A 144,179-nucleotide genomic window follows, 5' to 3' on the forward strand; every position below is an offset into this window, starting at 1 on the left:
TCTACTATAGGATTTGCTGGTGAAATTCCTACCCTCAGTGAAAATGAAGAGGAATTACATGATCTGCTGACTGGAATGAACAGTCTAATGACTACAGAATATGGACTGAGAGTAAATCGAAAATAGACGAAAGTAATGAGAAGTAGCAGAAATAAGAACAGCGAGAAACTTAAAATCAGGATTAGTGGTCACGAGGCATATGAAATTAAGGAATTCTACTTCCTGGGTAGCAAAAATAACCAATGACGGACGGAGCAAGGAGGACATCAAAAGCAGACTAGCACTGGCAAAAGTGTCCTCCTGGCCAAAAGAAGTCTACTAGCATTTGAGATGCGGTACTACAGGTGTAGTGAGAAGGTGAGAAACGAGGAGGTTCTATGCAGAAACGGAGATAAAGGAATAGGTGAAAAACGTGACAAGAAGAAGGGATAGAATGATAGGACATCAGTTACGACATCAGGCAGTGATTTCCATGGTTCTAGAGGGAGCTGTAGAGGGTAAGAATTGTAGAGGAAAACAGCAAATAATTGACGACTTAGGTCGCAAGTGCTACTCTGAGCTGAAGAGGTTGACCTTAGAGTGGAATTTATGGCGTACCGCATCAAACCGGTCAGAAGACTGATGACTGGTAAAAAAGGAAAAAAAAAAGAGGCAGCCAAACTCGATATTTCTGCAGGGGTCTTCCAACGACATTCTGACTTTTGAGGCCATGCTACGTCAAGCTGCTGCAGTACACTGTGCGAAAGGAGGTCCGACACGCTATTGGAAGGTATGGTTCAAATGGCTCTGAGCACTATGGGACTTAACTTCTGAGGTCACCAGTCTCCTAGACTTAGAACTACTTAAACCTAACCAACCTAAGGGCATCACACACATCCATGCCCGAGGCAGGATTCGAACCTACGACCGTAGCGGTCGCGCGCTTCCAGACTGTAACGCCTAGAACAGCTCGGCCACCCAGGCAGCCATTGGGAGGTATCTCATGAGTTTTGTCACCTCAGTGTATAGGAGAAGTGTGGACGTAACCTATGTTAATGTCCATTTACAATTGTTTGCATAAAGTATACCTTTATACAGTGGAGTGAATTGCTGCCTCTACCAACCCATTTTTGATAAAAAGCGCTACAGCTTTGCTCTGTCGACAGCTGCATGACGGAGACCTGGTGACGCAAAGCAATGTAAACATCCTCCAGGTTAATGTCGGTATCTAACCGTGTGCCGGTATCCAGGCTGCGGTATTGCAGCACTGCTGTGTTCGCCTCGCCCCCTCTCGTCCCACTCTCTTTTACGGTCCCCCCCCCCCCCCCCCCCCCCTGCCACCAGCGGGTCGCAGCCCTCTGGCGGTGCTGACGGATTCGGCGCGCCGTTTATTCCAGCCGGCGCGGGGCGCGGTGTGGGGCTGTCAGTGGCAGACTCGGCGCCGTAGCGCAGCCATCCAGGCGGCAGCGGGCAGGCGGCTCTGACGGACGGGTAATATCCGGAGCACCGGCCGCTCACCGCCCGCGCACAACACAGCCTTGTCACGGCAACACTGTGCCGTCAGAAAATCTTTTCTTCGTCTGCCTGTTCGAAGGAACGCCGAGCGCTTTACTTCGAGTGCCGTCGCTGTGACGGAATCTGTTCACTACTGTGATAAGCGATTATCTCGACAACCACATCCACACCGTGTGGGCCACTTTAAGATGTCTTGCGGGGGTATTTCTAGCATCAATAGATTTCCCCTCTTTCTGCTCTATACCTGAATAATAATAATAATATCGTGTGACGACGGCCTCCCGTCGGGTAGACCGCTCGCCTGGCGCAAGTCTTTCGATTTGACGCCACTTCAGCGACTTGCGCGTCGATGGGGATGAAATGATGATGATTAGGACAACACGGCACCCGGTCCCTTAGAGGAGAAAATCTTCGACCCAGCCGGAAATCGAACGCGGGCCCTTAGGATTGACAGTCTGTCGCGCTGACCACTCAGCTACCGCCGGCGGACTATACCTGAATGGTAGGCGGGAAGAATGACGGTAAACTTCTCGCATTTTTCTCATCATGGTTACATCGTGAGATACAAATGGAAATGAGTGTGTGCCATCTTTGGCCTTAAGCCCCGTGCGGGGAAGTTCGGCAGCCAAGAGCAAGTCTTATTTCTCCAGACACCACATTGGGCTACTTCCCAGTCAGTCATGAGGATGAAAGGAAGATGAGGGCAGTGCAACAACAAGTCCCCGAACGGAGAACCCGACCGGGAATCTAACCTGGGCCTACTTGCATGGTAGGGGAGCACGTTACCCACCAGATAAAAAGGCGGATACATCGCGAGATGTTCACTGGTTCCTACCTGCTGGTTAGCGTGCTGGATCCCCTTTAGAATGCAACCGAAATACTATTGCAAGCAAGGAGCTGCAGTGGTAAGGTGCCACGTTCCCAGAACATAGCATTCGACTCATGAAAGACAATTATAAATTTGAAAATTGTACGCCAGATGGCTATGACAAGCAGGAGTAAAGGGGTAAAGACTACACTACGGGACATTAAAACTACTACACCACGAAGATGACGTTCTACAGACGCGAAATTTAACCGACAGGAAGGAGATGCTGTGGTAAGCAAATGATTAGCTTTTCAGACCATTCACACAAGGCTAGCGCAGCAGGCGACACCTAAAACGTGGTGACATGAGGAAAGTTTTCAATCGATTTCTCAACAGTAGTTGACCGGCGTTGCCTGCTGAAACGTTGTTGTGATGCCTCGTGTAAGGAGGAAAAATGCCTACCATCACGTTTCCGAATTTGATAAAGGTCGGATTGTAGCCTATCGCGATTGCTGTTTATCGTATCGTGACATTGCGTTGGTCGAGATCCAATGACTGTTGGCAGAATATGGAATCGGTGGGTTCACGAGGATAATACTGAACGCCATGCTGGATCCCAACGGCCTCCTATCACTAGCAGTTGAGATGATAGGAATATTATCCGCATGGCTGCAACGGCGACATCGCGGTGAACGAACATTGGAAGCGTGTATTCGTCATCGTCATACTGGCGTACCAACCTGCGTGATGGCATGGGGTGCCATTGGTTACACGTCTCGGTCACCTCTCGTTCGCACTGACGGAACTTTGAACAGTGGACGTTTCATTTCAGATGTGTTACGACCCGTGGCTCTACCCTTCATTCGATCCCTGCCTAACACTACATTTCTGCAGGATAATGCACTGCCACAAGTTGCAAGTCCTGTGCGTGCCTTTCTGGATACAGAAAATGTTCGACGGCTGCCCTGGCCAGCACATTCTCCAGATCTCTCACCAACTGAACACGTCTGGTCAATGGTGGCCGAGTAACTGGCTCGTCACAATACGCCAGTAACTACTCTTGATGAACCGTGGTATCGTGTTGAAGCTGCATGGGCACCTGTGCCTGTACACTCCATCCAAGCACTGCTTGACTCAATGTCCAGGCGTATCAAGGCCGTTATTACGGCCAAAGGTGGTTGTTCAGGGTACTGATTTCTCAGGATGTATGGACCGAAATTGCGTGAAAATGTAATCACATATCAGTTACAGTATGATATGTTTTTCCAATGAATACCAGTTCTTATCTGCATTTCGTCTTGGTGTAGTAATTTTAATGGCCAGTAGTGTATAAAATTTTATTAACATTCATTCACAGGGTCACAGGCATACTGAAGTCTTGCCAGAGACAAAGGCGGAAGAGGGAAGCGAGCCAGTATGTAGAAAGAGAGTCAGGTCTACGACACATTACGACACCGTGCGACAGAATGTGCGTTCAGCAGAAAGGGGATTGTGACAGAAAGCCAAATGAAGCGATACAAGGATATTCGTAAGCTCGTAACACATGTAGCAATGAACTCTGTCTCTTTTGCAAGAGCACATTGCGAGGAACTGACACAGAAGTTAACAGCCTGTTAAATGAATAAGAAAGACACATGCTGTCAGTGCAAAACCAAGCCTTGCTCCGTATCCTCACGGTAGCCCCTTTAAATACTCCAGATCTTCAGCTGTTGTCGTGAGCTGATCATTGGAACCGATGGCATTCACTGTAACAGCACTCAGTTCCACGATTACACTACTGTTGTGAATCTATATCCCAGATGCTCCAGCACAGTCTATGAGCTATCCGGAGACGTACTCGTGATGATGTCTTCCACCTGCTAGCCACCAGCCATCTACCTGATGAAGAAACTGTATTCCGATAATATCACATCGCAGAGTGCTACCAATACAGGTCTTCGATGTTCAAGTCAGCAACAGCTCGTCTTGTGGTCCATGTTCCTGTTCAACACTCAGGCGACTCCACTTGCTGTCACGTACCAGGGTAGGTAGAAGATCAACCGACCACCCGACTACCGTCACCTGGTATATCGTGGATGGTTCATGAAGGGTCATCGTAGATTTCTCAGTGGGACCGAACACACTCCAGCAGGAAGCGAAAATCGACCGCACTAGTCCGCTAGCCCACCACGGGCCTGGATCAGTGGCGTCTTCTCCTGGGCGTCCAGCCGCTGAGCTGACTCTACAGATTTCAGCTAGAATCCAACACGCAGGTGAATGAGCAACAGCCGAACTGGTGCGAAAGGACGACTGAACCACAACTATGCTTCACTAGTGTCGTTGACGCATTACAGGTCCCCTACAGCTATGCTCTTTCCTCTATAAAACTGTTATGTGTTTTTTAAGACATAAAATGACTGCAGGCAATTGAATAACTCAGGTATAGAATTGGAAATTGAACAATTAAGTTGAGATGTCAGACAACTGAGTTTCACTCCACTCCGGAGATTCTGTTTCGACACAGGTTAAATAGGCACAGTTTGAACTAGAACAGAGAGGAAAAACATTTCCATTAATAAGTGTTCCGTAATAATAAATCGAACATTTAGTTATCAGACCAGCGAAGGGAGCGAGTCACTCTAAAAAAATACTTTGCAACAATGTTTAAGTGTGAATGATGTATAAATAAAATTTTAATGAATGTGTTCCTCGCCTTCGACGCCAAGTCGTAAAATTAACCCTGAGAACCAAAACCAGCACAAATAATACTGATTAATTACAAACCGCTATCGAATCTGATGAACAAAGCAGCGTAACGTAGACAGACATAAACCTTTAGCAACGTACATAGTCTGATTTTAAATTGAGATGACTGAGGATAATTCCATTAAAGACAACGCCCTCCAATACATTTTTTACAGAGTGAGATGAGAGAAAGCAGATAAATGTGTTTAATCATACTTTGCTCTTAAAATTTTGTGCTTTAAATGCCTGCACCAAATGGGGAAATTAATGTGAAAAAAGCACTAATGAACCCGTGACTAACGTGAAGCTTTGAACATGAGTTTGACCATATCTTTTTCTGGCTGTAGACAAGAATCTCTGAAAATGATCTATATCAATCTTCGAATTTCTTATGATATATGTGGTAAAAGATCTTTCTGTAAATGTTATGCAATTTTCATCTGATATTTTTTCAATGAAAATAAGTAAATAATCTGAAGACAAAAACTTTCTTGCTTAAATTGTCGATCTGTATACTCATCGGCGTATTCTTCACAGTGATATTTCGTTCACAGTGCCACAGCTTCTTCTGCTATAACTTGAAATATACCGCCATTCATAAACCGCGCAAAGACCATTACAGTGGAATAATAATATTTCTCCTATGCTGATTGGGTGCATGGGATCAGATTTCTCCAAGCACAGAGTAGATTACTTTCATTTAATTGAAGCTTCACTTAATAAACGATTGATCACATAAAGTTTGCAAGTTCGTGTCCCAATACCTAATTAACATTTGTGTGTTTCATTTACCAAAAGTACAAAACACTGAACAAATAAGCTTAATCAAAATTTTGTTCCTGAAATATACCATATAGATTGAATTTATTCTGAATATATTTTCCAGATCAGCTTGCGACGGAACTTAACGGCTACTGCTGCTGTTTTTCTCTTCATGACAGTAGTCCACTCGCTGCGCGGGATTAGCCGAGTGGTCTTAGGCGCTGCAGTCATGGACTGTGCGGCTGGTCCCGGCGGAGGTTCAAGTCCTTCCTCGGGCAGGGGTGTGTGTGTGTTTGTCCTTAGGATAATTTAGGTTAAGTAGTGTGTAAGCTTAGTGACTGGTGACCTTAGCACTTAAGTCCCATAAGATTTCACACACACAGTTGTCCACTCGAGCAAACCCGTTGCTCCTTTACCTGTGGTTACACGTACTTAGGCTACTTGGGCTATGCACGGCTCAATTTAGTCATAGTATTGAGCCACGTACGACTGATTTCATCCCGAGCAGCTAATCCCCTGCAAATAACAATGCAGTCAAATAGTCTGTGCGTTGGCTACAATTGCGAATTAATAAAATACACAGAAATACTAAATAAAAATTAAATGAATAATTTTATAACATGAGTTCTATTTTAACTTCTGTAATTGATGTAGACGACGGAGAACTTTGTTCAATACCGTTTATTAAAAGAAGGACACATCAAATAAACTAGAAGTGGTCTTATGCTCCTCAGTTAATATACAGACAATAAATGCCGTTATGAGATGCTGTGAAGTTGCATTGAGAGCCTTAACAATATAGCAGCAATATCCCCAAATTAAATGGTCGCCAAAGACGCCGAAAAATTACGTCCATTTCGTAATCACAGTAAACGAAATATTCTCCAGATCAAACTAGTGTGGAGTTCAGCATGATGATTTAAAAATTAACACACACGACACAACGAATAATAATTCACACTCTGTCTATCCTGTAATTAAAGTGGAAATAGAGTCCTAGTATGGATCACATTGAAACAGCTCGCAATATATACTCCCTTCAGAAGTTAAAGTATGGTAACGGCCGTTCACGATCCAGGATCAATCACCTAGCTGGCGGAATCACGTACATTACTCTAAACAGATTTGCCTTCTTCAAGAATTAGTTTAAAATTGTCCATAATAATTAACTTGACCTCTTCACTCGAGAAGTCCTAGTTTCCACTTAACCCCTCACAGTGTTCCACTACTATATACTTCTTCATTAGCTAAAGGCCATCCCTATCAAAAATACACCGTCCGTACGATTTACAGACATGATTTAACCTACAGACATGATTTAACTCATCTTGACCACTTTCCTGCATTAAACTAATATAATAGGTTCACAAATACGTAAGTGAGTATTCTTGACAGGTGCGCTTACGTTAAATGACTGCAGATTATCGTAAATTATTAATTAAACAATTATGCCTTCTTAACACTCGCGTCTTTCCGTTCGCTTATCAATAGTTGTGTCCGCTAACACATGTGATTCACCACCCTTAAATTAGCAGTGTTTTTAATAGCACTTGAAATCAACATCTGCATAAAGTTACTGGCAAAATAGTGAACTTTTCATTAAATGTCTACACAAGTATGACAATATGAGGTACCGATGCTGTGTTTATTTACCGAATAATTAGGGTGGATGCAATTTGTTGACAAACATTTGCATAATGAAACAGGTATAAAAGATGTCGTAAATGAATAAATTGAATACATACATAAACGTAGCATTCAGGGATGATAGCTGCATTGCAATGCTGTCATCTGAGATATCCTTTGTTGAAATAGTATGAAGAGATCCATTGCGTAAATTTTTATTCACTGTGAAATAATAATTTTGTCTTTTTATAGGTACTGAAATTACTCTTGTGTCACTGTATATGCCTAATTTATTCTGGAATCGCCGATGTACTAAGATTTGAATGTAAATTGTTACAGACTGTCAAAGAGCTATAACTTAGCGATCTTTAACATTGTCTGATAGTCCGCTATTTCTTGAAGCATCTTCTTCACAAAGCCCACGCGATAACAGCCGTCCAACGTCCCAGCTTCGTGATTCTGGTTGGTTGGTTGGTTGTTTTGGGGAAGGAGACCAGACAGCGTGGTCATCGGTCTCATCGGATTAGGGAAGGAAGTCGGCCGTGCCCTTTCACAGGAACCATCCCGGCATTGGCCTGGAATGATTTAGGGAAATCACGGAAAACCTAAATCCGGATGGCCGGACGCGGGATTGAACCGTCGTCCTCCCGAATGCGAATCCAGTGTCTAACCACTGCGCCACCTCGCTCGGATTCGTGATTCTCCCTATTTCCGGAGAGACAGCTAGTCATTATACCTTGACTCACTCGTACCAGTCACATAGCCGGATATGGGACTACCTTGGCGTGCCCTGAGACTGGGGCCGGCTAGTGTTCAGCAATACAAAAAATTCATCTTACCTCGAACCAATAGTAGGTGGCCTATTAACCCACCTAAATCGATGTAAAATTACAAACTTCTGCGTTTTACCTATATTTTTTCTTACACCTGATTAGTGTCTTCAACATGTGCGAAACCAAGGATAAACCACATCCAGAAATCGTGGGGCTGGGCGGCCTGCTGAAAAAACAGGACAGGGGGCGAGTTCTGGAGGAACTTAGATCAGACATGGAAAAGTACAAGTGTATGTCAACACCAGTGCACCGAATACTCCTATCGATGGGCCTCCGCAGCCGACGACCCACGCATGTGCCAATGTTAACACCACGAAACTGGCAAGTTCAACTAAAATGAGTACGTGGCTGTCGGCTCTGGACGTTAACGCAGTGGCACAGCGTTGCATGATCTGAGGTATCCCAATACCGTCTTCGCCATGCCAATGAGAGGCCGCGAATCTGTCTTTTTCCAGGGGAACAGCTCATTGACACCTGTACTGCATGACGGAGACAAGCTGGCGGCTGATAGGTTATGCTCTGGGGAACATTCTCTTGCGGGTTCGGAGGGGCGAACGCAGGACTCCAGATGGCAGAACTGGAGCCGGGACCCACCGCGCCGTACTTCGTCAACGAAACCCAAACTGCCTTCCCTGTAACTGCCGGTATGTTATCCTGCTGATCGACCTTTAATGAATCCGTTCGCAGTTCAGTTGGCGTCACCTTCATGTTAAGTGCGCCTTGCGACATTCGTCCATTTGCAGCCGTTCCCCCATAGGAAACATTGTTTCACCGAGTTCCACTGTTTGTTGCCAAAGATCTATCGTCCCACGATAATTGTCAAGGAAGTCCAGTCTGAGAACTACCGAATACCCCTCACCTACATTTCATTTCAGTTGTGTTACGACCAGTGGCTTTGCCCTTCATTCGATCCCTGCGAAACCATACATTTCTCCAGCATAATGAACGACCGCATGTTGTAGGCCCTGTACGGGCCTTTCTGGATACAGAAAATGTTCGACTGCTGCCCTGGCCAGCACATTCTGCAGATCTCTTACCATCTGAGAACGTCTGGTCAATGGTGGCCGAGCAACTGGCTCGTCACAATGCGCCACTACTCTTGATGAACTGTGGTACCGTGTTGAAGTTGCATGGGCAGTTGTACCTGTACACACCATCCGAACTCTGTTTGACTCAACGCCCCTGCGTTCAAGGCCGTTATTGCGACCAGAGGTGGTTGTTATGGGTACTGATTTCTCAGGATCTATGCACCCAAATTGCGTGAAAATGTAATCACATGTCAGTTCTAGTATAATATATTTGTCCAATGAACACCCGTTTATTATCTGCATTCCTTCTTGGTGTAGCAATTTTAATGGCCAATAGAGTGGAAACGGCACAGTGGTTAACAACACAGCAACTTTTCTGTGAGGCGTGGCCAGAAACGTGGTTGGTAAGAATCCAGACGTAATTGGCACTAGAGCCTCTGCACATGTCACATAATTCCTTATATTATGTGCTGATGGTTTGTGAGCACGAAGCTGACGCCCGGTGGCGTCAACGATCTGCTTAATTGGATTCAGAGCAGGCGGATTTGGCGTTGAGGCATCAACGTGATTTCACAATCATGGTCCTCAAACACCTGTAGCATGATTCTCGCCTCGTATCATGGACAGCTTTCCTCCAGGACGATGCCATCTCGATCAGGGAAGACATGACGCGTTCAGCGATGCAGATATTACGTAGTAAAGTCCGATTACTCCACACCTCTCATAGTTCTTTCGATTACAGCTACAGCTGCCGTGGAAGAACAGGTAAACGCCCCCACCGCTTAATACTAACCTCATAGCATGTTTCTGTGCCGCAGTGGATGCTGCAAGCACCGTTTGCCTGAATGATGGCCTATCCAGATACATTCATCGACCAAGTGTACAAAGGAACAGGATTCATCGAAACACATTCCCATTAATACACGGTTCAAAGTCGATGAGTCTGGGACTTATGCCGTAGTGATAGACGTTGTCGTTAGATCAACATATGATCGAACAGATTTCTCCAAAACCCCTTTGGTGCCCTGGCATTGTACTCCGTCTTCAGTTGTCTGACAGACCAGCACCAAACCTTCATTAGGCAGCTGGTAAGCATCGAATCTCCATGTTCTGTGATGAGTTACAAGCATCCAACAGCCCAATAGCTTGGCCGTTATATGTGATTTCACCGACGTTCAATCACTTTCCCCGTTCACATCAGCAGCACTGCAACAGCCGAACAGCTTCACGGCTACGAAGATGCTCGCTTTCGGTCGCCATGTCTTAGCCATCTGCCCTTTGTCAAAATCGCTTATGTTCTCATTTGTCACACAAATGTTTTAATTACGGTCCATACCTTCACCCAGTTTATATAAAGAGCTGAAAACTAAAACTGCCCCGACAAATATTATAGGACTGATGCAAAAGTGGCCCTTATTAATTAAGAGGAGAACTATCCATAACAGAAAGCTGGCCGCGGTGGTCTAACGGTTCTACGCGCTCAGTCAGGAACCGCGAGACAGCTACGGTCGCAGGTTCGAATCCTGCCTCGGGCATGGATGTGTGTGATGTCCTTTGCTTAGTTAGGTTTAAGTAGTTCTAAGTTCTAGGGGACTGATGACCACAGATATTAAGTCCCATAGTGCTCAGAGCCATTTGCACCATAACAGAAAATGCCGGTAAACGTGATTTCGATGTAACTAATAGTTGATGTGCCAACAGCCTTGTCTCAGTGGTAACACCGGTTCCCGTCAGACCACCGACGTTAGGCACTGTCGGGCTAGGATAGCACTTGGATGGGTGACTATCCGGTCTGCCGAGCGCTGTTGGCAACCGGGGTGCACTCAGCCCTTGTAAACTGAGGAGCTGCGTGACTGAGAAGTAACTCCGGTCTTGGAGACTGATGTACGGCTGGGAGAGCCATGTGCTGAGCACATGACCCTCCAATCCGCGTCCAGTGATGCCTGTGGGCTGACGATGAAACGGTGGCCGGTCGTCACCGTTGGGTCTTCATGGCCTGTTCGGCAGGATAGGAGAAGAAGAATGGTTGATGTAAGATGTCTTTGCATGTGCATCTCCGAGTACTTCTTTGTGGCATTACTTTCGAGTGAATGAGAGGAGGTGACATGTTTAGCTATCAGCTGAATGCAACACAAAATGCTTCTTACAATATAACAGGGCTCGTTGAATGTCGAGTGTAATGCGAGGTACAATTCATCAAAAACGTATGAGGTACTGTTTGTACAAGAGCTCTAGACTGGAAGTGTTTAGGCAAAATTACTAGCAACATTAGCGAATAAAGCACTAGAACACCACGAATTCTCAACGCGGTTTATTCGTGTAATTGGGAAGTAGGAGTTCGTCGTGTCGAAACATTAGCTCAGTAGCTCGGTACGGGCTTTTGTTAAAGTTTCGAGAACATACCTTCACCGAAGAGTCAAGCAGTATATTGCTCCATCCTACGTATATCTCGCGAAGAGACCATGAGGATAAAATCAGAGAGATTAGAGCCCACACAGAAGCATACCGACAATCCTTCTTTCCACGTACAATACGAGACTGGAATAGAAGGGAGAACCGATAGAGGTACTCAGGGTACCCTCCGCCACACACCGTCAGGTGGCTTGCGGAGTACGGATGTAGATGTAGAAGGTAGTACCCCCCACATTCTTAGAAAATTTCCTGTTCTGCATGAGTTTAAGGGGCCAGATGAAATCTGGTGTATTGAGTTCTGCTGGTCGTTTCTGAGTTAATGGGAATCACGACTTTTGGATCCTCACTTTTTCATTTTCCCAGGCTACCCTAGTTTCAACCTGTAAGCGTATGGAAAAAGTCACCGAACCTACAGCAGTCTGTATCAGAGAATCCCCATCATTACTGTGAGGAGTCAACAGTGGTGTAGGGTGCGCCATTTCTGGTCTCCGCATCGCAATACGATTCTTTAGCCAAATTTTATATGTTATCTGTATATGGATTACCTCGCAGAAGATGAACGACTGTATTTGAGTAAGACGCAAAAACAGCAAAGACCACTTCGATAGCCTGCATGTGGTGTTCGGTGAGCTGATGTCAATCAGTAGAGGCGGTGGCAACTGCTTGCCACCTCAATTGCCTGATTGCTCCCTCTGTCATTTTTATCTGAGGCATAACGAGAAGAATCTTGGGTACTTAAATAATCTTCATACACTAAAGGAGCTGTAACAGAATAACAAGTGAATGGACCATGTTGATCTCACAGATTTAAAAGCACTAAGAGTCGGGGTGTGACTAACGTGACATAGTTATATTCCCATCTGTCACCGAACTCCTCTGGCCCTGGAATCCTAGTGTACCATGGGAAGCCTTGTTCCACGTTCCAGTACCTGGGGCGTTGGTATTCATCGGGTGAAAGACTATTTGGTCTAGTGGAACGAAGTAACTCAATAAGTCTCTCATAAAAAGTTTAGCTGTGTAATAATGAGGGGTTTAGTATCTCCTCCATCTGACAACGAGATGGATGAAAATCAGCGGTCGTGAATATCGCAGCGGAACAGTGCACAATGCTGACCGGGAGATGGTGGTCGAAGCTTTGTATGGGCAGAGCCAGTGACCCAGGTATCAACCCAAAGGCGGTGATAAAGCCTGGTCTGAAAGCAACGTACTCGAAACTAGCTCTCACGTTGCCGCGTGCCCTGGGTTCCGTGTGCCAAGTTGTTTAGTCACGTTGTGTTTCCCTGCGCGCGACTCGTCTTGGTGTTCGGACTTTCCGATCGCCCGTAGATTGGCCCGCAACTCTGGTTTGTACTTTCTATCGGGGTCCTGACCCGCAATATTCATAGTCGATCCGCCGTCGGCAATGTAGTTCCATTTGCCCCGACAGTGACGATTTTTGCAGCCTTGTCGCGCCTCAGCAGATACTAAATGGCTCTTGTGGCTTCTATGGCAATAAGCGGAATTTTATTAGCATTATCTTGCAATAAGCGGAAAATCATTACCACCATCCTTTGAGTGTGTGGCAAAAGTTTGAAGACAGAAAGGAGTTACTAACAAGAGTGTTACTGTACGGAGCGACAGAGCAAGGAGGTAATTAAAGTGTAGAGTCTAACGTAACGAAGAAATTTAAACATAGTGTAACAACGGGTTCCCCTGAAATAATGCTAGCCTAATAATAATAGTGAGCTTAGAAACTATTGTTGTCATTTTTCCTAGCTCCCAAATTAAATTTGGTTTCTTAAAAACTACATTATGCAAAACACAGAGCGTTTCTTGTTGTCGTTGTTATGTACACAGATGTTTCGACGTCAAGGTGAGGCCATCTTTTCCTCTTTAATTTGGTGTTGCTTCTTTGTCGTTAATTTTGTATGTATTTTATGCGCTCACAGAATGCCGTGGTGTTTCTGAGGTTTTGTATGGTTGGTGCGTTTGTCGGGGCGTGATTAGACACAGTGAAACAGTATGAATTAATTAAAAACATGAAGCATATAAGAATGTAATACATCATTCTTGAATCTGAAAAATACTTGTCAGAATTCAATTATCCGTCGCTACGTGAGTCTTGCGTAAGTTGACATCTACGTACAAGTACGTGTACCTGCTTAAAGAAACAGAAAAATACCTTTCTTCCTTGTACTTGTACCCTATTTCTTTAGTTTTGTTTTTGAATGTCGTAAGTATTCTATGCGCTGGAAACTTTTAAACTTCTTGAAGAAATTGACTGTTTAATTATTGATCTAATATTTATAGCCAGTTACTTTCCGTAACGATTTGAAATTTTAGCTGTATTATCGAACGTTGGGCGTGATGGACAAAATGGTTTTGCTCGTCGGAAAATAACTATTAAGGAAGGTCAAATGAGAGTGAAAATTCAGTAAGTTACAATGTATGAAATTATCGACACATATTTTGCGTATTGAACAAGAGAGTTTGACTGCATACTTTCATTTACTTGTCTCTGAACATTTTAAAAAGAAGGCTTTTTAGAGTTTCTAACTTACAACATGCTTGTTATTAAAGATGTATTCTGATGTAACGACTTTAGCAACACCTGGAGCTCATTCATCATTCATAGCGAAACACATTAACTTCTCTCTGTTAGACACCTCCTTTGTGGTTTGCATCACGACATATTTATGAATGTGACCCTAATTCATGGTGTGCAACAAAGCTGCTCACTTCCACTCTGCTCCTCTAAATTCATTTTAATTTTCTCATTCACTCGGGAAATTACTTCTGAAAGCGTTTATAGGATGTAACCTCGTTTCCGCATTACAAGGAAGGATGGACGGACGGAAATTGCTGCTGACGTTACGTATTGAGGATGAAATTGCTGCTACAAGTAGGAGAGAGTGCGAATAGAAATGAATTAGGTTTGCTGTAGTGTGAGTGCGTTTTATTTGGTGTAGGAGGACTGGAGACTACTGATCGACAGATGTAAATTCACATAAATGCTTCGTAAATCGCCTCTTTCATCAAGTATTATTTACACACGCTCTTGAGTTTTCTTAGACGCTAATATTTATGGAAAGGGAACTAGTTGAATTAAATAATTTTCTTATTAGACCCTGTCGTTAAGAAGCACTAACTATGATTCATAATAACGTATCCTAGGAACCAAAATTAATTTATCCCAATAGACACTGGCTGTGGAAGGCTACGAAGGGAATTATTTCTTTAAGTAAGTAATCACAACCAGTATGTAAGTATTATGAAGTACCGCGCAGGTGGGAGGGGTGGTTTTGCGGTAGTTTATGTTCTTTGGAGCAAGAGATAAAGGTGATTAGATCTTTGGCAATCTGTGGAACCGCAACACTGAACGAGCGACCGTTACCCTGATACTAGGTGTACCCCACCTTCAATCAAACACAATGTGTGGCACATATTTTTCTGAAATGATCTTTGTCGAAAATGTGTGCTTCTGTTTCTAACAAAATCATTCCATTGTCAAGATGTAAGGTAGTTATGCCAGTAGATACTGTCAAAACGAAAAAGCAAGTAAAAAGTACACGATACTTTCTTTTTACTTTTTTAAAGAACATCTTACTCGGCAATGACAAAAGAAATTATTTATTTATTTTAATAGTGTAATTCAGTCTTTGGGCTACTTTTAATCGATACTGCAAAATATTATGTTTCAGCACAAATCAACGATTAAAATACTCTGACGCCATCGTCAAAAATAGGCCTTCCTATTGTAAAAACATAGTAACATCTGACGTGAATGAAACTCTGTACGTCGTGAAATTATGTAAGTTACATGCAGTGATAACCATGTCAACACCATTCGCGTAAATCGTTAAAAATAGAGGTCGTAGCACACTAGTTACATATAGATTAAATTGAGACCTTAGTTTACACATACACAGTGTGTGCGGAAGCAAAACCTTTTGCACTACTACTTGAAACTGTGCATAAGGCTGCAATTGCAATAGTGAAATAAATAATTTCTACAGTCAACCGCGAATATGATGTCCTTTAAAATTTATACATGACTGTGGACTGCAATTATGAGAAGTTAATTGTTTTCTTACGTTGAGATCACCAGGGCCTCTACAAGTTAAATGGTTCCATGTCTTTTTGTGCGTAGTCTTTCACCTCTGCGTATCTTCTCCACCCAACATCTGTCCGACGTCAACGGAGAATATGATGTCCTCCAAACATTCATACATGACAGTGGATTTCGACCATGAGAAGTTTTCTTACATTGAAGTCACAAGGGGCTCTACACGTTTAATGATTCCATGTCTTGTTTTGCGTAGTTTTCCACTTCTACGTAACTTCTCCACCCATCACATGTCCGACTGCTGCACGCACTAATGAGATGTTAACATATACTTCATCTACTTGCAGAAAATTGCATGTGTTCCGACCACTGGTAAATGCTAAGTTAGATGAGCCGTGTGATGAATTTTTCCAGAGCCCTTGAGGTTCTATTTATTCGCGTTATTTCACGGGAAAGACAAAATAAATGCAGTCACTGTAATAAATAATGAAACCAATATTTTCTTGGAAGCCTCTCTGTTTTTACTTGAAACATGTGTACTAAAATTATAAAAGAAACCTCTTACACGGAGTGTTAGGATTCGCAGTTATTTTGTTGATGATTGAGGACAGTTCATTAAACAACATTACATGAATATTTATTTCATTTGCAGACTATTAATTCTATCCGTTAGGAGTAGTATGTTTTCAGGTTGATTGATACATCCAAGTACTTGTGGGAAGAGCAAGCCACTAATGCTTATTTACCCCTGGGCAACAGCCCGTCAGGTGCTGAAGTGTGTTTGTATGGACACAAAACGATTAGTCTATACTGACAGGCGTGGTCCACTTAGTGGTTATGACTGATCAGAAAGTATCAGGTAGTAAATTATGTGATAGGTTTTTTGAGGACTGTCAGATGCAGAGACAAAACAATTAACACACTGAAATGCGTAAGTGTCAAGGCACGAATGATCACAATTCTGCACTTATACTATGTACAAAGATGTAATTAGTGGCCAAAAAGCTTTTATCAGTAAGATGAAGTATTCCTAATTTCCAAGAGCTTTACAATCTTTCTCAAGTTGTGAAAAGGCATCTGCGACCCTGATGAGCCAAAACATTATAGCAAGTACCCAGCGCAAGACTGGACGCAGTCTAGTGGTATTGTGGACATCTGAGGCGGTAACGAAAGTATGTAGGCAGACAATATACGATTTGGGGATCTTTCTAACGTCGACAAGGGCAGAATATGTGAAAATATGTTGCTACACGCGACATAGACATAAGGCTGATTTAAAACAAATCTTATTTATTCCTCAACCTTGGTTGCACATTTTTAATTACATGGCACGTTTAGATCACTCTCGATCATCTGCATACCAAAGTATCCGCGTCAGCAAGTTGTCTTCTCTGTTCAGAACATTATATCAGAGCCCAGAGTGTCGGAACAGACAATATGCATTGCTGACGGCACTGCTTAGATCAAAAGATGATCCAGATTTATCAAGATATGCCATGTAATTAAATATGGGCAACTGAGACTAACGAATAACTGAGATTGTTTTGAAATATATGGCATGGCTCGTGGAAACGAGCATCAAGGAAAGGACTAAAGTCGTGAGCGTCTATTCAAAGTGGTTCAAGATTGGTGAAACCACGAGTCTGGCAATAAGCTATTGAACGTCTCATCATGGAAAGTATAGGTCGGAAGCTTACATGCTGTGTGAAGCAGGTCTGACGAATATATGTATCTGACATGACAATACGGAAACGGGTTGCCTGGTTGGACGAATCTCGGTTCTGGTTACACCAGGTCATGGGTCGTGACAGATAAGCCGTCATACAGGTCTGACGGGCTGTCGAAATACACACTGCGTCACGACAGTGAATCTCGTATTATGCCATGGGGAACAATGATCTGTGTTTTAACATGATCTGGCCCGCCACGAATTCCTGCCCTGCGCCAACCTCTCCATTTAATAGTGACACTTGCACCCTACGTCTTCGATTATTTGCTGGGTATATACCACTCACTGTCTTCCCCTATAGTTTATGCCTTCTGTTGTTGTTTCTAGTACCAAGGAGGTTACTACTTGATGCCTCACCTTAGCACATGTTTTCCAAATGTTCCTTTCTTCTGCACATCTGCAGAGAACCTCGTCATCCCTGCACTTATCAGTCCACATGACTGTCAGCATTCTTTTACAACACCTCATCCCAGACGCTTCGGTTCTCTTCTTTTCCTGTTTTCCCACAGTATAGTATATAATGCTGTGCTCCAGAGGTACATTCTCGGAAATTTCTTCCTCATATGTTTGATACGATTAATTTTCTCTTGGGCAGGAATTCCATCTCTGCCTGTGCTAGTCTGATTTTTGTCATGCATTATTTTGCTTCCAAGCTAGCAGAATTCCTAAAGTTCGTCTACTTTATGATCACCTATCCTGTTGTTGAATTACTCCCTATTCTCACTATTAACAGGGAACCCGTTGCGTGCGAGAGAGCAAAAGGTCAGTGATATTTACGGCATTCGACACCCCACATATAGTCTACTGCTGAATCTACGAGTAACTCACACCAGTACTACAGTTCAGGTGGTGTTGATAAAAGCAGAGCAATGGCAACGATAAACAAAGGAAACATTGAATTATATCTACAACAACAGTTGCCGAAGTTGAACCCAAGGGCTGTCGCAGAGTGAAAAGGAAGTGGCACATGAAATATTAGGGTTTCTGCAAGGTGAGTCAGTAAAACATGTGGTGTCGTATACGCTCGACTTTGCAGAGACATGAGGATTACAATGATAACAATAAGTTCCCAACAAGTGAAAGTTGTATTGAAACAGGTGTCGAGCATGCAGTGGATCATTCTGGTAGGACAGGGAGCTACAAATCTCGCCACCAGTGAAACGTAGTAAAGAACAATCGTGGTCCGAAGAGCAGGTGCTAAACAGAATTACGTAAACGGAAGATCATACCCACCATAGTAAAAACAAATTATAATTATGAACAGATTTCTAGTAAGTCCGCAGCTATATGAACGTGTAGTGCATAAGAAAAAATATGGATATTCAAGGTAGGACAAGACACACTTTTTACAAAAACTGGTGTTTGCGCATTACAAGGATGCTCGATACAGTATGCAAGAAGCTCATGGCAGTCTCCTACTACATTATGCACATCAATATGCGCGCGACAAAGGTCACAGTAATTTCAAGAGAATCATTAGATGGTAGAATAACTTTAAATAGTGCTACAGAATCAGAAGACGTAAGATAACGAAATTTCAAACAAAGCGTCAACTTAACATTGCACAGAGAATTGCAGAACGGGCCCAAAAATTTGCACATGAGATAACAAACTTATTTCATCGTTCAGTAAGGAATTCCATTCCGATATTCCGGGATTTGAAGAGGAAAAACATATAAAAAGAAACCTGGATTTTAGACGTACCAAAATAGGTGTATCAACCTTTGCAGACTGTTAAGCTGGACGGTAAATAGGCTGGAAATTTCTTCATTTTGCTGCAAGAAGTTGCTGTCCCATACGATTCTTTCTTTTGTGCGTTACATTTCAAGGGCAGTAGGGATTATTTACAAACAGCAAGGAGGAGACGGAAAATGGGCCTAAGGGAACTGCAACTATGGTATGAACACTGCCTTTGGCGAATAGCTGATCAAAATAACTTGCATTTGCTTGATTCCTGGTCTGCGTACAAAAATTGTACGCCTTTAGAGCAAACTAATCCCTCTGAATAGTGTGGTGACATTGCAATCCATACCACTTGGAACCACTGAACAAATCCAGCACCTGGCTGTTCGTTTTTTCTTTTCGTGCCCATAAAACATAGCCGGCCGCTGTGACCGAGCGGTTCTAGACGCTTCAGTCCGGAATCGAACTGCCGTTACGGTCGCAGGTTCGAATCCTGCCTCGGGCATGGGTGTGTGTGATGTCCTTAGGTTAGTTAGGTTTAAGTAGTTCTAAGTCTAGGGGACTGGTGACCTCAGATGATACGTCCCATAGTGCTTAGAATCGATTGAACTATTTTTGAACCATAAAACATATTATCACACTATCTGCAGCAACAAAGGATAGCCATTTCTTGATAAACTCCACGTCGGACTGTTTCGCAGGTGGTTGTATACCATTGAATTCCATCAGTTCCCATCACCCCGATACACCAATATGATTATCCAAGCATTGTTTAACACTGGATACGTAGCTAAGCGTCCTGCATGGTTTGAAACTGTCAGGGATTCGCCTTCGATCTTTGTGATGCGAAGCTTTGTGATTACTGTGGAGCGGCAATCTTCATTCAGTGTTCATGGTACAAGTTAATGATTTGTTTTGAGCATTTCTTGACCGTCGATGGTGTCCATTTGGTGAAGCGTAGCACGTACGTCCCATAAAAGGTTGATGTCTTCACCTACGGACACTCATTTTCTATCACCCTCCTGATGCACTTGTTGAGTCATTAATAGGTAATAATTTTCCTGTCATAATTCTTAACAAAAGAACTTCCAAATGTGGCTTACTAAATGTTGAAGCGCATCCTCGCACTCGAAAGGTTCCTTGTTAGGTGTCAAGGCAGAGCCCGATTGCCGACTGAATATAATTATGAAGGACATCATATTACTGAAAGTGAATTCATGGTATGTGGAATACATATGAGGTCATATGGTTGTACATTTATTCTTGTGTGAATTCACAACGTTTGTTACGAGATCCAAACCACTGTATATCTATTACAGAACAACAACATCTTTCGTACTATCAGCTTACAGTAACTTTATCACGCTCCCTGTTCACCAGCGTCATGTCACATTGGTGCCTCACGTATTACGAATCACAGTCAACTGCTGATAACTATTGCAACAGGTAACGCAACGTTATAATTCGTTTCCAAAACGTACTTTATTTCTTTCACACGAATGGAAAAAAAAACAAAAATTGAAAAAAAAACACTGAAGATATTCGATACGGAATCACGCAACGTAGTCAGAAGTCATGCGTGGGTAATGCTGTCCATGTTCCGCTTTTATGAATAACAGTGTTTGACTTAGAATCATGTACTTTGTTATTTCGAGCTTAGGCAGACTCAGTAAAGTTGTCGTCTTGTTTCTTCACTAGTGAAAAGTTTCTAAACAGTTGCACACCATCGCTTATTAAATAAAATATGTTCTTAAAGAATCTCAAAACCAGTATGATATTGGACATAAGCTGTCTAACAGAAGCCCAGATAATGTTCTTAACGTTGCTCTTATCAGGAAAGTTACAGAGCCTTTAGTGATCATGACGTTCCATTTACGTTAACGAAAAACAGGACTGTTTGATGGCTAGTAATTGGTGTAGTTTAACAGCTATCTCTCTATACAAAAAGAAAACTACAAAAATCCAGTCAACGTTTCTTAAAATTATTTAAAACTAAGAAATAAAATATATTAATGAAACAATTTACATGCCTTTGAATGATACTTGAAATCGTGTCAGCAGATGAGGTACCAACAGAGAAATTAAAGGTCATTATGTGACTTAAAACATTAGATTTTTAAAGAGCATTTATTCTGGTGCAGTGAGCAGATTGTGCAGTCTGCCACTGTTTGACTTTGACAACTATTACCTGCCCCGGAGGTCTAAATTAGTTGTCATAATTTTCGGAAATAAGAAAACATATTCTCGATTGGTATCTCATTTGCTGTTTCTTGGATATATTTTAATTCTTAGTTTTACACAAATGATTTCACAAAATATTTTACAGTGTTTATAATTTCTTTTTAATACTCATGTTCTGCTCAGAAATCTGTTTTGGAAATATCCTAAATTTAATGTCTGATTCGAAGGAAGCAATTTTAAAAATCGAATATCAAACCAATACAACTTCTTGTCCGAAAAATAGTTACGCCGGGAAGAGAGGTACTTTTCGACACTTCATCTGCTTTCCTGCCGTCATCTGTTCTCGAAACGTCCTGAATTTACTGTTTTGTTCAAAGGAAGCCATTGTGACACTTAACTATCATACCAATGCACGTTTTTATGAATGAAGATGAACTTTTTTACATCTCTTTTGCCTTCCTAGCTTCTAATATTCTCGAAGTGTCCTCAGTTCTGTATTTTAGAGCCACAGAACCCTTGTGTACGAACCTGTTTGCATCCTTCGTGCGCTTTCCATGACTTTAGAATTTATAAACTACGACCAGCTAAAAAACTACCTATCAACAAGGAAGTTGTACAAACACTTATACTCTCAGGAAAGCCAACGGCACCTGGAACTGGTCATGAATGCCTATGTTCGTTATATGTGTGTGATCGTATTTCACCAATACATGGACAGCTATTCTGGTTGCATGTAGGCAAGCACTGAGATTTACATATTCCTTGTCTTCTCCAGTGTATTATCACCGTACGTTTTCCTTCATATCGCTGCTTGATCTTTACGCTCTTGTCTGAACAACATGGCTGAAACATCTGTTTCCATCAGAACAACATCCCTTTTGCCCCGTTCCATCGTCCAGCCTTCTCAGTAGTAGGAACCAAAGCTTGTAATAACGACAGGTCCAGAAAATAGTTCCTTGCATATCTACGAAAGCAAAAATTACTTACCATTGTCCCCATATGCACTCGTCAGTCTTCATTCTTCTTTGCAACCAGATCTTAGTTAATTTTCAGTACTCTTAGTTAGTGCAGTCTCCTTGAATTTTTATTATTATAATTTTAATTATTAATAGCAGCATCAGCCGTAGTAGAAGTACTGACAGTATTAACTTTATTAGGTTATAGTTATTTATATTTACTCACATTGGCACTATCGACAAACAAATCATTTTAATATCATGCCTCATATTAAAGTTGATGTCTGTTAAGTAGATATGATTTTAGAAAGGTACTGTGTACGTGATACCTTGTCCAACGCAAGATAGGGCCTGATGGCTCCCAATCAGATCCGTTTAAGTAAATAAAGAAATAAGGATTCGAAAGTGAAATACTACACCTGTGTAACTATTTACGCGCAAAATACATTGGCGTTGAAGGGATTAACATTTTGAGTACCTCGTATGTAGCAGAAATATTTAAGATTTCCCAAAAGTCGACAGTTAAGATTTTTCCTAACTTTCCGAATTACTTACAAGCAATTAAATATCTTTTTGCCAAAGTAGACCTAATTCTGCTCAGTACGATACGCTATTTACCGGTTTTACACTCTTCATTCCATAATGAAAGTTGGAGAAAAACCGACTTTGTAACTTATAAGGAGTCATATTTTGGTTATACTCAAATATATGATCATAAAAACTAATTTGCATGAGTAGATGAACGTCTTTGATATCTTCTGAAACATAATCGAAAAAGAATAAGAGAAAATAGAAAACTCTAGTTCACTGCACGGCAACCGGTCTCGACCTTCTTAATAATGTAGTTTTATACTGTTGTATACAATATTAAATTCGAGGTGTTAGACAAAGACCATTGTTCAAATATATGATAACAGTGCTTATTACTTTATGAGTAATTTGTATTTGGGTTACTTTTCTTATACTATATGTAGTATATTGGATTGAAATTAATATCGACATTTCCAAAGAATGTAGAGTGGTCAAAAACGTAGTAAAATGAAAAACTGTGTCAAGTTTCGCAGTTACTCTGATCAAAGTGACGTATTTCAGTTCTCTTGTGTTAAATCGAACCTTTAGGTCTTCTGTGGCCTCCACGAAAGTCTCACAACCCAGCTACGCCGTACGTAGAGCCGTATTATCCTCAGCACCAGGCTTCGAAGTTGTATTTTTTATTATAATTTAAAAATCTTCCGTCTTCTGACTGGTTTGACGTGGCACTTGGATCCCGCGTAATCAGTTGTTAGCTGGTTGTATTCCAATCTCTGCTTTCCCCAACAGATTTTGTTCTCTACAGTTCCCTCTACGACCATAGAAATTAATTCCTGTTTCCTTAACACGTGTTCTAGCATCCAACCCCATCTGTAGTCGCTGTTTTCCATACGTTCTTTTCCTCTCAGATTATTTGAAAAACCTCCTCATATCTTATCCTATCATTCCATCCGATTTTCAAGGTTCTTCCGTAGCAAGACATCTCAAACGCTTCGATTCTCTTCTCATACAGTTTAGCTACCGTCAACATTTCACTAGCACACGATGCTGTGCTCCAAACATACATTCTTAGAAATTCCTTCCTCGAATTAACGTCTATGTTTGACATAATTCGACTACTCTTGGCCAGTAATGTCATCTTTTCCAGTGCTACTCTGTTATTTGTGTCCTCCTAGCTGCTGAACACCTTATCCCTTTCATTAAGGATAACATTGTCATGAGCGAATCGTATCGTTAATACCCTTTCACCTTGAATTTTAATCCCCTCTTGTATCATTGTTTTATTTCCGTAATTGCTTGTTCGGCGTCATCGTCGTAGAACATTAGGAGCCTTTCTCTCTTATCCATTTTTAATCCTAGGACTTTGTTGTTGATGTTGAAAGCTTATTTTTCCTTCTTGGATCTTTGTTCTTGTGCATATCATCCGTCTTCCCCTGCAGCTTAACGCCATATTTTCAGCATTTCGAAGAACGTGTATCATTTCACACTGTCAAATGCTTCTTGTAGGGCTACAAATCCTAAGGGATGTATTAATTTTTTTCAGTCTTGCTTCCATTATCAAGAACCAAGTCAGAATTGTCTTTGTGTTTGCCTTTACCTTTCACAAAGCCAAACTGATCATCTAACAGCTCCTCAGCTCTCTTTTACATGTATCTTTATGTTATTCTTGTCATCAAGTAGAGTAAATGAAATGTTAAGCTGATTATGCTGTAGATTTCACTCATAACTGCCAAATGTGTGAGTGATTTTTCTCCGAAAGTTTGATGGTACCTTGCTAGCTTCACAGAATCTAACAGAGTACAATATTCGTTTGGTTACCATTTTCTACAGTGGTATTAGAATTTCCACTCGAATCTTATCTATCTGTTCTGTTTTAATTGATACAGAGTCTCCCAGAGCTCTGTTAAATTCTAAGTGTAATACTGACCCCGCAATGTCTTCCTTGTCGAGTCCAGTTTCTTCTTCTAACAAGTCACCAGAAAAGCCTCCACTGCATAGGTGCCTTGAGTGTAGTCCTCCATCTAGCCAATTGCACTCTCAATGTTACCACCCTTGCTTTTAGTTTCACCGAAGTTTGTTTGAACATTTTCTGTATGGTAAGTCAGTTCTTACCGCGATCATTACTTTCCTTATTTCTTTATTTTTATCATGGAGCCACTAAGCCTAGGAAGCCCTTGCTGCAGACTTTTTTTTCTCTGAATGATTTTGTAACTCCTCCTGTCGTCAATCATTTGAAGTGTTTATTCTGTTACCTAAGGTTTCTTAGCAGTTCCATTCCTTGTTGCTATGTCTGACAGTTCAACATCTGGCATTTTTAGATATGTTAACTCCTCTCGAAGTGAACCGCATACCATGATATACATTATCGCAGTTACCACATCTTTGGAAACTTCAAATTCGTGTCCTCTCTTATCAGTACATCAATATTCCACTTCTTTCCAAACTGATTCTTCCTGTCTGGTCTTCAGCATTACTAAATTGTAACCAAAATCTGTGTCTGCAATTCTGCACGCCTTACAGTTCAAGTACAACCAACAGCTGAAACCAAATTCATCCTTCGTGTAAACTATCTTCTGCATTCGTGTATCTTTGCTTTATTCAATTCTTGGTAATTACCAGATGGTACAAAGTGGTTGATTCATTGTTGAAACCATTTGAGTCTCAATTGGTATATACCTTCCAGATGTTCCTATTTTCAAATGTATTGATACATTTGTTTGGTTACGATCATAATTACTAACATTTTTAATGACGACACGTACAACCTTCACGAAATATTCTACAATTTTTATTATTTATTCCACATCTACATCTACGTCTAATCTACATGACTACTCTGCAATTCACATTTAAGTGCTTGGCAGAGGGTTCATCGAACCACAATCATACTATCTCTCTACCATTCCACTCCCTAACAGCGCGCGGGAAGAACGAACACCTAAATCTTTCTGTTCGAGCTCTGATTTTATTTTGATGATCATTCCTACCTATGCAGGTTGGGCTCAACAAAATATTTTCGCATTCGCAATAGAAAGTTGGTGACTGAAATTTCGTAAAAAGATCTCGCCGCGACGAAAAACGTCTTTGCTCTAAAGACTTCCATCCCAACTCGTGTATCATATCTGCCACACTCTCTCCCCTATTACGTGATAATACAAAACGAGCTGCCATTTTTTGCACCCTTTCGATGTCCTCCGTCAATCCCACCTGGTAAGGATCCCACACCGCGCAGCAATATTCTAACAGAGGACGACCGAGTGTAGTGTAAGCTGTCTCTTTAGTGGACTTGTTGCATCTTCTAAGTGTCCTGCCAATGAAACGCAACCTTTGGCTCGCCTTCCCCACAATATTATCTATGTGGTCTTTCCAACTGAAGTTGTTCGTAATTTTAACACCCAGGTACTTAGTTGAATTGACAGCCTTGAGACTTGTACTATTTATCGAGTAATCGAATTCCAACGGATTTCTTTTGGAACTCATATGTATCACCTCACACTTTTCGTAATTTAGCTTCAACTGCCACCTGCCACACCATACAGCAATCTTTTCTAAATCGCTTTGCAACTGATACTGGTCTTCGTATGACCTTACTAGACGGTAAATTACAGCATCATCTGCGAACAACCTAAGAGAACTGCTCAGATTGTCACCCAGGTCATTTATATAGATCAGGAACAGAAGAGATCGCAGGACGCTTCCCTTGGGAACACCTGATATCACTTCAGTTTTACTCGATGATTTGCCGTCTATTACTACGAACTGCGACCTTCCTGACAGGAAATCACGAATCCAGTCGCACAACTGAGACGATACCCCATAGGCCCGCAGCTTGATTAGAAGTCGCTTGTGAGGAACGGCGTCAAAAGCTTTCCGGAACTCTTGAAATACGCAATCAACTTGAAATCCCCTGTCTATAAGCGGCCATTACTTCGTGCGAATAAAGAGCTAGCTGCATTTCACAAGAGCGATGTTTTCTGAAACCATGCTGATTACGTATCAATAGATCGTTCCCTTCGAGGTGATTCATAATGTTTGAATACAGTATATGCTCCAAAACGCTACTGCAAATCGACGTCAATGATATAGGTCTGTAGTCAGATGGATTACTCCTACTACCTTTCTTAAACACTGGTGCGACCTGCGCAATTTTCCTATCTGTAGGTACAGATCTATCGGTGAGCGAGCGGTTGTATATGAGTGCTAAGTAGGAAGCTATTGTATCAGCGTAATCTGAAAGGAACCTAATCGGTATACAATCTGGACCTGAAGACTTGCCCGTATCAAGCGATTTGAGTTGCTTCGCAACCCCCTAAGGTATCTACTTCTAAGAAACTCATGCTAGCAGCTGTTCGTGTTTCAAATTCTGGAATATTCCATTCGCCTTCCTTGGTGAAGGAATTTCGGAAAACTGCGTTCAATAACTCCGCTTTAGCGGCACAGTCGTCGGTAACAGTACCATCGGCACTGCGCAGCGAAGGTATTGACTGCGTCTTGCCGCTTGTGTACCTTACATACGACCAGAATTTCTTCGGATTTTCTACCAAATTTCGAGACAATGTTTCGTTGTAGAATCTGTTAAAGGCATCTCGCATTGAAGTCCGTGCCAAATTTCGCGCGTCTGTAAATTTTAGCCAATCTTTGGGATTTCGCGTTCTTTTGAACTTCACATGCATTTTCCGTTGCCTCTGCAACAGCGTTCGGACTTCTTTGTGTACCACGGCGGATCCCTTCCATCTATTACCAATTTATGAGGTATGAATCTCTCAATTGCTGTTGCTACTATATCTTTGAATTTGAGCTACATCTCGCCTACATTTGCATAGTCAGTTCGGAAGAAATGGAGATTGTCTCTTAGGAAGGCTTCTAGTGACAGTTTATCCGAATTTTTAAATAAAAATAACACCAGTTTTCGACCATGAGGTACAAGGATTGGTACGAGGGTCAGTCAAAAAGTAATGCCTCTTTTTTTTTCTACGTTTAATTGTCAGGAAATTTAAATGCAATTACATAGGTTGAAAACCACAACATTGAGGATCATTTTGTCATTTTTCAATGTAATCTCCGCCCATCTCTACAGTTTTGGTCCATCTTTGAACAAGGGCATGTATCCCAGCACGGTAAAAATCACAGCTCTGCTTCCTAAGCCATTGACGCACGGTTGTTTTGACGGCCTCCTCATCTTCAAAATGAATCCCACGATGAGCTTCTTTTAGTGGCCCGAACAGATGGAAGTCTCATGGTGCCAGGTCAGGGCTGTATGGGGGATGAGGCAAAACTTCCCATCCAATTTTGACAATCTCGTCAGAGGTGTGACGACTGGTGTGTGGTCTTGCATTGTCATGCAAAAGAAGAACATCTGCCATTGATTTTGTTGGGCGAACTCGCTGAAGACGTGCTTTAAGTTTTTTGAGGGTTGTGACGTATTGAACAGAATTTATTGTGCATCCCTGCTCCAAAAAATCAACCAGAATCACACCCTCTGTATCCCAGAAAACTGTTGCCATAACTTTCCCTGCCGATCGCACAGTTTTGAATTTTTTCTTCCTCGGCGAGCTTGTGTAACGCCACTCCATTGACTGCCTCTTTGATTCGGGTTCAAGAAAATGCACCCATGTTTCGTCCCCGCTCACAATTTTTTTCAGAAACTCATCTCCCTCCAAACGGAAGCGCTGCAAGTGTTGGGAGGCTATTGTTTTCCTTGTCTCTTTATTCTGATCGGTTAACATTCTTGGAACCCACCGTGCACAAACTTTTGAGTACCCCAATTGTTTAATAATCGTGATCACACTGCCTTTACTAAGAGAAATAATGCGACACACTTCATCTGCAGTCGCCCGACGGTCACCACGAATGATATCATCAACTTGCTGAATGTTGTTTGGAGTCACTGCACTCACCGGCCTGCCGCTCCGCTTTTCGTCAGTCAACGGTGTTTGCCCTTCAGCTTCCTTACAACGACGAACCCATCGTCTAACAGTGCTGACATCCACTGTCACAACACCATACACCGTCTTCAGTCTTTCATGAATGCGTATGGGCGTTTCACCCTCTGCATTCAAGAATTCAATCACACAACGCTGTCTCAAACGAACATCGATGTCGGCCATCTTACAAACTTCTGCTGTGCTGCCACCTGTTGACACAGAAAGTTACTACTGCAGTGGATTGCAGAAGAAGGTTTGAGGAATGGCGCCAAATTCAAATTTTTCACTTAACTTAATTTTTTTAAGTAGAAAAAAAAATGGGAGGCATTACTTTTTGACTGACCCTCGTATGTGGTGCACTGAAATTTTGATAGATCAAAGATTTTGAACTAGTGCACCTTACATGACGGATTATTTCAGTGTAAATTATATGTATGATTATTTAGTACAGGTAAAATATGTGACACATAAACTAATGAAGCCTATATAACTACAACAGTTGTTTATGGAAGAAAATAAAATGAACAATGTACTTCGTTTTCTTCTTTGAACAAGTGTTATAATTAATATAGGCTTCATTAGTTAATGTGTCACATATTTTATCTTTGCTAAATAATCTTACATATAATTTATACTTAAATAAAACTGTTGTTTTATTATCAAATCTAACATTAACACTTTTCATCTTTGTAAATGGAAATACTCTGTAGATGCACTATTTTAATAACATTGATCGAACAAACTTTCACTGCACTACATACATATCTTTGTACCTGATAGAGTCATAACAGCAGAAAACCGGGCTGTAAAATAAATAATAAATATTGTAGGATATTACGCCACTGTTGTGTGTGTTTTCATTCATAGTGTATAAAATATTGTACCAGAACTGATGTAACAATCAATCAATGCAGGTTCTCATTCCTACCAATAATGAACAGAAAGCAATGAAAAGAAACCAGCAGAGTTCTTCCATATTGAGACACAGAACACTGGAAATATACTGAGGAAATGTGCAACATTTGTCGTAATTTTTCCTCTGTTTGTGGCACTTCAGTTTTCCCTCACGTGTTCCAGTCTTGTTTCTCTACCATTTTTTGTGAATAGAATTTCATCTATATGACTTGTTCTTTTTTTCACTCTGAGCTATCCTTATGGGAATTTCCTCCGTCGTTGCCGAAGCAGCTTTACGAATCTGGTCCTTGGCGACATCCTACCTCGCCAGCGGATTCGCCCTCGTACAGCGCCGAATTCCCTCAGAAGCGGCTACACATTTTCAGGTTCGGCGCAATATCTCAACGTGAAGGATGAGCGGAAGTCGACGCGCCACAAAGGACGCCAGCAGAGATTCCCCGTGCAGGCACACAACATGACAAACAAATCCAATACAGGACCACTGTCGTCTCGTTTCCTGCGAAGTGAAGGTTGTCAGCTCACTGATGCCAAAGTCATAGCGTTTTTGTTTATGTTAACACATTTAAAATTACCGAAATTTCTCAGTTATTTTTATATCTCCCCAAAAAACCTTTAAACAGATTTCAACGGGAAATATTCTTCTTGCCATTCTTGCCATCGTCGGTTCATGGTCCATTTTCGGATGTTCTCGTTCCTAATCCTTCTAACTTTTGATTTTCCAGCAGATGGTGATATGCATTTTGTTTTCGTATGCTTATGTCTGATGTAGACTTTGAATATGTTTCAGCTTTGTGTCCGAAGCACTATCAGACAACGCGTTCAGATACAACTGAAGCAAGAATTATGCTAAGAGATTACGAGAATGGTATTAACATAGGAGGTGGATGCGATCTTCGCACGTTTTGTTGTCCATCCAATCTTATTGGTCACAAATTAAAGTTTATCATTAATTTAGTGTTAAGTACGAAAGTGCTACTCTTTATTTTATCGTAGAACCACAATCGCTCTGAGCATGTATATCTGCAGCCCTTCCTTAATTTTATTATTTTAATGTATGTCAACAGACTGTTAGCTTGTTAGGATTAAGTCAATATGCCCCAGCTGGTTTATAGTCTAATTACCAGTGCTGTTAATGATGACGAACCTTATGTTTTGACACATAACATTAAATAAATGAGTTTTACGTTATAACTAGCTTTTATAACAGCAATATGTCTAAATTCCTGATATTTGTTATAACTATTATTTGATGTTCCCCCCCCCCCCCCCCCCAGTTCACTCTGTCAAAATACTAACCATATCAGTGTCTAGCCATCGGAAGACAACACATCTGAATCAAATGTCTTACCTATATGTCTCTGTAGTGTCTTATTTGTCAGCTTAAAAATTTGGAATTTCGGCGTTCCGACTGCTTACACGTTGACACATCACTCACAAAGCTACACATACGTTATCTCTCCTAGACAAGTACTTTCGATATTTCCCTCACCCGTAACTGCTTGAAAAGTATGCAGTAGACTTCCAGAAGAGAGTAACATTAAGTGAATGCGTTCCTGGTAAAGTAAAATAATTGACGTATTGCATGGTCCAATCGCCGAGGTGTACACAACGTTAGTGACACGATAACCATACTGAATATCATGTACCATCAAACGTTCCTTCCATCGGTTTACTTTTCACCAAAATGACCCTTAACAGCGGGTGGTTAATGATTTTTTGTTGTTTTCTCGATGTCATACTTCTAGAAAATGGTTCAAATTGCTCTGAGCACTATGGGACTTAACAGCTATGGTCATCAGTCCCCTAGAACTTAGAACTACTTAAACCAAACTAACCTAAGGACATCACACAACATCCAGTTATCACAAGGCACAGAAAATCGCTGATCCCGCCGGTAATCGAACCCGGGAACCCGGGCGCGGGAAGCGGGAACGCTACCGCGCTACCACTAGCTGTGGACAATCTTCTACAAAACTGTACTCGTGAGCACAGATCATTTTTTCTAAAAATATATCAGCTGTATTTCATATGGCAAACTCCCACATGAGCTTCAGTTTATACTAGTAAGAAAATAAAATTAACTGATAGCTGATGATGAAACTTCACTAAAAACATGTGAGTGGAAAGGAGGATAGCCGTTCAAGACAAAAAGCTTTTTCCAGAATATATTTACTAGACAGTAACAACGGACCAAAACTCAAGATGAAAATTCGAGGTGAAGAGATTGGCTTATGTGAGGAAATCGCCTTGTACCACACGAGTCCAGTGTGACAGGTGAAAAATGTGTCTTCGTGTGTATCTGTGTGTGTGTGTGTGTGTGTGTGTGTGTGTGTGTGTGTGTGTGTGTGTGTGTGTGAAAACTACTGGAAGGGAACACATATCTAAAGTGACTACAATTTTAATGTTAGGTGTTGTAGTTAAGAGGTGGTTAAGAGGCAATATTATGTCACGCGACCGTGATATAATGCACGACAGAAAGGAGGTGATCTATGTTTTATATCAGGTGACAACGTAGCTCACGTCACTGTTATATACACTAAGTAACACACAAATGCGACATTGAAAACGGACACAAGCAATGAACCATGTCAAAGTTGTACAGAATGACAATCGCACAGTTACGCAGCAGTGTAGGTAGCCATGTGGACTCAACGTAGTTACAACGGCACGTATTACAAAGCAGTTTTGGTACGTAAAGGGTTTCAAAAAACTTAGGTTGCTGTATACAAAGCCATAAAGCTCATCTTGGTTTATGCCATGGTGGATGGCCACAGCCCCCTATATGCAGAAGATGTTTAAGATAAAGTTTATACATATGACTAAAACGAATTCACATCTATAATTACAGAAAAATGCGATTTTCTTAGGAGGCATTCAAATTAAAATATGAATTACGACAAATATTGCAAATTCATTTAGCCCATTAACATGAGAAGTATTACAATATATATCAAAATAACATTTTTGTATTAAATATTGCAGTAGGATCAACAAACTACACTCCTGGAAATGGAAAAAAGAACACATTGACACCGATGTGTCAGACCCACCATACTTGCTCCGGACACTGCGGGAGGGCTGTACAAGCAATGATCACACGCACGGCACAGCGGACACACCAGGAACGGCGTTGTTGGCCGTCGAATGGCGCTAGCTGCGCAGCATTTGTGCACCGCCGCCGTCTGTGTCAGCCAGTTTGCCGTGGCATACGGAGCTCCATCGCAGTCTTTAACACTGGTAGCATGCTGCGACAGCGTGGACGTGAACCGTATGTGCAGTTGACGGACTTTGAGCGAGGGCGTATAGTGGGCATGCGGGAGGTCGGGTGGACGTACCGCCGAATTGCTCAACACGTGGAGCGTGAGGTCTCCACAGTACATCGATGTTGTCGCCAGTGGTCGGCGGAAGGTGCACGTGCCCGTCGTCCTGGGACCGGACCGCAGCGACGCACGGATGCACGCCAAGACCGTAGGATCCTACGCAGTGCCGTAGGGGACCGCACCGCCACTTCCCAGCAAATTAGGGACACTGTTGCTCCTGGGGTATCGGCGAGGACCATTCGCAACCGTCTCCATGAAGCTGGGCTACGGTCCCGCACACCGTTAGGCCGTCTTCCGCTCACGCCCCAACATCGTGCAGCCCGCCTCCAGTGGTGTCGCGACAGGCGTGAATGGAGGGACCAATGGAGACGTGTCGTCTTCAGCGATGAGAGTCGCTTCTGCCTTGGTGCCACTGATGGTCGTATGCGTGTTTGGCCCCGTGCAGGTGAGCGCCACAATCAGGACTGCATACGACCGAGGCACATAGGGCCAACACCCGGCATCATGGTGTGGGGAGCGATCTCCTACACTGGCCGTACACCTCTGGTGATCGTCGAGGGGACACTGAATAGTGCACGGTACATCCAAACCGTCATCGAACCCATCGTTCTACCATTCCTAGACCGGCAAGGGAACTTGCTGTTCCAACAGGACAATGCACGTGCGCATGTATCCCGTGCCACCCAACGTGCTCTAGAAGGTGTAAGTCAACTACCCTGGCCAGCAAGATCTCCGGATCTGTCCCCCATTGAGCATTTTTGGGACTGGATGAAGCGTCGTCTCACGAGGTCTGCACGTCCAGCACGAACGCTGGTCCAACTGAGGCGCCAGGCTGAAATGGCATGGCAAACCGTTCCACAGGACTACATCCAGCATCTCTACGATCGTCTCCATGGGAGAATAGCAGCCTGCATTGCTGCGAAAGGTGGATATACACTGTACTAGTGCCGACATTGTGCATGCTCTGTTGCCTGTGTCTATGTGCCTGTGGTTCTGTCAGTGTGATCATGTGATGTATCTGACCCCAGGAATGTGTCAATAAAGTTTCCCCTTCCTGGGACAATGAATTCACGGTGTTCTTATTTCAATTTCCAGGAGTGTAAATTAAGCACTATGACTCTCCATCCTTTATGAGGAAGTAATAATCAGAAGCAGCCATATCTGGTGCCTATTTGAAAGTCGCCTTCTTGTTCAAAGGCTTTGTGGCGACCCAGGGGGAACGTATTCAACTGAGCGGATCCATCCCTATGTAGTCACGTTGTGACAGTGTACCGTATGAGTACAAGTTTTATAACTAAAATGTATGTCGTCTTTGCAGTATTTAAGGATTGTACCCTTTGTAAGGTAGTTTTTAACATCAGCGTATGCTACTTATGTTTATTTCTCTGCTAACATCCATATTATAAGCATTTTGCTGTATTTCATTTCGCTTGGCTGCCATTGCACTGGTTTGAAAAGTGCTTATGAAGTATCTATATAAAGAACGAACAGTTACAATTTTCATACTAGTTTGTGACTCCGGTTTCGATGTTTTATGGAATGATGTTTTTAATACATTTTAATGTTCCTCAAAATAATGGGCTCAGTGAACTGCAGTATTTATCGCAATACATATTTTAAATTATATGCCTCCTGAGAATTATTTTACTATAAGTTCATTTTATTCATATTTATAAATTTCATCCTAAGATACTTCTGTAAATGGGTAATGGAAATAGAGGGCCTTGGGTATCCAACATGGCATAAGCCATGGTAAGCTGTATGGGTCAGTAAACAGCAGCCTCTCTTTCATCTATGACTTGTACATATCAAAGTCGTATTGTAACATGCGTCGCAATAACCATGCTGAGTCTATATGACTACCTAGAATGGAATATAATTATGCAATTGGCACTTTGTACAACTGCGACATGGCTCATTGTTAGTGTGCTTTTCCAACAATTGATAATTGCGACATTTTATATGTCTTTTTTATATTTGTGGCTTTGATGATAGCTGCCCCATTAGCTGAAATGTGGATCTGCATTAATACAGATGATATTTCTACTGATGCTGACCTGTTTTCTGCTCAAAATTTTGTATTGCTATCGCTGAAATGACTTGCAGCAAGCAAGTAGGTAAATGTCGAGAGAATATTTGGAGAGCCAGAATAGCTCCTTGTACGGGGCCAAGTGAAATGCTGCGCGGTGAGAGGTCGGCGACTGGCTGGCGCCAGCGGAAACAATGGATCGCCTCGGATGTGAGTCGATAGTCCAGACGTTTTGCACATCTAAAAATTACTAGAGTACACCAAAAATTGAGCCAGCTAATCATAGCCCGGTGTTTACATTGTTTGTGCGCTATCTGACACAAAAAATGTTCCCTAGATTCCAGATATGTCGGCAGAATGAGTCAGACTAGCATAAAAAATTACCTGGAAACGTTAATTACATTTTCACAGCTGATTTTAATATAAAATAAATTGCAAACTAAAATCACGTGGAAGGAGATGCAAACGATTGTGGAGCTAGATATATGTAGTGCTGTATCCAGTAATTATGAGGATGATTTGCACAGGCGCTTTGGTGTTCTCTCACCAGCAGCAACGTGCAAATCGCCGTGGTTACGGAACAAGCGGCTCTACAACCCAGGAGAATGACTTGTGGTGCCAGGTAGGATCGCTTGGTGCCAGTCAGTTTCTTCTACCTCAGAATAAAAGTTGCATCACGTCTGGCGATGGCCACTTGCTAGTTGTCACCGCTCAGTGCTCTGATTCTGTGATCCAGTTATAACTGCGACAAGCACTACAACAGAAATGGACTTTGTAGGTTCACTGTACTGGCTGGAATCTCAACTGCAGCTTATAGTCGACTACTACACCTGGAAGTGATTTCGAGTACTGTATTCTGTAAAACAAGTGTGTAGTTCATACTAAAAAAGACATGTACCATGAATCAAGAAATAGTGCTCCTGCAACGTCAATCAAGTTATTTTGTTTATGGGGTTGAGGAGAGGCAATCATTATCATCATCATCATCATCGTCATTCAACAGTTCCAGTTTCCCAGGTACTGGTAATGAACCTCTTCCACTTCGTCCTGTCCAGATATACCTGTTCACGGAGAACTTCGTCCACTGTACATCCTCTGGTCACTAGATCAGCATTGATAAAGTATATCCACCGAGTTCGAGGTCTTCCTCGGGGTGTTTTCCCGTCCACATGTTTTCAAAATTTATTCTGGCGTTTCTAGTTGACTCCATTCTCAGCACATGCCCGTACTATCGAAGTCTGGAGGCGCCAATTCGATCTAATAGGTATATCTTTACTTCAGCTTCTTTCCTCACCTCCTCAATCCTTAACTTGTCCACCTTGGTCTTCTTGATGGTGGATCTAAGAAATTTCATATCTGCTGCTTGCAGACTTGATGACTCTCTTTTTGTGAGGATGCATGTTTCAATACCATAGGTCAATATTGGCATGAAATAGTTATTAAACATCAGTTTGGCCGGTTTTGGGGTAAGTCATCCTATGAAAGTGATCTTACTTGATGGTAGAATTCAGATCCTTTTTTTTCTCTCTGTTGGCTGATTTCATTTCTGACGAAGTTATTACCGGAAATTACACTTCCAAGGTAAGGAAAGCTGTCCACACACTATAGTTGGTGGTCTCATAGTTTTACACTTGCTGGTTGCCCATCTCTGTTGACTGCCATCACCACTGTCTTCGTCTTGCTGATGTTGACGTTATATTTCTGGAACTGAGATTTCCACTTCATCATGTCTGATCTGTACTTCCTCTTCAGTTTCATCTCATATCATGATGTCGTCAGCAAAGGCAAATGCCTACAGTTCACCTGACTTCTCCTTGATGTTCTTCATTATGGTATCCACATCAGTGATGAAGAGTGGTAGGGACAGTGCACATCCTCGCTGAACTCCACTCTTGGTCTCAAACCATGACGGTCGTCCTTCCCCAATTTGTACACAGCTAGTACGGTCTTTGTGCAACATACAATTTTTTTTATTAGTCCTTCAGGCACATTCCTTTTCCTCAGGCATTCCCAGATCTTATATCATATAACACTATCCTCCAGAAATACAAAGACCAGGTTTCTGCCTTTCTCCCAATAGTTTTCCATCAACATGCGGGTGCTAAAAGTCAAATCTATAGTTGTTTTGTTACTTTTGAAGTCACATTGTTCCTCCTCATGCTCTGGTTCTATGGTAGTTCTTAGTCTCTTTTCTATCGTCTTCTCAAGTATTTTCAGTCCATGAGAGAATAGCGTTATTCCTGTATAGTTCGTGTGTTTCCGCCTGCTGCCTTTCCCTTGCTCGAATCCGCAGGTATTATGTTGTCTGCCCATTTGGCATTGAGTACTCGATGCACCCATTGTATGCCTTGGATACCTGCTGCCTTTATCATGTGTGCCTTCACTTCATCTGCACCTGAAAATTTTCCTTTAGGCATGGCAAACGCTGTAAAAAAAAAAAAAATGCTGAATTGGCATTGTTTATTAAAGCTTTGGAACGTGGTGGAGACCTTGAAGTTTTTCTTTGTACCTGCTGATGTTGTTGCACATTCTGGCTGCAAAATGTTGAATTCATCGGTTGTGCAAAGGGGAAAGAAAGTGAAGGTATTGAGGGAGACTGTATATGAGGTATCACATATCGACCCCACGCAAATCAGCGTTGGCAGCGGAATTGCAAGTTTCCATCACATGCTAATAGCGGTCGTGTGGAACCCGGCAGGCCAAATGGTGCCCGCCACCCCCCCCCCCCCTTACCCTTACTCACTTACTCACGTCTCCAGTGGCTCTAGACTACGAGCGCCCTCTGCCGTCTCTATATAGGCTCGCTGGCGGCAGTCAGAGAGCTCACTCGCACTTGGAGCCCATTCACCACGTGATGCCAGGCAGAAGCCGCCTAGTCACAGCTCCGAGAGCCTCATCCTTGTGGACAGTAAAACGCCCTGCTAAACCCGCAGGACATGACAGGTAGCTGGAATTATGGGAAGGGGGCAAAATGAGCGGCTGTCAGTTACACTCGAACACGTATAACTTTATTTATTAGACCAAACATTACGGTACCAATTCTTGAACTTAGTTATCCGCCTTAAGGGCACAACACTTTAATTTTAAAAAAAGGCTAAAAGCCATTAACTCAAAGTTCATACGCTAAAAAGAATATTTAGAAGGCAGATGGCTTCACGTTAAGTAAGTTCTATAATTTGGCTGAAGGCCCAAAAATCTAACACTTGAAGAGCAAGAACCTTATTTTAAAGACGACTGAAGGCCAGTGGTTTAACACTCAGGGTAGAAATAAATTTAAAAAATACAAGGCAGAAGGCCCCAACCTGATGCTCGAAAGACAAAGATCCGTAATTAAAAAACGGCTGAAGGTCCCCATGAGTTAAAACACAACTAAAATCATTTTTAATAGGCAGAAGGCCCAAGGCTTTATCTTTAAACAATGTATTAATCAGGCTGAATGCCCATGCAATCTAACGCTTCAAAAGGAAGGAACTTTAAAGCAGCTGAAGGCCCATTACTTAAAACACCACTAAAAACAATTCAACGTTATATCAAGACCATCGACTATAAACCATACAAATACACGCAAGAGAATAAGAAAAGGTAGTGCAGCTAATGGAGCTCAGAAGTTTAGGAGGATCGACCAGCACTTGAAATAGTAACGTTCACTTAGGTGAGACAGGCAGTTGGCCCAACCATTCTTGATTCTACGACAACCCAACCAACATACAGTCAACGGACCCACCGACAAGGTAACTTGCGCTCTACTCGACCAGCACGCAACGAGTTCAATGCAAATGTAAAAGGCATTGACACCCACAAACAAGCATACATTAAGCCATCGAACCACACATCATACTAGACAGTGACTACACAGTGACGAAAGGACACAGTCTAAATTTACGACAACGGCCAGGCAGATAACGCCACAAGGCAGAAAATTCCGTGGGTGCACTTCAATTGAAAGTAACCAAATACAGCTACACTCCAACGGACGGTGGCTAACCCTTCGTCAACTCGAACACACATATTTTCCCAAAAGCCAACAACGAGAACCAAAGAGCAAAATGTGAACAGTCTTGACTTGCTGGTAAATTAAATCCAAACTCAACTTTCGTGTCCAGCGTCGGGGAGCCACGGACCTCGTAGCAATGGTAACAGCCCCACACACTCTGACACTGTGTAGAGACCGCCTGTGGGCCCAGCCAGACTATGCCTTGCGGAGATTTCCTCGTTGCCCCACGCCAACCGACCGACTCCTCGCACACCAGCACGGAGACACACACTAAAATAACTGAGCAGTCGACATCACAGCTACACACAATTCCACAAACACTAGCACGAAGAACGCAACCAATGCTAAAAGTAGTGACCGAGCAGTGACACGGCCGAACCACGAGTAGAGTTACACACCGCCAACCCATAAACGACCTGCGAGCAAATACACGTCGACGACCAACCGACGATCAACCAAGACCGTCGTCCCCCAGTTCAAGTCCTGTGTGCCAGCGACGGTAGAGCGAGTCATGGTTATCCAAGCCTCACTACTGCTTCAATCCGTCCGACTTCTACGACTGCTAGGTTCGAACTGCACTGCAGGCCCGTTCCAACTTGCTGCAATACAGACGTCAACCGGGAAGAAATAGCAGTCAGCAAAGATACACTAATGGCTATTGCTACACCAAGAAGAAATGCAGAAGATAAACGGGTATTCATCGGACAAATATATTATACTAAAACTGACATGTGATTACGTTGTAACGCAATTTGGATGCGTAGATCCTGAGAAATATTACCCAGAACAACCACCTCTAGCCGTAATAACGGCCGTGATACGCCTGGACATTGAGACAAACAGAGCTTGGATGGCGTGTTCAGGTACAGCTACCCATGCAGCTTCTACACGATACCACAATTCATCAAGAATAGTGACTGGCGTATTGTGACGAGCCAATTTCTCGGCCACCATTGATCAGACGTTTTCAATTGTTGAGAGATATGGAGAATTTGCTGGCCAGGGCAGCCATTGAACATTTTCTGTATCCAGAAAGGCCCGCACAGGACTTGCAACTTGTGGCCGTGCATTATCCTGCAGAAATGTAGGGTTTGGCAGGGATCGAATGAAGGGTAGAGCCACGGGTCGTAACACATCTGAAATGTAACATTCACTGTTCAAAGTGCCGTCAGTGCGAACAAAAGGTGACCGACACCAATGGCATCCCATACCATCACGCCGGGTATGGCAATGACGAATACACGCTAAAAATGTGCGATCATTGTGATGCCACCAAACACGGATGGGACCATCATAATGCTGTAAACAGAATCTGGATTCATCCGAAACACTGACGTTTTGCCATTCGTGCACCCAGGTTCGTCGTTGAGACCACCATCGCAGGCGCTCCTGTCTGTAATGCAGCGTCAAGGGTAACCGCAGCCATGGTCTCCGAGCTCATAGTCCACGCTGCTGCAAACGTCGTAAAACTGTTCGTGCAGATGGTTGTTATCTTGCAAAGGTCCCTATCTGTGGACTCAGGGATGAAGACGTGGCTGCACGATCCGTTACAGCTATGCGAATAAGATATCTGTCATCTCGACTGCTAGTGACACGAGGCCGTTGGAATCCAGCACGGCGTTCCGTATTACTTACCTGAACCCACCGATTTTATATTCTGCTAACAGTCATTCGACCTCGACCAACGCGAGCAGCAATGTCGTGATACGATAAAGCGCAATCGCGATAGGCTACAATCCGACCTTTATAAAAGTCGGTAACGTGATGGTACGCATTTCTCCTCCTTACACGAGTCATCACAACAACGTTTCACGAGGCAACGCCGGTCAACTGCTGTTTGTGTATGAGAAATCGGTTGGAAATTTTCCTCATGTCAGCACGTTGTAGGTGACGCCACCGGCGCCAACCTTGTGTGAATGCTTTGAAAAGCTAATTATTTGCATATCATGGCATCTTCTTCCTATCGGTTACATTACACGTCATCCTCGTGGCATAGCAATTTTACTGGCCAGTAGTGTAATACGGCAGGGCTATATCGAAAAGCGCTGTTGCTGCCACTCACGGGCAGACAAAGCAGCAACTGAGTGACAACAGAAAATGAAATTAACATAACGAGGTGGCAGTATGGCAAAACAAAAAAATACAGGATGTAAAATAAGAGATGGCGCGAGCACAACCCACGCATTGCTCAGACAGTGAGAGCTGGACTCTAATTCTTGCAGCGTTATGTCTCGTTGTGTTAACATGTTCGCGGATCATTTCTGTTCCTTTCTAACAGAAAAGCAGACGAAAGTTGCCGCGCAACTCTGTAGCCGACCTATCCTTAACGTTGTGTGTGAGTTCTTGCACAACCCACCTCGCGACGACTCATCGTGCGTACGTGGCCAACTCAACTTCTTCCAGTCCCGTTGACTTTTTTCTTGGCTTTTGCTCTTACTGTTTTTCTTTCGTGTTACCAGCGTTTGCCTTGCGTGTGCTCTTTAGTTTTAAGTTTGAAGATTGATGCATTTTCACCTCCTTTTTGCTTTCTCTGTGCTTCATTGTCTTGACATGTTTGCTCTGCGCATTGCTTAATTCATAATGCCTACTTTCGCCAAAATCAGCTGCGCCTCCTGCAGTTTTAATCTAACTGTGTTTGTTCAGTTTTAGAGTCACTAATAAAGCAACTTCTTGAATTCATAATGGCTCAGATGATTTCACAGAAGGTGCCAGATCCAAAGGGAGAACCATCACCTCCACCGCGCACCTGCTGCCATTTCGTGGTTGATGAGGAAAAGGATGACTGGGCAGAGTACCTCGCACGGTTCAACACTCACATCACAGTACGTCTCATACAAGCTAGTAAAACATTTCTGTATCATGATCGTGGCTGGACTGACTGTCTACGCCTGTTTGCAAAATTGTTTCCCAGTTCTCGCCGTGAGTTGGTATACTATTGCACGCGCTTAGAAGATATTATGAGGGAAGGTTAGCAGTGGCGGCTGCCCGTTGGAAATTCTTCAGGTTGCGTAAGCCACATAGACAAACATACTGTTAGTGGATGACTGAACTGCAAGGCCATGCTAGACAATGTAGATTCAAGTGAAACTTTGGCAAATATTACAGTGACCCAATGGTTCAAGTTGCTTTCGGGCACAATGTAACTGACTCTCGTTTTCTTGAACAGCTTCGTAAACGACGCAAATGGAGACACATAAAATCTGTGGGCTCACAAGCACCCACTTCTACTACTCCTTCACGAGTACAATGCACGCCGCTCGTAGCGGCCGCCTGGTTTGAGGCGTCATGTCACGGACTGCGCGACACCTCCCGCCGGAGGTTCGAGTCCTCCCTCGGGCATGGGTGTGTGTGTTGATCTTACAGGGTGTTTCAAAAATGACCGGTATATTTGAAACGGCAATACAAAGTAAACGAGCAGCGATAGAAATACACCGTTTGTTGCGATATGCTTGGGACAACAGTACATTTTCAGGCAGACAAACTTTCGAAATTACAGTAGTTACAATTGTCAACAACAGATGGCGCTGCGGTCTGGGAAACTCTATAGTAAGATATTTTCCACATATCCACCATGCGTAGCAATAATATGGCGTAGTCTCTGAATGAAATTACCCGAAACCTTTGACAACGTGTCTGGCGGAATGGCTTCACATGCAGATGAGATGTACTGCTTCAGCTGTTCAATTGTTTCTGGATTCTGGCGGTACACCTGGTCTTTCAAGTGTCCCCACAGAAAGAAGTCACAGGGGTTCATGTCTGGCGAATAGGGAGGCCAATCCACGCTGCCTCCTGTATGTTTCGGATAGCCCAAAGCAATCACACGATCATCGAAATATTCATTCAGGAAATTAAAGACGTCGGCCGTGCGATGTGGCCGGGCACCATCTTGCATAAACCACGAGGTGTTCGCAGTGTCGTCTAAGGTAGTTTGTACCGCCACAAATTCACGAAGAATGTCCAGACAGCGTGATGCAGTAATCGTTTCGGATCTCAAAAATGGGCCAACGATTCCTTTGTAAGAAATGGCGGCCCAGACCAGTACTTTTTGAGGATGCAGGGACGATCGGACTGCAACATGGGGCTTTTCGGTTCCCCATATGCGCCAGTTCTGTTTATTGACGAAGCCGTCCAGGTAAAAATAAGCTTCGTCAGTAAACCAAATGCTGCCCACATGCATATCGCCGTCATCAATCCTGTGCACTACATAGTTAGCGAATGTCTCTCGTGGAGCAATGGTAGCGGCGCTGAGGGGTTGACACGTTTGAATTTTGTATGGATAGTGGTGTAAACTCTCGCACATGAGACAATACGTGGACATTGGCGTCATTTGGACCGCAGCTGCAACACGGCGAACGGAAACCCGACGCCGCTGTTGGATCACCTGCTGCACTAGCTGCGCATTGCCCTCTGTGGTTGCCGTATGCGGTCACCCTACCTTTCCAGCACGTTCATCCGTCACGTTCCCAGTCCGTTGAAAATTTTCAAACAGATCTTTTATTGTATCGCTTTTCGGTCCTTTGGTTACATTACACCTCCATTGAAAACCTCGTCTTGTTGCAACAACACTGTGTTCTAGGCGGTGGGATTCCAACACCAGAAAAATCCTCTGTTCTAAGAGATAAACCATGTTGTCCACAGCAGACTTGTACGTTGTGAACAGCACGCGCTTACAGCAGAAAGACGACGTACAGAATGACGCACCCACAGACTGCGTTGTCTTCTATATCTTTCACATCACTTGCAGCGCCATCTGTTGTTGAAAATTGTAACTTCAGTAATTTCGAAAGTTTGCCAGCCTGAAAATGTACTGTTGTCCCAAGCATATTGCAACAAACGGTGTATTTCTATCGCTGCTCGTTTAGTTTTTATTGCCGTTTCAAATATACCGGTCATTTTTGAAACACCCTGTAGCATAAGTTACTTTAATTAGTGCGTAAGTCTAGGGACCGATGACTTAAGTAGTTTGGTCCCTTAGGAATTAACACACATTTCTACATTTGAAACAGTGCACAGTGTGTTCTCACAGATCCAAGTGCCGTTACCGCAAAACAGCAATGTAAAAGCCATTCAGGATAGGCTTCCTACTCATCTGCTGTACTTCGTGAAGAGGACGACCTTTTTGTGTCTCTTAATATTGCTGGACATTCAGTCCATTTGCAACTTGATACTGGGTATTCAGCGACCTTGCTCAACAACAGCACTTACGATTTGCGTGTCAAACTTAACTGTGCGCATTGCGCCATGCGCTGACGGCGTCTAACGCGCAAGACATGCCAGTCTTAGGTACTTGTAGGTTTCCTGCAACTTTCCGAAATTTGACGAAGTCATTGACATTTACAGAATTTTCCTTCAATGGTCTTATCTTACCATTTATTTGGGTTAAGCTTTCAGGACAATGTACCTTCAGTTTCATCCTTTGATTCTCGCAAGAGTTTCGCTAAATCATGTGCAGAATTCCAAGATTTGCTTTCTGAGGTTCAAAGAAAACCAATAACTTTGTTGCTCATATCACGATGAAGGACAATGAGGGACAAGGCACAGCTACGGTTTTTTAGAGCTCGTCCTGTTCCTCTTGCTCTTCGAGACCAGATGACTCAGGGACTTACTGACCTGCAAGACAATGCGGTCGTAGCGTCCATAGTGCCACTCAGTAGGCGTCCCCACGTCTTATTCTGAAGGAGCCATCCTGCACACTCTGGTTGTGCACCTATTTTATGAAAACTGTGACTCCTCAAACAGTCATTGACATCTACCTCTGGCCGCGCCCAGAAGAATTGACGGATAAATTCGGTGCCAGTCGTTAATTTTTGAAACTTGATTGGCGCGATGCTTACTTCTCAATCCCTTTGAATAAGCAGTTGCAACAGCTTTTTGCATTTAACACTTATGCAGTCTCTGAATTTCTTGGGACTGCCATTTGACAGTGAATAACATCCTCCCGCGCCCATCCTCCACCCATATTTCAACGCTTCCTCGAGCAGCTGTTTGGTTTGTAAACGTTCCTTTTCGCTCGAATTATTTAAACGACGTTGACGTCTCAGGTCGCGATTCTCGATAACTCATTAACAATCTTCAAATACTGTTTGAAGTCTCGTCTCTGAAGTAAGAGAGAAAAATGTGTGTGTTTTTTTCAGACTGAACTTGAGTACTTACAGCATGTGATTAACAGCCAGGGTGCTCATCCACTACAGTCACAGTTGCTTTCTATCCCTGACCTCCATCTTTATGCACTATGAGGGAAACGCAAGCTGCATTAGAGAACTTCACATATTATATCCTGTTTATTCCGAACGCCGCACAAATCGTGGTTCTTTGGCATCGCTTGTGGAATGTTCCTATTATTTGATTACAAGAATGTCAGTCGGTTTCCCAGAAGCTGCCTCTTTTTGAGTGATCGATGCCCTGCCTGTTCTGATCCAACCAAATCTGTAGTCTTGCTTCCTCTTATGGCATCCGTGCACTTTGTCGCATAAATTCTATACTGTTGACAGGCTGTTTGCCTTTGCTTCAGTACTGTTAAAAGAGTTCAATGTAATTATTCCCACGTTGAAAGGGAAGCTTTCGTCATTGTCTATGGTGTAACTTTCACCAGGATTTTTTGGCAGAAAATTTTACTTGGTGACTGACTATAAACCTCTAAAATCTTAGTTTAACCCTTCTCAGTCAGTCCAAACTCGCTCAGCGCATAAGTTGCTATGGTGAGCTCTTCGGTTATCAGATTACCAGTATGAGGATGTTTATCGGCTCACATCGAAGCATACTAATGCAGATATTCCTTCTCGCCTCCCTGTTGGCCCAGATTCTGCGCTAGACGAGGCCTCTGCTTCTTGTTGCTACACTGATGCACGAGACACAGATGGTTTGTATAGATACCAGTACAGATACCAATTGCAGATTCAGTTGCAATACATCTGCAATGTTTGGCCACGTACAGCGAGGCAGATTCATGACACTGTGGTTCGCCGATATTTTGGCTGTTTGCACGCTGTTGCAGCTCACAGAAGTGATATTTTGCTTCACTTCGATCATGACCAGTCGTGTGTTGTGGTACACCAGGCTATTCAGTCGAGTGTCGTTTGCACCCAGCAGTTGCCACGACGTCATTGAACGTGGCATAAACCGGATGCAAAAACTGAACAGTTGTCTTTTCAGTGTCAAGCCTGTGCTGCAGATCAATCAGCTACACCTCAGTAGTTCATTGCATGTCCCACACCTCTAGTGACCTTTGCAACGTCTCCAATTTTATTTCGCGAGTCCTTTGTTGAATACACGCTGGCTCATTGTCATTGATGCTTTCAGAAAACTTCCCTCTGTAGTTCTTGCGCACTCTACTATGGCTAGTTCCACCATCCAGGCCTTGTCATCGATCTTTCACCTCAAAGTGATAGTGACTGACAACAGTCCTAAATTTTTTCCCTCCGAATGAATAGTTTTGGACTGGCTGTGGCATCAAACACATCACCAGTTTACGGTTCTTCCCACACTCCAAAAGCGAAGCTGAACTTTTTGGGCTACAAACTGACAAACTGCTTGTCCCCCCCCCCCCCCCCCCCCCCCCACATACGGATTCAAACTCCATCGCCAGCGGAGTTACATGGATGGCGCCACTGTACCTTGCATCCGCCACAGCGGGCAGTGCCCGCTGCATCCAGACAGGCATAGTGTCACACTAATGGTTACGTTTTTTACAGTTTATTGGATGGACAAAAGAGCTGGATGTTCTATGTTTCTACTGCAGGGACTGAGAGGATTGCCGAGACACCTATAGAATCAAATTCGCCATTATGAATAGCATGATCATGCTGCAACCTTTGTGCTTTCAGATTCCATGCCATACATAATTATTGTACACCCTGCACTAGACACAGCAGCCCTCACTGCATTGGGCAACCACAGGCCTCACACCATTGTACACCCTGCACTAGACACAGCGGCCCTCACTGCATTGGGCAACCACAGGCCTCACACCACTGACGCCGGTCCCGGCGCTGATGAAAATCGACACCCTTTCACATTCGTCGCCATCTCGACAGCCAGCGCCGTTTGATTGGTTCAAATGGCTCTGAGCACTATGGGACATCTGAGGTCATCAGACCCCTAGAACTTAGAACTACCTTAACCTAACTAACCTAAGGACATCACACACATCCGTGCCCGAGGCAGGATTCGAACCTGCGACAGTTGTGGTCGCGCGGTTCCAGACTGAAGCGCCTAGAACGGCTCGGCCGGCGGCGCCGTTTGGGGTTGAGCGCTTTTTCCCAGCAGCTGTCCCACGTGCACTCTCGCGTCCCTCAGCAGCCGTCAAGATGCCTCCATCTTAGTTTGTTGTTGCACCTCTGGATATGGGTATGCGTCCCCAGCCTGGTTTTGCGGCTTGTTTCCCGTGGGCTCACGACCAATACAGGCGCATGGGCAGGAGTGTGGCATCAGCCTCAGATCCATCTCCCGTCTTGTCATTGCCCTCTGTATCCCACACTGCTACCTGTCGCCGTTCACTTCTTTCGCTGTTCTACAGTACGTAACTATGGTGAGGAGGTTTGTGGCGGAGGGATGTGGTGTCACATATCAGTGTCACCCCACGGGTGTCAAAGTTGGCAACGAAACTGCAAGTTTCCATCGGAGGTCGATAACAGTTGTGCAGGATCCGGCTGACTCAATGGTGCAGACGCATCGTGCCATGCCTGCAGTGGCCCTGGACTACGAGCACCCTCCTCTGTAGCAATATATTTTGCTAATCACTTTTGCTCTTGTCCAGCTTTCCTACTACGACAGTCAACGCACCACTCTGTAGCTAACCTCTTCTTATCATTGTGAACCAAGTCATACACAACAATATTGTGTTTCAACTGTGAAAATTTGATCTCTGTCCGCTGGTTTACACCCGAACAAACACAATACAAGAATGGCATTATAAACCCCTAATGATAATGCCTTACACTGTCACAGCATATGTGTGTAAGTGACGAAGGATGGGAGAGGACTGATATTAACATCAAGACTGAGCCGTGGTAAAAACTGCTGTTTTGAAGAGCGCGCCGCAGCGCGTAGTGTGAAGCAGTCGCCCTCCCTTTCTGGCGGTGGCGCCGCTGTGGCAGTCTCAGCTTTGGTGTCTCCCACTGGTGGGAGAGGGGAAAGGTTGCCTGGTCACGTGCATTAAAGGGGCGCTATGAGAGAGTCATTTGGTCAGTCGGGGTCAGTCTGGTTGAGTCTGGGTCAGTCTCGCGTGAGGCAGTGAGTGTCTGTCTGACGGACGGAGTGCTAATATGTCGTTTGGATCAAACTTTAAAGGCGACTGGATCGATCGGTTGGTCGGTCGCGCACTGAGACACAAGATGACTTGTCCGTCATGCCCATCGGCGCATGTGGGGTCGCCACGTGAGTCCAGCGGGCCGCGCCGTATAGCGAGCGTTATTGATTCGTTCTTCCTGTCATCTTGAGAGGCGGTATTGTGTACTGTAAAGCATATTAATTGGTTTTGGCCAACCTTGTAGAATTTTAAATAAGATTGGTTTTTATGGGCTTTTACTTATATGGTCATTTTAGAATATAAAGTTGCCACCCTTCCATCCTCACACTTTTCTTCGAAGTTAAAATCAAGTTGGACCTTCGGTGGCAAGTAAATCTTTTAATTTTAGTGATTTGTACCATTTCCATCCCTCCTACGGGGTGCATAGTTGTGTGAATTTGTGTGAATTGTTAAGACTTTTACTTTAAGGGCCGCATGGTGTGGCCGAGTGGTTCTAGACGCTTCAACCTGGAACCCCACGACCGCTACGTCGCAGGTTTGAATCCTGACTCGGGCATGGGTGTGTGATGTCCTTATGTTAGCTAGGTAAAAGTAGTTCTAGGTCTAGGCGATTGATGACCTCAGATGTTATGTCCCATAGGGCTCAAAACCATTTGAACCGTACGAATTAGCTTAGTTCAGTACTCTGATGTTTACGTCCCCACTTAGCGGTTGCTACTTACTGCGAACTGGGATCATTACCAGTGTCTGCACATTATATTCGGTGCCAAGAGACAGTAAAGATAAAACTTCCTGGCAGATTTAAAGTGCCTGCCGGACCGAGATTCGAACTTGCGATTCACGAGCAAGCCCTCTGCTACCTGAGATACCCAAGTACGACTGATTACCCGTCCTCAGAGCTTTCATTCTGCCAGTACCTAGTCTGTGAGTCGTTCTTGGGTTTCTCAGATAGTAGAGCACTATTCCGCGAGAGGAAAAGGTCCCGAATTCGAGTTTTAATCCGTTAGGAAGTTTCATATCAGCACACGCTTCCCTAATGAGTGAAAATGTCATTCTGACAAAGAAGATACTTGTAATACATTGTATCAGGTATAGGACATCAAGTGAAACACATCAATATTCTACCGCAGTACTAAGTAGTTCAAATGGCTTTGAGCACTATAGGACATCAAGTGCCACACATCAACATTCTACCGCAGTACCAAGTAGTTCAAATGGCTTTGAGCACTATGGGACTTAACTGCTGCGGTCATCAGTCCCCTAGAACTTAGAACTACTTAAACCTAACTAACCTAAGGACATCACACACATCCATGCCCGAGGCAGGATGCGAACCTGTGACCGTAGCGGACGCTCGGTTCCAGACTGTAGCGACTATACCGCTTGGCCACTCCGGCCAGCTACCACAGTACCATTTTGTAAACCACCCTTAGTAAATGTCACTTATAATTTGTTAATGTGTGGCCATTTTCCGTCATAGTTCAGCCCTGTCGAACAAGTGTTTAATACCCACAGCGTGAAATGGCAAATTATATGAATCTATAATATGAAACTCATTTTCTGCTGCTGTGGGAGTTTGGGATGGGTAAATACACTACTGAATATTCATACTGCTACAGCACGTAGATGTCGTGCAACAGACGCGAAATTTAACCGACAGGAAGAAGATGCTGTGATATGCAAATGATTAGCTTTTCAGACAATTCACACAAGGTTGGCGCCGGTGGCGACACCTACAACGTGCTGACACGAGGAAAGTTTCCAACCAATTTCTCACACACAAACAGCAGTTGACCGGCGTTGCCTCGTGAAACGTTGTTGAGATGCCTCGTGTAAGGAGGAGAATTGGGTACCATCGCGTTTCTGACTTTGATAAAGGTCAGATTGTAGCCTATCGCGTTGCGGTTTATCGTATCGCGACATTGCTACTCGCGTTGGTCGAGATCCAATGACTGTTAGCAGAATATAGAATCGGTGGATTCAGTAAAGTAATACTAAACGCCGTGCTGGATCTCAACTGCCTCGTATCACTAGCAGTCGAGATGACAGACATCTCATCCGCATGGTTGTAACGGATCGTGCAGCCACGTCTCGATCCCTGAAACAACAGATGGGGACGTTTGAAAGACAACAACCATCTGCACGCACAGTTCGACAACGTTTGCAGCATCATAGACTCTCAGCTCGGAGACCATGGCTGCGGTTACCCTTGACGCTGGATCACAGACAGGAACGCCTGCGATGGTGCAGTCAAACTCGAACCTGGGTGCACGAATGGCAAATCGCCATTTTTGCGGATGAATCTAGGTTCTGTTTACAGCATCATCATGGTCGCATCCGTATTTGGTGACATCACAGTGAACGCACATCGGAAGCGTGTATTTGTCATCGCCGTACTGGCGCATCACCCGGCGTGATGCTATGGGGTGCCATTGGTTATACGTCTCGGTCACCTCTTGTTCGCATTGACGGCACTTTGAACGGCGGACGTTACATTTCAAATGTGTTACTACCCGTGGCTCTACTCTTCATTCGATCCCTGCGAAAGTCTACATTTCAGCAGGATAATGCACGACCACATGTTGCAGATCCTGTACTGGCCTTTCTCGATACAGAAAATGTTCGACTGCTGCCCTGGCCAGCACTTTCTCCAGATCTCTCACCAATTGAAAACATCTGGTCAATGGTGGCCGAGCAACTGGCTCGTCACAATACGGCAGTTACTACTCTTGATGAACTGTGGTATCGTGTTGAAGCTGCAATTAGCAGCTGTACCTGTACACGCCATCCAAGCTCTGTTTGTCTCAATGGTCAGGCGTATCAATGCCGTTATTACGACCAGATGTGGTTGTTCTGGGTACTCATTTCTCAGGATCTATGCACCCAAAAATGCGTGAAAATGTAATCACATGTCAGTTCTAGTATAATATAATTGTACAATGAATACCCGTTTATTATCTGAATTTCTGCGTAGTATAGCAATTTTTATGGCCAGTAGTGTAGTAGTATTCAGTTACCAGATCCTCAGCAGTATCAGGTCTGTAGAACTGATAAGGAGTCAGCGAGCTGGGACGGTGGAGAAGCCAGCTTTGGCTCTCGAGGAGTAGGTCCCTTAAGAACAAGATTAATACGGCAGCGAAAGCAACACCGCCAGCGGCTGGCTGGCCAGTTCATTGGCGGGAAATTTCCTCGGGGAGGCTGGGGACCCGCGGAATCACTTGGGCAGAGCAGGTCAAGGCAGGGCGGCCTACACGCCGGCATGTGGTGGTGTCGTAGCAATTTGTCGCGCGCCGCGCCCCCACAGTATCTGCTGTTTGGCGACCGGCCGTAATCTGGGCGCGGGCCTGCGCTTCCCTGGAGAGCCGACAGAGTGCAATTTCCTGAGCAGCGGCCGCCTGCGGGCACCCGAAGCAGCAGCGGCGGGCTTTGGCCGAGGCGTCTGATTAAGGCCGCCAGGGGGGCTCGTATCCTCGGCGGCGGCGCCAATGCCGGCACCTCGCCGAGGGCGACCCCAGCCGCTGCCGACACGTGTCGTGTGCCTCTCTGCCCACCTTCCGATGGGCCGCCGCCACAGAGTCCTCATTACAGGCGTTCCCCCCCGGAGACCGCCACCTGATGCACGACCCAAACGTCGACTGAGAGCTGAGGGACTGCTAATTGACCGCAAGTTTTGGAGGGTTGACGAGGGGGGAAGGGCAGGGCCAATGTACTGACAAATTACACAAGCCTTGAAGGTCAACGGACCGAAAATCCCATTACATCCTTGTTTTTCGATTTAAAACCTTTCCGTTCTTCCTCTTTCGCATTACTATACGGTTTTGTGTTGATATTTAGTACTATGTAAGACGTTTTCACTTTTTGTCGAAACTACCTTTTGCAAACAGGTCAGGAGGGCAGAAGGTACACAGTATGACGGGTGATAGTGTTAGTTATTCTGAGCAAAAACTTCAAATGGACTGAAGATTTTTCATCCTGTAAAATTAGAAGGTGCGATCTGTTTTGCTTGTTAAAACCTTCCTGAGGCCAAGGTCACATAAATATTTTTTATTTACAAACATCCGGGTGAAAGACTGCTGTCATCTTGAGATCTTCAGAAATTTAAGTTGCAAAATGTGTCCTTTTTTTTCTTTTTTAGCTTGACCTCACGCCAAGTTGTCATGAATTAAAAGAAGCACGTTGAAAAGTACCCTTAGAACAATTATGAATGACTGTGTTGATGGACCTCATACGTTATTTGATTTTCAAACAGTTGAGCAAAACTGAACGTACTCAGAGATTTCTGTCTTTACTTATTTTGATCAACACTAAACTGACACTTTTTTTAGCGCAGTTTAGTCAGACTTTCAATAATCCCTACAAAAGAATGGCCATGACTAACAGTAACCTATACCTTTCATGAATCACTTACCTCATGAAAATCTTCGTTACTCAAACTGCTTCAATACAGTGAGCGCTAATACTGCCAGCTAAATAAAAGATTCAAACTACTGAAGGCACTAACTACTGATAGGCATAGTTAGCAAATCAAAGGTTATGATGGAGAACAAACGATGTACCTTAATAGTGGTCCAAAAGTCCGGAAACATTCTCATAAAATTCAAATGGAGTAGCAAGGTTCATGACATCCAGTCTTACAAATTTCGTTTATCTGACGGACAAACGTCCAGATCGCCCGCTCTCAAAACTCTGCTATCTCTCCCCCCACAGCCACCTCTGCTGGCGGCTCACCTCCATCTGCGCAACGCTACGCGCTGTTCACATCCAACTGCCCAACACTACAATAGCGAATACTCCAAGAATGCCAACTAGCCACAGACTGCACATAGCACAGCACAGCATGTGATATTCATACAGAGCGCTACGGGACATTACCAACATAAAAATCTAAACAACCTGCTTACAACATAATGTAAAAGGTTTGTCGCAAATGAAAAATTTAAAATCAAAAGCACGTAGTGCACATGGCCATGTCCACATATATAGCGGTCACAGATGATTGTTACGTCATAAAAACAAGTCCACAATAAATCGCACAGTAGCACATCTGTTAATGTTAGTTGGACGTCTACCAATCAATGATCTGAACATATCCAACTAACGTTAACAGGTATGGTACTGGGCATTTTACTGTGGACAGTGTTTTCTATAATTTAACGATCATACACATGATTTGAAGGCTCCATGTGTGGACGAACTCATACAATACGTACTTTCAGATCCATGAGGTTCACTAACCACCGACATAGTTACATTACACTCCGCCACATTACTCGCTACAATTCAGAGCCCTGCAGCAGCAGAGGGTTGCAACTAGCGTCAGTGAAACGAGAATGTTGGCTGAGTGACATGTATAACATGTAATACCGTAGTCGAAATTAAGAACCGAATAAAAAATTCGGAGGCACCTTTTTTTTGTCCAGGGATTCTCTCTGCGCCTGCCTTTTTATACCCCACTTCCTTCATCCGTCATGTGTTGGCTTTGCTATCAAGTAAGCCAAATTCCTTCACTTAGTCCACTCAGTGGCGTCGATTTCGATACCATGTTCATAGTTCATCTGCCACTCCTCCTCGTACCTGAGGAATGAGACTGTGGAGAAACTACATATGACTGTCGATTTAGTTATCAAAGTCAATGCCTTGCTCACATCTTACTTTATTAAAATTTAATATCGATTTAGGATCTGAAGGGTATCGCTGCTGTAATCGTTAGTTATGATGACTGCTGCAAAGTCTAATGCAATAATCCATAAAAAAAAGAACATGACTAGGACATTGACTTTCATGTTGTTGTTGCGGTCTTCAGTCCTGAGACTGGTTTGATGCAGCTCTCCATGCTACTCTATCCTGTGCAAGCTCCTTCATCTCCCAGTACCTACTGCAGCCTACATCCTTCTGAATCGGCTTAGTGTATTCATCTCTAGGTCTCCCTCTACGAGTTTTACCCTCCACGCTGCCCTCCAATACTAAATTGGTGATCCCTCGATGTCTCAGAACATGTCCTACCAACCGATCCCTTCTGTTAGTCAAGTTGTGCCACAAGCTCCTCTTCTCCCAAATTCTATTCAATACTTCCTCATTAGTTATGTGATCCACCCATCTGATCTTCAGCATTCTACTGTAACACCACATTTCAAAAGCTTCTATTCTCTTCTTGTCCAAACTATTTATCGTCCACGTGTCACTTCCATACATGGTTACACTCCGTACAAATACTTTCAGAAACGGCTTCCTGACATTTAAATCTACACTCGATGTTAACAAATTTCTCTTCTTCAGAAACGCTTTCCTTCCCATTGCCAGTCTACATTTTATATCCTCTCTGCTTCGACCATCATCAGTTATTTTGCTCCCCAAATAGCAAAACTCCTTTACTACTTTAAGCGTCTCATTTCCTAATCTAAACCCCTCAGCATTACCCGACTTAATTCGACTACATTCCATTATCCTCGTTTTGCTTTTGTTGATGTTCATCTTATACCCTCTTTTCAGGACACTGTACATTCCGTTCAACTGCTCTTACAAGTCCTTTGCTGTCTCTGACAGAATTATAATGTCATCGGCAAACCTCAAAGTTTTTATTTCTTCTCCATGGATTTTAATACCTACTCCGAACTTTTCTTTTGTTTCCTTTATTGCTTGCTCAATACACAGATTGAATAACATCGGGGTTCGGCTACAACCCTGTCTCTCTCCCTTCCCAACGACTGCTTCCCTTTCACATCCCTCGACTCTTATAACTGCCATCTGATTTCTGTACAAATTGTAAATATCTTTTCGCTCCCTGTATTTTACCCCTGCCACCTTCAGAATTTGAAAGAGAGTATTCCAGTCAACATTGTCTAAAGCTTTCTCTAAGTCTACAAATTCTAGGAACGTAGCTTTGCCTTTCCTTAATCTAGCTTCTAAGATAATAGGTAGGGTCAGTATTTCCTCACGTGTTCCGATATTTCTACGGAATCCAAACTGATCTTCGCCGAGGTCGGCTTCTGCCAGTTTTTCCATTCGCCTGTAAAGAATTCGCGTTAGTATTTTGCAGCTGTGACTTACTAAACTGATAGTTAGATAATTTTCACGTCTGTCAACAACTGCTTTCTTTGGGATTGGAATTGTTATATTCTTCTTGACGTCTCAGGGTATTTCGCCTGTCTCATACATCTTGCTCACTAGATGGGATAGTTTTGTCAGGACTGGCTCTCCCAAGGCTGTCAGTAGTTCTAATGGAATGTTGTCTACTCCCGGGGCCTTATTTGGACTCAGGTCTTTCAGTGCTCAGTCCATCTCTTCACGCAGTATCGTATCTCCCATTTCATCTTCTTCTACCTCCTCTTTCATTTCCATAATATTGTCCTCAAGAACGTCGCCCTTGTATAGACCCTCTATATACTCCTTCTACCTTTCTGCTTTCCCTTCTTTGCTTAGAACTGGGTTTCCATCTGAGCTCTTGATATTCATACAAGTGGTTCTCTTTTCTCCAAAGGTCTCTTTAATTTTCCTGTAGGCAGTATCTATCTTACCCCTAGTGAGATAAGCCTCTACATCCTTACATTTGTCCAGCCATCCCTGCTTAGCCATTTTGCACTTCCTGTCGATATCGTTTTTGATACGTTTGTATTCCTTTTTGCCTGCTTCATTTACTGCATGTTGTATTTTCTCCTTTGATCAATGAAATTCGATATTTCTTCTGTTACCCAAGGGTTTGTACCAGCCCTCGTCTTTTTACCTACTTGATCCTCCGCTGCCTTCACTATTTCATTCCTCAAAGCTACCCATTCCTCTTCTACTGAATTTCTTTCCCCCATTCCTGTCAATTGTTCCCTTATACTCTCCCTGAAAGTCTGTACAACCTCTGGTTCTCTAAGTTTATCCAGGTGAAATCTCCTTAAATTCCCACCTTTTTGTAGTTTCTTCCGTTTTAATTCACAGTTCATAACCAATAGATTGTGGTCAGAGTCCACATCTGCCCCTGGAAATGTCTTACAATTTAAAGCCTGGTTCCTAAATCTCTGTCTTACCATTATATAATCTATCTGATACTTTTTAGTAGGTCCAGGGTTCATCCATGTATACAAACTTCTTTCTTGATTCTTGAACCAAGTGGTAGCTATGATCATTTTCGTATTTCTTTGGTTTACTTTCAACCCAATTTCTATGCTCACTGATCTGTTGAGTCCATTCAACAGGTCTTGTGATTCTTCCTCCTTTTCACTGTTGACAGCAGTCTCAAAGAATGCTAGTGATATTCCTTAACCGTCAATTTTTTCCCATCCCAGCACTTTTCTCTTAACATCTGTCATAGCTTCCTCCATGTAGAGGCCGAAATGTAAGGGAGAAAGACTGCATCCAATTACTACACCCATTTTAATTGGTTGGTACTCTTCGTTTTTGATCTTCTATTATTATTGGTCGTTTTCGATATATGTGAACACTGTATAACAGGAGTTTGCTCTACAGTTTACACTTTCAACCCGAACACCCACAATTATTTGTCAAATAGTATTCATCAGCCCTGAAACGTTCTTGAAATTTCTGGTGTTTTCGATCTTTGCATATTGTTGAATATTCTATGTCAGTATAAATAGATGCACTCTCTGCTCAGCAAATCAGTTCTGTTCTGGCTGTACTTTGGTATTCGTAATAAGTGGGCTTTCAATGGTAGTTGATGGCCCTGCTTTGGATTGCGACTTGATTGTAGTTACAACTCGACAATATTTCGTAGAATTTAGAACATCTTTCTCTAATTTACGTTATTAGACATTTTTAGAAGATCGATATTTTTTTTTTCATTTTCAAGCGCAAAGTCAGCTCTTGTTCTCTTACGCTTTGATGCTCCTTAAAGCCTACCAGGAGCTAACATATTGTGCATTCTCCTGCATATTTTTATTGCCAGAAATTCGGATTCTTCATATTTTAAGGGTTTTTGCAATTTACTACCCTTGCTAACGTCTGGATTTTAGTACCAATAATCTTCCAAACGTTTGACGGTATGTTTCAGTTGCCGTAGTTTCTTCACTTCAGCAATGACTTAGTGGACTACAGTGGCTGCTGCACAACCCATGCCAACTCCCACTTTCTGAACTTGGTCTGAGATAGTAATAAGTGTGGCAAATCACTTTCGGATCATAGTTAATTGTTTTTCAGTGAACTCTGTTAACTGAATGCTACAGTCAGCAGAAGAGCCTTGTTGCTGCTAAGGTCTTTTTTAATCAGTGCCGGAAGCAACATGGACAATCGTAAACAAGGTGGGTTGCTGACTTGCAGAGTCTTGCACGCAACTGCAATTTCATGTGCCACAACTGTACAGTTCTTTACGCTGAATCATTGATTCAAGATGTCGGTGTGCCTAGAAGGCTTCGTGTGCTGTGACACTTGTGGATGTAGGAAGACAAAGCGTGGAGCACAGTGGTGAGGACCTGTTATGCGGTATGGGTATTCACTAATTAGCTTTAGTTTACAATTGAATTGTCTTCTGTGCGGCCGGCGACACTGAGGAGGGCTGCCGGCGCAGCACTCAGAGTGGAACGCGGTGAGATGCGCAGCTCAGCATATTCTCAAAGCCATCAGAAGTGTCATAGTAGCCCCGCAGGGCAGTACATTCAGCTGGTTTGCACCTGTTGCTTGAGCGACGACGAGTCCAAGACATTGATGACGCTTTTGGTTAGGGCACTCTCGAGGACCATGTAGGGAGACAAGGCCTCTGGCTGTAAATACTATCCCATGATGTCGGAGGTGGTCCCATGCTACATAGACTGACAGAAAATTCATCGCAACATTAAAAAATAAATAATATAGAGTAACAAAATGTAGGGATGCATTTGCGTAGATATTTTAGCTTTGTAAGATCACACGTCAACGTAAGCACGATATAGGCCATTACAAATGTGAAATACTGGAGCAATAATATCCAGTGAAAGCGCCATAGTGTTGAATGAACGCCTGCAAACGGGCACCCATTGTGTTGTACAGTTGTGGGATGGAGTTCTCTGTCTCTTGCACTTGGTCTATCACTATAGGGACGTATAATGCTTATTGTGGATGACGCTGGCTGTAGTCCGATGATGTCCTGTGAGTGCTCGATTCGAGACAGATATGGTGATCGAGAAGGCCAAGGCAGTCGACAATCTGTAGAGCATGTTGGATTACAACAGCCGTATGGGGACGAGCATTGTCCTGTAGGAAAACACTTCCTGGAGTAGTGTTCATGAATAGCGGTACAATAGGTCCAGCCAACAACGTACAAATTTGCAGTCAGGATAAGTGAGATAACCGCAAGAATCCACCTGTTGTACGAAATCGAACTGCAGACCACAACTCCAGGTGTAAGTCCAGTGTGTCTAGCGCACAGACGGGTTGGCTGGAGGCCCTCAACTGACCTCCTTGACCGGGCTGCGGTGGCCGAGCGGTTCTAGGCGCTACAGTCTGGAGCTGCGCGACCGCTACGGTCGCAGGTTCGAATCCTGCCTCGGGCATGGACGTGTGTGATGTCCTTAGGTTAGTTAGCCGTAAGTAGTTCTAAATTCTAGGGGACTGATGACCTCAGAAGTTAAGTCCCATAGTGTTCAGAGCCATTTGAACCATTTTTTGACCTCCTTGTAGCCAATGCACGGTCATCACTGGCACCGAGGTAGAACAGCTTTCATTAGAAAACGCAACAGACCTCCACCCTGCCCTCCAATAAACACTCACATGACACCATGAAAATCGCAAGTGGTGGTGGTTTGGGTTTATGTAACACACGCTATAGCGCGTTTGGCTCAGAATTCTCTGTGAAGTAACCGTTCACCTAGGGGCCAACTGCTACTCAGGTTGATGCATGTGCAGTACGTTGTGCTACAGCCATACGTCGCACACCGTGTTATTTCCTCCCGTTAGTGCCATGTGGCCATCCGGAACCTGGTCATCTCGACACCACCGCCGCCAACAATGACGTTCAGTGCGTACGTTCCTGCAAAGTCTTTCTGCAATATAGCAGAAAGAACATCCAGCTTCTCGTAGCCTTACTATACAACGTCTTTCCGCTGCACTGAGGTGTTGATAAAGGCGTCTTTGCCACTTTAAAGAAATTCTCGATTAACATCTACTCATCGCGTCCAATCTAGAAGGTAACTAAACCCCATCCTCACCCCCGAGCGGTATAGCGTGTATTTACGGCAAACCTGACTTGCATCCTACCCTGGCGCTACTAGCGCCACTCTTACGATACTGGCGCGAAATGTTAACAGACATCTTTCAGATACGAAACGCCCCTACCAACTGTCGGTTATTTGGGACAACTCCTTCTTCGTGTTGTGATTTTTGTTTTTGTCAATGCAGCGATAATCCTCCATGGTGTGTGGCTGTCATAACCAATAAAGATATCTTCCACACGAATTTCCTCCCGGGAGAAACACAAGAAATCCTGGCGTATATTACTTTCGGCTTCGCTGCCTTGCACATTTCTCACTGTGGTGTCAGTCTTTTGACATCCCTCACTAAACCATTTCACTCCGGATTATCTTTAATTGCCGGCCGGTGTGGTCGAGCGGTTCTAGGCGTGTCAGTCTGGAACCGCGCGGCCGCTACGGTCACAGGTTCGAATCCTGCCTCAGACATGGATGTGTGTGATGTCCTTAGGTTAGTTAGGTTTAAGTAGTTCTAAGTTCTAGGGGACAGATGACCTCAGATGTTAAGTCCCATAGTGCTCAGAGCCATTTGAACCAATCTCTTTAATTCTACAGAGTGTCTTAGCTAAACTCAAATGTCCCCCGCACACTGGTGTATGATCTGAGGACCACTGGGAGGATAGTTTTAGGGAGACAACTTTTTATCTTCTGTTCGTCTGGTAGCAGGGAATACTCCTAGACATCTGGTGTGAGTCCAGTACCAGGCACAGATCAATCCACTCCCACACAGCAAGTTCGGAGTCCTGCTCCTGCTGCTCCTTTAACTTACTAAATAGACTGGAAATCTCAGTCTTAACTAGTCAGTCTTGCTTCAGTCAACCCGCCTTCCTCAGTGCCATAATGTATATCGCCTTGAATCCACTGGAGGATCCTATTTAACACGTCAGCAACTAGATTTTCAGGGCCACGTATAAGCTCGACGGTGAACTAAAAGTCAGAAATTCTCACCTATCAACATGCAGTACAGAATGTACAGAATGGTCTATGAACCACCCAGCTGAGAGTTTAATTGTCTGCCTCCGGCAGAAAGGCTTATGCTCGAAATAAAATCGGAACTTTTGTAACGTGAACAGCACTACCAGTATTTCCACTCGTAAAGAGACTACTTCATTTCGGCCTCAGACAAAAACTGTGACACACAGGTGAGAGGTCTCCGTTCACCCTCCTTTCCTTGGAGAAGCATCGCAGCGACACCTCTGTAACAGGCATCTGTCTGAAGAATAAAGTTGTGATTAAAATCAGGGCTCTCCAGCACCGGCGTACTAGCGAGAGTCTTCTTCAAGGTATCGAAGGCCTCCTGATGGGCCACGTCCAACAGAGCTGTTCGTTCTTCTTGCAGAGCTAAGGGGGACAGCTATTTCGGCAAAACTGATAATATACTGTCGGAATAAATTCACCATTCCTAAGCCCAACCTCTTTCTTATTTCTGTGTGGCTTGAACCTGGGACTAGTGAGTCAACACAATTTGTCTCAAAAAGGTAATGTGGCTATGAACCAGATTCACCTTTCTCGATTTGACCATACAACCCGCCTATTTAAGCCTGTCTAGAACCTGAGACAAATCAACCAGATGCTCCTCAAAAGCCTGACCATATATCACCACTTCATCTGGATAATTGTACACGTAGTAGATATTTAGGTCCCCCACCACCGTTTCTTAGCTAAACTAAAAGGCACTCGACTGAACTTACATACGATATAATTGGAAGCAAAGGACGGTGACACATTTGGATTCCTCGGCTAACATACATACATCGCATGGCGTCACTCAACTGCACCACAACATTGACCCGTTGTAGGCAACTTTGAGGAAAATTTAAAACTTACGCTTTGCAAAGGGAGACAATTACGGGCTTCGAAGAAGTGGTACTTCTTTTGCCCAGCGTATTGTTGTCTTGACTAAATTTAGTAAGGCCCTGAGTCGTTTCTAGAATTCATCACCTTAAAAAGGTCATGAAAAAATTCGCACGAAATAACACGCCTAACTGTTCTGTACGAAACATAATCCAAATTCATATTAGACAATTTGTAACGGTTGTTCTTGAAAAAATAATAAACAGCCATTCAGCTGCAAATTGGAAAGTTTCTTTAAATATTTGAATATTTTGCCATACATTTCTTACAAATATACTTATTACTCTCACTTCCCGTCTTCAAGCTGCTGTTGCCTGAAGTTGAACGCTTAAGAACTTTTTTCTTTATAATATTATCAACCAACGAAGGCCATATTCATTGTCGATTGCAATGGGCTTAATTACGAATATTTATTTTTGAAAACAATGTATAATTAATTTCTTCTTGATGGTAACTTACTATATGTTGCCATATATATATATATATATATATATATATATATATATATATATATATATATATATATATATATATATATATATAAAATTGAGAATGAACATTATTATGTTAAACATGCTTAAAAAGTTAAAATACAATTATGACATTGAAAACCGGATAACATTCAGCTGTGTAGATATTTGTTAACAAAATGGCAAGATGAAATAAGCTACCATTTAAAAAGGGTCGTATTATAAAGAAACTGTGATACTGCGTAAATATAAAACATAAGCAATTAGCCAAGTGAGGGAGAAGGTGGAAGAGCGGGTAGGGGGAAAGGGGAAAGGGGAAAAAGGGGAAAAGGAAGCTAGAGTGAGAGGAACAAAGGGGCCGAAGAGAGAAGGCGTGGGGATATTGTTAAAACGATTTAACACTAACAAATAACACATATCGGAAAAACCGAGAACATAAAAAACCACTAGAAATACATTTGCATGGTAACGAAGAAGAAACGGAAGTACCCCACCATTAAGACACGAGGTGTGTGATATATCCAATAGTCACTTGGAAGATGGAGCCACTTCTCTGTTACATTAACGAAAATAGGCGTCAGAAACTAGGTAGAAAATTTCTATTTTTGAGTTTCACCTGTTCCTTTAGAATGGACCCACTTTAGTGAGGAAAAAGTTTAAGAATTTCTAATTCTTCTAGCAGGTCAAGTCTCTACCCTTAGTTTGTTTCTCTGTGGTGTGTGTTTGACAAGAGGCAGATGCTCAGCAAAGTGGGAACTGAACACATTTTTCTACCTTGACTAAGTAGGTGCTCTTCACATCTTACTTTCAACGGTTTTCTGTCTGTCATGTATGAAGGTTAGGGCAGTTATTACATGTAATTTTGTAAACACCAGAGTTAGTGAAATGACCTCCTTGTGTTGTGATAGAGTGGATCAATTTTTTCTTGAAACTATTGTTTATAGAGTAAGAAACATATATAGCCTGTTTGATAACCTACGTCTGTCATGTATGAAGGTTAGGGCAGTTATTACATGTAATTTTGTAAACACCAGAGTTAGTGAAATGACCTCCTTGTGTTGTGATAGAGTGGATCAATTTTTTCTTGAAACTATTGTTTATAGAGTAAGAAACATATATAGCCTGTTTGATAACCTACTTAACTTGCACGGTAGATTTCCTAGGAATATTATATACTTGCTACTCTCTCTTCCCGTCTTCTAGCTACCGTTGCTTGAAGTTTTTTCTATATAATATAATCAACCAACGTAGGGCCATATTCATTGTCGATTGCAATAGGCTTAATTACGAATACTTATTTTTGAAAACAATGTTTACGTAATTTCGTCTTACCAAAATGACATTTTCTAGATGGTAACTTATTATATATTGACATTTTGTTAATTTTAAGAGTCTACACAGCAAAATATGATTTGGTTTTTAATTTCTTACTCTTATTTTAACCTTTTAAGCAAGTTTAGCATAGTAGTGTTCATTCACTACCGTGCACCCTGCACACGAATACAACTGCCCTCTACTGCCAGAAGCTTTCCTTACCCCAGTCCTTTTGTACGCGACGCTAGTGCACTAGTTGTACATTGGTGAGGTAATACTATACGACATCCACCGTGTTGTGCATGTTTTAATTATTGGCGGGATGAAAGTTTATATTATACTAACACCTTTCGTCTACATTTTAACGTACCTTCGCCACAACATGTAACTAAGTAAGTTTTTAATAATTGTAATCGTAACGAGATACGTATGAAGAAGAAGACGGTTTTATAAAATTCGAAGTCATGGCCAAGAGATTTAAACAGATCTTCCATCTTGCAAATGACTGGCTGTTTATTATTTCTTCGAGAAGTTTTCATCCTACGTTTGATGCTACAGTAATGTACAAAATTTTAAAAGGATCTGGAAGTTGGTTTCGGGAGAGAATGGGCTTCTGAAATAAGCATAGGGAAACGGATGAAATTTTTTATTACTAAAAGTAGTTGGTAAGGAAACCTAAACAGGAACCGTCGGTTAACGTGAGTCTATCTGGCTTCCATGGCGACAAACTGGTGATAAAGCGTAGAGCGTAAATTAATCTGATTCAGGATTATAACAGAAATGAAATGGAATCATAAAGCGGTGCGCGGGGAGGTAAAGCAAAATAATTAGAAATTAACTCGGAATGAATAAATTAATTTAATACGAAAATCTAGGTCAATTTAGTCCATTAAATGCGACAGTATTTGTGACATACATGGATGGTTTTTAAGTTAACGAACACAATACGTGGTTCTATTTTACAATGCGTATATCAGCTTTTATGGCAATCGGATGAGCAGACAAAGCTTATCCCAGCTCGTAGGTTTCCCCAATTTCATTTTACAATGATACGATTTGGTTCATTTTATGAATTTTAATTTTTACTTGTGTGTACTTCTTTGCCCTATAAACTTAACGCGTTAATCGAGAAACCTGTACCTAAAGGATATTTACTCTCTGGATCAGAAAAAGACTTAATTCTGTATCGATCATCTCAACGCGTTGCACGACAATGGAAAGCAACCTGATGTTAACCATATACGTAAGTGCAGGTCGTCAACAAGAAAAGATTGAGATGCAGACGTTGGCTTTCACAGTCTGGAATCTGGAACATCATTACAGTTTGAGGGCCTGTATGTTTTAGTGGTCTACAAAGTGCTTCCATGTATCCTTCGGCATTTTCAGAAGCTGTTGTGAGTGTTCATATTTGCTGTAGACACAAAAGCGACGTATTTATCTTACATCCCTAAATATTGGCTGTTGCGATTTACAAGTTACGTAGTTTTGACAGTTTGTGGGTTGGACAGCTTTCGTGTGTATCGTGGTCCATATCTCCATCCTGGCATCGAGGTACAAGAGTGACCTTTATGCTTTAAAAATGAATACAAACAGTCTTCACTGCAAAAATATTTCTTGTCGTAACCGGTTTCGGTCAGTTGTTGACCATCTTGAGACATTCATACCAAAAAAAATGTTAGGCGGTGGCGGTAACAGGAGCGGGTGTTGGTAACTCTGCAAAAGTCTGTTGGTTTTTAAACTACTTTCCCACGAGGAATGGTCTCAGAAATTATCTTTATAGTTTTATGTGTTGTGGTGTATCTATCACTAAATTAGACTTATTTACAACAAAGCTTGACGGGAGAGAGTCGACATCGCTACGAACACGGATGTACTGCGTTGTGCAACAAACTCTTTCTGTTGATCCCGTCATTCGGCAGTTCCAGATTAATTAACCAACTGACAGGAATTTATATGCAAATGGAAAAATGTAATTCAGAAATACTGCTCCTACAAGGCACATGCAGAATCCTACGCAGAGGCATACAGAGAACTAGGAGTTATTACTTTTATTATCTCCACGTACGTATATTTTGTTCTATTATTTCTGTTAGTCTTAAATCACAATTTCCAACGTGATCCCAAGTAATTCACAACACTTGCTGAGCATTTTCGCTGACCGAAGTTAAGCTTATAGTTCAAACAAACGTAGTATTCATAAGAAACACCACCTGTACTAAGACGTTAATGTTTATATGAGAAGGAGCCTGGAAAGGCAAGAGGCAGGATAGCGTAATGCACCCAAGAACATTGTCGAATATGGTCGTTTTGGGGGACCAGGTGTTATAGTGTGGACGGGTAAAATGTGATATTGGTGTACTGACCTCCAAATCGGCGAACACGGTACACCCACTGTTCAATGTCATGTAGCACTGTACTCCTCCCCTACATGGTTGTTTTCAGTGGTGCATTCAATCCTGACTTCATTTTTTCCGACGACTATGTGATGTCACATTCAACAGCGCAGGTGGAGGAACTCATGGAACGAGAGATTGTTCATAGAATTGAATAGCATGACTGTTCCCCTTACTTAAATTCCACCATAACTGGAGGCGACTCGCGGTGGTCCTACACGATATTAGGCAGGTGTACCAATTTCTTTGGCTCTTCAGTATATCATTTTGAAGACAAAACTACGTTAGCTGTAAGTTATTTATAAGTACGACCGATTTCGTAGCATTTTAGCTGCATCATCAGGTGCCATCTGTAAAAAATAACTGAGGAAAACTCACACAAGGTTGTTGTTGTTGCGGTCTTCAGTCCTGAGACTGGTTTGATGCAGCTCTCCATGCTATTCTATCCTGTGCAAGCTTCTTCATCTCCCAGTACCTGCTGCAACCTACATCCTTCTCAATCTGCTTAGTGAATTCATCTCTTGGTCTCCCTCTACGATTTTGACCCTCCACGCTGCCCTCTAATACTAAATTGGTGATCCCTTGATGCCTCAGAACATGTCCTACCAACCGATCCCTTCTTCTGGTCAAGTTATGCCACAAACGTCTCTTCTCACCAGACCTATTCAATACTTCGTCATTAGTTATGTGATCTACCCAACTAATCTTCAGCATTCTTTTGTAGCACCACATTTCGAAAGCTTCTATTCCCTTCTTGTCCAAACTATTTATCGTCCATGTTTCACTTCCATACATGCCTGCACTCCATAGAAATACTTTCAGATAAGACTTCCTGACAGTTAAATCTATACTCGATGTTAACATATTTCTCTTCTTCAGAAACGCTTTCCTTGCCATTGACATTATACATTTTATATCCTCTCTACTTCGACCATCATCAGTTATTTTGCTCCCCAAGTAGCAAAACTCCTTTACTACTTTAAGTGTCTCATTTCCTAATCTAATTCCCTCAGCATCACACAAGGTAGGAAAACGTAACTAAAATGTAAATATGTACAAGAAGAACATACATATTCTGATCAGAAAAGAGAGTGGAATAACCCAGCGTCCATAGCCAGGAATTTTTTGCTATGTAGCGGACGTCAATTATAAAACACTACAGGGTGGAACAAATAAAAATGGCCCGGATGAGTGAACACGAGCGAACTTGAATTTATGCATGTAAATACAACGAAAAGAACTACAGTTGCTTCAAACAGCATGGAACAACTAACCATACAGCTGCCCGAACCTTGGAGCACAGTTACGCAATTTTCACGCCTGACAGAGTTGTTAGCAAAGGTCAGGCTGGTCGTACTCCTAGCTGGCCACACAGGTCACACGGTCTATCAGCGTGTGATGCTCTGTGTGGGAAGCCCTCAAGTCGAAGGGGCATCGCAACAACCCTCATTGACTTCAGAACATTTCGATGAGATTACAGCAATTCCAGCAGTCCAACTTCGATTCACCTTCAGCAGTGTGCTTAACAGGACAACAAATGCCAAGAGATTAAATGTGGTCGCTTTCAATATCTGTTATAGTCAGATTAGTACTGCATTTCCTTCCCTCTGCTGTGTTTCTTAGTACGCTGGAATTCTGTTCTTCAAGCATCTATTATACCTTGTATAAAGTGGCATATAAAGCTCGCATGATACGCTCCTGTCATATCTAGGAAAGACAAAAGCTAAAATAAGTACTTCCTACTAACAAACAATCAGAAAGGTCAAATACTACTAAATTACACTCACCAGGAGTAGTACCTGGTGAGCTAACGGGTCTCCATGTACTGAAAAAGTGACCAAAGACCGGCAGTATATGATCATCAATGGTATTATGTAAAAGTAAGCAGAACTGGTCCCTTATTTGTCTAGAAAAGATTGAAAACATTGCTGGTAAAGTTATTCGATCTTAAATTGTGCTTAATTCCCCGAAAAATCCAATATAAAACTAATTCAAGGCTTAGGACGAAACTGGAATAAAGTGGAAAGTAGCTGAATATCATGCTGTACTTAACAACTCAATCGGCAGAAAAGCCAGAAGCCTACAGACCGCACCAATCACCGTAAGTACTGGATGTATACCAACAGATGGCGTGTCAAGATGGAACAGCGGAAGTGCCATATAGTGAAAGGGAGAGAGGTTTACGTGGAGCGCTCATGCGAATCCGCGCATAACGAGACATGCAGAAAGATGGATGGACTAATGGGAAAGTTGGGTGGTCCCTTAGAATGTGTTAAAACCAATGTAAGTTCTTAAAAGCTATTAGAAATGCCAATGTTGTCCATAGAAAAACACCACATTAATGGCTGACAAGCGTGATGCGCTTTTCAGTAATGGTCCACAATTTAAGATTGAATAACATGGGTCATTACCGGTATGTTTTCAGTACTTTCTAGGTAAATGAGGCTCCGATGCTGCTCAATTTTACATAATCCCGTAGATGATCAAATACAGCCGCTTTTTGATGTCTGTTTCGGTATATGGGGACCCATTAGTTCACCACTTACTAGCACTCTTGGCGAGTAGACATTACGTGGTTTGCCCAGAAAGTAACGCACCGCATATTTTTCTTCAACAAACCTTTTTTACTAACAGAAGTAGACACACGAAAGAATGGAGTTTGATCTACACTCCCTAGTTTTCCACGTAGTCTCCATCCTGTTCTACGGCCTTCCTCCATCGCGAAACGAGGACGTGTATGTCCTGCTGACGGAGCCAGTAGTTTACTGTGCGACTTCCTTTGCTGATTGACAGATGCAGCACCAACCGCCGAATCGAAATGCGTCCGCCGGTGTGACAACCATGGATGGTCTTCCCGACCGCTGCAAATCGGGGATCTCCGCCGGACCTCCTTCTGATGACCTCAGCCTCTTTCTCCGGCGACTAACTGTACGTCTGTCGACATCAGATGCTCCATAGACTTTGCACATGCGTTTGTGAATATTCCTCACTGTTTCTTTCTCTGCAGTGATAAGTTCAATGGCTGCGCATTTTTTGTAAAGTACATTACATACAGACGTCATTTTCAAACTGTCCTGCAGCTAAACTATATGTCGGAAGAGACAGAAAGTTGGAGCGCTCACTCAGGAGACTTCAAATAATACATAAGTAAGTTTCACATTCGTAGTATCGTTTTCTTGCTGAGGAAAAAAATGCAGTGTATTACTTCTGGGCAACCCTCGTAGAGTATTTTACCTACCAGAAAGTTTGTTAGAATCAAGTACTTATTTTGACTTTTGTCCTTTCTAGATATCACGAGAGCCTACCACAGGAACGTTTTTGCTGTATTATACTATTTTATAATTGACGTCCACTACACAGCGAAAAACTGCTGAAAATGAACGCTGGGTCATCTCATTTACTTTTCTGATCAAAACATGACTTGGTTTTGTATCTCCACCCCCGTATATCTTTTCACTTTAGGTACGTTTTCTTGCCATACAGGAATTTTTGTCTATTATTTTGTACAGACGGCACCTGATGTTGCAGCTAAAATACTTTGAAACTGGTCGTGCTTATAAATAGATTACTTACTTCTGAAGCTGTTTTATCTTGAAAATAATATTATATTTGACAAAAAGCTTCATTTCTGTTCGTCTCATTGCGTATTTGTTCCAGTTACCATCTCTTGTATCTGCAGTTCTTTATATGTATGCTCCAAGTTTCATCTATGTTACTTCGCAACGACACATCACGCAATAGTTCCATTTCGACGTGTGTTTTGCGCAGCATTGTATATTGTATATTTAGGCCGGACATCATATAGTATGAAACCTTGCACTTAAAAGAAGTAATTTTGAAATAGCATTCTGTTTGAATAACAAGTTTTAAAAGAACTCTCTAAAAGGGAAGAACTTTCCATTCAAAGCTACCATACGATTACAGGTCTTTTCTGACTCACATTGACACTCGTATAGCCATCGCTTATATGTTTGACATTTTCTTCCCACAACTGTAAAGAGAGAGCTTATAACTCAGGCCAGCACCTTCACCTGCGTAAACTGTTACGATTAAAATCGGTCACCAGTAAAATTAGAATTTTTATTTGGTTTTAATACTCGATTAGCAGTTTTTATGTCCGTTAAACCTTCTCTCAATAACGAAAACCAAAGTGATAACTCAAACAAGAAAATCCTTGGTTAATATCAAACATCGTGTTTTTCAAAAATGGGAGACGAAACGAAAGCAGTGCTCACTTCACCAAAATAAATGATAATGTCTTGTTAGAGTTGAAAAATACACTTCTATCCTAAATTAAAGCAACAAATCACTAATTCCGATTCCTGTATCTAATTCACGATACATTTATACAAACTGTCAACCAGACGTCCGTGCGATCGCGCTCTACACGGAAGATAGCATTCCGATCAACTGACATCCATGGCATCGATGACGTCAGGGCACCTGTGTAACGAGGTAGTGTTCACCGGTGGCCCCACATCCGCAATAGCTGTGCATAGGTCACAGACGGTGCAGTATAGAACAGAGAAGATGCCTACCAGACTGTGCGATGGAGGGCCATAGAAAGAAAGGTAGTAGGGCTGTCCCAAACTGATGAGGATCGATGGATTAATGTGAATAATTCCGTTGTTTCTCAGATGTGACGACGGTGTATAGAGACCGAAACTGTATCCCGAAGACCAGGGCAGGGGTGACGACTTGTGACTTGAGAACAGAGAACCGTTATGTGGCTGTAAGGGCACGCATTAGTAATACATGACATCTGGCACGTGAGCTTGCAGCATCCACCACACGTGGTGGATCCACAATGGTGTGGGCAAGGATTATGTTTACGACTCGAACCCCTCTTCATTAAATCGTAGGGGTGAACGAGGAAGGGTCAACTGCTGCCAGGTATCATGAGGAAATCTTGGGACCTCATTTGCGTTTGTTGCATGGTGCTGTGGGCTCAGAAGTCTTACTGATGGACGATAAAGCTCAGCCTCATAGGGCACGGCTGGTTGGTTGATGTTTCCATGGAAACGCAACATATTGCACTCAAGGCGGGGCCTACACGCTCTCTCGATTTGACTCCCACAGGGCACGTCTAGGATGCACCATGGACACAACTTGCGTTACGTCAGCATCCACCAACGACTCTCCAAAACTGCGAGCAGCGCTGAGGAATGAATGGACGTTACTGCCTCAACATGAGACTGATGACATCATTCACGGCATGCGCCGTCGTTGTCAGGCCTATATTACCGACGGAGGTGGTCGTAGCCCATACTGAGCATATTAACCAGTTGTGCAAATCCGTTACATTGGAAAAAACGAAGAACATTTTGTCTACAGTTATGCATACTGCAGTTGCTTGCATACTGTATTCTTTACATTGTTTCTATTTTACTATCACCTGTTTACTCTGTTTTTTGGCAAATAAAAACAACCTCGCAAAATTTACTTTTGATGCTGTAATTTTTGACACCAGTATAGTATAACGCTCCCAGTCAACAATTCGCCGCTTCGTGAACCCGTCCATTTTGCACAGTTACCCACTGGCGACGACTATGCGATGGCTCCTAATTCCTAGGATTTCTACCGTCCTAAATTTTGCGTGTCACCATCAGATGCTCTCGTCACTTCGTTATTTCGTCATTGTTCTTCCGCCCAAGGCAAATTAGTACCCGCAGTTCTGCATCTTACCGAGGTTACCGTTCGTAGCTGTCTACTTCGACGATGGTAAAACGATGGATGACCACATTGTTTCCACACAGGCGCAGACCCAACGGTCCAAACCCTTTGGCACGTCTCTTACATCATGACAGAAAACATTATATAACATGAGAGACCACGTTATTTTCTCCTTAGCGACTACAATAATTATACACTCCTGGAAATTGAAATAAGAACACCGTGAATTCATAGTCCCAGGAAGGGGAAACTTTATTGACACATTCCTGGGGTCAGATACATCACATGATCACACTGACAGAACCACAGGCACATAGACACATGCAACAGAGCATGCACAATGTCGGCACTAGTACAGTGTATATCCAACTTTCGCAGCAATGCAGGCTGCTATTCTCCCATGGAGACGATCGTAGAGATGCTGGATGTAGTCCTGTGGAACGGCTTGCCATGCCACTTCCACCTGGCGCCTCAGTTGGACCAGCGTTCGTGCTGGACGTGCAGACCGCGTGAGACGACGCTTCATCCAGTCCCAAACATGTTCAATGGGGAACAGATCCGGAGATCTTGCTGGCCAGGGTAGTTGACTTACACCTTCTAGAGCACGTTGGGTGGCACGGGATACATGCGGACGTGCATTGTCCTGTTGGAACAGCAAGTTCCCTTGCCGGTCTAGGAATGGTACAACGATGGGTTCGATGACGGTTTGGATGTACCATGCACTATGCAGTGTCCCCTCGACGATCACCAGAGGTGTACGGCCAGTGTAGGAGATCGCTCCCCACACCATGATGCCGGGTGTTGGCCCTGTGTGCCTCGGTCGTATGCAGTCCTGATTGTGGCGCTCACCTGCACGGCGCCAAACACGCATACGGCCATCATTGGCACCAAGGCAGAAGCGACTCATCGCTGAAGACGACACGTCTCCATTCGTCCCTCCATTCACGCCTGTCGCGACATCACTGGAGGCGGGCTGCACGATGTTGGGGCGTGAGCGGAAGACGGCCTAACGGTGTGCGGAACCGTAGCCCAGCTTCATGGAGACGGTTGCGAATGGTCCTCGCCGATACCCTAGGAGCAACAGTGTCCCTAATTTGCTGGGAAGTGGCGGTGCGGTCCCATACGGCACTGCGTAGGATGCTACGGTCTTGGCGTGCATCCGTGCGTCGCTGCGGTCCGGTCCCAGGTCGACGGGCACGTGCACCTTCCGCCGACCACTGGCGACAACATCGATGTACTGTGGAGACCTCACGCCCCACGTGTTGAACAATTCGGCGGTACGTCCACCCGGCCTCCCGCATGCCCACTATACGCCCTCGCTCAAAGTCCGTCAACTGCACATACGGTTCACGTTCACGCTGTCGCGGCATGCTACCAGTGTTAAAGACTGCGATGGAGCTCCGTATGCCGCGGCAAACTGGCTGACACTAACTGCCGCGGTGCACAAGTGCTGCGCAGCTAGCGGCATTCGACGGCCAACACCGCGGTTCCTGGTGTGTCCGCTGTGCCGTGCGTGTGATCATTGCTTGTACAGCCGTCTCGCAGTGTCCGGAGCAAGTATGGTGGGTCTGACACACAGGTGTCAATGTGTTCTTTTTTCCATTTCCTGGAGTGTAGTTAACGCACAGATTCATAGCCTCGTCACACAACTCTCATGGTGTTAGCTTTACAGTACAGCATTGAAACAATCCGCTGAAACATAATAATCATCAGCAATGACAAAAGCAGTATGCTCTAAACCTACTTAAAAAATATTTACACAGAATGTCGTTAGCAAGAATAGATAATTTCAATTAGATACGTATGTGTACCTTTCTTACGCTACAAACCTTTTGTCAGTAGCAATGGGCAACTCGAAATATCAGGAAAAATGACGGTACATAGATCTACGAATTACGAAACCCTGCTTCACTGCGATGAATGTCCGAAAGAATAGATACCATCTTCGTATATATATAGTTAAGGCTCACCGGCCATTTGATCAGTTATTCTTCTGCGCGGATGCACAAACAGTGCACGAACTCTTATGGGAATCGGCAACTCACCGCGAGTAATGAGTATAATGGGCGGGGGCACTACGAATGTAGTGAGGGACATTACGTGGAGGATGTGGGTCTCGCGGGAGCCACTATCCTCTGTGTCCTCGGTGCCTCAGATGGATACCGGCAGGGTAGCTCAGCGTGTCCTGTCCTGTCAGAGGGCTGCGTGCTCTCTGTAGTAAAAAAAAAAAAAAACAAAAAAAAAAAAAAAAAAAAAAAAAAAACACCTGAGTCAATGAATCAACGACCAACTTGAACCGATGTATTGTGACATCCGCCCAGACCAAATGCAACGAACTCTACCAAACAACAAAACAAAAGGAAAAGTGGGATAGAGGGTCTGCCATGTATGCAGGAGATCCCGGGTTCGAGTCCCGTCGAGGCACAGATTTTCCTTTGCCCCCGTTGGCGTATGTCAACGTCTGTAAGCAGCTGAGGATTTTCATTTCATTGTAATTTCTTTCTAACTAGCTGCATTGTCACCGATGGTATCTGTTCTTTCGGACATGTCCGAAAAAAAAAAGATACCATCTTATATATACACTCCTGGAAATGGAAAAAAGAACACATTGACACCGCTATGTCAGACCCACCATACTTGCTCCGGACACTGCGAGAGGGCTGTACAAGCAATGATCACACGCACGGCACAGCGGACACACCAGGAACCGCGGTGTTGGCCGTCGAATGGCGCTAGTTGCGCATCATTTGTGCACCGCCGCCGTCAGTGTCAGCCAGTTTGCCGTGGCATACGGAGCTCCATCGCAGTCTTTAACACTGGTAGCATGCCGCGACAGCGTGGACGTGAACTGTATGTGCAGTTGACGGACTTTGAGAGAGGACGTATAGTGGGCATGCGGGAGGCCGGGTGGACGTACCGCCGATTTGTTCAACACGTGGGGCGTGAGGTCTCCACAGTACATCGATGTTGTCGCCAGTGGTCGGCGGAAGGTGCACGTGCCCGTCGACCTGGGACCGGACCGCAGCGATGCACGGATGCACACCAAGACCGTAGGATACTACGCAGTGTTGTAGGGGACCGCACCGCCACTTCCCAGCAAATTAGGGACACTGTTGCTCCTGGGGTTTCAGCGAGGACCATTCGCAACCGTCTCCATGAAGCTGGGCTACGATCCCGCACACCGTTAGGCCGTCTTCCGCTCACGCCCCAATATCGTGCTGCCCGCCTCCAGTGGTGTCGCGACAGGCGTGAATGGAGGGACGAATGGAGATGTGTCGTCTTCAGTGATGAGAGTCACTGCTGCCTTGGTGCCAATGATAGTCGTATGCGTGTTTGGCTCCGTGCAGGTGAGCGCCACAATCAGGACTGCATACGACCGAGGCACACAGGGCCAACACCCGGCATCATGGTGTGGGGAGCGATCTCCTGCACTGGCCGTATACCTCTGGTGATCGTCGAGGGACACTGAATAGTGCACGGTACATCCAAACCGTCATCGAACCCATCGTTCTACCATTCCTAGACCGGCAAGGGAATTTGCTGTTCCAACAGGACAATGCACGTCCGCATGTATCCCGTGCCACCCAACGTGCTCTAGAAGGTGTAAGTCAACTACCCTGGCCAGCAAGATCTCCGGATCTGTCCCCCATTGAGCATATTTGGGTCTGGATGAAGCGTCGTCTCACGCGGTCTGCATGTCCAGCACGAACGCTGGTCCAACTGAGGCGCCAGGTGGAAATGGCATGGCAAGCCGTTCCACAGGACTACATCCAGCATCTCTACGATCGTCTCCATGGGAGAATAGCAGCCTGCATTGCTGCGAAAGGTGGATATACACTGTACTAGTGCCGACATTGTGCATGCTCTGTTGCCTGTGTCTATGTGCCTGTGGTTCTGTCAGTGTGATCATGTGATGTATCTGACCCCAGGAATGTGTCAATAAAGTTTCCCCTTCCTGGGACAATGAATTCACGGTGTTCTTATTTCAATTTCCAGGAGTGTATATATATATATATATGTGTGTGTGTGTTGGATTAGATAGAGGAGCAATCAGACGTAGAATTAAGTTGCTTTAATATGACATTTATAGTCACAACGCAGATCAGATTTCGACCTGTGTTAGGTGATTATCAATGCTAAAACAAATTCAAGAGTATATATTACAATGTGATTTACAAAAGTTGTAAGTCCATCACATCGTTGTCTTTTAATGTTAACATTACATACCAGTGCGGAATTGTAGAAGTTGTTCGTGCTTAAGTGAATGCTTACACAGTTCAACCATTACTGTCGTAAAAATTATAGTTTCACATCGGTTTTAGGGATGGCGCCCACTATGAGCTGCGCCTGAAGTTTACAGTTTTGACATTTTTTGTAATATTTATGTTGTATTGCAACTAAGTAGTAACATGAAATCATTATGAGTAAAAGTACGGAAAATTACAATTCTTACTTTTTCTCATGCCTGTAATGTGCTAGATGTTTAAAATTACTATAGCACCTAACAGTGACAGTTTACGACTCATGGCGTGATAATGACGTGACACAGGTCGAAAACTTGATATATTGTTATTTTAGTTGGCTGATGTCGATGTCGATGTCCATGTCGATGTCGATGTCGATTCTCAAGAGAATAACCATATGACTGAATTCTCCACAGCGACCCCTATCTTAGCTTCCATTGATGACGAATTCTATTCCGTGTCCACCATTTGCTGCTGCTGTCGATACTACCTTATATCCCTCTGACAAGAAATCTTATTTTATTTTAATTTCACTTTTACTAATCTCTACTCGATCCAGACTGTGCGTTTTCACTTCCTGTCAGATATCCTGACTTCCCTACCACATATGGACTCCAGTTCTATTGTTTAACTCATAAAATGTTACTTATTTGTTAGCTATTCATTCTTCTAATGATTAACTTCTCTTTGGCGTCCGTTCACACTGATCTGAATGAAGGTTTAAAGCGGACGCTATTTGTCAATCGAGAGATCATCATGCCACTTTCTCAGTCAGATGCACACGTCCTGTGGATACACATGACACAGGAGAAAAGTGATTTTGTGGCCATAAAATTTGTACCTATTTCTGGTTATATTTCGACCACTGATCCTAAAAATAGTTTCAGTTTTTCCCCATCAGCTCTTATTTTTTTATATATAGATTATCCACATTATATGTCAATAAAACCGTAGTGGTCGGCATATAAAATTACGTCGGTGGCATACAATTAAGTACAGAATAAATTTGTATGGATCAGGCACTTTCTTTTTATGAAACTGTACTTTCAACATAAGCACCATTATTTATAGATACATAAGTTGCATTTGGTGCATTAATTTTTTGGATTAGGTCAATGATCGTCGTTTCTGTGACTTCCTGCAGTGCACTGACCTTCGATGTTGGAACTGTATATTCCAACAGCAGTCCGCCATTATATGTATGAACTATCGTGCACGATACCGTTTTCTGTCGAACTAATTTCCTGGTAGAAATATCCACCCGTTTTCTCGTTTTCATCACCAAGACAAGCTATAAGTCGGCCCACATGACTTTGCAGATTCAATAATTTCATGCCTGTATTGTGACCAATTGCAAGAAAAGTAGTAAATACATTCTCACTAGTTTTTCATAGTGAGGAGTCCTGGTTTCCAAGGAAATTCTTCAGTACTCTACTGAATGACAACACAACTGTCTCAGTATCATTCGCTGAATCTTGAAATCTGTTTTCATTTATGAGTTTTGAATTGGTGGTCCATCGAAAATACCTGTTTATAATCCGTCCCAATACATGATTCATCTCTATTAAAAGCCTTGATTAACTGCTTCATTAATCCAAGTTTGGTATGCATTGGTGGCAATACGGTGTTGTCCCTATCAACCAAAGTTTCTGTGATGATAAGGTTTTTCTCCATCGATCACTCTGTTAGTGATTACTGTCTTCTCACCCACTGTTGATATTTATCTCTACTATCCATTTCATAGTGAACATTTGTATACCATATTTGAACAGTAACAGGGAAAGTCGATTAACTCGAATACAATTTGCATTAAAGGATGATGACTGAAATCAAACCTACATTAATCGCTTTCGTGCTGGCTGAGGTCTCGCAGCTGGTATTTCATTCATTTACTTGGGCCAGCAACGGCTCTGTTCATATGTCAAGACAGTTGACTCTTTGTGGATAACTGTTTTCAAGTCTGTGTAAATGTTTCACTGAATTAATTCAGGTACTTTGGGGACCACTTGAGAGAGCGGAGCGACACAATTGTGAAGTGTAATTTTTTTCTTTTTTTAAATTTTTGTCTCCTCTGCTATGTTGCTCTTGGTCCAGCCATTCCATTGTTAAGCACTTCCTCTGTAAAAATCGTCTTTACGACGATGCATAAGGTATTTTTTTTCTTGTCAACCAAACTTTCTGGAATTATTTGCAGTACACCAGCTCTGATCAGTGTAAGAAATAGTTCACCCAGTGTTGCGCAAGCGTCTTTTTTCCCGAAAGAACTGATTTCCCCTTTCCTGCTACTTGATTATTTTAGTCCAGCACAGATTTTCTGCTGGACGTTTTGTATCTGAAGCACAATTTTCGAATAGCACGCCAAAGGGTTGTTTGAATCAAACCAACAAAATCTTCCACTTCAGTCATAAACTTTTTCAACACAGCTGCCACTATTGGGAATCGCTTTTCCACATTTTTCGTCGTTTTTCTTCCTATGACTCCGTGCGTAAACTCAACCAATACACAGTTCCGTAACCTGGTAGAACTCTTTTCACGCAGCTGCAACTGTTAGAAATTGCTTCTCCACATATAAGTTGTGGATTTTTCTTCTTATGACTCCCTTTGTAAACACGTCCAATACAAACTTCTGTAGCCTAATAGATCTCTTCATTGCTGATATAAAACATGAAACTCCTCTATTGGTGATATAAAACATGAAATTCGTTTATACTATTTCGAAATTCGCTTCAATGTACTTTCAATTGTGCCGAGACATTCAGTTCTGTTTATTGGCTGTGGTACGGAACTGCTCGCGCGCTATTCCTTTCCGGTCTCAAAGTAAGCACGCGCTCTGATCACCGGAACTTTCCACAACTCCGTTACGATTACTGTCTCACACGAATGCACAATAACGAATGGGAGCACGGCTGTTTGCTTTTTGACGGGAAGCAGCGATGTAAACACTGCGACAATGAACAATAAGACGGAAGTACTGTTCAGAGGTCCGGCAACATAGCAAATGCGAGGATTCGGTGTATCGGAGCGCAAAAGCAAATAAATTAAAGGTTTGATATTAGCGCTTTCTGTAGATTAACGTGCATAAAAACATAATAGCTGTGAAAGGCAACAATAGTGTTTGCATTTACATTTTTCATCTTGTTAATACGTATTACCATTAGGCGAATGCAGCAGTTCAAATGGCTCTGAGCTCTATGCGACGTAACTTCTGAGGTCATAAGTGTTGTGGTTGGCAGGAGAGCCAACAACGTGTTACTAGAGGAGGCCGGAAGGCACGCGATTTAGCTCAAGCAGGCTGGCGTGAGGTCTGGAACAGGACAAGGAAATTATAATTTACAAACAATGGACGTAGCTGGTGGAATACTTAACTTTAATCCATTAAGGATGAACGTCGGTCTTGACGGTACATGATTTACAATATCAATAGTAACTGATAATGGCGCCTTGCTAGGTCGTAGCAAATGACGTAGCTGAAGGCTATGCTAAACTATCTTGCCGGCAAATGACAACGTAAGTAGGCAGTGAACCATCGCTAGGAAAGTCGGCTGTACAACTGAGGCGAGTGCTAGAAAGTCTCTCTAGACGTGCCGTGTGGCGGCGCTCGGTCTGCAATCACTGATAGTGGTGACACGCGGGTCTGACGTACACTACCGGACCGCGGCCGATTTAAAGGCTACCACCTAGCAAGTGTGGTGTCTGGCGGTGACACCACAATCAGTATCCTCGAACTTAGCACTAATTAAACCTAACTAACCTAAGGACATCACACACATCCATTGCCGAGGCAGGATTCGAAACTGCAACTGTAGCGGTCGCTCGGCTCCAGACTGTAGAGTCTAGAACCGCAGCGTCTAGAACCGCACGGACACTCCTGCCGGTGAATGCAGCAGTCTATGCCCACCATTACTCGAACAAAGCGACTAGTTGGGAAGCAACAATTCGCCTGGAAATTGAATATGGTTTTTTCTTTTAACTGTGCAAAGGAAATCTTTTTCCCGATTGCGGTCTGACTTCTGTGCCTGAAATATGACACTTGCCAAAAATGGTTGAAGTGTCACGCATTCTCTAAACCACTACCTTCTGAATTAAAATTTAATGTTCATATACCAAATAAAAGTAGACATTTCCATCATCCCGGCGATGTGTAACAGATCGACGTTCGTAATGCAATGTGACTAGAATATGAGATCGAAGGCAGGGGCAATCATTATGAAATGGACAATAAAGTCCAATATTCACATGGCGCATCAGTATTTGCACTCCCTTGTTGTCATACAAGAAAATCCACCATCTCTAGATTGACCCTAATAACTTATTGATGCGAGATCTTCTGCAGGATTGTGGCTACTGCAGCCTGATTTTTCGCATTGTATCTGAGTAACTAATAGGGATTGACCTGCATTTGTTCCCATTATTCAAAAATGCACATTTTAAGTGCTACGTTGGGGTTATCTATGAATAATCACATGGTGTGTATTTTCTTGTCGCAGTTTCATTATCAATCCGTCAACATTTGTTTGAAGAAAATTCATTTTCTTTCGTGAAGAGTGGTCGGAAAATTTATTCTCTTTTGTGACAAAATTTGACTTTTGTTCTCTGTGAGTGTTTCTCTTCCAGCCTGCAATCTAACAATTCCCAGACTTTCTTGAGACTCTTAGATCTCTAATGATATTAAAGCCATTGCATCGGATGAAGGTCCTGTAAAATAACTGCAGCTTTCAGCTGGTTCGTCCTGTTTTTCTAATGGCTCTGGAAGACTGGAAAATGTAGGGAAGGTACAGAGTGTCTTGCGGAGGGTGGGCCTGGGTGTGTTCTTTTCGGTTGTTGCAATTGGTGTCCATTACATTCACTGAAAAACATAACAGTCATCATCATTTGTGTAATCTCGGATATCCGCTCTGCACGTTTTACAATCAATGTGGGATGCCCAAGAATTATTTTGGCTTCCAGGGCCACATAAGTATTATTCGTTTCTTTTTTTTTGCGGTCAGTTTTAGGTTTCCTTCGCTGAATGATCGTGTACTAAATAAATAAAACAAAGCACATACCCCCTACACATGAAACAAAATACGTCAAGGTGCTTCATTGATTTTCTTTTCGATGGAGCGCTGTTGGTGCCCATAAAAAACAGAAGTAGATATCAGACTAAATACATATGCAATTAAAAAGTGCGTATAGCTTGGTTAAAACAAATTACTATTATGCGAACAGTTATTTTGCAAATGGCGAATTAAAAATAAAATCGTCACTACAGCTGTGTATAACGCTACGTCATTATCTCAAAAACTAGAGCTGTTGCATCGAAATGGATGACGTTTTCATAGTCGGCTTTCCATTGCTTTTCGCGTCCTCATACAGCTAAACGTTTTGATTCACGTAGCTTGTAATATACAGTAGGTAGCGTGTAGAAAGGCAGGAAAAATGTGATATATTGTTCAGGTGAATATTGTACGTTAACTGCTAGTGTAGACATCATAAGAAGCGTTACGAGTAGAAAAGTAAACTTCCAAGTGAAAGACCACAAGAAGCCCACTGAAATATTTGTACGCGCTTTAGAAGGAAGAAAGGAAGGCAAAAGTGAAGGCAAGTCATCAAATAGATGATTAAGTCTTTACAACCGAAATTAAAGGATCGATCCAGACATATCACAGAATCGGTATTTTCACCGAAAGTGAATTAGTTAATGAAGGAAAGTGAAGGCAAGTCATCAAATAGATGATTAAGTCTTTACAACCGAAATTAAAGGATCGATCCAGACATATCCCAGAATCAGTATTTTCACCGAAAGTGAATCAGTTAATGAAGGAAGAGGCTACAATAATGGCACGAAAATTAGAAGCTGTCACTTGCCGAGAGCCAGCCACGGCACCACCTAGCTCAGTCGTTTGCTGTTGAAATGGAATAGAAAATTTGTTTCATAAAACGGTGGGAACGTTTTGAATATGGAATAAATGAACGTTAGAACCGAAATTAGGAAACTAAGTTCGGTAAAGAAATGACTCAGAACTGTTTCTTGAAAACTGCAATACATTTCACGTCTTTAGTGTAAATATCACAACAGAAGTTATGAAGTTACGTGTATGAAATTGTAAAAAGAACTGTGGTCACGATACATCATCTGAGCAGTACTACAAATCGAAATTTTTTTTAAGTCATGACTGCAGCACAAAAAATAAGGTATTGCAGCAGTTGGTAGAGGCGTCTACGTAAATCCCGTCCCCATGACTCTTTAATTTAGGGGTCGGAATTTTAATAAAATATTTGATTTTGGGAAGCAGTATTACTAGACAGCAAATGGAAAAACAAAATTCACATCTATACCTTCATAAATGAAAGAATACTGTCAGTAAGGCTAAAAATAGAGAGAGGCTATCTCACAACAGTAGCTGTATACGTCCGTGAAGAAGGAAGAAGAGGAGGAACTGAAGTGTTCTACGAAGACCTTCGCACCACGTAGAATAAAACCAGAATGTTTATATGACTAAAAAGGGAGGTTTTAATTAATTAATGAATTTGACGATAACTGGAACAGTTGGAACATTTGGTGAGCGGATAAAAAATAGCAATGGACACGAACTACGTCGCTTTGAATAATATAACGAAATGCACTATTGGTAATTTTTCTTATGTATTGAACGCACTTTTATTTTTCAACAACCTTACGCGTTTCGACTTTCTGTCATTTTCAAAGGCCGTGTTATGTAAGTCATATAAAATTGTTCATTAGATACATTGCATCACGTGAATATTCTCGCTCACGAGACAAGTCCACTTTTGCATGCCTGACGTAAAACTGCCTTTGAAAACGACGGAAAGTCGAAAAGCAAAAGTTTGCTGAAAAATAAAACTGTGGTCAATACACAAGAAAAGTTATTAAAAGTGCATGCAAATGGCCACGTCGTCTCACAGCATTTTCATGCAAATTGCAGCACATTACGAAATGAAATTAATCTACAGCTTCTTTAGTAAGATTGAGCAAAAGTTCACATGGAGTGCAAGAGGCTAGAAGTCTATTATTGACTATTCCATAGTCAAGAGAACATAGGAGTGCCGACATAGAGCCAGATCATTTTCTGGTGATTGCCAAGTAAACCTGAATGCTACACTACTTGATAATTACTGAGACACAGCGACACTGTTGGACAGGAATAATCAGAGACAATGATGACTACATGAAAAATGGTGCGTAGATAATAGAGGTGGAATGGTACAGTTTCTTAGGAAATGCCACAGATTTCACAGCATGGAAAAGTAGGATAGTAGACATCAATAAAGTTAATCTTTGACACTGGTCAAACCCCGAACATAAAGCTCGATATCTGACTCTCATTAAGGAATATGCCTTTCTTGGGCAGTAACGCACATTTTGATACTTGTATATACGCTGACTACTAAACTGTCCAGGAGTCCTTGGGGAATAATACCCCACTCGTCTCTGAAGGTGGATTTCAGTTTTCACACAGTTCGTGGAGGGGGTAGTCTTTGAAAATCACGTCCGTCAAGAGCATCTCAAGAATGCTTTATACGGTTCAGGTCCAGGGAGTACGCAGACCATTCCGTAAGTTCAATATCTTCACCTTCCAGTGTGTCTGACATCTCAGTGGTCCTGTGTGGGCAGGCGAGCATTGTCTTTCATAAACAGGAAGATATGACCTACCGCACACCTAAACAGATTGATTATTCTGGATTTGGTCCAGAATAATCTCTCTTTAATATGGATATGCCCTAACGGTAACCTGCGTAAAGTTATGAAGCAATGTTCGGTTATTGTGCATTTTACCTCCCCACACCATAAAGCCTAGGCCATACCGATGACACTCATGAACATTCTGAGGTGTGTAACTTGTTACCCCCCTCCCCGCCCAAAAATCTCTCTCTCCACGCTAACTGGTGGCCAGAATCACTACCGTGAAGTACGATTCTTTGGAGGACATCACTGTGGACCATTGTTGCTGACACTAACAACGTGCTCCATATATCAAATAACTCTTTCTCGACGGTGGTATTGTTGAAATAGGATGCATTTAACAGGCTTACGAGCCTCATTCAATCGTTGTGTAATGGTGGTTCTGGCAGAGACATGGGTACAGGTAAGGGTTGCAAAGTCTGCAGCGATCTGTCTCGGAATCACACGTCGGTTCTTTTTCACCACTAGGGTTACCTATTGACGCCCTAGCGATGTGGTGGTCCGTCTGCAACTACCGGCATGCTTTCACACAGCATTTCCACCTTCAGCAGCCTTCCTTAATCGCGAGATGACAGATTTGGACATACACATTACTGTGGCCACCTACCCAGTGGACACCACCTTTGGAGGGTCTGCGTACTTCGCAGAAGTCTAGAGCTGTGCCGGCGGTAGGGTAGCAGCTGGCGAGGTCACTCGAACCGCATTGGTCTCGACTAAGGTGCCAGACGATGGGTGTCCCCATAACATAGGGCAGGGAGTCCCCTAGAGGCGTAGTGAAACCAGACCTAGAGCAGTAGACCTAACAGAACTTCTGGCCCTCCGGGTTGGTGGTTGGGCATGGGGTTAATTACTACATATTGTAAAAAAAAAGGAATATTATGGAAATTCAACAGAAGCTTCGAAAATTGGGTGGAAAACATATCTCACGAACCTGGAGACGGGAATAGATAAAGGATCTGATAGCACCATCACGGAATGTGAGGTCAATGCTTCAGCCTCTAAAATCAGAGAAACACCGAATGAAAGTTTAAAATTTATATACGATGGCGTAGGGCTGCAGGAAATGGGCAGGTGGAAAAACGTAAATAATCGTTGGTATGTAGCGGACCAGAAAAAAGAAAAGGACATTTCGGAACAGGGTTTATAATAACCAGGGCAGTTAGGAAAAACCTATTAGAATGAGGACCCATAAACGAAATGACGTGCAGGCCCAGCAAAGAGGGAATTTTAATAATACATCAATAGCAAATGCACATGCACCTACATAGGAAAAAGAGGATACAAGTAAAGAACAGTTCTAAGAATACGTGGAAAAAGTTTGTTGTGCAGTACCTAAATTTTAATGCAAAAATAGGAATTAACATCAATATCGAGTTTCTGGGAAATGTAAAGAGCTGCAGAGTTGGAAGTGGACAATGATGTCAATGAGGCAAGAAACACAACACCAAAAGAGGTCTGCCAGGCTGTGCATAAGATGAAAATTAATCGAGCCCCTGGGAAAGACACCATAATCCCTGAATTAATAAAAGCTGGTGGAGAGGCTGTAATAAAGGAACTGCACGCATTAATAACAGATATGGGCAACGGAAACTATGCCAGACAACTGGAAGACTAGAATAATACCCCCCCGTATTTATAAGAAAGGGAAGAGAACAGCATGTGGAAACCTTAGAGGTATAACACTCTTAAGCACGGGATAGAAGGTCTTCACAAATATATTATACAAAAGGATAGTGCAGCGCGCAGACTATATACTAGGGAAATATCAGTATGACTTTCAACCAGACAGAGGAACAACATAAAATCATAACATGTAAGCTTTCATGGCCGGCGTCTTCATTAATTAAATCTTCCGGGCTGAATTGCCGTGGTCCATATATAAAACATCTTCTCCTTCCTGACGTTTCGTTGCCTACTGCGGGCAATATCTTCTGAGGTGAGTCCGCGACTGGCTGCTAGGCGCTGGAGATTCCGCTTATATAGACCGCTTAGATAGCACCACCATTCATCACGTGCTTTCGACTTTAAAACTATCTCTGGCTTGTGCCATCTCTCTCGATTATAGGTAATCGATAGTCACTTCGTTGGTACAGCGTCAACCGCCATATCTTGTCTAGTTTTAATCCTTCTTTTTTATTAAAATTATTTTTGTGCTTGTAGATCTTCATAGATTCTCTATATATGTGTGTATAATAATGTGAGGTCCTGGCTATCACGTTTGTCCCACTCAATTTTATTTCGTAATCACCGTCTTTGAAAACGTGTGCCGCTATAGCTGATTTGTCAATTTGTCCCAATCTACAGTTCCTTTTGTGTTCCGTTAGGTGGGTATTAACACTCCGATTAATTGTTCCAATATAAACCATGCCACAGCTACACGGAATTTTATAATCACCTGGGGTGTCGTGCGTCTTTCACCGATCTTAAACTTTCACTATTTTTCTTGGTCGGTCAAAAGATTGTCTCCACTTCAAAATTGGCCAAAACTTTCCCAATACGGTTCGTGATGTTATGAATAAATGGAAGAAAAACTTTTCCTGCCGATGGTTGTTGTTGTCGTATATTTTCGGACACTTTTCTTCTAGGATGGAGTGCTCGATCTATTTCGTTCTCCGTGTACCCATTTCTCTTGAAAACCGTTCGCAAGTGACTTAGTTCATCTTGAAAATAAATTGGCTCACATATGTTATTAGCCCTGTCCACTAAAGTTTTTATGACTCCTCTCTTCTGCCTAGGATGATGATTCGAATCCTTATGTAGGTAATGATGTATGTGTGTGTGTGCGTGTGTGTGTGTGTGTGTGTGTGTCTTTCCTATATACCTTGCCCCTTTTCCTGTTCTTCTTCCCCTCTCTGTTAGTCTGCTTCTTTCCATCCATTACTAGCTCCTTTCTCTTCTGTCTCCTAAACTATGAGTTGTAGCAGGAACAAGTAATAAATTAAAACATCATTCGTGATTTGGCTGCCTTACTGCATGAGGAGCTAAAATACAATAAGCCGTACGCTGTTTCCCTTCTATCGTTCTGAGCGGGTTGCCAGTGAGAAAATGTACCTCAAATATTTGAAATTATGTGCAAAAAATCCTGCAGGTTATAAGTAACCCTCCTACCTCTCCGGCTAATTGGGCTTTTCTGTATGAGCGTGTACATAAATTCTCTGATCTATGGCGAAAAGGCATCTACTCCGGAGAATAATGCAAAACCGAGAGAAGTATATGAAGTCTTAACAGAATTGCCACAGCTCCGTACTTTAACAATGCCTATTAGAAATAAAGTTCGGTTAACTTTTTATATTTTTATTACGTAAATTCACTTTTAAGTAACGGTAGTTAGTGGAAAATTTGGGAAAATGGCTTTTCAAAGTAAGACATTAATGAAAATAACCATCGGCCGCCAGTTCCTCACCGGAGTAAGAATAGTTAAATTGAAAGTGAACTTTATACTCGTAAGAAATCTTACGTATGAGTAGTTATTAGCGTTATGGCGTAGGAACAGTACCAAACGCATACTTCCAAGTACATCACACCACGCATGTCACAGTTGTCAGATATTAATCAAATAGCAAACAATGCAACATATTATATTAAATTTCAAAGATCAGTTAAGGTAAGATTGTTTACTGGCTATGGACGGAAAGTTTTTTTAAAAAATGGCTCTGAGCACTATGGGACTTAACATCTGTGGTAATCAGTCCCCTAGAACTTAGAACTACTTAAACCTAACTAACCTAAGGACATAACACACATCCATGCCCGAGGCAGGATTCGAACCTGCGACCGTAGCAGTCGCGCGGTTACGGACTGAGCGCCTAGAGCCGCGAGACCACCGCGGCCGGCGGAAAGTTTTTATTCCGTTACTCACCGTAATACTGACTGTCGTAATTGCAGCAAGCAGAAATATTGTTTGTAAGGACTGTAATTTACCTAGCAATTGCTCTGGTATTTCTTTTTAATAAAAGCTATAAATTATGTCACAAGCTATAAATGAGAACTGCGCTTTGACAGTGGAATTCAGTTTCCAAGTTTCCTATAGTTTTACTACCAAATTTTTATTATTAAACTTACTGTATTTTTAAGCAAATGTATTAACAGTGGTTTTTGCATCATTTTATTACATACATTATTTATACTACAGCTAAAGATTTCATTATTATGTAATTGTCCAAAAGTTGGAATAATTAGGGTAAACCTTGATAATTTCGTAAGTGTTTCTGTAATAAGTTAATTTAAAGTACATAAAACATTTTGAAAGCCTGCTGAATTACATATGTAAGCCTGTCCTTAAATGCATTACTCAATATGCTCAATGTTATGATTGGTTGATTCTACATTCTCTCCCTTATGATATCTCAACTAAGAATTTTGTAGGTTATTTCGTGAACCCCTTGCTGAGTTCGTGACATTACCCAGATAATTTCGAGATAATGTATTAATTAAATAATGAAAGCATGGTATTTCTATAAAAGATTTTATTTTGACATTTTACGAAGCTGAGGCTTATTTATGATAATAACGATAAAGTACTGACGAATTAATGAGCAAAAACACTGAATGAATGTCCTGATTAAATGAAACCCTCATTTTAGTCTTCATCTGAATCCGTAGAGCACCTGATTTTTCCCTCACGTCCTCTAAATAACGGTGGCCACAGGATCCGCATTTTTTGTCATCCTTCGTCCTCTTCTTTGTCACTCCAGAGGTGCTGGGTTATGGATTCAATGTATCTTCCTTTCGTGGCCTAACTATAAATCAATAAATTTCATTAAAATATATAAACAACAACTCAAAGGAACAACTGTCAACTCTGTTAATGAAGCACGTGAGATAATATTATAGAAAAGCATAGGCCTACCTCTGGTTCTTTTGCGAGCTGCTTCTTGAATTAGAGTCAGATCTTTTGCCTTACTACCTGTCTTTCTCCTCCACTTGCATTTGTTCCTTGCATTTACTCTTGGTGCATTCGTACTCTGACCAATGAATGTCAAACACATAGCTCGCCCGTATTAAACATCCACTAAAACAATCATTTAAGTTTTCACTGCTCCGCACTTCGGAAACAGACCTTTCTTACCTCCGCAACTTTGCACAGCCACACCGGCGGATACTCACAACCAACGAGACCAGTCATCTCCTCGGCACCCCTGACCGTTACTTCTTTGGTGCGCCCGCACGCACAGCGACAATACATTTACATTTTATTACACCCTTCGATAACAGATTTTCCCTGAGTAAGCCAGCGTGTCCACTTGCAAAATGTTAACATTCCAAGCGTATTCTCTTTTTTAAATGACAAATAGCATTTGTTACTTGACAACATATTTACAAGAGCAATATTCAGCACAACTAATAAAACAGACTTCGTAAATAACGTAGAAAATGTATGATCATCCACAGAGTTGTGGTGTTATGAGGTCTCAAAGTGGATAATTAAATTATGCGATGTACGTTACGCATATGATAATGACATCTCCACTAAGTTAAGCAAGGGATTCGTCTCGAAGTAAGAGGGGAGGAGGCGATCTAGCTGCGGGACCAGTCCTTAATGTCTAAAATTTTTTGGTACCATTCAAAACCACCTTCCCCCCCCCCCCCTCACCCAGCATTAAAAATAACAGAGTTCAATTTTTAAAGATCAGCATTGGTTGCATGGGTGCGGGTTGCATGGAAATAGGGAAAGATCTTGACCACCATGGGTAAAGGTATGTGAGGGGAACAATGTTTATCTATCATATCGAAAGTTGCCTACTTTTAGCCATGCATAAGCCGTGCGTGCAGTCGATCAGCAACTACGGCATAAATGGCAAAACGTAACAAACAAGATTTCGTAAACGCACGTTATAGAGATATGTGCTGATCACAACTTCCAAACTAAGCTGTGTACTGTACGCGCACGCGCACATGCACACTCACGCACACGCACACACACACACACACACACACACACACACACACACATAGTACATCGCCTAAGCGTCTCCGCCATTCGCCTCACATTGGTCACACATTGGCAGATTCACTGGTAGGTGGTGCTGCGGCTTACTGCAGTTACGTTTCGATTTAATACGCACGTCTTATTTTGAATGTCCGATGCTTACATGTCCCAGTGAATAAAAAGGAATTTCCTGGGAAATGCTGAAACTCCTTTCTGGCCGAAATGAAGCCATGATATAGGTGACTTTCATTGTTTTAAGCCGTTTGACAGTAGAGGTTCGATAATTTCAGAGCAACAGCTGTGCGTGTCTGAAGAAGGTACAGGGCAAATGACGAAGAGCGTAGGTATTAGTAAAATGCACAGACAAAATAAATACAAGAATGATTGGGCTACAAACCTACGAATGAAAGCGGATACTGTGAATTGTGCGAGATTCAGATGTGTCGTGGACGATTAACGCAAGTGAGACAAAATGATGAGTGGAGAACAATGTTTGTCAAATGTCAAATTTGTGTGAATTCCTAAAGGACCAAACTGCTGAGGTCATCGGTCCCTAGACTTACACACTACTTAAACCAACTTAGGCAAAGAACACCCCACACACCCATTCCAGAGGTAGGATTCGAACCTCCCGCGGGAGGGGCTGCTTTATCCGTGACATGGCGCCTCAAACCGTGAGGCCACTCCGCGCGGTAACAATGTATGAAGCAGGTTAATGTCACTGAGGAGAAAGCGATAGGGCGTTACATGCTACAATGTGACTGAAAAGAAAGATACTTACTACAAATAGTTCGAGAACTACAAAGTATTTACGAACAAAAGTCGTAATTATTGTCCTGAATGACTGAATGTTAGAGCTACTAACTTTAGTTGTCGGGTTAGAAAATTTGGTGTTCATTGCTAAGGACACATAGGATGTGAAATCAGTTTTCGAATGTATATATTACTGTCATGTTCTTAAGGAAACTGCGAATGTGTGAGATAAATGCATGATCTGTTTGACATCGGAATTCACTTGGTCGACTGATGAAACCAAAATTGATTTGTTCGCTTACGAAGTGGCAAACGCACCAGCACACCAATCCTGAATTTAGGATTAGTACTGCAATGAAGAGCATCACCTTCAAATATTTGTGTACGTAAAGCGAACATAACACTTCAAGGAAGTCAGGATGATTATCAGTGCAACACTGAGAAGTATTTACAGTAGTTAACAGACAGACTTATTGAAGATGGGGTCACATTCACTAGGTTAGAAACGCTTACAATCACTGTTTCTAACATTTGAGATCATAATGCGCATTTGGCGAATGTTTCTCTGAAACTTGGTGATTAGGGCTTATTATCATATGAACAAAGAACATTGAGTCTAAAAAATATACAAGATTAATTTGTGAACAATTAGGAAGCTGTTGAAAATGTAAAACCGTCAGACACATTTATCTGCAACGTTTTACCCACTTCCTCTCAGCTAGGTAATTAATAATCTACAGGGGGAACAATTAACTATTTCGTGGCTTATAAATCTGATATATCTGACATCTTGATGAACTCATTACATGCCCTGTAAAGAGTCTGGAAATTTGATATACAGACTGAATTTGGAAAATGCTACTCTGACAAAGTTAATAGCGCTCAGAGTTTCAAACATTATCTCAGCAGCGTACGGTCACTTTGATCTAAACTCGCTAACTGGTATGTCGGTAATTACGTGAGACCAAGCAATAGCAGAGCGATTACAGTATCTGACAGCTCTTAAGCACTTTGCCGCTATTATCCTCATATTAGATATGAGGATAATAATTAGCAATCCACATTGTCGTCATGAGAAACAAGATAACTTGAAAGTAACGGAGCAATTACTGAACTCGAGGCAATTCTGCAACTACAAGAGACGATTATAAGCTGAATGCTGGGAAAAGTAAAGTAAGTTGTTTTTAATTTCTACATAAAACAAATAACTATCCTGAGGAAACCAGTGAGATGAAAAGTATTTGGTCTATTCTTTGGAAAATTAGCTCTTATTTTTAGAGAATTGCAAGAAAGTCAGCAAATCAATAACATCTGCCTCTTTAACTTCGACCAACTTCAAAATTGCATCGTCAGAAGAAAGGAATTATTTACCTGAGTACCACCTCATAAAAGCCGAAAACTGCAAATCAGTTCAGAAACCTAAAGCATACCACTATTCAGCTAACAGTTTTCTTTATTATACATACATTCGGCGGTTAGTCTGTCAACACCTTCAGGAGTCCCAGGCCTACAAAGAAAATTGATGTTACGTCAGCAGTGTTATACAGGCTGGTCCATTGATAGCGGCCAGGCCAATTATCTCACGAAATAAGCATCAAACGAAAAAACTACAAAGAACGAAACCGCTAGATGGCGCAGCCATAGTTCAAACGGATATCAGCTGCATTTTTAAAAATAGGAGCCCCCATTTTTTTATTACATATTCGTGTAGCATGTAAAGAAATGAGAATGCTTTAGTTGGGCCACTTTTTTCGGTTGGTAATAGATGGCGCTGTAATAGTCACAAATGTGTAAGTACGTGGTATCACGTAGCATTCCGCCAGTGCTGACGGTATCTGCTTCGTGATACATTACCCGTGTTAAAATGGGCCGTTTACCAACTGCAGAAAAGGTCGATATCGTTTTGATGTATGGCTATTGTGATCAAAATGCCCAACGGGCGTGGGCAATATATGCTGCTCGGTATCCTGGACGACATCATCCAAGTGTCTGGACCGTTCACCGGATAGTTACGTTATTTAAGGAAACAGGAAGTGTTCAGCCCCATGTGAAACGTCAACCACGACCTGCAACAAATCGTAATGCCCAAGTAATGTTTTAGCTGCTGTCGCGGTTAATCCGCACACTTGAAGCAGACAAATTGCGCGAGAATCGGTAATCGCAAAAACGTCGGTGTTGAGAATGCTACATTAACATCGATTGCACCCGTACCATATTTCTGTGCACCAACAATTGCATGGCGACGACTTTGAACGTCGTGTACAGTTCTGCCACTGGGCACAAGAGAAATTACGGGACGATGATAGATTTTTTGCACGAGTTCTATTTAACGACGAAGCGTCATTCAGCAGCAGCGGTAACGTAAACGGGCATAATATGCACTATTGGGCAACGGAAAATGCACGATGGCAGCGACAAGTAGAACATCAGCGGCATGTATGGTGCAGCATTATGAGAGGAAGAATAATTGGCCCCCATTTAATCGATGGAAATCTAAATGGTGCAATGTATGCTGATTTCCAACGTAATTTTCTAGGGATGTTACTACAAGATGTTTCACTGCATGACAGAATGTCGATGTACTTCCAACATGATGGATGTCCGGCACGTAGCTCGATTGCGGTTGAAGCGGTATTGAATAGCATATTTCATGACAGGTGGATTGACAGTCGAAGCATGATACCATGGCCCGCACGTTCACCGGTTCTGACGTCCCGAGATTTCTTTCTGTGTGGAAAGTTGAAGAATATTTGTTATCGTGATACACCGACAACGCCTGAAAACATGCGCCAGCGTATTGTCAATGCATGTACGAACATTACGGAAGGCGAACTACTCGCTGTTTACAGGAATGTCGTTACACGTATTGCCAAATGCATTGAGGTTGACGGACACAATTTTGAGCATTTATTGCATTAATGTGGTATTTACAGGCAATCACGCTGTAACAACATGCGTTCTCAGAAATGATAAGTTCACAAAGGTAAATCTAACACATTGGAACAACCGAAATAAAATGTTCAAACGTACCTACGTTCTGTATTTTTAAGTTAAAAAAAACCTGCCTGTTACCAACTGTTCGTCTAAAATTGTGAGCCATATGTTTGTGAGTATTACAGCGCGATCTGTCACAAAGGGAAACAAGTGGTCCAACTAAAACATTCATATTTCTTTACGTACTACACGAATATGTAATAAAAATGAGGTTTCTTATTTTAAAAAAACGCAGTTCATATGCGTTTGACCTTTGGCAGCGCCATCTAGCACGTCAACCATAGCGCCATCTGGTTTCCCACTTCAAGCTACACAAGTTTCGTTCTTTGTAGTTTTTTCGTTTGACGCTTATTTCGTGAGATATTTGGCCTGGTCACGATCAACTGACTACCTTGTATATTGCAAATGAATCAATATTATATTTGTTTGTGTCTAACTTTGAAATTAATTATATTCCAATTTCAAAGAAACAAGATAGTAACTTCTTCGAGGCCTATACCACGGCAGTAAGTACGCTACAATTGTCCTTCAAGAACATCTGCTTGAAAACATTTATTAAGAAAGTTTGTTTTAACAAACAGTGGCTAACAATGTCGTTAGAGTTAATACCGGACAAAGCAAGGCCTGTCAGGAGGAACGAAATGGTATTAGCATTAACTGATTTAGGAAGAAAACAGTAAATGGATTTTTATGAGTACCTGAAGTTCAAAACTGGGAGACACAGCAGTGTTGTGTCTATGTAGGGTCACAATAAACATAATTGATTTCCTCCAGCTTTAAAATCACGATCTTTCCAGTCAGGAGTACAGATAAAAAATTGGGCGGGTGCGAGTGGGAGTCGAGCTCCGAGGGTTCCGTAGAAAATTACGTAAATAGACAATTCACCATTCCAGGAATCGAGAATCTCGAGCATTTTTGACTGTTACTGACGTCGATGCAGGCGACGTACCGTTTCCAGGAACTCCAAGATTTTCAGCAATGTACTAATTTCTATAATGTTCCATAAATGTGAAATAAAGTCATGCACTAGGCAGGTGACCAATATTATAACAATCAGTAGTTCTCCTTTCCGGCTGGTCCTCGAGGAATAACTTAACTGATTATTACACGCGTTTCGGAATTAATCCATCATCAGGTATCTACGAGTGATTATTGCACAAAGAAATAGCGTTCCGAGTTGCAAGTAAAACTAACATCCGGAGACTTGTCTGATTGTTTTAACTGTAAGTTGGAAGTCGGATAACAAGTAACAAATGAAATATATTTTTGTGTGGTACAATTACAAATTAGCAGTTTTTGGATTTCCCCTTTGCCAGTACTGTGAAGCAATGCTTATTGCCAAATTTCGTAATTCTATGTCAACAAGAAGGAACCTCAACGTTTTGAGTGAGTCTGCGAGTATCAAAATATGTGGTGCAAATGTCTGTACCTTTCGATTACACTGACTTAGAAGTTAATGTTTATTATACCGGCAAGGGACCGTAGACCTTAGTGTGTGACAAATTTCAACATGTTGTATTTAACCAGTCTTGAGAGAAGTAGGTCTCAACAGACGGACGGACTGACAGACAACAAATGACCAATTTTTTTTTTCGTGTAGTATAGTTACAAATTTACAGTTTTCACATTTTTCCTTTGGTTGAACTTTTCGCCAAATTTTATGATTCTAGGTCAAAGGAAAGACCCCAGAGGTTGTGACTGAGTTTCGATTTTCAAAGTGCGTGACATAAATTACCTTATCTTTCGATTGCATTGACCAGCTTCAATGTTTTGCACCACCGAGGGACCATAATCCTTACTATGTGACGTAAATTTGAAATTGATACCTCTTCCTGTTCCTTTTAACAATCGGACAAACAGATCGCCAGACGGACAACAAACTGCTCCTGTAAGGTTATTAGCGATGGAGGTGCGGAACACTAAGTCCACGAAAGAAAATAATGGTTCAAATAGCTCTGAGCACTATGGGACTCAACTTTTGTGGTCATCAGTCCCCTAGAACTTAGAACTACTTAAACCTAACTAACCAAAGGACATCACACACATCCATGTCCGAGGCAGGATTTGAACCTGCGACTATAGTAGTCGCACGGTTCCGGACTGCGCGCCTAGAACCGCGAGACCACCGCGGCCGGCTCCACGAAAGAAGCATTAAAGTCCTGCGTATTGGGTATAACTGTATCCCACTACTTTTATTCCGTATTCCTCACACAATTCATTATTGAATTACTTTGTACTTGCAACAAAAAGGTGCGGGAAACAATTTTTCGTTTGTATTAAGACACTATTGCCTTACGCTGATAATGATGTTTGGTTTGTGAGCCGCTCAACTGCGCGACCATGTTCGCCTGTACAAATTCCCAATTTTTACACAGTCCAACTTTTTGCGTAGCCCAAGCGAGCCACGCTCTCGGATGATGATGATGAAATAATGAGGACAACACAAACACCCAGTCCGCGGGCAGAGAAAATACCCAACCCGGTGGAGATCGAACCCGGGACCCGTGATCCAGAGGTAGCAACGCTAGCTACTAGACCACGAGCTGCGGACTTGCTTTACGTTCATTTTCATATGACTTTCTTTAACGTTGAGTCCTATGTAATACACTGATCATCCAGAACATTATGACCAACAACCCACTATCGATATAAACCCGTCTAGATGATAGAAGCGTTACCTGGCGAGGCATATATGCTAGTGAGACACACGCAAGGTTCATGTAGCATCAGTGAGTTTGCAATCCGTCTTTAGAACGTGGAAGGCGCTTGATCTATCCGAGTCTGACGGCGGACAGATTGTGATGGACGGGAGGCTTCGCACGAGCGTTTTAGGAGTGCTGTAGTAGCGAAACCAAGGTGAAACCACGGCCAGAAGTCGTATCGTTGTGTGGCCATTCCTCATTACAAATGTCGCACTGGATTCGCATTCGGGAAGACGACGGTTCAATCACGTCTCCAGCCATCCTGATTTAGGTTTTCCGTGATTTCCCTAAATCGTGTCAGGCAAATGCCGGGATGGTTCCTTTGAAAGGGCAAGGGCGATTTCCTTCCCACTCCTTCCATAACCCGAGCCTGCGCTCCGTCTTTAATGACCTCGTTGTCGACGGAACGTTAAACACCACCCACTACGACCACCACAAATGTTGCACTTCGTAGGCTGGGCAGACTGGTAAAATAGTACAGGCGGCGAACTGGGGCGGAACTAGCATTAGACTTCATGGCTGGGGAGAGTAATAATTGTGTATGAACACAAAATGCGCCGAATGCTACCAGCGATGGGATTCCGCAGCTAACGCCCCATGTTTGTGCCACTGTTAACATCACGACATTGACAATTATTACTGGAATGAGAACGTGACCTTTGGCGCTGGACGTCGGCGCAATGACAGAAAAAAATGGTTAAAATGGCTCTGAGTACTATGGGGCTTAACAGCTGAGGTCATCAGTCACCTAGAAATTAGAACTACTTAAACCTAACTAACCTAAGGACAGCACACACATCCATGCCGAGGCAGGATTCGAACCTGCGACAGTAGCGGTCGCGCGGTGCCAGACTGAAGCGCCTAGAACCGCTCGGCCACTCCGGCCTGCGCAAAGGCAGAGAACTGCACGTTGCTCCTTTATGCTCCAGGGAACATTCATGTGAGGATCTATGGGTTCAGTGGAGCTCCCATGAGCGTCAAGAAATGTCGTACACTGGTTGTACACTACTTACACTCCTTCACGCCAATCCTGTTCCTCGACTGCCCCGGTATTTTTCAGCAAGATAATACCCAAAGTCGCAAGGTATTGGTGGATTTGTTAGAGGAACACGGTGTCGAGTGATGTGCTGTCCCCACTAATCGCCAGACTTGAACTCGATGGAACGCATATGAGACGTGCTTCAATGTGGTATCGAGGTCATCACGCCCCTACCCGGAATTTGAAGAAATTAGGGGACCTGTGCTTGCAGATATGGTGGAAACTCTCTCCAGCGACCTAGCAAGGCCTTATTGTTTCTATGCCATGACGTGTCGCCATTGTTTATCCGTGCCAAAGGTGGTCATATCAGCTTTTAGATAGGTTGTCATAGCGTTCTGGCTGGTCAGTGTATATACGCTTACATTTGAAGTTTTTCTGTCTTCGAGAAGTGACTACTACCCCTGTTTCCCAAGTGCTGCCAGTTGATGGTCATGTGCCAAAAAATTCATGTAATATGCAGCCCGCAGATAATTTATCTTATATCTGCCTTGCATATTTTCTACCGTGAGGCACAATATTTTTTCCACCATATATAACACAGAGCCAGACCTGTACTTTAAATTCTGACACTTTCATTTGCTGCCTAAGCTGTGCAGGTACACACACTTAAAGACCGTGTGCTTCGCCATGTTTGCTCTGGGTGGAGTAAAGGGACCACAGTAGCTTGAATTCCTTTGTACGGACTGTTGTTAACCTAATTCTACCTACATGGTTTTCACCTGAGTGTTAGGCGCCGGTACTAAGGAACAACATAAATTTTACTGAGAGAGCTAGCTGTTGATATTTACTGTCCAGGATTTCGTAATCTGTTACTCGGTCTGTATTTTTTCCTTTTTATATTGAAATTCTTCAGCTAGTTACCTTGATTAAATGCAACACAATGCTGAAAATGTTTGTAATATTCGGAGAGTGTCTGTACAAACAGAATTTCTTCCACTTCCTAGAGTAACGACTGGGATTAATTCCTGAGAAAAATAGAATGCAATGCTGCAGACCACCTTAATCGCATCTCCACGAAGACAAATGGAATTTAAATATTAACAGTCTGCTGCTTGGCATCTCAAAGCAGTCGTAAGTAGTGTGTTTTTCTTTCCCATTTTCCCTTTTTCACCCCTTCTGTTTGTTTCTATCTGCTCGATTCCTTCGGAATCTTAACATTTTAAGAGCACTGAGAGGAAAAGAAGGTCTCTCTCACCCAATATCCGCATCTGCTTTCTTATTCGCTGCAGGCAAATGGCAGTGTTTTATCCTACACAACTGAAACACTTACCTGGAAGCGATACAATCCTGTCCTGTTTGCATTTCCTTGTAAGTGCGTTACGCACTGAACATCACATTTAATTTGCCCATTTTTCAAGGCTGTGATCCCCGAAATCTACTCGGTTCTTTCCAGTTTAATTTGCGAGAGATACCTGTGAAGAACAATATCAGGTAGGCCTCCTGATTTGATAAGAACCGTCATACCGTGATTTCGCGAGACATACGCAGGAGGAAACCTTATCAAGTGAGTCTTCTCATGTCTGCTGTTCAGTTGTACCTAATAAAGAAAGTAGCCTGCAAACAACAGTCAAGAATCAACGAATGAAGGATTTGCGAGCTTCTTCTTTTCCCAGATATCTCCTGCTTGTCAATAAAAGTCTAGCATCTGATGGCTTTATGGGCTTGTTCCATTTTAAGTACACTACTGGCCATTAAAATTGCTACACCAAGAAGAAATGCAGATGATAAACGGATATTCATTGGACAAATATATTATATTAGACCTGGCATGTAATTACATTATCACGAAATTTGGGTGCATAGATCGTGAGAAATCAGTACGCAGAACAACCAACTCTGGCCGTAATAACGGCCTCGATACACCTATGCATTGGTCAAACAGAACTTCGATTTCGCGTACAGGTACAGCTGCCCATGCAGCTTCAACACGATACCACAGTTCATCAAGTGTAGCGACTGGCGTACACTGACAAGCCATTTGCTCGGCCACCATTGACCAGACGCTTTCAATTGGTGAGAGATTTGGAGAATGTGCTGGCCAGGGCAGCAGTCGAAGATTTTCTGTATCCAGTAAGGCCAGAAAATGATCTGCAACACGCGGTCGTGCATTATCCTGCTGAAATGTAGGGTATCGCAGGGATCGAATGAAGGATAGAGCCACTGGTCGTTACACATCTGAAATGTAACGTCCACTGGTCAAAGTGGTGTCAATGCGAACAAGCGGTGACATAGACGTGTAGTCAGTGGCACCCCATACCATCAAGCCGGGTGATACGCCAGTATCGCGATGACGAATACACGCTTCCAATGTGCGTTCACCGCGATGCGGCCAAATACGGATGCGACCATCACGATGCTGTAAACAGAACCTGGATTCATCCGAAAAATTAAGTTTACCATTCGCGCACCCAGGTTCGTCGTTGAGTACACCATCGCAGGCGCTCCTGTCTGTGATGCAGCGTAAAGGGTAACTGCAGTTATGGTCTCCGAGCTGATAGTGCATGCTGCTGCAAACGTAGTCGAACTGTTCGTGCAGATGGTTGTTGTCTTGCAAACGTCCATCTGTTGACTCAGGGTTCGACAAGAGGCTGCACGACCCGTTATAGCCATGCGGATAAGATGCCTGTCATCTCGACTGCTAGTGATACGAGGCCATTGGGATCCAGCACAGCGTTCCGTATCACCCTCCTGAACCCACGAATTTTATATTCTGCTAACAGTCATTGGATCTCGACCAACGCCAGCAGCAATGCGGCGATACCATAAACCGCAAACGTGATGGTACACATTTCTTCTCCTTACAGGAGGCATCCCAACAACGTTTCACCAGAAAACGCCGGTCAACTGCTGTTTGTGTATGAGAAATCGGTTGGAAACTTTCCTACTGTCAGCACGTTGTAGGTGTCGCCACCGGCGCCAACCTTGTGTGAATACTCTGAAAAGATAATCATATCATCACAGCATCTTCTTCCTTTCGGTTAAATTTCGTGTCTGTAGCACGTCATCTTCGTGGTGTAGCAATTTTAATGGCCAAGAGTGTAACGATGCATACTCCTTGATATTTAACAATTAAAGTTCATGATATATCGACAGTCTTAATCATAACAGAACGTCCTGCTTTACAGGGTGTATCAAAAATGACCGGTATATTTGAAACGGCAATACAAACTAAACGAGCAGCGATAGAAATACACCGTTTGTTGCAATATGCTTGGGACAACAGTACATTTTCAGGCAGACAAACTTTCGAAATTACAGTAGTTACAATTGTCAACAACAGCTGGCGCTGCGGTCTGGGAAACTCTATAGTATGATATTTTCCACATATCCACCATGCGTAGCAATAATATGGCGTAGTCTCTGAATGAAATTACCCGAAACCTTTGACAACGTGTCTGGCGAAATGGCTTAACATGCAGATGAGATGTACTGCTTCAGCTGCTCAATTGTTTCTAGATTCTGGCGGTACACCTGGTCTTTCAAGTGTCCCCACAGAAAGAAGTCAAAGGGGTTCATGTCTGGCGAATAGGGAGGCCAATCCACGCCGCCTCCTGTATGTTTCGGATAGCCCAAAGCAATCACACGATCATCGAAATATTCATTCAGGAAATTAAAGACGTCGGCCGTGCGATGTGGCCAGGCACCAACTTGCATAAACCACGAGGTGTTCGCAGTGTCGTCTAAGGCAGTTTGTACCGCCTCAAATTCACGAAGAATGTCCAGTTAGCGTGATGCAGTAATCGTTTCGGATCTGAAAAATGGGCCAATGATTCCTTTGGAAGAAATGGCGGCCCAGACCAGTACTTTTTGAGGATGCAGGGACGATGGGACTGCAACATGGGGCTTTTTGGTTCCCCATATGCGCCAGTTCTGTTTATTGACGAAGCCGTCAAGGTAAAAATAAGCTTCGTCAGTAAACCAAATGCTGTCCACATGCATATCGCCGTCATCAATCCTGTGCACTATATCGTTAGCGAATGTCTCTCGTGCAGCAATGGTAGCGGTGCTGAGGGGTTGCCGCGTTTGAATTTTGTATGGATAGTGGTGTAAACTCTGACGCATGAGACGATACGTGGACGATGGCGTCATTTGGACCGCAGCTGCAACACGGCGAACGGAAACCCGAGGCCGCTGTTGGATCACCTGCTGCACTAGGTGCGCGTTGCCCTCTGTGGTTGCCGTAAGCGGTCGCCCTACCTTTGCAGCCCGTTCATCCATGACGTTCCCAGTGCGTTGAAATTTCTCAAACAGATCCTGTATTGTATCGCTTTTCGGTCCTTTGGTTACATTAAACCTCCGTTGAAAACTTCGTCTTGTTGCAACAACACTGAGTTCTAGGCGGTGGAATTCCAACACCAGAAAAATCCTCTGTTCTAAGGAGTAAACCATGTTGTCCACAGCACACTTGCACGTTGTGAACAGCACACGCTTACAACAGAAAGACGATGTACAGAATGGCGCACCCACAGACTGCGTTATCTTCTATATCTTTCACATCAGTGGCAGCGCCATCTGTTGTTGAAAATTGTAACTACTGTAATTTCGAATGTTTGCCAGCCTGAAAATGAACTGTTGTCCCAAGCATATTACAACAAACGGTGTATTTCTATCGCTGCTCGTTTAGTTTTTATTGCCGTTTCAAATATACCGGCCATTTTTGAAACATCCTGTATATGCAGAAGGCGATCCATACACTGAACTGACGTAACTCATGGGACACCTATCAGCATCCTGTTGGACTCGTTTTGCTCGTCGCAATGCAGCATCCGACTTGGCATGGACTCAAAAAGCTGCTGAAAGTCCACTACAGGAATACTGAGACATTCTACCTCTAAAGCAGCCCATACTTGGGAAAGTGTTGCCGGGTCAGGATTGTGTTGCATACATGTTCTGTGTGATCATGTCGGGCAATCTGAGTGGTCAAAATATTCACTCGAAATGTGTATTTTTCAAAACAGTCGAAACCAGTTGTGCTCCAGCGACATACCAGTCATTCATGACGTCCATACAAGGCTGAAAATGGGCTCAAGGTAGCCGAAACCCAGAGGATCCAGTATATTCCATGTAAACACAGCACAAACCATTATGGAGCTACCCCCATTATGGAGCCACCCACAACTTGGGTCCATGGCTTTATGACATCCGCGCCGCACCGAACGCACCAAACGCACTTGCGTCGGTCGTCTGCTGCCATATACTTTTTTTTTTTGGTCATCAGTCTACTGACTGGTTTGATGCGGCCCGCCACGAATTCCTTTCCTGTGCTAACCTCTTCATCTCAGAGTAGCACTTGCAACCTACGTCCTCAATTATTTGCTTGGCGTATTCCAATCTCTGTCTTCCTCTACAGCTCCCTCTAGTACCATAGAAGTCATTCCCTCATGTCTTAGCAGATGTCCTATCATCCTGTCCCTTCTCCTTATCAGTGTTTTCCACATATTCGTTTCCTCTCCGATTCTGCGTAGAACCTCCTCATTCTTTACCTTATCAGTCCACTTAATTTTCAACATTCATCTATAGCACCACATCTCAAATGCTTCGATTCTCTTCTGTTCCGATTTTCCCACCATACCATACAATGCTGTACTCCAGACGTACATCCTCAGAAATTTCTTCCTCAAATTAAGGCCGGTATTTGATATTAGTAGAATTCTCTTGGCCAGAAATGCCTTTTTTGCATAGCGAGTATGCTTTTGATGTCTTTCTTGCTCCGTCCGTCATTGGTTATTTTACTGCCTAAGTAGCAGAATTTCTTAACTTCATTGACTTCGTGATCATCAATCCTAATGTTAAGTTTCTCGCTGTTCTCATTTCTACTACTTCTCATTACCTTCGTCTTCCTCCGATTTACTCTCAAAGCATACTGTGTACTCATGAGACTGTTCATTCGTTCAGCAGATCATTTAATTCTTCTTCACTTTCACTCAGGATAGCAATGTCATCAGCGAATCGTATCATTGATAACCTTTCACCTTGTATTTTAATTCCATTCCTGAACCTTTCTTTTATTTCCATCATTACTTCATCGATGTACAGATTGAAGAGAAGGGGCGAAAGGCTACAGCCTTGTCTTACACCCTTCTTAAAACGTGCACTTCGTTCTTGATCGTCCACTCTTATTATTCCCTCTTGGTTGTTGTAAATATTGTATAAGAACCGACTCTCCCTATAGCTTACTCCTACTTTTTTCAGTATCTCGAACAGCTTGCACCATTTTATATTGTCGAACGCTTTTTCCAAGTCGACAAATCCTATGAACGTGTCTTGATTTTTCTTTTGCCTAGCTTCCATTATTAGCCGTAACGTCAGAATTGCCTTTCTCGTGCCTTTACTTTTCCTAAAGACAAACTGATCGTCACCTAGCGCATTCTCAATTTTCTTTTCCATTCTTCTGTATATTATTCTCGTAAACAACTTCGATGCATGAGCTGTTAAGCTGGTTGTGCGATAATTCTCGCACTTGTCAGCTCTTGCCGTATTCGGAATTGTGTGGATGATGCTTTTCCGAAAATCAGATGGTATGTCGCCAGACTCATATATTCTACACACCAACGTGAATAGTCGTTTTGTTGCCACTTCCCCTAATGATTTTAGAAATTCTGATGGAATGTTATCTATCCCTTCTGCCTTATTTGACCGTAAGTCCTGAAAAGCTCTTTTGAATTCCGATTTTAATAATGGATCCCCTATCTCTTCTAAATCGACTCCTGTTTCTCCTTCTATCACGTCAGACAAATCTTCACCCTCATAGAGGCTTTCAATGTATTCTTTCCACCTATCTGCTCTCTCCTCTGCATTTAACAATGAAATTCCCGTTGCACTATTAATGTTACCACCGTTGCTTTTAATGCCACCAAAGGTTGTTTTGACTTTCCTGTATGCTGAGTCTGTCCTTCCGACAATCATATCTTTTTCGTTGTCTTCACATTTTTCCTGCAGCCATTTCGTCTTAGCTTCCCTGCACTTTCAATTTATTTCAGTCCTCAGCGACTTGTATTTCTGTATTCCTGATTTTCCCGGAACATGTTTGTACTTCCTCCTTTCATCAATCAAGTGAAGTATTTCTTCTGTTACCCATGGTTTTTTCGCAGCTACCTTCTTTGTACCTATGTTTTCCTTCCCAACTTCTGTGATGGTCCTTTTTAGAGACGTCCATTCCTCTTCAACTGTGTTGCCTACTGCGCTATTCCTTATTGCTGTATCTATAGCGTTAGAGAACTTCAAACGTATCTCGTCATTCCTTAGAACTTCCGTATCCCACTTCTTTGCGTATTGATTCTTCCTGACTAATGTCTTGAACTTCGGCCTACTCTTCATCACTACTATATTGTGATCTGAGTCTATATCCGCTCCTGGGTACGCCTTACAATCCAGTATCTGATTTCGGAATCTCTGCCTGACCATGATGTAATCTAATTGAAATCTTCCCGTATCTCCCGGCCTTTTCCAAGTATATCTCCTCCTCTTGTGATTCTTGAACAGGGTATTCGCTATTACTAGCTGAAACGTGTTACAGAACTCAATTAGTCTTTCTCCTCTTTTGTTCCTTGAACCAAGCCCATATTCTCCTGTAACCTTTTCTTCTACTCCTTCCCCTACAACTGCATTCCAGTCGCCCAAGACTATTAGACTTTCGTCCCCCTTTACATACTGCATTACCCTTTCAATATCCTCATACACTTTCTCTATCTGCTCATCATCAGCTTGCGACGTTGGCATGTATACCTGAACTATCGTTGTCGGTGTTGGTCTGCTGTCGATTCTGATTAGAACAACCCGGTCACTGAACTGTTCACAGTAACACACCCTCTGCTCTATCTTCCTGTTCATAACGAATCCTACACCTGATATACCATTTTCTGCTGCTGTTGATATTACCCGATACCCCATCTTCCTTCCACTTCACTTCACTGACCCCTAGTATATCTAGATTGAGCCTTTGCATTTCTCTTTTCAGATTTTCTAGTTTCCCTACCACGTTCAAGCTTCGGAAATTCCACGCCCCGTCTCGTAGAACATTATACTTTCATTGATTATTCAGTCTTTTTCTCATGGTAACCTCCCCCTTGGCAGTTCCCTCCCGGAGATCCGAATGGGGGACTATTCCGGAATCTTTTGCCAATGGAAAGATCATCATGACACTTCTTCAACTACAGGCCACATGTCCTGTGGATACACGTTACGTGTCTTTAATGCAGTGGTTTCCATTGCCTTCTGTATCCTCATGTCGTTGATCATTGCTGATTCTTCCGCCTTTAGGGGCAATTTCCCACCCCTTGCTTGTGAAACAAAGACGCTACCCCTAGACCACGGGTGCATCCTTGCCATATACTATAAACACCATATTTCTTAGCACTCTCTTAACGGATACTTCGTCGTATGTCCCACATTAATTTCTACGATTTTTCAAGTAGTGTTGCTTGTCTGTTAACACTGACAACGCTACACAAACGCTGTTGGTCTCGGTCGTTAAGTGATTGCCGACGGCCACTGCATTGTCCGCCTTAAGAATAATGTCTGAAATGCGGTATTCTCCCACACTTTTGACACTGTGAATCTGTAGATATTGGAATATTCACTTCAGTAACGATTTTCGAAATGGAATGTCCCATGTGTCTAGCTCTAACTACCATTCCGCGCTTAAAGTCTGTTCCGTCGTGCGCCCATAATCAATTCGGAAACCTTTTCAGGGGAATCACTTGAGTACAAATGAAAGCTCCGTCAGAGCTCGCATTCTTGTGCCCTGTGGTGATGCTACCGCAATCCATATATGTCTATATTACTATGCCGTGACTTTTGACACCTCAGTGTGTACTGAAAGTCAAAGTGTCGATGCTTACAAGGACTATCGTTCACGTTCTATGTAGTTGTAGTATATTAATCTTTATTTCATCTCATTTCAGTGTTGTCCGTGTCCCACAGTGGGTATAAATTTTAATGAAATATATTTATTAGGATATTCGTCCATTGGCCAACAGCTGCAATAGGCCCAGCACCACATGTTAAACTTTATTTTGTGTTAGAAACACGAAAAGGCGTGTCAGTTCACACACAGTCCAGTTCACGAACAAATACGAAAAAGTCTAGGCATGAAATGAACACCTGGAAAACAGTATTAGAGTATTTTTCTTTGGAAAGCTACTCATCAAAGTGTCAGTAAATCTCCTGACTGTGGAAAGCTGTTACAAATTTCTCCCCTTCTTTCATTATCAAAATATCTTACAGAGTTAAGGTGTGACTTGCATTCAGACTAAAGGCGCTATTCATATAATCTACCTCTCGAGAGACAGATACCTTTGGAGAGATCGATACCTTTAGAGAGATCGACTCCTTTCCAGTTAGACACGTTTCGATAGAACATACTACCGATAGATCGATACCAAACAAAGGATCTATATCTTTCGAGAGATGGGCAGACACCCTCCGAGGGACCGACACATTCCGAGAAGGACCGGCACTGCCCAAGGGGGACCGACATTTTTCCAGAGACTGACATTATTCAAGACGTCCACAATTCCCTAGGGGTCGGCATTTCCCGAGGGGTCGGCATTTCCCGAGTGGTCGATGACTCTAGATACCGATATTTCTCGAAATATGGATTTTTTAAGTGGTCCTCTTTTTGAGATGATTAACGAGCGGTAGACATTATTCGAGAGATAAACGTTTTATTAGAGATAGATTTTTGAGAGTCGACTATTGAGAGCTGACATTTTTGAGAAATCGGTATCTTTTGAGGGATCGTCAATTTCAGTGTGTCGTCATTTTACTACAGATCGACATTTTTTGAGACTTTAATTTTACAGAGATAGACCATTTTCGAGAGATTGATATTTTAAAAGTACGGTATTTTTCAAGGTGTCAATATTGCTCAGGAGGTACTTAACCTTCCAGAGATCGATCTTTAGAGACACATCGACATCTCAGAAAGCTATCGACATCTCGAAAGACGTTGGTCCATGTAAGTACCGATCTCTCGAAATGTACCGATGTATCGAAAGGTACACTTCTCGCAAAATGCACCAATCTCTCGAAAGGTACCGAGCTATCGTAAGGCACCAAACGCTCGAAAGGTACCTAACTCTCGGAAGGTACCAAACTCTCGGAAGGTACCAAACTCTCGGAAGGTACCGAACTCTCGAAAGGTACCGACCATTCGAAAGGCACCGAACTATCGAAAGGTACCAAACTCCTGAAAGGTACCAAACTCTCGAAAGATACGGAACTCGCGAAACATACGGAACTCTCGAAACATACGGCTTTCGAAATATATGGAACTCTCGAAAGACACGGAACTCTCGGAATGTATCGATCTCAAGAAAGGAAGCATTCGCTGGAAACGCGTCCTGATCTCATATGGTATCGATATCTGGAACGATATCAATATCACTGTAGGTATCTATCTTTCGCGAGTTATCGACATAACGCGAAGTATTGATATCTCTAAAGGTACTCTAAAAGTGTAGATATCTCGAAAAGTAGCTATACCACGGAAGTTATAAATCTCTTGTAATGTATGGATCTCTAGAGTGCATCGATCTAGCGATAAATAACATTCTCTAAAAAAGTGTTGACATCTCAGTATGTCTCGATACCATGAGTAGCTATTTTGGAACGTACCGATTTCGCGGAAACGAGCGATATCTCGAAAAGTATCTATACCTCGAGATATAACGATATGTCGATAGTAAATGATAATTCGTGGTCTATCGGCGTATCGAGAAGTGTTGTCCTCTCGAGAGGGGAGATCCTCTCGAGAGTTATCTGCCTATCTAGAGGTATCTCCCTCTCAAGAAGTATCTGACATCTGAAGTATCGACATCTTAAGAGGTATAGACATCCAGAGATGGTTCGACCACTAGAGATCGAATTCTCGAGATCAGTCTACCTTATGAGATCTATCGACATCGCGTTAGGTGTCTAGCTCTCGAGAGACAGTGACCTCCCGATAGATGTCGACGTGCCGTCAGATAATGACCCACTGAGAAATACCGGTACGTCGAGAGTTATCGAACACCCACGAAACATCGACACATGGAGAGATATCGACATTAGGAAGAAAACCAACAGGGCAATAATAACCGACGTGGCGAGAAATACCGACGTGGCGAGAAATACCGACGTGACGTGAATTACCGACGTCTCGAAAAATACCGACAACCTGAAAAATGCCGACGGCTCGAAAGATACCGACGACCCGAAAAATACCGACGACTCGAAAAATACCGACGACTCCAAAAATACCGACGACTCGAAAATTAGCACCATCTCGCGTACATGAGAAATGACCTATCGAAATGTATCGACCTCCCAAAAAGCATCGAACCTTAGTAAGGCATCGCCATGTCGGGAAAAGCTTACGTCTTGAAAACTTTAAGATCTCGGAAATTGACGATTTCACTAATTTGTCGTTTATTAGAGAAATTACACCATCTCAAATAGTACCAATCTATAAAATAGTATAGATGAGTAGTATAGATCTCCCGAATGGTATCTAACAATCTAAATGGATCTATCTCTCGAAAAGTATCAATTTTGTCATGAAAAAAACTGATTCCAAAGAAAGTTTCAATATAACGAACAGTTACAATATAACAAAAGGTTCGGTATAAAGAAAAGTATCGATATAACGGAAAGTATCGATATAACATAAAGTATCGATCTCATGAAGTGTGCCGACCTCTGGGAAAGCACCGACCTCTGGGAAAGTACCGACCTCTGGGAGAGTACCGACCTCTGTGAACGTACCGACCTCTGTGAACGTACTGACAAAGTACCCACCTCTGGGAAAGTACCGACCTCTGGGAAACTGCTGACCTCTGGGAAACTACTGACCTCTGGGAAACTACCGACCTTTGGGGAACTACTGGCTTCTCGGAAACTACCGACCTCTCGGAACTACCGACCTTTCGGAAAGTATCGAGCTCTTGGAAAGTACCGACTTCTCGGAAAGTACCCACCACTCGGTAAGTAATGACCACTTGGAAAGTACAGAGATCTCGGTTTGTACCGAGGTCCCGAAAGTACCGAGCTCCCGGAAGTACCGAGCTCCAAGAAAGTGTCGAGCACCCGGAAAGTACCGAGCTCCCGGAAAGTGTTGAGCTCCAAGAAAATGTCGAGCTCCAGAAAAATGTTAAGCTCCCGGAAAGTATCGAGTTCTCGGAAAGAATCGTTATGTAGAAAAAATGGGTTTCTCGAAAAATACAGATTTATCGGAAATTGTCGAACTGCGAAAATGTCGATCTATCAAAAAGCACAGAAAGAAGCGCCTAGAACCGCTCGGCCACTTCGGCCGGATAACCTAGCACCTCAAGATTGTATACCACAGTAGGTTAGCAACCAAAATACACGAGAAAAATCCCCAGGGTTTTATTTGTACTAAAAACGCAAGAAAAACTTCTGTGTTTTTCATTTGTTTTCGTACTAACGTAATGCCAGAACATCACATTGCTAGCCTTTTTCTCATGTAAGCTATCTTTTATTGGCTGGAACTAATATCGACCTCTAGAAAAATGTCAATCACCTTGAAAAAATAGGTCGCACGATAAATATCTACCTATCGAAAAACATCGATACATTGACATGCATCTAGCATGCGAAAAATGTTGTGATCCTGATCATCATCTACATCCAGAAATAATCGACGTCTGGAGAAATATCAATCTATCAAACTTACTACTTCAAAGGGATGCAGGTCAATTGGTATATATTGACTTTGCGAAAATATATATCGCCTGAAATAATTTTTCTATCGAACATGATCATCTTGCTAATGCTATTGATCTACTGAATGTCGATTATTAGAGAAATATCAAGCTCTCGAAGAATGTCAATCTCCCGAAAAATATCGAATCTTCGAAAACTATTATCTTTCGAATATTTCCGATCTTCTAATTGACTTATCGAATTTTGTTGATCTCTCAGAAAATTTCAATCTATTGTAAAATGTCAATCTATTCTAAAATGTCATCTCTGGAAAACGTCGATCCCTCGTAAACCGTCGATCTCCCGTAAAGCGTCAACCTCTCGAAGTATCGACATCAGATAGGAGTCATACGTCAAAAGCGTCCATCAGTCGAAAAACGTCGTCCCTCGATAGACGTCGGTCTCTCGAAGGACGTCGGTCACTCGAAGGACGTCGGTCACTCGAATGACGTCGGTCTCTCGAAGGACGTCGGCATCTCTTTCGAGACGTCGGCATCTCGAAAGACGTCGGTCTCTCGAAAGACGTCGGGCACTCGAATGACATCGGTCTCTCGAAAGGCATCGGTCTCCTAAACGATATCGTTCTGTCTTTGAAAAATGTCTCTCGAAGGATAAATGTCTAACGAACGGTAAATGTCTGTCGAACGATAAATGTCTCTCGAACGAATGATGTCTCTCGAACGATAAATGTCTCTCCAGCGAATAATATCTATCGAAATATGACGTCCTTTCGGAAGATATCTATCTCTTGAAAGATATGGTCATTTCGAAAGATATGCAGCTCTCAGAAGCCGTTGACCTCTCGGTAGACGCAAACCCCTCGGAAGACGTCGACCTCTCGGAAGACGACGACCTCTCATAAGCTGTCGATCTGACGGAAGACGTCGACCTCTCAGAAGACGTCGACCTCTCAGAAGATGTAGACCACCCGGAAGACGCAGACCACCCGGAAGACGTCGACCACCCGAATGTCGTCGGCCTCTCGGCAACCGTCGACCTCTCATAAGACTTCGTCCTCTCAGAACAGGTAGACCCTCTCGGAACACGTCGACCTCTTTGGGGACGTCGCCCTCTCTAAAGATATCAGTGCTTCGAATAAATAATGGCACTTCGAAAGTATCGATATTACTAAACATAACTTTTACTCGTAAGGTATTATCGAAGGAAATTGACACAGATACGAAATGTGAAATAATTTGGTTGAAGGTCACGGTTAAAGCAGGCTAAGACATGGTAATTGGATGTCTCTATAGGCCCCTGGCTCAGCAGCTGTTGTGGCTGAGTACTTGATGGATAATTTGGAAAATATTTCGAGTAGATTTCCTCACCATGTTATAGTTCTGGGTGGAGATTTTAATTTGCCGGATGTAGACTGTGAGACTCAAACGTTCATAACAGATAGCAGTGACAGAGAATCCAGTGAAATTTTTTTAAGCCCTTTATCTGAAAACCACCTTGAGCAGTTAAACAAAGAACCGACTCGTGGCAATAGCATATTAGACCTTCAGGTGTTTAACAGACCCGAACTATTTGAAACGGTTAACGCAGAACAGGGAAACAGCGATCACAAAGCGGTTACTGCATCGATGATTTTAGCCGTAAACAGAAATATTAAAAAAGGTAGTAAGACTTACCTGTTTAGCAAAAGTGACAAATAGCAGATTACAGAGTACCTGACGGCTCAACACAAAAGTTTTGTCTCAAGTACAGACAGTGAAGGTGTACCCGTGGTCTTGGGGTAGCGTCTTTGATTCATAATCAAAACGTCTTCGGTCCCGGGTTTGATGCCCGCCACTGCCCAAATTTTGATAAATAATCAGCGTTGGCGGCCGAAGACTTCCGGCATTAGAAGTCAGCCTCATTCTGCCAACGGCCTTGTCAAAGAGGGCGGAGGAGCGGATAGAGGTTCAGGGCACTGTCTTCTCCTAGGGGTGGGAAATTGTCCCGAAAGGCGGAAGAATCAGCAATGATCAACGACATGAGGATGCAGAAGGAAATGGAAACCACTGCATTAAAGACACGTAACGTGTATCAGCAGGAAATGTGGCCTGTAGTTGAAGAAGTGTCATGATGATCTCTCCATTGGCAAAAGATTCCGGAATAGTCACCCATTCGGAACTCCGGGAGGGGACTGCCAAGGGGGAGGTTACCATGAGAAAAAGATTGAATAATCAACGAAAGGATAATGTTCTAAGAATCGGGGCGTGGAATGTCCGAAGCTTGAACGTGGTAGAGAAACTAGAAAATCTGAAAAGGGAAATGCAAAGGCTCAATTTAGAAATATTTGGGGTCAGTGAAGTGAAGTGGAAGGAAGACAAGGATTTCTGGTCAGATGAGTATCGGGTAATATCAACAGCAGCAGAAAATGGTATAACAGGTGTAGGATTCGTTATGAATAGGAAGGTAGGGCAGATGGTGTGTTACTGTGAACAGTTCAGTGACCGGATTGTTCTAATCAGAATCGACAGCAGAACAACACCGACAACGATAGTTCAGGTATACATGCCGACGTCGCAAGCTGAAGATGAACAGATAGAGAAAGTGTATGGGATATTGAAAGGGTAATGCAGCATGTAAAGGGGGACAAAAATCTAATAGTCATGGGCGACTGGAATGCAGTTGTAGGGTACGGACTAGAAGAAAAGGTTACAGGAGAGTGTGGGCTTGGGACAAGGAATGAAAGAGAAGAAAGACTAATTGAGTTTTGTAACAAGTTTCAGCTAGTAATAGCGAATGCCCTGTTCAAGAATCACAAGAAGAGGAGATATACTTGGAAAAGGCCGGGAGATACGGGAAGATTTCAATTAGATTACATCATGGTCAGGCAGAGATTCCGAAATCAGATACTGAATTGTAAGACGTACACAGGAGCAGATATAGACTCAGATCACAATATAGTAGTGTTGAAGAGTAGGCTGAAGTTCAAGACATTAGTCAGGAAGAATCAATACGCTAAGAAGTGGGATACGGAAGTTCTAAGGAATGACGAGATACGTTTGACGTTCTCTAACGCTATAGGTACAGCAATAAGGAATAGCGCAGTAGGCAACACAGTTGAAGAGGAATGGACGTCTCTAAAAAGGGCCATCACAGAAGTTGGGAAGGAAACATAGGTACAAAGAAGGTAGCTGCGAAGATACAATGGGTAACAGAAAAAATACTTCAGTTGATTGATGAAAGGAGGAAGTACAAACATGTTCCGGGAAAATCTGGAATACAGAAATACAAGTCGCTGAGGAATGAAATAAATAGGAAGTTCAGGGAAGCTGAGACGAAATGGCTGCAGGAAAAATGTGAACACAATTCCGAAGACGGCAAGAGCTGACAAGTGCGAGAATTGTCGCCCAATCAGCTTGACAGCTCATGCATCGAAGCTTCTTACAAGTATAATATACAGAAGAATGGAAAAGAAAATTTAGAATGCGCTAGGTGACGATCAGTTTGGCTTTAGGAAAAGTAAAGGCACGAGAGAGGCAATTCTGACGTTACGGCTAATAATGGAAGCAAGGCAAAAGAACGTCAAGACACGTCCGTAGGATTTGTCGGTCTGGAAAAGGAGTTTGACCATATAAAATGGTGCAAGCTGTTCGAGATTCTGAAAAACGTAGGGGTAAGCTATAGGTAGAGCCGGGTCACATACAGTACGTACAAGAACCAAGAGGGAATAATAAGAGTGGACGATCAAGAACGATGTGCTCGTATTAAGAAGGGTGTAAGACAAGGCTGTAGCCTTCGCCCCTACTCTTCAGTCTGTACATCGAGGAAGCAATGATGGAAATAAAAGAAAGGTTCAGGAGTGGAATTAAAATACAAGGTGAAAGGATTAAATGATCTGCTGAACGGGATGAACAGACTAATGAGTACACAGTATGGTTTGAGAGTAAATCGAAGAAAGACGAAGGTAATGAGAAGTAGTAGAAAGGAAAGCAGCGAGAAACTTAACATCAGGATTGATGGTCTCGAAGTCAATGAAGTTAAGGAATTCTGCTACCTAGGCAGTAAAATAACCAATGACGGACGGAGCAAGGAGGACATCAAAAGCAGACTCGCTATGGCAAAAAAGGCATTTCTGGCCAAGAGAAGTCTACTAATATCAAATACCGGCCGTAATTTGAGGATGTAAGTCTGGATTACAGCATTGTATGGTAGTGAAACATGGATTGTGGGAAAACCGGAACAGAAGAGAGTGGAAGCATTTGAGATGTGGTGCTATAGACGAATGTTGAAAATTAGGTGGACTGATAAGGTAAGGAATGAGGAGGTTCTACGCAGAATCGGAGAGGAAAGGAATATGCGGAAAACACTCATAAGGAGAAGGGGCAGGATGATAGGACATCTGCTAAGACATGAGGGAATGACTTCCATGGTACTAGAGGGAGCTGTAGAGGGCAAAAAATGTAGAGGAAGACAGAGATTGGAATACGTCAAGCAAATAATTGAGGTCGTAGGTTGCAAGTGCTACTCTGAGGTGAAGAAGTTAGCACAGGAGAAGGATTCGTGGAGGGTCGCATCAAACCAGTCAGTAGACAGATGACCCAAAAAAAAAGAAAAACAGATAGTGTTGAGGATTGTTGGACAAAGTTCAAAACCATTGTACAATATGCGTTAGATGAGTATGTGCCAAGCAAGATCGTAAGAGATAGAAAAAAGTCACTGTGGTACAACAACCGAGTTAGAAAACTGCTGTTCAAGCAAAGGGAACTTCACAGCAAACATAAACATAGCCAAAGCCTTGCAGACAAGCAAAAATTAGGCAAAGTGAAATGTAGTGTGAGGAGGGCTATGCGAGAGGCGTTCAATGAATTCGAAAGTAAAGTTCTATGTACTGACTTCGTAGAAAATCCTATGAAATTTTCGTCTTATTTCAAAGCGGTAGGTGGATCTAAACATAATGTCCAGACACTCTGTGACCAAAATGGTACTGAAACAGAGGATGACAGATTAAAGGCCGAAATACTAAATGTCATTTTCCAAAGCTGTTTCACAGAGGAAGACTGCACTGTAGATCTTTCTCTAGATTTTCGCACAGATGACAAAATGGTAGATATCGAAATAGATGACAGACGGATAGAAAAACAATTAAAATCACTCAAAAGAGGGAAGGCTGCTGGACCTGATGGGATTCCAGTTCGATTTTACACAGAGTACGCTAAGGTACTTGCCCCCCTTCTTGCAGCGGTGTAAGCGGTGTACGGTAGGTCTCTAGACGAGCGTAGCGTTCCAAAGGATTGGAAAAGGGCACAGGTCATCCCCGTTTCCAAGAAGGGACGTCGAACAGATGTGCAGAACTATAGACCTATATCTCTAACGTCGATCAATTGTAGAATTTTGGAACACGTATTAATTCGAGTATAATGACTTTTCTGGAGACTAGAAATCTACTCTGTAGGAATCAGCATGGGTTTTGAAAAAGACGGTCGTGTGAAACCCAGCTCGCGCAATTCGTCCACGAGATTCAGAGGGCCATAGACATGGGTTCACAGGTAGAAGCCGTGTTTCTTGACTTCCGCAAGGCGTTCGCTACATTTCCCCACAGTCGTTTAATGAACAAAGTAAGAGAATATGGACTATCAGAGCAATTGTGTGATTGGATTGAAGAGTTTCTAAATAACAGAACGCAGCATGCCATTCTCAACGGAGAGAAGTCTTCCGAAGTAAGAGTACTTTCAGGTGTGCCGCAGGGGAGTGTCATAGGACCGTTGCTATTCACAATATGCATAAATGAACTTGTGGATGACATCGGAAGTTCACTGAGGCTTTTTGCAGATGATGCTGTTGTATATCGAAAGGTTGTAACAATAGAAAATTGTACTGAAATGCAGGGGGATCTGCAGCGAATTTACGCATGGTGCTGGGAATGGCAATTGAATCTCAATGTAGACAAGTGTAATGTGCTGCGAATACATAGAAAGAAAGATCCCTTAACAATTAGCTACAAAATAGCAGGTCAGCAACTGGAAACCGTTAATTCCATAAATTAACTGGGAGTACGCATTAGGAGTGATTTAAAATGGAATGATAGTATAAAGTTGATCGTCGGTAAAGCAGATGTCCGAATGAGATTCATTGGAAGAATCCTAAGGAAATGCAATCAGAAAACACAGGAAGTAGGTACAGTACGCTTTTTCGCCCAGTGCTTGAATACTGATTAGCAGTGTGGGATCCGCAATAGATAGGGTTGAGAGAAGATCCAACGGAGAGCAGCGCGCTTCGTTACAGAATCATTTAGTAATTGCGAAAGCGTTACGGAGATGATAGATAAACTCCAGTGGAACACTCTGCAGGAGAGACGCTCAGTAGCTCGGTACGGGCTTTTGTTAAGGTTTCGAGAACATACCTTCACCGAGGAGTGAAGCAGTATATTGCTCCCTCTTACGTATATCTCGCGAAGACACCGTGATGATAAAATCAAAGAGATAAGAGCCCACACAGAAGCATACCGACAATCCTTCTTTTCACGAACAATACGAGACTGGAATAGAAGGGAGAACCGATGGAGGTACTCAGGGTACCCTCGGCCACACAACGTCAGATGGCTTGCGGAGTATGGATGTAGATGTAGATGTAGATGTAGGTGTAGAAGGTATCGATATCTGAATAAAATGGTTATATAGAAGAGCAACGATGTGACGATGAATATCGATATCATCAAAGTGTCCATAATTCGAAAACTATAGATATTAGGAAAATTGAAAATGATCCAAGCTGATCGGTATCACGAAACATATGAAAGTCTCGAAAGGCTCATATCACGAGAAGTGACGATACCTCGAAGATGATAAATTACTTGATAGGATCAATATCTCGAAAAGGGTCGATATCTCTTTTTGCATCTCGTGGAAAGTATCTATCAACCAAAGAAATTCGTTATCTCGAATATTATCGATCCCATGTAAAGCAACCATCTGACGAAAAAAAAAATCTATCGCCACAAAAATATATATTCATGTAAAACTATCTACTTCTCAACAACGATCTATCTCTGGAATGATGACGACCTCTCCAAAAATGACGGCCTCTCTAAAATGACGGCCCCTCGAAAAATAGACGACCTCTTGAAAAAATGACGCTCTCGAGATAATGACGACCTCTCGAGAAAATGACGACCTCTGGAGAGAATGACGACTTCTCGACAAAATGACGACCTCTCGAAAAAATGACGACATCCGAAAAAATGACGACATCCGAAAAAATGACGACATTCGAAAAAATGACGACATTCGAAAAATTGACGACATCTAGAAAAAATGACGACATCTCGAAAAAATGACGATCTGGCCTCCCGAAAAGGACGACGACCTGACCTCGTGAGCAGGACGATGACCTGACCTCCGGAAAAGACGACGACCTTACCTCCCTAAAAATGACTACCTTCAGAAAAAATTACAATCCATATCGGAAATTTCGTTCTTTCAAGAAATGTCGATCTTTATAAAAACGTCGATCTTTATAAAAAAATGTCACTCTATAAAAAAATGTCGGTCTCTATAAAAAAATTTCGGTCTCTATAAATAATGTCGGTCTCTATAAAAAACGTCGGTCTCTGTAAAAAATAATGGTCCCTTTAAAAAAATCGGTCTCTTTAAAAAATGTCGGTCTCCTTAATAAAAATGTCGGACTCTTTAAAAAATGACGCTCTCTTTAAAGAATGACGATCTCTTTAAAAAATGACGGTCCCTTTAAAAAATACGGTCTCTATAAAAAAATCGATCTCCATAAAAAAGTGTCGAACTCTATACAAAATATCGACCTGTACAAAAAAATATCGATCTCTATAAAGAAATGTCGATTTCTATAAAATAGCGTCGTTCTCTATAAAAAAATGTCAATCTCTATAAAAAATGTCTGTCACTATAAAAATTGTCGATCTCTACAAAAAAGTGTCAAACACTACAGAAAAGTGTTGATATCTATAGAAAAGTGTCGATCTCTACATAAATGTGTCGATCTCTACAAAAAAGTGTCGATCTCTACAAAAAAGTGTTGATCTCTACAAACAAGTGTCGATCTCTACAAAATAGAGTCGAACTCTACAAACAAGTGTCGATCTCTTCAAAATAGTGTCGATCTCTACAAAATAGTGTCGATCTCTACAAAACAGTGTCGATTTGAACAAATATGTGTCGATCTCTAGAAACGTGTCGATCTCTATAAAAGTAATCTCTATAAAAGGAATAAAGAAATGTCGATCCACATAAACATGTCGGTCTCTATAAATGTCGATCTCTATAAAAACGTCGATTTAGATAACATTGACGACGTCTATATAATGTCGATGTCTATATAATGTAGGTGTCTCGAATGTGTCTAATTCTCGAATATCGATCTCTCATGAATACGGGTCTCTCGAAGAATATCCATCTCCTGAAGAATATAGAGCTCTCGAAGAATATAGATCTCCAAAACAAAATCGATCTCTCTAAGACTATCGACGTCTGGAAGAATGTCAATCTCTGGAAGAATATCGAGCTCACGAATAATATGGCTATTTCGACCAATATCGATTCCTCTAAAAATAACGATTACTTAAAAATCGATCTATTATCCCTTTTACTTCCTTTTTTATCCAAGCACTTCACTCTGGGTCTTCCATTATTATTATTTCGTCCACTTAATTATTCCCACCCAGGTGGTAATTAGCCGCCAAGAGATGAAACAATGTTTTGAGGGGTAAAAACAAAATAGTTCATGAAAGTAAATCTTTTTTAAAGTACAATTACTCTCTGAGTCGTCTTCGTAACGCAAGCCACTCACTTCAATGTTTCTGTGTGCTTTGTACGATGTATCAATGACAGTAAGGTGAAACATGTACATCGTGTATGCTTAAATATGTCATGGAAATGACTTCTCCGAGTTGTGAATAATTCATGGAATAGGCTTGAAATTGCTTCATTATTCATTTTGAAACAGTAGACGAACTTACTAACAGCACAATATTGCGGTAGCTATGCTATAGTGCCTACACATTACTGTTATTATTATTATTATTATTATTATTATTATTATTAGTGGCAGTGGTACGACGCAAATAACTGGCATCTTGAAGGCTTCCAATTTCTCCCAGTTCAGAAGAAAGACCAAAGCAGTCAAGTGATGTAGATCAGTAACGCTCTGTACAGTGTACATATTCTAATTTGCTTGATTTCAGATTGCGATTCATAAAGAAAATGCCCCCAGGAAGAGGAGCGGCGTACAGGTTGCATGTTTCGTAACAAGTGTCTACATTCATTGTGGTTATTTAGTGTTTCTGAGAAAGAGTACCAGGTAGCGCTCTTGATGCAATGAAAACTGATTCACTGATTTATAAAAAGATCTTTAGAATTAAATACTGTCTCAATTACTTATTGACAAAAACAAAATTTCATTTACCTTTCCTTATTTTGAAAATGAAAGTGTTCATAAAAATTCTTTCCCACTCCAAAGTTGACGTGAGTGCTGATGTTGATGATGATGAGGGGAGAACGGATGGAGGAGGGGGGGGGTAATAGCTTTTATTTTATTGCAATTAAGGTTTAACAGCCTCATAAAGTGTAAGAGCCACTGCTCTACGTTTATGAACATGTTATAAAATATTTGTCATTGACAGTATGCGTTCCTATTTTTGTCAGAATTTCGAAAATCTTGCGTCATTTTAGAAGGTCGAAAGCTTTTTCAACGTTGTCAAATCCTATGAATTTGTCTTGATTTGTCTTGCGTCTTGCTTCCATCATAAATCCCGACATTATAGCTGCGTCTCAGGTGTTCTCTGCTTTCCAAAAGCTAAACTGATCGTCATATAACAGGTGTTCAGTTTCTTTTTCCAATCGTCTGTATAGTACAATGTCCAGTTCCATTAACTGACCACATGTCAGAAGTCTTCGTAACCACTTTTTTTCAGCGCGAGACAAGTAGGAAGAAGGTCAATGAGGTTCTGAAATGTACAGACAAGTGTGTGGACCCATGCCGGCTCCAATGCTCTGGCCAACTGCGCTAGGCTTCTCGGTTGAGGATCCATGGTGCGAACAGTCGAGGTGGTCTCACAGATTCTCGATTGGCTTTAACCCGGGAAGTGTGGGGGCCATGGGAGCTTGGCAAACTCATGCTGGTGATCTTCGAACCACACATATATATTGCGAACTGTGTGACAATTGGCATCGTGATGAGGGAGAACAAATTGCATGTAGGAGTGGACATGGTCCCTGTCGATAGATACACATCTTTCTTGATCTAGTGTGCCTTTCAGAATAGCGAGATCACCTAGAGAATGCAAGGAATACATTCCGTGGATCATAACGTTCCCTCCTTGTTGCAGAGTGTTTGTTTTCAGTGATTTCACGCCATACACGACAAAGAAAATCGGCCCAATGGGGCATTAAACGTGATTCATCTGAAAACGTCACTTGTCGCCACTCTGTGGATGTCCATTTGCGGTACTGGCTTCCAAATTCCAGCCTTCTTCGCCGATGAACAGCAGTCAGCTTATTTGTTGCACTATTAAAAAAAATGCCCTAATCTTGTTGTGGTCTTCAGCCCCAAGATTCGTTTGATGCAGTTCTCCATGCTACTCTATCCTGTGCAAGCCTCTTCATCTCCGAATAACCACTACAACCTTCTAACGCTGCTTAGTGCATTCATCTCTTGGTCTCCCTCTACGATTTTTACCCCTCACGCTTCCCTCCAATCCTAAATTCGTGGCCCCTTGATGCCTCAGAACGTGTCTCCCAACCGATCCCTTCTTCTAGTCAAGTTGTACTAAAAATTCTGCTTCTCCTCAAATTCTGTTCACAACCTTCTCGCTACTTACGTGATCTACACATCTAATCTTCAGTAGTCTTCCGTAACATCACATTTCAAAAGATTCTATTCTCTTCTTGTCTAAACAGTTTATCGTCCATATTTAACTTCCATACAAATACTTAAAAAAAAAAAGACTTCCTGCCACTTAAATATATACTGTATGTTAACAAATTTCTCTTTCCTTGTCATCGCCGGTTTGCATTTTATATCCTCCCTATTTCGATGTTCGCAAGTTATTTTGCTGCCCAAATAGCAGACTCATCTACTACTTTTAGTGTCTCATTTCCTACTCTAATTCTCTCAGTTATCACGTATAATTCGATTACGTTCCATCATCCTCGTTTTGCTTTTGTTGATGTTCATCTTATATTCTCCTTCTAAGACACTTTCCATACCGTTCAACTGCTCTACCAAGTTCTTTGCAGTCTCTGACGGAATTACAATGTCGTCAGAAAGCCTCAAGATTTTAACTACTACTCCAAATTTTTCTTATTTTTCTCCTTTACTTCTTGCTCAATGTGCAGATTGTATAACATCGGGGATAGGCTACAAACCTGTCTCACTCCATTCTCAATCACTATTTCCCTTTCGTACCCCTAGACGCCTTATAAGCGCCATTTCATTTCTGTGCAAATCTTATATAGGCTTTCGAGCCTTGCATTTTTACCTTGCCACTTTCAGAATTTGAAAGAGAGTATTCCAGTCAACACTGTCAAAAGCTTTCTCTAAGTCTATAAATGCCATAAACGCAGGTTTGCCTATCCTTAACCCATCTTCTAAGATAAGTCGTAGGATCAGTATAGCGTTACGTGTTCCTTCATTTTTAGGGAAACCAAACTGGGCTTCTACTAGTTTTTCCATTCGTCTGTAAAGAATTCGTGTCAGTAATTTGCAACTGTGACTTATTAAACTTACAGTTCTGTAATTTTCACAACTGTCAGCACCTACTTTCTTTGGAAGTGGAATTATTATACTATTTGTGAAGTCTGAGGGTATTTCGCTTTCTCATTCGTCTTGCTCATCAAGTGGAAGAGTTTTTTCATGGTTGTCTCTCCCAAGGCTGTCAGTACTTCTAAAGGAATGTTGTCTACTCCCGGGGCCTGTTTCGACTTAGGTCTTCAGTGCTCTGTCAAATTCCTTACGCACTATCATATCTCCCATCTCATCTTCATCTGTCCTCTTCCATTTCCTTAGTACTGCTCTCATGTAATTGCCCTTGTAGGCCTATATACCCTCTAGGTACTTCCTCCACTTTTCTGCTTTCCCTTCTTTGCTTAGGACTGGTTTTCCATCTGCGCTCTTGATATTCATACTGGTGTTTCTCTTTTCTGCAAAAGTCTGTTTAATTTTCCTGAAGGCGCTCTTCGCTCTGGTCCTTTATGCATCAACAACCTAATATTTGTCCTATAGCCATTCCTGCTTATCTACTTCGAACACTCTTTTTGAGAGTATTATTTAATGACTAGACCTAGATACACCATAAATTTTGTTGAAGCTATATATAGCTTACATAAGGACACCAAAATAATAGTACAAATAGGCAGTAATATAACTAGAGAACCCACGAACAATAGGTAACTAAAACTGTGTAGTGTCCTCTCACCAGCCATATTACCAGTGTGTATAAATGATCTGATAAGGAAGTGGAGGCGGGAAGTAGGTCTGGAATACAGATTAATAGAAGCAAACAGCTTCATAGGAACAATCAACACCATTATGCAGGCAATGTAGCAGTTTTGGAAGAAGAAAACTAAAATCATGATTCATCATGGGAAATACTCCACCTATTGAATGATAATAACAGATGATATCATCTTTGGCATGCTGCCAGCTTTAGTTTTTTGGATGTGATATAAGTTATTTTATAGACAGTGATGTCGGACATAAATTTAAAAATGACAATTAATGTCTGGAATGATAAGCAAAATTTTTCATATCTGAATATGGAACTCAAGAAAATTGAAAGTCTATAAAACCTATGTCTGTAGCTGTATCACTGTTTAGAAGTGAATCATAGAGACCTAAAAAAAGATGATAGACGTAAAATACAAGCAGTAGACATGAGATTTCTCAGTGAAGTTTGAGCTGTTACCAGGGAAGACTACATAAGGAATGAGGACATTACGGATCAACTAGATTCTTATAGGGTTAATGAAACTACTGAAGAAAATAAAACGTAGTGGAAAGAATAAGTGTATAGAGAATCCCAAGTCAGGCAATGATATAACAGCCAAGAGAAAGAAGGAACGTTGGAAGACCCAGATCTCTGTCAGTGAAAAGTGGTGACCGAACAGCCACGGTTGCCTACATCGTAAGTTCATATCTGGAAGAAGACATTTTTTTGTCTTATCCTTGATGGTTTGAGAATACCGCAGCTTATTTCGTAAATGTCAGCGAGGAGCAGACTGCAACCAGACACCCTATCTAAATGAATTATTTATTCCGCCGGAATGAGTTTCTGTTCAGAGCCCATCGTCAGACGACAGCGGCGATATCTGGTACAAATTTCACACTTCTTTCTGGTAATGTAACAGTTCATGACTTTATGACTGTGCTGTAATGTCGAGAGAAGAACTTTTGCTGATGGAAGTAAAATGTGAAGACATTGGATATAACGTTAAAGCTTTTGCAAAGAGTATTCAGTTATATTATAGGATAAAAGTTTGAAAATTCTCGAATAAATCTCCGCAGACGTCTCTGTAGTTACGACGAAATAAGTCGTAATACATGATAGATTCGTAAAATATGAGTCATGGCAATTTTTGTCTCAGTGTTTATCGTTCTTGAGAGGCAGCTTCACTACATACTGAATTTCCTGTAAGCTGCTGACGCATATTAAATACCATAAGAATTGTGTCTATTGAACCAATTTTGTAATTAACTCCGCTGTACTAAACATGGGAAATTATTTCACAGAATATTTACAAAATTAATACTATTTTTTACTATGACATATACCATTGTGGAAAGTCTGGTATCCAACAGAAAAAGCTTCATTTGTCTTCTTTTTGTCTTTAATGAAGATATTCAGGCGGCAGTAAAAGCACACAACAGCAAACAACACAATCGTTAACGTGAATGTGTAACTAAAGTGAATAATTTTCCTCGTAACCTTGAAAGCTGTAACATAACAATACTTGTGTTGTGCCCCTGTAAAAACAAAATAAGCAAGAATATCATTGCTCATTTGGAAACTATATAAACGTTAGGATAGGAAAGTGGTCCTACTTTGAGCATATAACCATGTCCTACATACGAGCACGTAAAAGAGAATGCATAAATGAGACTGGAAGAAACGTCTAAATCGATCATTAACAGGTAAAATGTAATATTTCTGTCCTTTTTAATACTCACGATTACACTTTAAAAACACGGTAACGCAACTTCTTAATAAATTTGATTATAGTGCCTTCTACATGTCATATAGTAAAATGCACAGGGCTGGAACAGCTTTGATACCGCTATCCTTCTGGTATACATGTGGTATTCATTATTTTTAATTGCGATTTAAATTAGTTTTGCTGTATTCTGAATCTTTTCATATTTTTCCGGCTTTTCTCTCGGTTGCTTAATTTGATGCCCCACGGTGCATTCAAAAGCGCATGGAGCATTGGAACGTCCTCTGTGACGCAGAACCTGTAATTACGCGCACCTAAACAGCTACAACTTCTTTTCATCATTGAGACGAACTGGTTAGAAACGTGCGTAGGGAAAACATGGATTTCTTTTGGTCATCACTGGCATCAGAAAAAAATTATATTAGACACAAGTGGATTCACGTAACACATACAACAGCCGTTACTCTGTTTCGATTAATATACGTTGTTTCTTGATATATGTGAGAAACTCAAATAAAATTCCCACGGGATATGCAGAATTGAAATAACAGGAAGCGGATCAGTGTTTGGTAAAACACACGAAGAAAGATGCGAGGTTACCAAGATTCAAGGACACATACACCAAATTTACAAATTTGGTTCTCGTTACTACCTGGAGCACTCTACAGCAACCAGTATTCTCTGTAAAAGAGTGACGAATATTCGTCGACTGTACTTATCATGGTCACTACAGGAGGGACCCAAAGCACGAGTAATGGTCTCCAGTAGTACGGTTTATTTGTCGCTCAGAAATTGTTAATAGATTGCATTTGTTGTTTTTCTGGTAGGGTGTATCCATCTGCCATTACTTGACTATTACAATTACTATTCCACTATACACCAAATCCATCTCATTCAGAAATAATACGAAAGCGGTAACTAATTTTCAATGCTTGATCTTGGTGCCTACTGACGAAAATGTAATTTTGCATTGAATCAGTAGAGGGCAAATGGGGGTTTCACCTGACTATGAATTGTCAGTTCGTCCAAAGTTCAAGGGTCAAGGTTACAGTGTTGCAACAACTCCTCCCTAAGAGTCACGTCCTAAGTCACTTGTTCTTCTTCATGCAAAAGGACGGATGTTACCTTTGGTCAGAGTTCGGATGGAGTTGACTCCCTTCAAGATTACAGGTCACTGTTCTCCTTCAAGCAATGATTTATTGCTCATAACTCTTACTTACATTAGTTACTGATTAATATTAATATCTTGTTATATATTATGACTATTACTTAGATTTTCTACACTAAAATAATTTTCCGCACTGCTCAAAAAACTGCATAGCTCCGCCGGTATTACTAGCCATCAGACTGAATCCTCACTTGTCTTCTGTATACTATAGTGAGACTATCACGAAGTGACATCAGAAATCTGTTAATGACTCCATGCTGATTAAAAAAGAACAAGAAGAATGTCGAATCAAATGTCAGTATTAACTCACTCCTCTCTCACGTTACTCAGAGCGTATTAGTGTGTTATCTCCCAAATACTTTTCACACCTTTTCTATGTTTCCGTCAGCATAACGGCCCTCTGATGACGCACGAACAAATATGTTGGAGAAGGACTTATAACAGTTCACTGCACCTTTGTAAATCGAGCCGCAGCAGTTGCATAGACTACTTGATATTTGTAACCAGGTGGAGCAGTTGTTTCCGAAGATATCGACAACCACGATCTACAAACAGAATAATAAAGGAAAATTGACATGTAAGTATCACTACCCCACTCCATTCCCTCAACATCTACATCTACATCTGCATGCATAACCTACCAGCAACCATATGGTGCTTAGTGGGGGGTATTTTGTTTCTCTACTAGTTATTTCCCTTCCTGTTCCACCCACAAATAAAGGAATGGAAATGTGACTGTCTATACGCCTCCATATGAGCACTAATTTCTCATATCTTTGTGTGTTTCACGTAAAATCTAGGTTGGCAACAGTAGAATAATTCTGCAGTCAGCTTCACATGCCGCTTCTGTAAATTTTCTCAATTTTTCTCTATTATTATTACTCTAAAAGCTTTCGGAATAATGATCTACCTTTTCCACAGTATAACAACCTACTGATGCGTCTCCAAACTAATGTGTTCACTACACCATCGCTCATCGGGCAGCAGCAACAACAGCATGCAGATAGATTATTAGATATCCCAAATCAGGACACACAGCCGTTTCTTGCACCACCACAAACACATGTCAAGTTCCAGCTAAGTAACCCCAGAGCATAGTATCCATTTCTGTGATTTGGAACTATTGTTGGTATCTATGAGGATGCAGCACACAATGTAATATCAAGAGAACCCATCGGTTTATTTATGCCATTCAAGCATTCTAGGTCACGTGTCCTAGACAGAGAAAAATGGATGCGACTTGATAGTAACCATAAGACACGGCAGTATTCAATGACCTGTCGTATCTGCATGACAACTGTCCGCAAGTGAATGACAAAGAAATGAGGTAAAATCCATGTGTTCATGACATGTCATCTAATACCCCTCATAAATATTAACTCCACCAAAATGGAAGTTATATACCAAATACTTAAACTTCTTGTCGCATCCCTCTGCCTGATTGCGATGCAGAACTATTGTATGGCGTATAAGAAACAATTATTTGGAAAATTCAGAACTGCTGTAAATTTAGTAAGAGAAAGAATCGTCCAATTTTTTAAAGATGGAAAATTATTGCACAAAATGTACTGTTCATGCCAATCAAACATTCTAGGTTACGTGTCCTAGACAGAGCAAAATGGACCGCAACTTGATAGTAACCATAAGACACGGCAGTATTCAATGATCTGTCATGTCTGCATGGCAGATCAGCATTGTAATCAGTAGAGGGAAAATAGGGGTATCACCTGACCATGCATTGTCAGATCACCCAAAGTTCAAGGGTCAAGGTTACAGTGTTGCCACAACTCCTCTCTAAGAGTCATATCCTGAGACACTTGCCCTTCTTCATGCACATAGGCGGATGTTACCTTTGGTCAGTGACTCCATACAGTTTTCCCCAAACCCATGTTGAAATTTTCAATGTGTGTTTATAAAAAATTGCAACCACTGTAGTTTGGCGAGGGAGATACTTATTTCTTAAACACAGATTTATATAAGAATGGAGTAGACATACTACCATCCTTTACAAACACTGTAATATTTATGCAGTTTACACGGCCATCATATGAGTAAATAATTGATAGCGTACTGTGATCAATGAAATTAATAGTTGATATCGGATAGATTTATACTGACCTGGAGCTTAGGTATGATACAAGAAAAATCGTCTGCACACAGTTCAAGAGGAGGAGTCGACACATAAACATTACTGTGTAATTATAAAATATAGGAAATTTGTGCTAAGTACTATGGGACCAAACTACTGAGGTCACCGGTCCCTAGGCTTACACACTACTTAATCTAACCTTAACTTACGCTAAGGACAAAAAACACACCGATGCCCAAAGGAGGACTCGAACCTCCGAATGCGGGAGCCGCGCGAACTGTAGCAAGCTGCCCTAGACCGAACGGCTACCCCGCGCGCAATAAAATAATGGTGGAATTAGAATCTCACCTACTGTCCTGTTCTGCAGGTCGCGAACACACTATGCATCGGTGTGTAAATGGAAGAGGAGGATAAGAAAACATAAATTTACTAAGAAAAAGACTCTGTTCTGAGACCGGCGCTATGAATGCTTGCGACTCTACGCTGCCCGACTGGACTGCAGCCATGACAGCGTGGACAATTTGAAAGTCGGTAGCAGCAGTCCACCTACCTCCAGACATGGAAGGCGCCCCGTCTGCCATCGTCTGTGCGGTACCCAACTGCAAGCCACTACCATGAGAGAATGCATACACTGAGACCCCCAGCCAGGTAAGAGCCGAGTACCAGCAAACCAAATGCAGCAAAAGATGAAGTACCAGCAGCGGCTTCGCAGTTGCTCTTAATCCTAACTACGAAAAGAATTTACAACACTTTTAGTTATGTGTAGTACACACTCTGATCAAAAGATTCTAAACACTTAATAGCAGTTTTATGTCATCATGCTTATTATTCACTTTACGGTTAATCACAGTCATCTAACACTTACTCAAACCAGTAGCGGAAGTAATGTAGCTAGTGTCATGTCATCAATGTATCATCTTTCTTGTATACTTAAGGTACTGGGGACAATACAAAACACTTTTAAACATTATGATAAGGCATGATTTTATTTGTATGTCATTCAAGGGTGTGAGCATAGACTGGAATCTATAGTAGAGTGTTGTTGGGTGAAACAGGATCTAAGATGTAACAAATGGTAAGAATGTAGTTTTGGGATGTTTTGCTGCAAATATTCCATCAGGATGGTCTCAATGACCTAACGCTAAACTGTAAATAAAACAGAGTGAATAAAATGATCAGGAACAAAGCCCAGCATGAAGATCCCAAAAGGTTCTAGGCCCGCAGTCCGGAACCGTGCGACTGCTGCGGTCGCAGGTTCGAATCCTGCCTCGGGCATGGATGTATGTGATGTCCTTAGGTTAGTTTGGTTTAAGTAGTCGTAAGTTCTAGGGGACTGATGACCACCTCAGTTTAGTCCCATAGAGCTCAGAGCCATTTGAACCATTTGAACCATTTTTTTTAAGATCCCAAAACATGTTGGATGACAAAGAGTAGGCGATGGTCTGTGACTACAGAAACATTGTAAAAACGATATTCAAGATGGAAAAGAAAGGAAGAGAGTGTAAGGGTATAATAAAAATTAATTTGCCAGTTAACTCTATTTCTCTCTCTTGTCCCTCTTCCTTCTTTATTACCTTCTTGGCGTAGTTTTACTGTCACCCATCTTCGCATACTGGTTGTTAACCATTGTATCTTGGCATATTACTGCTGGGCTTTGTCGTTGATCATTTTAATTATTTTTAAAATAAATTTACTTTTTATCGTTACATCTGCAGACTCTTATATTAACTTATTCTTTCCTCTTGTGTAATTTTTTATTATACCTATTGGTGTTCCTAGATTAACAATTGTAACGATGCTGTACAACCCTCCTTATCGAATTTAACATGAGAGACATCGGACCGCTTCGTGATCACGACTCTTTGAGCGAAAGCACGCGCACTGTTCTCTGTTACGAATGTGTTTGACTTCTTAGTCAGCTGATCACTTCCACGTCATTAATATTAGACAGTAAGCGGTGGTCTCTCCATCTCGTGAGATCGAGTTCCTGAATAGTGATGAGATCCTCAACCAAGTTCATCGCTTTCACTGTTACCTCATGCGAATTTCACTGTTATTTTATTTATAGATACTGATTTGTCTACAGTGAAAATCCAGCATCGGGGCTGACACTGCATTCGACTATTTACCTTCTGAATTAATTTACCATGAGTTTAAGACTTTCGTTGAGTTGTTTATGTCTGATACTTTTTTGACTTGCTACTGAACTACATCCCCCCCCCCCCATGAACCATGGACCATGCCGTTGGTGGGGAGGCTTGCATGCCTCAGCGATACAGATAGCCGTACCGTAGGTACAAACACAACGGAGGGGTATCTGTTGAGAGGCCAACAAAAGTGTGGTTCCTGAAGAGGGGCAGCAGCCTTTTCAGTAGGTGCAATGGCAACAGTCTGGGTGATTGACTGATCTGGCCTTGTCGCAAAAACCAAAACGGTCTTGCTGTGCTGGTATTATGAACGGCTGAAAGCAAGGGGAAACTACGGCCGTAATTTCTCCTGAGGGCATGCAGCCTTACTGTATGGTTAAAAGATGATGGCGTCCTCTCGTGTAAAATATTCCGGAGGTTAAATATTCCCCCATTCGGATCTCCGGACGGGGACTACTCAAGAGGATGTCGTTATCAGGAGAAAGAAAACTGGCGTTCTACGGATCGGAGCGTGGAATGTCAGATCCCTTAATCGGGCAGGTAGGTTAGAAAATTTAAAGGGAAATGGATAGGTTAAAGTTAGATACAGTGGGAAGTAGTGAAGTTCGGTGGCAGGAGGAACAAGACTTCTGATCAGGTGACTACAAGGTTATAAACAGAAAATCAAATAGGGTACGAGTAGGTTTAATAATGAATAGGAAAATAGGAATGCGGGTAAGCTACTACAAACAGCATAGTGAACGCATTATTGTGGCCAAGATAGGTACGAAGCCCATGCCTACTACAGTAGTAAAAGTTTATGTGCCAACTAGCTCTGCAGATGAGGAAGAAATTAAAGAAATGTATGAAGAAGTAAAAGAAATTATTCAGATAGTGAAGGGACACGAAATTTAATAGTCATGGGCAACTGGGATTCAAGTGTAGGAACAGGGAGAGAAGGAAACATAGTAGGTGAATATGGATTGGGGCTAAGAAATGAAAGAGGAATCCGCCTGGTAGAATTTTGCACAGAGCACAACTTAATAATAGCTAACACTTGGTTTAAGAATCATGAAAGAAGGTTGTATACATGGAAGAACCCTGGAGATACTAAAAGGTATCAGATAGATTATATAATGGTAAGACAGAGATTTAGGAACCAGGATAAATTGTAAGATACTCTCCTGGAAATTGAAATAAGAACACCGTGAATTCATTGTCCCAGTTAGGGGAAATTTTATTGACACATTCTTGGGGTCAGATACATCACATGATCACACTGACAGAACCACTGGCACATAGACACATGCAACAGAGCATGCACAATGTCGGCACTAGTACAGTGTGTATCCACCTTTCGCAGCAATGCAGGCTGCTATTCTCCCATGGAGACGATCGTAGAGATGCTGGATGTAGTCCTGTGGAACGGCTTGCCATGCCATTTCCACCTGGCGCCTCAGTTGGACCAGCGTTCGTGCTGGACGTGCAGACCGCGTGAGACGACACTTTATCCAGTCCCAAACATGCTCAATGGGGGACAGATCCGGAGATCTTGCTGGCCAGGGTAGTTGACTTACACCTTCTAGAGCACGTTGGGTGGCACGGAATACATGCGGACGTGCATTGTCCTGTTGGAACAGCAAGTTCCCTTGCCGGTCTAGGAATGGTAGAACGATGGGTTCGATGACGGTTTGGATGTACCGTGCACTATTTAGTGTCCCCTCGACGATCACCAGAGGTGTACGGCCAGTGTAGGAGATCGCTCCCCACACCATGATACCGGGTGTTGGCCCTGTGTGCCTCGGTCGTATGCAGTCCTGATTGTGGCGCTCACCTGCACGGCGCCAAACACGCATACGACCATCATTGGCACCAAGGCAGAAGCGACTCTCATCGCTGAAGACGACACGTCTCCATTCGTCCCTCCATTCACGCCTGTCGCGACACCACTGGAGGCGGGCTGCACGATGTTGGGGCGTGAGCGGAAGACGGCCTAACGGTGTGCGGGGCCGTAGCCCAGCTTCATGGAGACGGTTGCGAATGGTCCTCGCCGATACCCCAGGAGCAACAGTGTTCCTGATTTGCTGGGAAGTGGCGGTGCGGTCCCCTACGGCACTGCGTAGGATCCTACGGTCTTGGCGTGCATCCGTGCGTCGCTGCGGTCCGGTCCCAGTTCGTCGGGCACGTGCAGCTTCCGCCGACCACTGGCGACAACATCGATGTACTGTGGAGACCTCACGCCCCACGTGTTGAGCAATTCGGCGGTACGACCACCCGGCCTCCCGCATGCCCACTATACGCCCTCGCTCAAAGTCCGTCAGCTGCACATACGGTTCACGTCCACGTTGTCGCGGCATGCTACCAGTGTTGAAGACTGCGATGGAGCTCCGTATGCCACGGCAAACTGGCTGACACTGACGGCGGCGGTGCACAAATGCTGCGCAGCTAGCGCCATTCGACGGCCAACACCGCGGTTCCTGGTGTGTCCGCTGTGCCGTGCGTGTGATCATTGGTTGTACAGCCCTCTCGCAGTGTCCGGAGCAAGTATGGTGGGTCTGACACATCGGTGTCAATGTGTTCTTTTTTCCATTTCCAGGAATGTATTTCCAGGTGCAGATGTGGACTTTGACCACAATCTATTGGTTATGACCTGTAGATTAAAACTGAAGAAACCGCAAAAAGGTGAGAAATTAAGGAGATGGAACCTGGATTAACTGAAAGAACCAGAGGTTGTACAGAGTTTCAGGGAGAGCATAAGTGAACAATTGACAGTAATGAGGGAAAGAAATACAGTAGTAGAAGAATGGGTAGATTTGAGGGATGAAGTAGTGAAGGCAACAGACGATCAAGTAGGTAAAAAGACGAGGGCTAGTAGAAATCCTTGGCTAACAGAAGAAATATTGAATTTCATTGATCAAAGGAGAAAATATAAAAATGCAGTAAATGAAGCAGGCAAAAAGGAATACAAACGTCTCAAATATGAGATCGACAGGAAGTGCAAAATGGCTAAGCAGGGATGGCTAGAGGACAAATGTAAGGATATAGAGGTTTATCTCACTAGAGGTAAGATAGATACTGCCTACAGGAAAATTAAAGAGACCTTTGGAGATAAGAGAACCACTTGTATGAACATCGAGAGCTCAGATGGAAACCCAGTTCTAAGCAAAGAGGGGAAAGCATAAAGGTGGAAGGAATATATAGAGGGTCTATACAAGGGCGATGTACTTGAGGGCAATATTATGGAATCGGAAGAGGATGTAGATGAAGGTGAAATGGCAGATATGATATTGCGTGAAGAGTTTGATAGAGCACTGAAAGACCTGAGTCGAAACAAGACCCCTGGAGTAGACAACATTCCATTGGAACTACTGACGGCCTTGGGAGAGCCAGTCCTGACAAAACTCTATCATCTAGTGAGCAAGATGTATGACACAGGCGAAATAAACTCAGACTTCAAGAAGAATATAATTATTCCAATCCCAAAGAAAGCTGGTGTTGACAGATGTGAAAATTACCGAACAATTAGTTTAATAAGCCACATCTGCTAAATACTACCACGAACTCTTTACAGACGAATCGAAAAAGTAGTAGAAGCCGACCTCGGGGGAAATCAGTTTGGATTCCGTAGAAACATTGGATCACGTGAGGCAATACTGACCTTACGACTTATCTTAGAAGAAAGATTTCGGAAAGGCAAACGTACGTTTCTAGCATTTGTAGACTTAGAGAAAGCTTTTAACAATGTTGACTGGAATACTCTCTTTCAAATTCTAGAGTTGGCAGGGCTAAAATACAGGGAGCGAAAGGCTATTTACTATTTGTACAGAAACCAGATAGCGGTTATAAGAGTCGAGGGATGTGAAAGGGAGGCAGTGGTTGGGAAGGGAGTAAGACAGTGTTGTAGTCTCTCCCCAATGTTATTCAATCTGTATACTGAGCAAGCAGTAAAGGAAACAAAAGAAAAATTCGGAGTAGGTATTAAAATCCAGGGAAAAGGAATAAAAACTTTGAGGTTCGCCGATGACCTTGTAATTCTGTCAGAGACAGCAAAGGACTTGGAAGAGCAGTTGAATGTAATGGACAGTGTCTTGGAAGGAGGATATAAGATGAACATCAACAAAAGAAAAACGAGGATAATGGAATGTAGTCGAATTAAGTCGGGTGATGCTGAGGGAATTAGATGAGGAAATGAGACACTTAAAGTAGTAAAGGAGTTTTGCTATTTGGGGAGCAAAATAACTGATGATGGTCGAAGTAGAGAGGATATAATATGTAGACTGCCAATGTCAAGGGAAGCATTTCTGAAGATGAGGAATTTGTTAATATCGAGTATATATTTAAATGTCATGAAGTCGTTTGTGAAAGTAATTGTATGGAGTGTAGCCATGTATGGAAGTGAAGCATAGACGATAAATAGTTTGGACAAGAAGAGAATAGAAGCCTTCGAAAAGTGGTGCTACAGAAGAATGCTGCAGATTACATGGGTAGGTCACGTAACTAATGAGGAGGTATTGAATAGAATTGGGGAGAAGAGGAGTTTGTGGCACAACTTGACAAGAAGAAGGGACCGGTTGGTAGGGCATGTCCTAAGTCATCAAGGGATCACAAATTTAGCATTGGAGGGCAGCGTGGAGGGTGAAAGTTGTAGAGGGAGTCCAAGAGATGAATACACTGAGCAGCTTCAGAATGATGTGCGTTGCAGTAAGTACTGGGAGATGAAGAAGCTTGCACAGGATAGAGTAGCATGGAAAGCTGCATCAAACCAGTCTCAGGACTGAAGACCCCAACAAGAAGAACATGTGTGGCTCATGATTTATTTACGTTATGAAATTGTGTGCAGAATGTACTTATAACTGCATGTGTATCCTGTAGAGAACTTTCACCCGATCGGCTGTGGTGAAGGAACAGAGAACAGGGAGAAAGATGGAACGTGGGTTACAGATGTGTTCGGCGACTTGGCTGTGCGAGTGATTCGGGGAAGCAGCGCTCTGTGAACTGTACCTCGGGCCATGGCACTCCATTCTTCCTACATAGCGTTTGAGCAGGAGGGCGCTGGCTCACATAACATGTTACCTGGGCCAGGCGACAGTCTGTCGCGAAGGCACTCAAATGGCAGACAGTGGGTGGTGTAAGCCACTTAAGAGAGGCGCCTGTAATCTGAACTTTTGCGAAAACAGCTGGACAGTCACTAAAACATAAACGTTCTCATGTTAGTAGTTGGAATGATACGATCAGAGCGGCTTCTGCAAGTATTTAGTGCAGGGAAGACTGTAACTACCCTGGCGCTAGGAAGTCGACAGGTTCTTTTAGTGAGAAAAGAAAAAGAAAAAAAAATCTATTTGATAGGCACGACTATCTGGGAAGCTCTAAAGCCTTCTTTCTGAAAATGGAAGTGATCGTCCTGGAAAGATCTCTTGATAAATGAGGGACAGTGGCCCCGTCTAGGTAGACGTTTTTTTTTTTTTTCATTTTACAGGAAAGAGAGATTTTGAGTCGCTGGTTGGATTCCCTCAGGACATGCAATGTAGACGCTCGCTCCCCCCAGCGTGGGAACACCGGTGCTATGTCTGGATTGGCTACCAGTGCGTTAGAACAATCAAGAGGGGAGATTCAATGACTGCAAGGCAGTTAGATTGGTTTGTACAACGTGGAGGCGGATTTTTTATGTTAAATCAGCTCCTGTAGGAGACTTGGTTGAAGGTGTTTGTGATTTTTTGGCTTCTTCGTCTTCTGGTCCTCCCTTGTGGAGAACTGCAGATCTTTCCCTAGAGGATGAGGCTTGTGGTATGTAACATGATGTGAACTAAGAACCAGTGGCAGTTTCCAAGTGCACAAACAGTCGAACTGCTTATCACTCCTTTCTGGATTTATGTTTGTCTTTTTTTTGTAAAATTATCAGGTAGATTGTAGTTTCAAACGGAGGCATATGATGTTGTCATTATTTTTGTTACTTAAATAGGCCTCTGTTCTTTCGCTTATACCCCCGCAACCATGCAATGTTTTTTAATGTGGTGAAACATTAGTACTGCAGCAATTCAGAATGCAGCAATACTAAATTAGTTAGGTTGACGATTAATTTGAGTTCTGAAAGTAACCGCATATATAGCTCACGTTTTGAAGATTGTTTGAGAAGATAATACTTTTCTATGTGTAAAGATAATAACATTTGGCATCACGTATATTTATGGTAAAGCAAGCAACCAATGGCAACACTATTTTAGGAAAAGATACCATAAAGATACCATAAAATACAGAGTACTCATGGCGTATGCACTTCCTAATTATGAGAAGATACGCGTTTCTCTAGCCGAAATCCGATTCCACTCACGATTAGCTTATGAATAACACAGACGTTACCACCTAGCGCAAGGGAACTGTTGTGCTATACTAATGAGTGTATTATTGCAGGTGTAATAGCTAAGATTATTTGAGCATTGCTCTAGAGAGCTACTGATCTACCTTTCAATTCTATATTATTGACGAACTACACAAACACAGTGTTGCTGAGATAAGGTACTGGTAAACATGTGAAATTATCGTATTATTCTTAGTTCATCCTCCTCTAAGTATTTAGTTCTTTTAAACCTCCTCATATGTCAGTCTATATAGCATAGTCACTGTTTCTCTTGCTGTATCGTTAGATTTATGTTGTGCCATACCGCTCTGGAGACCTGGAGCAACCCACTGGACTAGAGCACTGGTTTCCTAGTACGCTCAAACTGCTAAGTAACAAGAGCGACAGTATGGAGTGTAGTGTGAGCCGTAACATCAGTCTTTTCTCTCTCAGGCCAGCCACAACCTTAGACGACTGTGTACTTCTCCTGTAGCACAGGAATCTCTTCGGTTCAGAGAGTTCAATATTTTTGCCCACAAAGGACAGAACACACACACGTCTATCGTACCAATGTTGTGTTGGTTTTACACTGAAGCAAAACGACGTTATTTGGAGTATTTTAATGCTACTTTCATAGACTAATATAACTAAAGCAACAAGCAAATATTCTGATCATATGCGATGTCTATATATCCTGGTGAGAAGTAGAATTCCCATGGTGTGCATTGTACATAAATGCACTGGCCCATTTTTAAAAATCTCTTCTGTAATATTTTCCTCACATATTTAAACCTTTGCTATGATTTCTCATAGCTTGAGCGGGAGAAGGTTAAAACATGTTTTGATCTTGATTGTATGTTAATCACACTCTTTCCACCGTCATGGACTAGTCCAAAACACTTAAAAATGAATAGAACACCGAGTGATGTTAGAAGCACTGACAGCTATAAATGGCCTTCATGGCGGTCAGTCCGTAAAAAGGTAATCGAAATGCATTTAATCATACCTTCAGTGAACCAATGTGACAGTTAACACCTCCAATTCTATGCAATACTCTACGTAACGCGCTAAGTGAAGCAAACATTGCAAACGGCAATGAATTGTAGTTTTAAGTTTATGCTGACATAACCCCAGGCAGTGTACCAGAGAATCACCAACAGATCAAATCACGCATTATTCGTAATGTTCAATAGCGTTCTGCGCTATGCCCCTGAAAGGACAAGAATACACCAACACCGTGGTATTGGAGCCTATTCGTTTTATTTCGATTACTGGATGAGGAAAGAATAAGACGATTATGATGTAGATTTAAGGATAATAATGAAGGGGGATATTACAGAGTGAAGTGGAGCAGTGATTCGCACACTGGGAGACGGTTCCTTTGCGAGGATACGGCTGATTTCCTCCCCCATTCTTGACACAATATAAGCTTGCGCTCCGCCTCTAATGGTGACTTACCTGTATGCAACTAATGATACGCCAGGGAGTGCGCTGAGAAAAACAAGGAAATTATATTTGCAAGAACACGCTGGATAATAATAATAATGAGTGAAATGAATGTGTTAATCGTACCTACGTGTCAGTTTTCGTTTCTTATTCCGTCCGGAGGTAGTAGTCATCGACTTATTTGAGTGCACGTGCGTATCATTCTCAGAAATATTGGGTAGCCCACCCATGAGCTTGGACTCAACTTGCGATGTTTCAGGGAAGAGATGTACACTCTGTTGGAACATGTCAGATAGCGGTGCACCAAGGAACTACTGTGCTGTTGAGATAGAAAAAAATCATAATTATTTGCCAAATCACACTCACACACTCACACGTAATGAATTATGGCTTAATGCCGGGATTCGATCGTGACAGTTGACTTTTTCAGTAACACAACCTAGTACGTTGTCCTTGACAGCGAGTATTCCCATCAGAAACAAAGGTATCATCAGGAGTGTCCCTGTGTAATTGTAATAAGACCTATCTTATTCTCTACGTACTTAAATGATCAGACATCAAAAGCAGCTACCTGTGGCTATTTACATCTACACGAATACTCCGCAAATCACACTTAATTGCCTGGCAGAGGATTCATCGAACCACGTTCACAATTATTCTCTGTTATTCCATTCTCAAAGAGCGCGTAGGAAAGAAGAATACCTACATCTTTCCGTGCGAGCTCTGATTTCGCTTATTTTATTATGGTGATTGTTTCTCCCTATGCACGTTGGCGTGAAAAAAATATTTTCTCATTTGAAGGACAACGTTGATGATTGAAATTGCGTGAGAAGATTACGCCACAACGAAAAACGCCTTTGTTTTAACGATGTCTGCCCAAAACCGTGTGTCATGTCAGTGACAATCTCTGGCCTATTTATCAATAGTACAAAACTTTCCACTCTCCTCTGAACCTTCTCGATGCACTCCGTTAATTATATCCGGTAAGGATCCCACGCCACGCAGCAGCACTCCAAGAAAACGGACAAGCGTAGTGAGACAGTGTGTTAGATCTGTTGCGTCTTCTAAGCGTTCTACCAATAACTGATAGAATTTCTAGTTTCGTGTGATGAGTGGCAAGTTGCTCAAAATGAAAAGAAACCGTAAGTTATGCGTATGAGTAAGAAAAACAATCTTGTAACATTCGAATACATCAGTAATCATTTGCTGCTCGACACAGTCATATAGTTAAATAACTAGGCAAAACGTTGCAAAGCGATATGCAATGGAAGAATACGTCTGGAAGTAGAGAAGGCAAACGCTGGACTTGGTTTTTGGTAGAAGTTAGTGAATTTTAGCTTATCTATAAAGGAGGCAGCATATAGAACGCTAGTGAGACACATCCTTTAGCATTACTCGAGCGTTTGAAGCTCTCACCAAGTAAGATTGAAGAAAGACCTCAAAGTATTTCAGAGGTGAGCGTCTAGATATGATACTGCCTTCTTTGATCAGCATGCAAGTATTTTAGAGATGCTTTGTAAATTCAAATAAGAATCCCAGGAGGGAAGACGACGTTCTTATCACAAGGTACTGTTAAGGGAATTAAGAGACCTGGCATTTGAGGATGACTGCAGACGACTTCACTATCACCAATCTACAGTCGTGCAGAAAACGAGCGAGACCACACGCCTTTTAGTTATGCTGATCCGCATAGCTTTAAAGTCTGCTACACTGCATAACAGGCAAGGTGACGAAGTGCTACTAACATACCATGCACAGGCGTGAAACTGAAAACTGTCCGAACTTTGTCAGACTGTTTTGAATCATGTGTTAGGCTATATTAATGTTAATTAGTGTGTTAAACACGACACTTAAATATAAGATATAAATGAAAGAAGAAACGCTAATTAGTATGAACTGTGCTAATAAAAATGAACTTCAGCTTATCGAGATAACAGCCGGCGGCGGTGGTCTCGCGGTTCTAGGCGCTCAGTCCGGAGCCGCGCGACTGCTACGGTCGCAGGTTCGAATCCTGCCTCGGGCATAGATGTGTGTGATGTCCTTAGGTTAGTTAGGTTTAAGTAGTTCTATGTTCTAGGGGACTGATGACCTAAGATGTTAAGTCCTATAGTGCTCAGAGCCATTTGAACCATTTTTTTTTGTCGAGATAACATAACTGTTTTAGTAAGACATAGTACCCCACATCGTTACGAATCAGCAAAATATTATGTGCATTAGGCCATGAAACGGTCTGTGTCAACGTTCAGACCAGTCATACTGCATTACTGTTGCTGACATACCACGAAAGTGCGCAAATTTAGCAATGCGTGAAGATTCATAACGAATTAATTTAATTTGAAGTATTTTTGTATGAGATGTGGAGGCTAGGCCTAGTTACTAGCGTTTTGAGAAAATGGACCCTTGTCTCAGGAAGGACATAAACCTGTCGTGAAGGATCACAACTGCCTCAGAACTCTGACGAACGACAACAATTTGGTGATATGGCCACAATGCAGACTGGGGTGAACCCCTCGTGCCCCCATACTATGGTCTGTTGCCTTGAGAGCTGACACATGCTGTACGTGACATGGATATAACTACTGCTAATGTAAAAGTAACCTCACAGGTCCTGATGCGTTGCTCTTTTACACTCCACGTAAGACACACTCCACGATATCCTACATATAAACGTTCTGAAGTCTTGTAGGATCTGAGTTCCATGTTAGCAGATCGTTGCAACAACCAGGCGAATATTTTTTCGCCCTTTTACACTCAGTTTTGGTTTGTAATTTTTCACGTCTCATGTACATCACTTTATCACTTTTTCTGCGTCATTCTGGACTGCAGCGATTGTATAAATTCCCGCCTTCCTTTTGCCACCTGTTTTGATTCATTTTCTGACTCTCAGAGTGCAACGAATTGTTCCAAACTTCAATGAGAAGACGGGGCATGCGTCCCGAAGATAAACACAATATATTTTACAACAAAAAATCTTAAATCTTGCCCGCATAGCTGAAGTACTTTTTACAGTATGTGAAGGACAACCAACCTATTTAAAATCAAAAATAAAAAATAATCTATGTTAAACTAAGTGAATAGCTGTTTATTGTGTTTTCTCTGTATGACGACAGGTTTCATCACCTGCAGGTATATCTTCTGGTCTTATGAACCTAATACTTCGTGTGCCACACTTCCAAGGAGCAATTGGGCATAAAACCATGTCACTCCTTGGTAAATCCATAGATGAACCGGCAGATGGGCGTCATGCACGGATCGGATCGGACGCCCATCTGCTGGTACATCCATTTTTTTTTTACCGAGGAGTGACATGGTTTTATGCCCAATCGCACCTTGAAAGTGTGGCACATGAAGTACTAATCTATATGATGTGAAGATATACCTACATGGAATGAAACCGGACGTCATATAGGAGAAACCCATAAACAACTATTGCAGAGTTGGACTTCCCCCCGTTTAATATGGAATATATCACCAATTTTGACTTTAAATTGATTGCCCTTGACATTACCTACAATACATCTTCCTATGTTTTGTCACTTTAAGGCAATTCCTACAAAATTTTAGACTACGAATGTTTCATTGAAGGCGTCTAAATAAATGCATGAAGTTGTTGTTGTTGTGGTCTTCAGTCCTAAGACTGGTTTGATGCAGCTTTCCATGCTACTCTATCCTGTGCAAGCTTCTTCATCTCCCAGTACAAACTGCAACCTACATCCTTCTGAATCTGCTTAGTGTATTCATCTCTTGGTCTCCCTCTTCTATTTTTACCCTCCACGCTGCCCTCCAATACTAAATTGGTCATATCATGATACCGCAACACATGTTCTACCAACCGATCCCTTCTTCTAGTCACGTTGTGGTACAAACTTCTCCCCAGCACTATTCAATACTTCTTCACTGGTTATGTGATCTACCAATCTAATCTTCAGCATTCTTCTGAAGCATCACATTTCAGAGCTTCAATTCTCTTCTTTCCAAACTCTTTATCGTCCACGTTTCACTTCCATACATAGCTACACTCCATACAAATACTTCCAGAAATGACTTCTTGACTTAAATCTATACTCGATGTTAACAAATTTCTCATCTTCAGAAACGCTTTCCTTGCCATTGCCAGTCTACATTTTATATCCTCTCTACTTCGACCATCATCAGTTATTCTGCTCCCCAAAAAGCGTAACTCCTTCACTACTTTAAGTGTCTCATTTCCTGATCTAATACCCTCAGCATCACCAGATTTGATTCGACTACATTCCATTATCCTCGTTTTGCTTTTCTTGATGTTCATCATACATCCTCCTTTCAAGACACAATCCATTCCGTTCAACTGCTCTTCCAAGTCCTTTGCTGTCTCTGACAGAATTGCTATGTCATCGGCGAACCTCAAAGTTTTTATTTCTACTCCATGGATTTTTCTTTTGTTTCCTTCACTGCTTGCTCAATGTACAGACTGCATAACATCGGGGGAGGCTACAACCTTGTCTCACTCCCTGCTCTTATAACTGCCATCTGGTTTCCGTAAAAATTGTAAATAGATTTCCGCTCCCTATATTTTACCCCTGCCACCTTCAGAATTGTAAAGAGATTGTCCCAGTCAACATTGTCAAAAGCTTTCTCTAAGTCTACAAATGCTAGAAACGTAGATTTGCCTTTCCTTAATCTAGCTTCTAAGATAAGGCGTAGGGTCAGTATTGCCTCACGTGTTCCCATATTTCTACGGAATCCAAACTGATCTTCCCCTAGGTTGGCTTCTACTAATTTTTCCATTCGTCTGTAAGGAATTCGCGTTAGTATTTTGCAGCCGTGACTTATTAAACTGATAGTTCGGTAATTTTCACACCTGTCAACACCTGCCTTCTTTGGGATTGGAATTATTATGTTCTTCTTGAAGTATGAGGGTATTTCGCCTGTCTCATACATCTTGTTCACCAGATGGTAGAATTTTGTCAGGACTGGCTCTTCCAAGGCCGTCAGTATATCTAATGGAATGTTGTCTACTCCCGGGGCATTGTTTCGACTCAGGCGTCTCAGTGCTCTGTCAAATCTTCACGCAGTATTATATCTCCCATTTCATCTTCATCTACATTCTCTTCCATTTCCATAATATTGTCCTCAAGTACATCGCCCTTGTAGAGACCCTCTGTATACTCCTTCCACCTTTCTGCATTCCCTCATTTGCTTAGGACTGGGTTTCCATCTGAGCTTTTGATATTCATACAAGTGGTTCTATTTTCTCTGAAGGTCTCTTTAATTTTCCTGAAGGCTGTATCTATCTTACTCCTAGTGAGATGAGCCTCTACGTCGTTACATTTGTCCTCTAGCCATCCCTGCTTAGCCATTTTGCACTTCCTGTCGATCTCATTTTTGAGACTTTTGTATTCCTTTTTGCCTGCTTCATTTATTGCATTTTTATATTTTCTCCTTTCATCAACTAAATTCAGTATTTCCTCTGTTACCGAAGGATTTCTAGTAGCCCTCGTCTTTTTACCTAATTGATCCTCTGCTGCCTTCACTATATCATCCCTCAAAGCTACCCATTCTACTTCTACTGTATTTCTTTCCCCCATTCCTGTCAATTGTTCCCTTATGCTTTCCCTGGAACTCTGTACAACCTCTGGTTAAGTCAGTTTATCCAGATACCATCTCCTTAAATTGACACCTTTTTGCGGTTGCTTCAGTTGTAATCTACAGTCCATAACCAATAGATTGTCGTTAGAGTTCACATCTGCCCCTGGAAATGGCTTACAATGTAAAACCTGGTTCCTATATCTCTGTCTTACCATTACATAAGCTATCTGAAATGCGTCAGTATCTCCAGCCTTCTTCCATGTATGCAACCTTCTTTTATGATTCTTGAACCAAGTCTTAGCTATGATTATGTTGTGCTCTGTGCAAATTCTACCAGGCGGCTTCCACTTTCATTCCTAGCCCCAATCTATATTCACCTACTATGTTTCCTTCTCTCCCTTTTCCTACTATCGAATTCCAGTCACCAAAGACTATTAAAGTTTCGCCTCCCGTCACTGTCATAATTTCTTTTATTTCTTCACCCATTTCTTCAATTTCTTCGTCATCTGCAGAGCTAGTTGGCATATAAACTTGTACCACTGTAGTAGGCATGGGCTTCGTGTCTATCTTGGCCACAATAATGCGTTCACTATGCTGTTTGTAGTGCTTACCCACATTCCTATTTTTTTTTCATCATTAAACCTACTCTTGCATTATCCCTATTTGACTTTGTATTTATGACCCTGTATTCGCCTGACCAAAAGTCTTGTTCCTCTGCCACCATACGTCACTAATTCCCGCTATATCTAACTTTAATTTATCCATTTCCCTTTTTAAATTTTCTAACCTACCTGCCCAATTAACGGATCTGACATTCCACTCTCCGGTACGTAGAACGCCAGTTTTCTTTCCCCTGATACCGACGTCCTCTTGAGTACCCCCGTCCGGAGATCCGAATGGGGGACTATTTTACCACCAGAATATTTTACCCAAGAGGACGCCATCATCATTAACCATACAGTAAAGCTGCATGCCCTCGTGAATAATAACGGCTGTAGTTTCCCCTTCCTTTCAACCGTTCGCAGTACCAACACAGCAAGGCTGTTTTGGTTAGTGTTACAAGGTCATATCAGTCAATCATCCTCACTGTTGCCCCTGCAACTACTGAAAAGGCTGCTGCCCCTCTTCAGGAACCACATGTTTGTCTGGCCTCTCAACAGATACCGCTCCGTTGTGGTTGCACCTACGGTACGGCTATCTGTATTTCTGAGCCACGCAAGCCTCCCCACCAACGGCAAGGTCCGTCATTCATGGGGGGATGCATGAAGTACCAGTTGAATATTATACACGCTTCTGTTTTGAACAGCACGATCATACCAGAGACCTTCTGAACAAACTACCACGATGAGAAATTTTTCAATGTTTTTACCTGGTTCTACAGGTCATAGTGTATGGAAACTGGTACATTTCATATAAATGTTAAACATTTATTCTGTCGGGGTGGAAAGATTCCAGGCTAAATTCCATTTGACGTTTGCATACGTGCTGATGATTAACTCCTTTGGCTAAATTACATGACTATCTTTTCCCACGTGAAACCACAGGAAGTTATTCGTACGCCAGGGAAACACTAAATTCGCTTTGATGTCAGCACATGCTCAAAACGTCGTCGCAACGTCACTCTTTAGCTGTCATTTCCTAAGTTCAATGACAGTGATCACCAGGCCCGAATTATGATGGCAGTGGTCCTCACACAGTTTTTACAGTATGTGTGTGGATCACCTCCATGGCGGCAAATTGAGTGCCCCATTGCCGCTACATCTCCCCTACTTTAGTGTTTCCTGCAACTCATAACCGTAAATTCGCCAAGAAGCTCAATCAGGCACATGTATTAGTTTTTGACTTGGTTCTAGACTATTTTCGATCAAATATACTAATCTTGAGCAATGACCATCTATTTCATATGGCCCGTATTGCCGGATGTTAAAGGTTAGATATAGTCTTGTTCCTAAGTTCAATCATGACCATTTGTGTGCTAAGTCAATAAGTTGTTCTTGCGTTGCAACTATAGCTAAGCAAGTGCTTAATAATTACGTCTTAAAAACTTCTAGACCTAGTAGTTATAATGACGATGTTGGCTTTATATTATTATTCCCACTCCTAAATTCTTCTTAGGTGATTAAACTTCGTGCTTAAGCACAAAAATTTTCCTAGCTAGGCCATACCTTGAAAGCACATGTCTT

This window comes from Schistocerca gregaria, chromosome 7 (genome assembly GCF_023897955.1).
Source record: "Schistocerca gregaria isolate iqSchGreg1 chromosome 7, iqSchGreg1.2, whole genome shotgun sequence".
In the NCBI taxonomy this organism is placed as follows: Eukaryota; Metazoa; Arthropoda; class Insecta; order Orthoptera; family Acrididae; genus Schistocerca; species Schistocerca gregaria.